The sequence below is a fragment of the Natrix helvetica genome, assembly GCF_964273705.1.
Source record: "Natrix helvetica genome assembly, chromosome: 4".
NCBI lineage: Eukaryota > Metazoa > Chordata > Lepidosauria > Squamata > Natricidae > Natrix > Natrix helvetica.
This window is the reverse complement of record NC_138550.1, coordinates 119,867,541-119,995,639: the sequence shown is the minus strand read 5'-3', so window position 1 is coordinate 119,995,639 and position 128,099 is coordinate 119,867,541. Positions and strand designations below refer to the sequence as shown.

General features: G+C 38.2%; 3 protein-coding genes across 5 annotated transcripts; 1 reads left to right on the top strand and 2 right to left on the bottom strand.

Moving 5' to 3' along the window:
- The first annotated feature begins 13,317 nt into the window (after positions 1 to 13,317).
- On the top strand, positions 13,318 to 21,925 carry TYMS (thymidylate synthetase). Its single transcript, XM_081952788.1, has 7 exons — positions 13,318 to 13,768; positions 15,057 to 15,130; positions 17,690 to 17,864; positions 18,602 to 18,703; positions 18,881 to 19,056; positions 20,297 to 20,368; positions 21,539 to 21,925. Exons 1-7 carry the CDS (start codon positions 13,333 to 13,335, stop codon positions 21,674 to 21,676), a joined length of 1,173 nt encoding a protein of 390 aa, XP_081808914.1. The 5' UTR covers positions 13,318 to 13,332; the 3' UTR covers positions 21,677 to 21,925.
- Positions 21,926 to 23,313: 1,388 nt separating this feature from the next.
- On the bottom strand, positions 23,314 to 47,383 carry ENOSF1 (enolase superfamily member 1). The gene is made up of 16 exons (XM_081952787.1): positions 47,228 to 47,383; positions 46,722 to 46,830; positions 43,493 to 43,608; positions 41,357 to 41,443; positions 39,960 to 39,986; positions 37,841 to 37,913; positions 37,091 to 37,129; positions 36,728 to 36,810; positions 34,810 to 34,844; positions 32,541 to 32,628; positions 31,995 to 32,129; positions 31,280 to 31,321; positions 27,173 to 27,302; positions 26,678 to 26,777; positions 24,995 to 25,076; positions 23,314 to 24,422 (listed from the first exon to the last, which is right to left on the bottom strand). Exons 1-16 carry the CDS (start codon positions 47,309 to 47,311, stop codon positions 24,330 to 24,332), a joined length of 1,323 nt encoding a protein of 440 aa, XP_081808913.1. The 5' UTR covers positions 47,312 to 47,383; the 3' UTR covers positions 23,314 to 24,329.
- A 982-nt stretch (positions 47,384 to 48,365) lies between these two features.
- Positions 48,366 to 93,151, bottom strand: YES1 (YES proto-oncogene 1, Src family tyrosine kinase). Of its 3 annotated transcripts, none has more exons than XM_081951566.1 (12): positions 92,573 to 93,151; positions 77,090 to 77,362; positions 70,237 to 70,336; positions 67,606 to 67,704; positions 65,461 to 65,564; positions 65,208 to 65,357; positions 64,934 to 65,089; positions 64,463 to 64,642; positions 61,128 to 61,204; positions 55,227 to 55,380; positions 53,782 to 53,913; positions 48,366 to 53,073 (listed from the first exon to the last, which is right to left on the bottom strand). In XM_081951566.1, exons 2-12 carry the CDS (start codon positions 77,352 to 77,354, stop codon positions 52,865 to 52,867), a joined length of 1,626 nt encoding a protein of 541 aa, XP_081807692.1. In that variant the 5' UTR covers positions 77,355 to 77,362; positions 92,573 to 93,151; the 3' UTR covers positions 48,366 to 52,864. The 3 variants fall into 3 exon arrangements, with proteins under 3 accessions (XP_081807692.1, XP_081807693.1, XP_081807694.1); XM_081951567.1 differs by lacking the exon at positions 92,573 to 93,151 and adding an exon at positions 92,037 to 92,290; XM_081951568.1 differs by lacking the exon at positions 92,573 to 93,151 and adding an exon at positions 91,953 to 91,974.
- Between the last annotated feature and the right edge of the window lie 34,948 nt (positions 93,152 to 128,099).

Below are 128,099 nucleotides of genomic sequence, written 5' to 3'. Positions count from 1 at the left end.
CATTACCAAACTAGGTAACATCATCAGTGCTAGAAGGGAGTGGGGTGGGGGGGAAGGAGGAGAAAGGACAAAAAGGAGAAAGAAAGGGAGAAAGAGGAGGTGGGGGATAGTGGGATCCTTGCTGCTTTCTGAGCTTGGTGGTTTTCTTACAGACATTTCATTACCAAACTGGGTAACATCATCAGTGCTAGAAAGGAGTGGGGTTGTGGGGAAAGGAGGAGGAGGAGAAGTCGAAGGACAAAAAGGAAAAAGATAAGGGGGGAGAGGACTGTGGGGTCCTTTGGTGTTCTCTGAACTTGGCCGGCAAGCCACTCCCACCCAGTCACATGGCCGGCAAGCCACTCCCACAAAGGAGGCCACACCCACAGTGTAGGTTCCAAAAAATTTTGAAACCCACCATTGCCTGTAGCCCAGGATTTGTTAATTTGGTTCCATTTCACTTAAATCTTTGGGAGCAGCTGAGTCGAAGCAATGAGGTGGTAAAACTATGGGAGGGCATGTCACATATAAGTATTACTACCCCTTTTTTCCAGTTGATGAAAGGTTACTTGTTAGTGCAGCTCTTTCCAATCCTTGTAGGCATATTCAGAAGAAAATTATTATTATTTAATTCAATAGCTTAAGAGAATTTGCTCCTTTATGATTAACCACTTATAAATGCCCTCTTTTGTCTCCCTGTAATCTACTATTTCTATTATACTTTGGAGAAGTTAATCTTTTCTTGCTCAGCTATGTTTATATGTAAAAACATCAAAGCATTATAAAATTGTATGGGTATTGTGGTAGGGATATTTCTAGAAGTAGTTATATAAATAAAAACTGTTAAGGTATTTTTAAGTCAGTATTTTAAAGAGAGAAGTCAGTATTTTAAAGACAAAAATACATTCTTAATGCATTCCAAACTAGAATAACGTGGTGGCTCAGTGGCTAAGATGCAAAGCTTGTTGATCAGAAGTTTGGAAGTTCTGTGGTTTGAATCCCTAGTGCTGCATGGTGGAGTAAGCTACCTTTACTTGTCCCAGCTTCTGCCAACCTAGCAGTTCGAAAGCATGTAAAAATGCAAGTAGAAAAATAGGAATCACCTTTGGTGGGAAGATAACAGTGTTCCGTGCATCTTCGGTGTTTAGTCATGCCGGCCACATGACCACAGAGACATCTTTGGACAGCTCTGGCTCTTTGAAACGGAGATGAGCACCACTCCTAGAGTCGGGAACGACTAGCACATATGTGCGAGGGAAACCTTTACCTTTACCAATTGGAATTTTAAAAAATCACCTTTTTGCTACCCACATTCAATATGTTACATTTCTTAGCCCATTTTGCATCACCACTGGTGGTAAGCAAAAGCCTAGATCTGGTGCATATCAGTGAAACTGACTTGGTAATAGGTAGGAAAACCATTCTGCCCAGTTGAGTAGAGATCACACAATCCACTTGAGCCAAGTTGATTGAACTGCTCAAAATACAAAGTTCTGCCCACTAAGAGAGGACCAAGACAAGATTTATATAACAATCCTGTTTACAAGAAAAAGCAGTAGCATCTTTCGGCCACAGAGGCCACCCTAACCCATATTTACAGGACCCCTGTATATTTAGGCTTTGGTTTGTTTAGTCAGCAAGTGAGTACTATAATTGTCAGTGGTTGATGTCTTCTTTTCCAGTAATTAGCCCATGAGTTTGCAGTTTCAGCCCTCTTAGCCCCTATTTGAAATATACAAATATTTCACTTTTTTATGTATTCAGTATATTATATTTATATTTTTAAGCATTTTGCCAAACTTTGAAGTATATCTAGAGCCATTTTGTTTGAAGAATGGTAAATGTTTGCTATTTTCTAGGCTTAATGCATCTGGAGATTCCTGTCTGCTGGCATCGGTTATTTTTCTCCTTCAATAACAATATAGATGTGTCAGAAATTGGCCTGGATGGCTTTCAAGTCCTAAAGTAACTGTGATGCCAAGGCCAAAGAGAGATTGCTGTGATTATTTCTGAGATAGTTAAGGTTAAAAAGAACATAGCTCTGGCAGTGATCAGTTATTGCTGTTTTGTATGTAGCAAGAGTGCTGGTGCACCAACCACTGGCTAGCTGGGCAATGATTCTGTACATACTCCTGAATCTGATTTCAAGGCTAGTACTGGATTCCAAAGCCCTCTAGTCTTGGGCAATTTCAACCTCCATGCACAGACTTGATCTGGTCTTTAGTTTGGGGTGGATCATCTGAGACTGGAAGATATGAATATCTGTCCTTTGCCGTTGTTCTGACCTAGGCTTCCCAAGAGCATAAAGCAAACTCCTCGCCCCGACAAAAAATTCGCTCTCACAGGGAGGGGCTTCTCCTGGTGCCGTCCACTAGGCAATGCCAGCGGGCGACGCCAAGGAGTAGGGCCTTCTCTGTGATGGGCCCAACCCTCTGGAATGACCTCCCCCCCGACATTAGAACCACCACTGACTTCCGCTCCTTCCGGCAGAAACTGAAGACACACCTGTTCCGACTGGCTGGTCTGGCATAATTCTTAACGTCTACCTCCTGGCATATATATTTCCTACTGGTTTTTTAGGGGACTTAATTTTATAGGACACTGGGGTTTTAAATTTTGTATATTTTAAATTATTTATTTAGCAATTACAGTTCTGTCTATTTTATCCTCCTCTTATTTATGTATTTATCCATTTAATAATTTTTAATTGTTATTATGTATGATGTTTTTGATATGGACTGTACACCACCCCGAGTCCCTTTTGGGAGAGGGGGCGGTCTAGAAGTGCTAATTAAATTAAAATTAAAAAAAACCCCTTTTATTAATTTACGTGAATTCTGCTCATTTACATACAGCAAAGTCTTTCAAGGGAGAATTTACAGACATAGACCTTATCTGCCTTGGAGAGCTGCCAGGCTGATATCTGCAAAACTTGGCAAGGAGTCTCGGAGAATCACGAGCCAATTAATCGAACTAATTATGTCCTGCAAACTCCACTCCCCTTTCACTTTTTTATTTCCTCTGGGAGGTGCCATTCATCATCCACTTGTAGCCCTACACCCAAGTTGACCCCTGTTCTTAAGCTGTTCCCTTTGTCTGGCAACTCTGCACATGCACACACTGGGAACAGGCTCCAGCTGTTCATCTGTCTCACTGATGTCTGACTCTGAAGGCATCTGATAATTGGCATACAGCTCTGGCTCCTTTTCTGCCTTCAACACAGAGCCCTCATCAGAGCCTTCCCCAGACTCCAGGACTGGCCCATGTTCCTCCCCAACTTCCTCACTGTCCAAATCTGCTGCCAGGTCCCCTGGCAGGCCGCAACAGCTCTATCCTTCTTATCAAACTTCAGTTCTTGGCAGCCCTAGAATTCTCCAAGGGCTGCAGTTCTTAGACTTCCTAGGTGCCTAGTAGTTGCAGAGAATTTTCAGAGGACATTTGAGGAGTATCCTGATAATTTGGCAGAAAGCTTCATTTTATAGAAGAGAATATATGCAGTTCAGAGTTGAAAAAGATGTCTAGAGTAAGGGTGGCTAAAACCAGAACTGCACATGATCAATCACTGGTAAGAGCTCATGTTTCAGAGCACATAGTGATGATAAAAAGGCAAAATGTTGCGTACCCATCTACAGATTCCTGCCTGGTGGCACTGTTCAGAATAACCGAAGGAAGGAAAAATGGAGGAAAAATGCTGATATGCTTCTAGGCTGCTACCCTGGGGTTAGTTGTAAATGTGGTGGAAATATGAAATACTGAACTGCCTATTCCTCTGAGACTAAATTCTACCAGGATTAAATCCTAGATATTCAGGTAATCAGTTGTGCAGTTGTCTTGCTGGGATTGTGCTCTCCTCAGAATTAGTTGGCGCATGACTTGCAGATTCTCCTGTACTCTCAGTTCCTATTTAAACATCAGGATGAAACCATGGCCTTCAGTTTGAAGTGCTCAGGGAATAATAACTCATGCTCTTATCATCCTTTGGTTGGAATACCAAAATATAATCTATTTAGGACTATTTTTGAGACAATCTGGAAACTGCAGCTGGTATAGAATGCATCAGCTAGATTCCTGATGGAATAATTATGCTAACATTATAATCATTCTGAGATTCCTGTCCTAGTTGAGTCTAGTCCAAAGTGCTAGTTATCACATTAAAGCAATTTAGAGCATAGCAGTCATCTATATCACCCTATCACTCTTGCTTGTCCTTTGTTTAGAAACAACCAGTGACGTGCAGTCAGGTGAGGCAAGTGAGGCACAGCCTCACCACTCTCATCATGAAAAAAAAAGTAAAAGGAAAAAGCTGAGCTAGTTGCTGCCTCACCGTGGATGACTCTGCTTAACCTCACTGGTGCTCTCCCTCCCCAAGTGTAGTGACTTCCTCCCTAGGCCCCCATTCATTTCTCTCTCACACACACACAGCTGGATAAAACTATATAAAAATCTAGCCCAGCTTCACTGATTACAAGTTTGAAAAGGCAACGTGGCTCCACCTGCAATCAAACTACACTTGGGGAGGGAGAGCACAAGCAAGCACTGAGGAGACCACAGGAGGAGGCAGGAAGCCAGGCAAAGAGCCATGCTGTAGTACACACACTTCCCCCCAGCCTCTTTCTTGGAAGGCTCGGCTCCCCTCTGGCTTCTCTGCCTCTCCTCTCACCCAGCCTGCCAGCAGGAGGTGGTGGGTGGGCTTTATTGTGTTCCAGGCATTTCCCACCCAGACAGCAAGCTGCATTTGCAATGGTGGAGGTGTTTGGGAAAGGCAGCAGGGGAATGGGGGGGGGGGATGGCAGAGGAGCTGCTTTCAAGCCACTGGAAAAGATATCCAATCCAACTTTTGTGTGTGTGTGGGTTTGTTTGAGAGTGAGTGAGAGAGGGAAGGGGTAGGAGAGATAGTCCAATCCAACTTCTGTGTGTGTGTGTGTGTGTGTGTGTGTTTGAGAGAGGGGGAGGAAGGGAGAGAGGGAGGAAGGAGGGGAAGGAGAAGAAAAAGAAAAAGAAAGAAGGAGCAAAGGAGAAAAACAAATGCTGTCGCTTTAAATTGGAACTGAGCATGCCTGGCTGTGGAATTCTGGGAGTTGAAGTCCACAAGTCTAAAAATATTTGAAACTCAGCACTGTGTCAGTGCCTCACCAGTCATAAACCTCACCGCACGTCACTGGAAATAACATACAATTACTGAAAGTTTCAAATACTTTGTTTGAAATATTTCACATGATCACAAACTAGAAAAAACTTTAACAAAATGTGGGACTTGGCTATTTATTTATGTTGCTTAACAACGTGAAAGTAATTTTCATATTTTTGTAATTGACATGTCATGTTGTTTTTGGACTTGAAATGTGGGATATTTTGTCACAGTCTGGTGATGTTAAATAAATAAGAGAATTATCCCGCTCATCTGAATCTCCTTTCTCTCCTTAATATTTAGATTCCACATACTGTATCTCCTAAAAATTATCCATTGTATATGCTCAGAATTTTTTATCCATTCTTTTCATACAGCATGTACTTTAGATGGTGGTTTGATTTTCTGGTAGTCATACTAACTATCATACTAACTGAAGCTGTACAAAATTGCTGTAAGATTTTAAATATTAAAATTCACATCCAATCATTTACACCAGCAGACCCCAACCTTTTGGGCACCAAGGACTGGTTCCACAGGGAGAAATATTTCCATGGACCGGAGGGAGCATGGTTTCATATGCTGTCTGCATCCCACAGATGGGGCTTTGCTTGTTTGCATAGCCTGGTTTCTGGCATGCTGCAGCCAGGTACCAGTCTATGGATCTACACTGATGCAGAATTAGTTCTAAGTTCAATCTACAACTTCCAGGAGCTTCAGCTGGAAGGCTCAGTGATTATAAATAAGGGACCATATAGGCCAATGCATGCCGAGACCATCACATTGAGAAAGGTGAAATTGTTATATTTAGAGAGACATAAGGGAGACTTTTGGGGTTCTAGCAACAGATTCCACTGTCCAAATTCCACACTTTTCCCATGAAAGAAAATTAACTGCAAATTTGGAGATTCCCTTCCCAAAGGAACTTATGAATTTATGTTATTGAATTTAAGTTTATTAAACTATATGCAACAACTTCACTATAGTCACTTCCTGATTCCTACATTAGAATTGCATTTCTTTGTTTCTTCACTTCCTGATTCCTACATTAGAATTGCATTTCTTTCTTTCTTTCTTTCTTTCTTTCTTTCTTTCTTTCTTTCTTTCTTCTTTCATTAAACAACTATCAGTACCTTGTTGTTCACCATCAATCATTACATTTTCCTACAGTGAGAATAAAATTAGAACAAATACTTGAATATGTGTTAATAGGTAACTTGTTTAAGGTTAAAAATTGCCTTCTATGGTCTAAGTAATCTTTCACACACATATAAGAAGTTGACACATGAAAGCATATATTGTATTTTTTGGTAGTATTAATGGGCAAAACTTATCCACTTACGAAGGCCATTTGTTGAGAACTGCAGCAAAAAAAAAAAAAAACCACCAAGAAAAGCTTCAGATCCATCCACAGCTCTTTTTGTTGAGAAGTATATGCAGGTCCTTTAAGATTTGTGGTTCAGCCCAGAGATTTCAAAGGGAACAGAAAAAGAAAGAATGCAAATGAAGTGAAATTCACTTTTGGTTTTTGTCCCTCCTGCTATTTTTTGACCCTATAAATGTTTGCAGACACCTGCCATACATGCCTCTAAATATGCTGATAAAATATTCTTGGTATGTTTTTGTTAGAGAGGCCAGCTTTCAAACAACAGCTATATAACGGGAACAGATCTTACAATTCTATCTGTAAAATTTACAGATTTACACCTAAAATTTTACTTTTATACTAAACACCATAAGAGTATAAAGGTTGCTACTTTAAACATCTATGATTTGGATTTTCAAGGAATGCTTTACGACAATATTTTGGATTTATTTTTAGTTTTAAATCTAACAAATGAACATCGATAAGTCTAGCACGCAGCAAGAAAGTGGCCTATTCTTTTTTCAACAGTCATGTGTAATGCACCCCCTAGTGTTTATTTTTTGATGCATATACACAAAGCAAGAGGCTGAGATTCCACAGAGAAAAAGACATTAGAGTTTAATAAGCAAAGACCCATTAATACAATTACATAAATAAAGGTAATATGTGCAAGGGGAACCTTTACCTTTATTTATGTAAAGGTTCCCAACTCTAGGGGGCGGTGCTCATCTGTTTCAAAGACGAAGAGCCAGCATTGTCTGAAGACGTGTCTGTGGTCATGTGGCCGGCATGACTAAGCACTGAAGGCACCCGGAAGGCTGTTACCTTCCCACCAAGGTGGTCCCTATTTTTCTACTTGCATTTTTACATGCTTTCGAACTGCTAGGTTGGAAGAAGCTGGGACAAGTAACGGAAGCTCACTCCGTTACGTGGCACGAGGGATTCAAACCGCCAAACTGCTGACCTTTCTGCTCAACAAGCTCAGCGTCTTAGCCACTGAGCCATCGCGTCACATGATTAGATAAATAGCTCATGACAAAATCTGTGATGTTGATAGAAATTAGAACATCAGCCTACTCTTCTCTTAAGCTGAAGAGGAGCCATTAATATTAGTGGTCAATATGATTTTCTGGCAACCTATTTTTGCCACTGAGTTTAATAGCAAGTATATTTTTATTAATATGTATATAACCATATAACTTGTATTGGGAACTGAAATTATTATTAATAATTTCAGTTCCCAATACAAGTTATATGGTTATATACATATTTATAAATACATGTTATATGTGGTATTTTGTACTGATATAGTTGTTATATATTATGCATTGGTAGAACCTTTAAGATAGCTCATTGAGCTCCCTATAGAAAGAGACTTTTAAAGTATATATTAATCTTAGGAGAAAATGTATTACAATATTCTTTAATTAGAAAATACTAAATTTCCATTTTATATATTAATTTGAACTATAAGCTATTAAAAATTGTGATTCTGAATCTATTAACTTCACCGTATTACAGAAATGGAAAACTTTATTACTATTTATAGTCTTCTTATAATCTGGATAGTTATAATTAATTAAACTCTTTGAATGGGCTGACACTTTTGTGGAACTTCCTTTGAAGTGGCTTGTTCATAGACTTTTGTTAGTTAAGAACCTCCCCTAAATATGGAAAAGCGTTAACTTTTTCTGTGGGATTCCTATTCAAGTATCAGTTTTATATGATGCAGCTCAGGCCAAATACCACTTTGGACCTAGCTTTATTACATAATTATAATTAAAGGGTTAGATAAAGTACATTAATAAAGATGATTAGGGCGGCTGGACATTAAAACATATGATAAATGATTGTAGGAACTAAGTAAATCTAGTCTAACGAAGGACTAGGGGTGAGATGATAGCACTCTTCCAATAGTTGAGGTCTGTCACAGAGAAAAGGGATCAACTTATTATCCAGAGCACACGAGGACAGGACAATAGGTAATGGATGGAAACTTATCAAGGATAAATTTACTGTCAGTAAGAATTAACGTTGTTAGGAATGTAAGCTAACAGTTTTGGATTAGCAATATATAAACCAGGATGGTGGTACTGTAGCTTTAAGTACTGCTGTAATGTGATTGGGTTGCTGTTACCTCAAGCAGCCATAAGAGGGAGCCAGAATGACTGTTAGCTCTCTACTATATTGGCCAGGTTTAATGCTGAACCTACTGAACGGCACTGGCAAGCTGCTAAAGGTGTATTGAGATATCTTAAACAGACAATACACTATGCCTTATATTTAGGGCCTAAAGGTGGACTGAAATTGACTGCATACACTGATGCACGTTTTGCAACTGACGTGTCTACACATAAATCTACATCAGGTATCGCGATATTCTTAGGAAAGGCGTTAATTGGATGGCGGTCTATTCATCAAAAGCATTTAAGTTTATCAACAATGGAGGCTGAATTTTCATGCTTATCTTTGTTATGTACCGATTTAATTTGTTACAAGCAATTCCTGATAGATATGGGAATTAATGTACGGGAGCCTATTGTTGTACATGAGGACAACCAAGCAGCGATCCAGATGGCATCATATCTTGCTGTAAAGACAAGGACAAAGCATACTGATTTAAGATATATGAATGTACGGCAAAGTGTTAGTAGTAAAATGATTACACTAGAGTATTGTACGTCTGAAGAAAACATTGCTGATCATTTTACCAAAGCTCAAGGTACGGTAAAACATAAACATTGTTGTGAAGAATATGGAATAAGAATGTAAGGCTATATATATTGCTTACCCAAAGGGGAGAATGTTAGGAATGTAAGCTAACAGCTGGGTTAGCAATATATAAACCAGGATGGTTATACTGTAGCTTTAAGTACTGCTGTAATGTGATTGGGTTGCTGTTACCTCAAGCAGCCATAAGAGGGAGCCAGAATGACTGTTAGCTCTGTTTGTTAGATGCTGATCGGATACTGTATCCTGAGTTACTGAGTCTTGCTACTGTTAGCTGTTTGTGTGCTACACTGATTATTTGATAACTGACTGACTGAACCATGTATGACTTGGACTATCACCTGAACTCTGAATACCTCTCTATTTCCACATAGTAATCTACTATATTTTATACTATTTGGTGTATCTGTATGCTGGTTTGTGCGTGTTATTCCATACCACTCTCATTACACTTCTCTGCACACTCGCTCTCCTAACGGGGAGCTTACTTACTTAACAAATGTGTAATTGCCTCCAGACAATGTGGATGCTCCATCATTGAAAGTTTTTAAGAAGGGATTGGAGAGCCATTTTTCAGGAATGGTATAGGGCAGGGGTATCACTTGCGTTGTCATGGTGTTGTCATGTGACGTATCACAACTTTCCCTTGCTAAACTGGGCATGGCCAGCATGTGATGCAGACCACAGGTTTGACAGCCCTGGTACAGGGTCTTTTGCTTGAACAGGAGGTTGAACTAGAAGACCTCCAAGGTCCCTTCCAACTCTTATTCTGTCATTTTCAGGCCTACTTCAGCATGTGTCATAAAAATATATCCTGCATATAAAAGGATGTTAATAAATTTTGCAAAGATCTTTAAGTATCTGAGAAATGGGGAAATTCTGAGAAAGCATTTACTTAAAGAAAGAATGTTTGAATATACCGTGTTTCCCCCAAAATACGACAGGGTCTTATATTTTTTTGACCCACGAAATATGGCCTTGGGATTATTAAAGGAGAGGGTTTATTATTTTTGGGTTGCCGGGTGGCTGCTCCCTTGCGACTGGGTTCCCGAAGAGCCGGGCACAGCCTCAGGGTCGAATGGCTGTGTTGCGCTATCACAGCAGCAACACAGCAGCCATGAGGTGACCAAGCTTGCGAGCAGCTGCCCGGCAACCCCCCTTTCCAGCCGGGCACAGCACTGCGGACTGACCTAGCAGTACCCGGAAGGCACCAAGCAGCACGAACGCCTGTTCGCTGCCCTCCGCCTCCCGCGGCTCGGTGCCTTTGGAATGTCCCTAGGTGAGTAAATGGGGCTCTGCATGGCTGGAGAGGGGGGTTGCGCAGCAGCTTTTTCGCTCCCCGCTCACGCGAAGGGCATCTCCGCTGCTGGCGCCGCCTGCCCCTTGGGTTTTTTTCCCCAAAGCACGGAGGTAGGATACTGCTCTGGGAGTACGCTCTATGGTTGTACAATCTGCAGCCCAAAACTATAGAGCGTACTTCCAGAGCGGCATCCATCCTCCGTGCTTTGAAAAAAAAAACCAAGCGGTGGGCGGCGCCAGCAGCAGAGATGCCCTTCGCACGAGCGGGGAGCGGAAAAGCTGCTGCGCAACCCCCCTCTTCAGCCATGCAGAGCCCCATTCACTCACCTAGGGGCATTCCGAAGGCACCGAGCCGCGGGAGGCGGAGGGCGGCAAACAGGTGCTCACATTGCTTGGTGCCTTCCGGGTACTGCTAGTTCGGTCAGCAGCGCTGTACCCAGCTGGAAAGGGGGGTTGCCAGGCGGCTGCTCGCAAGCTTGGTAACCTCATGGTTGCTGTGTTGCTCCTGCAACAGCGCAACACAGCCATTCGACCCTGAGGCTGTGCCCGGCTCTTCGGGAGCCCGCTCGTAAGAGATCAGCTTCCCAGCAACCCCCCCTCGACCTAGCGGTACCCCGAAAGCACCAAGCAAGGTGAGCACCTTTGCCCCCACCTCGTTCCTGCGGCTTGGCGCCTTCGGGATACCGTTAGGTCAGCGAGCGATGCTCTGCCTGGCCGGAGGGGGGGATTGTCCAGGGGGCTTATTTTCGGGGGTGGGCTTATATTTTTGCCCACACGAAAAATGTGGCAAGGCTTTAGTTTCAGGACATGTTGTGTTTTCGGGGAAACACAATATAATATATGATTGCCTGACAGTTTAGAAATGATTATTTTCTGTGTAAAAGAATTATTGGCTTCAGTATGGACTGTACTACAAGTATCCAGGTCATGGTTGTCCCAAAAGTTCTGTTGGAAGAAATGTCCTTCTGGATGTTCAATTCCAAGTGGGGAAAAGCCACTGGAAACATGGAGGGTGCTTGGAAAGATGGTTTTAATGGTGGACAGGACCAGATGGTTTGAGGTCCTGAACAGAAAAGGTGATCACATGCTTCAAGATGTTTGGTGAAGAAGAGACGCTGATAGTTCCTGGCTTTATGCCCTCTCTGCCCTTTGATCTTGTATTCTGATTGGTTGTCAGACTCCCATGGGGCCATGCAGGGGCAACTCTTTAGGCTTTGAGTCCATGTTTGAGTGAGCATTGCTTCTTCCCAGGTGTCCTGTGGTTTCTGTAGAAATCTAATCCTACCTTTGTTATATAGAGTAGACAAGCTCAGGCTTTTTAATGGCCCATTGACAAAGGTGGGGGTATTAAGAGTGAGTCTGTTTCCTGCCTAAAATCATGTTTCTCCATCCAGGGAAATATAATATTCTGCCTTTTCAATATTTTCCAGGATATTTCCTTTTTCTAGGAGGGGTGGGTTTTAACTTCCTACAGTGCTTTTTCCAAAAGGCAACTTGACTTCTTTTTTTTTAATTAGTTCTTTGAAATGTTTAGCTTCTCATCCAAGAAGCTTCTTCAGTTATAATTCTGGCTTCTATATTGAGCCAAATGCTGCATGAAACCCTACAGACAGATGCTTACTTTTGGCTATACATTTCACTTTAAAATGGTATGTAGTGAATCAATTGTGTATGCTGGATTGCCTAGATCTAAATGACTATTCTGTTAATAAATTCCTCTCAACATACAATCCTCTATTCTAACCAACTGTCTTTTTAGCATACATCACGGCTACAATATCTAGGAGGTTGACAGGACTGTATTTTTTGGGATGTCCCTTATTACCTTTTTTTTTTTATAAACAGGGACTATGATAGAAATTTCTCATTATTTTGGAATGCAACCAGTATTATTTATGTAGGAGTACAGCCCTATCAATGGTGGCGAGGGCATAGGGAATAGGTAACTTGAGAAAAGAACTTAACCAACATCCTGCTCCCCCCCAAGTTGGAAAATGTAACAAAAAAGGACAAATAGTGAAGTAGCAATATCTAAGTTCAGTCATGACACCAGCTTCTATTACTGTACTATTCTTTTACATCAGTGGTTCCCAACCCTTTTTTGACCGTGCCCAACCTAAGCATCTTTAAAATCCTAATTCCCCCCCCCCCATATAATTCTTACTTTACTCAAAAAGTGAACTCTCACATGGAGGAAGCCTAAAAGACCATTAACTTGGTTTAAACAAGGTTCAAATTGCCCCCATTAAAAATCAAATTGCCCCCTCCGGAACGTGGATCCCACATTAGGAACCAATTCTAGATCATATGAAATACATCTTAATGACACAAATATACAATGGTGATACAGTCAGATCACTATACTGCTTCCTTAAGAGCAATTAAAATAAGGTTGTCGGTGGCCCTGCTATTTTTTAAATAGATTAAAACTTATGCTTTGGTCTTAACAAGTTAGCTTTTAAACGACATTAGAAACGAGTTTAATCTATGTGTTGTGAAGAGGTAACAGTAAATTTGCAGTTTGCAACAAGCAGATTCAGACCTGGAATGAAAGCCACACCTTTACGTTTTAGATTTGAAAAAAAAAATCACTAAAAATCACTTTAGAATGGATTGAGAATTAAAATAGCCGAAAATCAAGTAGCTGCCTTATAAATCTTATAGCTTGGAAAATGCAATCAGCAACTTGAGTCAATGGGGATACTCTGGAAAACAACGTTTCGCCATATTTGTTAGTTTGATTTGTAAAAAAAAAAAAAAGCAAGCAAGGCGCTTGCCTCCGGCTGAGACCTCTCCCATACTTCTTCCTCCTCCCTCCTCCAAAGTGGGAATGGAGAATAAGCTCGTGGCGCTCTACTCACAACAGTACGTGGAATTGGAATCCGGAGGGACTGGACGATCAGCCAATAACAATCCAGGCTCGGGGCAAACGCACTCCTTGGTTTCCTCCGATTGGCTTGTCGGAAGATGGGCGGGGAACGCGCCAAGTCTAACGCTAGAATTTAGGTCCCGCCAAGAAAGCAGCGCCGAAAAGAAGCCCGCTTCGCTCTTCTACTTCGCAATGCCGGCCGAGCTGGACGTGCAGGGGACTCCCTCGCTGCCCCAGGAAAAGACCCATGCCGCCTCCGGCTCTTCCCCATGTCACGGAGAGTTCCAGTATCTCCAGCAGGTCGAGCAGATCCTGCGCTTCGGACACAAAAAGGAAGATCGGACCGGGACAGGGACTCTGTCCATCTTCGGGATGCAGGCGCGGTACAACCTCCGAGGTGAAGTTCAGCTCCCCCCATCCGCTCCGGGCACCTCTGGCTTTGTTTTGAGAAATTCAGGGGTGGGCGGGAAACCGCTGCCGGTTCTGCAGCCTTGGCGCTGGTCTCGGAGCCTCTCACTCTCAAAAACGGTAACCTGGTCGAGTCTTTTCTCGGGGAGCTTTTAAAGGGCACCGAATTCGCCTCGGAGGATAGAACAATACGCGTTTAAAAGGGGGCCGCGCTTTTTATAATCCGCGAGCAAGAAAGAAACGGAGACCACCAGAGCCGAAGTGGCCACGGGGAAGCCGGAGGAGACAGCAGAAGATTTCGAGACAGAGACCAGCTCGGTTTCTGGTATCCATCTTCAGTTCCTGGTTCCTTGCTCCGGTTCTGCCTAATTTGGCGCTCACCCATTAGGTCCGAAATTCCTTGCTTAGGAGCACTGATGGGTCACTTACATATAACTTGTCTCAAAAGAGGAGCAGTGATTCCCCCAGGTGGCACTCCCAAAATTTGTTTGGTTATATATTTATCAGGTGATAGCCCATCTTTTATTTTGGCAGAGGATAACGGTTTAAGGAAGTGCTTATAAAGGTAGTCCTGGACTTATGACCACAATTAAGCCCAACATTTTTGTTGTTAAGCAAGACAATTAAGTAAATTTTGTCACATTTAAGTGAGTCCCTGCACTTATGAGTCACTAACACGGTTAAGTGAATTTGGCTTCCCCATTGACTTGACTTGTCAAAAGGTCACAAAAAGCGATCCCATGACCCCAGGGAAATGGTCATAAATCACTTTCAGTGCTGTTGTATCTTCGAACATTCACTAAATGAACTGGACTACCTGTATTTTCCTCACAGCAGCAGCCCTGTAAGGTAGTCTGGGCCACGGGGGTCTCTTTGCTATCTGAGGAATTTTAGGAATTGAAGTCCACAAGTCTTAAAGTTGCCAAGGTTGGAGACCCTGATCTGGGCTGAAAGAGTGGCTATCTTGTCACCCTGCAGGGCTCCAGCTTCTAACACTGAGCTTTTTGAGGTAGTGCAGACAAAATACATCAGGAGTATTGACTACCTTTATTATAGGGTTGCAGTAACAGAATCTTGCAAGTCTGGAAGCATTTCTCCTGTCTTTTGATAAAAAAAATAAAAGCCTGACTACCATATATTAGTATTCCAATATGATGAATTGATTAAATATTTATCTGGATTGTGTTTAATGTCTCTAAATTGTGTACTAGTTAACTTTAGAAAATGTTCAGTTTATACATAACTCAATATATCTCTTTTTTTAAATTTTCTTTCAGATGATTTCCCATTGTTAACAACTAAAAGAGTATTCTGGAAAGGAGTACTTGAAGAACTACTTTGGTTTATCCAGGTATAATGCATAGTAATGGTTTCAGTCAAATTTTGGTTAGACCCATTGAAAAAAAATAGAAATTGAGGTTTATTATAAATACAAATAATGCAATATTAATTCAGCAATAAATTATTCAGAGAGGATTCAGATGAGGCATGTTAGTCTTCTATTGGAAGCCTACAGAGATCTGTGGATAGAAGAGTCCTGGGTTAGATGTATCAGCCTACAAACCACAAAAGGCGTGGTACAAATGAGTTAATTATTCAACATTATCAATAACAAATAGTCTTTAGACAACCTCCCCCAACTATATATCAGTAAACATATCTAAAATTATTGATGAAGCTATACCTTTTAGGCGGCCTGCACTGGTTACCGGTTGTCTTCCGGTTGCAATTCAAGGTATTAATTATGACCTTTAAAGCGCTCCATGGCTTAGGCCCAGGGTACCTGCGAGACCACCTACTGCCACCAATAGCCTCCCACCGTCCAGTATGATCCCACAGAGTTGGCCTCCTCAGGGTGCCGTCGGCCAGACAGTGTCGGCTGGTGACCCCCAGGGGGAGAGCCTTCTCTGTGGGAGCGCCTTCCCTCTGGAATGAGCTGCCCCTGGAGCTTCGCATAATCCCTGACCTCCGGTCCTTCCAACGCGCCCTAAAAAGTTGGCTTTTTCAGCAAGCCGGCCTGGCCTGTTAATTTTATTTAATTTTTAAAATGTGAGTGTTATATAAATTGGGTTTGTTTTTTGGACTCTTTCTAATTTCCTTTTAACTTTTGTATTATGTGTTTTTTAATGCTGTACGCCGCCCTGAGTCCTTGGGAGAAGGGTGGTATATAAATCCAATAAATCCAATCCAATCCAATATGTTAAAATTAATCTAACAATAATACAAATCAATGGGGGTCACCAAGAATAAAGTTAATCTTCAGAGTAGGTGGAACAAACAAGAAATAGAGGCACAAAACTGGACAACCTGAAAAGAACACATCAGAGTATTGATTGGATAGAAGTGACAGATATGTATGTTCTCTACAAAGTTAATTCTTTAAAATATGATACCAATACATGCATGTCTCACTTCTAAAAGAGAAACATACTTCAGACTTCTAGGGGAGATATGGCGAACTGAAGACAATTTTGTGAAAGGAGAAGACAGGAGTTTGCCCACATATGCTCTAGATCGGGGTCCTCAAACTTTTTAAACGGGCCAATTCACGGTCCCGTGGGGGGCAGGACTGGGTGGGTGTGCGTGGCTAGGTGATCATGTGACTGGGTGAGCATGACCAATTTAGTAGTCATTAAACAATACACAGAAATGAAACTTTAATTTGTTATGCTCCTAGGGGTGGAAAGCAGGTTAGTGAAGGGATGCAGCTGCCTTTGAGGTATACATAAATCTCTCTCCTTCTCTCTCTCTCTACTTCCCTCCACCCTCTCTCTGGCCTCCTCGGTCTCCAGAACCACTGAGCCACCCAAAAACAGGCCCTATTTTGGCTTCTTGAGGCCTCCACGGATCCCATTTTTGGCCTCCTTAGCCTCCAGAACTACTCTGCTGCCCAAAAAACGGGCCCATTTTTGGCTTTCTGAGGCTTCTGCACGTCCTGTTTTTGATCTCCAGAAGGTGGGTGGGGCAGACTTATGGTCCCTTGCGGGCTGTAGTTTGAGAACCCCTGCTCTAGATTACTGCTTCTTGCATGGAGGCCACAGAATATGCCCTCCATGCAAGAAGTTTGAGAGTTTGAATTCTGGCAAACAATGGGACTATCCATTTTGCTCCTCTATCAGTTAATAAAATAATTAAACAGGGTGGAGACTTTTAAAGAATGCTAAGAGGAATATACTTCAAATGCTGCCCATTGTTCTTTAAAGATCTCACTGGATTAATTTTTCTAATTTTCCCTCTGCCTTGTGAAAAGTGGAGCCTAAAACAACTTCAGGATTTGTCTAGTTAAAATCTATTGCCTATAAATGCATTCTAGTACTATTAAAATTTTAAATTACAGTAATGCAATACATTGCATCTTGCTAAATATTATGATTATAAGGTATGATATTGAAAAGAATATTTTCCTTTTTTATTTCAAATCAGTTTTAATTTTTTTCCTATAATGTTAAAATAATTATATTTATTATTTTTAACAAAATATTCCTAGAATAAGGGAATTGGAAAATATAATGCATACAAACTAATTAACAAGCAGAATCATATTTGGATTAAATTCAATAAATTTTGTAGAAGAAGAACAATATAAAATTTATCTGTCAAGGAAATAACTTCACAATCACTGAGGTTTTTATTTATAAAAACATTTATAAACACCTGCAAAGATGGAGTATATATAGAAAGCAATATTAGTCAATCTGAGTACTCAAACTGGTACTCTGAATACTGCTTTACTGAATTGTCACGGGCAGCAATTAGAATCTTATCACTTAATGTTGGGAGATGTTTTCTTCCCTAAGTGTTTGGAAGTATTAGAGATTGATACTGAATTCTACAAATGTAAAAAAATGACAAGAAATCTAAAGAGTTTATGCTAAATGCTGATAAATGATTTCTTTCTCATTACCCACAGGGTTCTACAAATGCAAAAGAACTTTCTGCTAAAGGAGTTAAGATTTGGGATGCCAACGGTTCTCGGCAATTCTTAGACAAACAAGGATTTTTTTCTAGAGAGGAAGGAGACTTAGGTCCTGTTTACGGCTTTCAGTGGCGACATTTTGGAGCTGAGTACAAAGATATGAATACAGGTAAACATGGCTGAATATTTGCTTTCAAGTATCCATAAAAATATACTTTAGGATACTAAAGACGTAATTGTTAAAACTGGCTTGATTCCAAAAAATGTACAAGTAATCTTCATTTAACCAACCTTATAGGACTGGCAACTACCACTAAATGAAGCAGTTACTAAGTGGAAAACCACATGACTATGAGTGCTTTCTGAATGGAAAAACAAGTGTAAATCGACTTGATTTAAATCAAATCCACCCTGATTGGAAATAATAATTATTTTGTTTTCATAATTTCAGTAGTTATGTAAATAATACAAGTATGTATTGTTGGTCCTGTCCCGTTTAACATGGAGTAAACTACTGTTTACATCTATTGTTAATAAGTACTTGGATCAGTATGGAGTAGGAAATTTAATTAACAGCTCAAATTTCTTCTAGAATTAAAGTGGATTTATACTATCACTAGTTATTAAATGGCTTACATTTCTGCCCTTTTAATCAGATGACATCATAAAAATATATTTTGTATTCTGTTTTCCAGACTATCTAAACACATTTGTGCTGATGCACCATGACTAATGCTTCCTATTTGGTTTATTTAGTAGACATTTCCAGAAGGAACTTGCAATTCTTAAATACTCTTGTCTTTAGTGGAACAATCTCTTAATAAATGAGCTAAACAACTATTAAGAGTGAGATTAGTTCTTGTATTGAAAAGTATTATAAATAAGCTTGCGTTCCCTTTTTTGTAGATTATACAGGACAAGGAGTAGACCAACTACAGCAAGTAATTGATACAATCAGAAACAATCCAGATGACAGAAGAATTATAATGTGTGCCTGGAATCCTAAAGGTATATTATAACATTTAATGCTGAAGCATTAAAGATTCAGTTATCCATGATAACACTTGTTAGGAAAAAAATAATCTCTACCTTAGAAAACAAAACTATCCAGGATAATTGCATGAGCAGAATTATTCTCTTGGGCTATTCTTTTTTTTTAATTTGGCTTTTTGTTTTGCTTTTCAGATCTTTCTGCAATGGCTTTACCTCCATGCCATGCTCTCTGCCAATTTTACATTTCAAATGGTGAACTCTCTTGTCAGTTGTATCAACGTTCTGGAGACATGGGACTGGGAGTTCCTTTCAACATAGCTAGTTACTCACTTCTTACTTCAATGATTGCCCATGTTACAGGCCTGAAGGTATTCTTATCTTATTTTCATTGGAAGTAAGGAAAACAGAAATCTCAGGGTGAACACAGTTTGGCAAGGAGTGAAACTATCAATATTTTCAGAAAGACAACAGAGAGGTAAATTCTGGCAGCACTTTATAGTACTCTGAAGAATGAGAGCTTAACAGCATCAGCAAATGTTCTAGTATTTCTACTTGAAAAACATTAGCTAGTGTGAGAAAATTGTATAGCCATTTGAATTCCACTTCCTATGCTTACTGTAAGAGACATGATATTTGCAATGGGTACAGTTTGGTACCATGTATTTATGAACAATTGGGTACAAGCACTCCCAATTTTCATGGGAAATAGTTTATGTGCTTTAGTGGTAGACTGGATCGTTCTATTTATGGTACTTAACAGTGCATTCAACGTCTGGCACTTGCCTCAGTTGGAAAAATTTATATACTGAGGCTTAAGTATGGTGAGATGCAGAAGGAATTTGGTTCTGCTTCATGGAGATGTATAAAGATGAGTGGTAAGGGAGGAAAAAGCCTTGTTGGCAGTATTGAAACATCTATGTAAGAGGACAGAATTACATATCTTATAAACTTTTTTGCTCATCTGCAAAATTCATTATGCAATAACTGAAATAACAGCAATCACTACATGACAAAAATTGAGGGATTGTGGAAGTGGGGAAAATGAAATACATATTCAAACTTGATTCAGAAAAAGGAAGATGCAGTCCTACTAGGAATCTGTGTAGTATTAAGGAGTTGGACCTTGTTGGTGCAGGATTAAGTTCCCTAAATAGAACATATTGGGTGACTTAAGGCATTATATGAGCAAAATAGCAATTGAATGAGGCTGCTCTTTCCCAAACAGGTGAGATCTGTTTAGGAAACTTGCACTTGAATTCAACAAAACATGAGCACAGTTCTACTTCTACTTAGAGCTTGGAGAGAGAATTGCATAATCCTGTTCCCTCCCCATGTATCAGATGAATACCTGGATGGGAATTCTGTCCTAGCCCAATGTATCTCCCTTGGTTAATGCTGTAGATGATAAAATGAGGGAAGGCTCTATTTAAGCAATCTTGGTTCTCAGAAAAGCTACGACATAGACGTAAAGATATACTTTTAGAGTATGAACAAACTAGTGTATAGAGAATAATGACAGTACATTCCAAAAACAAAACTTGTCTAGCAGCATATTTCTTGTTCTGTTTATTCTTAATTCATCACTAAATAATACTCTTTTTTATATAGCCTGGTGAATTTATACATACATTAGGAGATGCTCATATATATTTAAACCATATTGAACCCTTGAAAATACAGGTAATTATATCAGTTGATTATTCTCATTGTTGTTTTAATATCATTAAAACCATTATGTGTACTGAATACTCCTCATTTCCATCAGAACCTGGATGAAGTATAACTTTTAAATCTGTCAGTAGTGCTTGACATTATCAACAATTCATTACAACACTGCAATTGGAGGAGATAACATGTTAGCATAATCTTTATATAGATAATATTTTTCTAACTCCAGCCTAGGTTGGACAAGAGATGCAGTGAGTCTTCAGCTATCAGGATCTGGATGGGTCAAGATAAACAAAAGTTGATTCCCAACAAAACTGAACACTGGCCTAGAAATCTTTAGGATCTCTGGTAACCTTTTCTAGATCTGGAAAAGGTTGTGCTACCTTGGAAGAAGCTTGTCTGTGACCCTCTGTAGCTTTATGGATATCCTGGATTACTGGCTTACTGCCACAAAAACAGGTGGAGTGTTTGGCTCCATTTATGTCCTCATTACTTTGTGATTGCTTTATTACAATGTGCTGTCTTTGGGCTTACTTTTGAAAACCACTTGGAACCTTCAGTTGTTGCAAAATGCAGTGGTTTACAATTTAATAGCGTAGCATTTTTAAAGCTGTTGAATTGCTACTGGCACATCATCAGGTACAATTATGTATTATATTACCCTATAACTGTGATGGGAAAATTATGGCGTGCGTGCCACAGGTGGCATGTGGAGCCCTCTGCGGGCATGTGACCCATCACCCAGCTCAGCTCCACCGTGCATGTGTGCGCGCCTTCCACTGGCCATCTGATTTTTGGGTCTCTGCCACGCATGCAAGGGGGGGTGTGGGGGTCACGCACAGGGGAGCATGGGAGGTACGGCACGGCACACACACCTGTGCCCCATTTTTGATCCCAGACTTCAGGGCGGCCCGCTAAGCCCAAAATGGGGCACGGGTTGCACGCATGTGTGTGTGGGGGGGCACATTGCATTATGGGTGTGTGCGCACACCCGCTGTCGCACACACACACAGTTTTAGCATGCAAGGAGAAAAAGGTTAGCCATCATTGACCTATAAAATAGATATTTTTACTGTTTTAAATAAAAACTTACATAATTTACTAATAAAAAGTATAATAAGCAATCAGTTCAACACTTAATTGAACTCTCTGCCATGTAATGTATATATTTTTAAATTTCAGCTTCAGAGGCAACCAAGACCTTTTCCCAAGCTCAAAATTCTTCGTAAAGTGGAAAATATCAATGACTTCAGAGCAGATGATTTTGAGATAGAAGACTATCATCCACACCCAGCGATTAAAATGGAAATGGCTGTATAATGAACTTTTTCTGCGACTGTTTTAATGTTCAGCCTGGAGTGAATGCATTTAAGCATTATTTGTATTCACATCGCTGAAAAGGTCAAAAACAGCTTGTTTTCAAATGTTCAGTTTTCGTATGAAGCTTGGATCTGCAGTAGACTATTATATATGCATCATGCACTGAGCATATAAAGGATTTCTGTAGTTTGGGATTATCCAATAAACCTTATGTGTTGTAATAAATGTTAGATGAAATCTTAAGGGAAAGATGTACTGCATCACTCATTTTTCAAGTTAACCTGCCAAAGTTCCTGTAGGAAAATACTGTAGAATAGAAAAAGCAACAAACAGCTTGGGGAAGTAGGCAGTCAGCAACTTTAAAATGAAATAGATTATGGTAATTTTACTAATGCTTTCCAAAATGGCTGGAAAAAAAATAAGAGAACTATCTAGATTGTTGGTTTTACCGATCTGTCCCGTGCTTACTTATGCAAAAGACTATCTGAGCTGTAAGAATTGGGATAAGATTGAATAGTTTATGAACTACCTAAAAGCTACATTTTTCTTTCCAAGTAGTGGAAGCAGATAAACTTTATTAAGACAGGTTCTCCTTAAGTCAGTGCTTCTCAATTATTTTCTGTCATGCCCCCCCTAGGAAGAAGAAAACATTTCGCGCCCCCCGCGCGACTGTAAATAGTATCATTTGTCTATATAAAATTCTTATAAGTACACCTCTGCATAACACTGTATCCTTATTAAACACCTCTTATTTTATACAATAAGCATTTATCCATAAGTAATTCATCGCAATTCTGTGAGAAAATGATGAGAAATGCAGTAAATATCTTATTTTTAAATTGGTAACAAGGGCCCTACAGAATGAAATTCAAGGTTTATCTAGAGCGGTGATTCTCAAAGTATGGTTTACCGTACTCTTTCAGGGGGATGGCGGAGTATTTTATAAATAAATATTTTTAACATTTCTCGGTTTTAATTTCTAACATACTACACATCAGTGATATAACCCACACACATCAAAGCTTTTTGGTGTCCTCAATCACTTTTTAAAAATCAAAGAGACCCCCAGGCTAAAACCTTTGAGAACCGATCTAGTCCTATAATATGTAGAGACCCCAGTGGAAAAGCTGCCTCGTATTTCTGTTTCCCAGAAGCAAAGCCTTCCTCTGAGCGAGAGGCAACCACCCAGGCATGGCCCTCCTGGAAGAGAGGATGTGCCTTCGGCCAGAGGAAAAGTGAGGGTCGGGCCAGGCAGAAGCCAAACTGGGCACAGAGGCTGAGCAGGCAGGAGCCACGCTGCCTCTACCTCTTCTTGCAGGCTATCGAGATCTGTCTGGGTCCGGCTCAATGGGGCTCGTCCCCGAAGCGCCAGGGTTGCTCCAGCGGCGCGGTCGTTTTAAGCGCTCCGAAGGCATCAGGGAAGCCTCGGACGGTCCCTGAAGCCTTCGGAACGCAGCTCCTCCCTCAGCCAGGAACCAGCAGGGGCTGGTCAGACAGGCAACCTTGGCGGGAAACTCCAGTCCGCCGCCTTCGCCACCGCCGTTGCCTTCGTCGCCGCCGTTGCACCCAGATGGAAAGGGAGCCTTTGCGCCCCCCCTGGGGGGCGCGCCCCACTATTTGAGAACCACTGTCCTAAGAGTAACAGCTATCTGTTGGTTAAGTCACAAACACTGCAATTTTGTGCATTTCCCTGCAATTTGCAGGGAATTTTCATTTTTACCACAGATTGGCAGGACCTTAATCTCATGTGCATTTTAACTGCAAAGTGAAACTAGTTTTGCACTTATTTTGAACAGTAAGAAAGCTGGAATATTATCATGTCTTGACATTAATATCCTAACATTTTTCAACTTCAAATACAGCAAGTTTCTAAGAATAACACGATTCTGTTAATGAGCTTATACTCTTCCAAGTGTATAGAAATATTCTCTATTAAGAACTCTCTGGTTTAGAATAGATACATTTGGGTGATAAGATAGGTAGAGCCAACAATCCAATATCAGGAAATTAGGTATTTCTGCTACTGATCAGGAACAAGCTTTTCCAGCAGAGCCATTCTATGAAAGAATTCAAGTTATGTGTGCCCTTTAGTTCAAAATCTAGCTCATCATCTGTTGCTGATACTCCCATTAAGGTCTCAAAAGCTTTCCTGACTAGAATAAATTGATTTCACTTGTCTTCAAAAAATTGATGTATGTTTTAATGACTACAATCTGCCATCACTGTTATCTGTCCAAACTGTTTGGTCCAATTGCTATTCTATGTTAAATATTCACCAGAATTTAAATATCTAGATTCAGGCTTTCAACTTTATTTTCTATAAGGAGCAAGCCACCTTAGAAAACATTGTATCAGGACATGCAGTTAAACTTTACTTGGAACATTTAATCTTGGCAGATACATTTAAAGTGCAATGCCTTCCATTACATAATCCTGTAGTTCTGGAATAGCTTGAAGACAGATGAATCATCTAACTTCTTTAAACTTAGCTATTAAAAGCCTCCTATTTTTAAACTGATCAAGGACATTCATTGGCAATACAATCTATTTTTCTAAAAGCACTTATTTGACTCCTGCATCTTAATTTAACTTCAATGTAAAAATAGCTGAATTTTATGGGGAAAAATGGAATATGAACTTGTTTTATATTGCGTTATGAACACATGAACTTCTGCCAGATTTCTCCTTGTGGAAACAGGTATTTCTTTACAGAATCTTCTTTCATTTCAGAGGAATATCCAGACTCCTGAAATAAAATTTTCATGTTTAGATGTATACAAATAAACTTGCCCAACTAGTATGTGCTCAGTATGGTTAGTTGATGCGGTACATATTTTAATAACAATATGAACTCAATGCATTATTGATTAAATTTGATTTGTCAACAATTCTTGAAAGCTATATAGAAGGGAATATTTAATGTCTATTTGTATTTTTGCTTCAAAATCAAGCAGGGGACGCTCTTTCTGTAAAACTACTGCCTCACATTAAGCTAAGCTAAGAAAGAGAGTTGTTGAAATTCCCACTGTATTTGATGGTGAAATGGAAGGTTTCACCCTCCCACTTGCTTCAAGGTACTTGAAAGTATTTTAATAACTAATATATAAAGATTATTAGGCAAATATGGATGTACAAAGCTCATTTGAACATCCTTTAGAAAACAGCCTGACACAAATTGGTAGATAGTGCTTTGAACAGGGTGGAATAGCAGAATTGAAATGCTAAGAAATCTTGGAATTGAATCTTGCTTACATTTTTATATTAAAAAATCATGGTGAGGCCTCTGAAAATATTTTAAATATTTAACGCAAGCAGTACCTGGGGTGGCATGTAAGATGCATTCCTGATTACTACAGGAGACTTGAAGTGTTCATGCAAGAGGTCTACATATTCACACATCCTAAAAAGAAAAAAAATGAAATATATTTACGATACAGAAGAACTTGCATTTATTAATTGCTATTCCATCTATAAAAATATACAGGTTGGCCTTGACTTATGACTATAATTGAAACATTTTTGGTTGTAGGCTGCTTTGGTTGTTAAGTTGTTCCAATTGTTAAGTTGAGGCATCTCCATGACTGGATCCAATTTTACGAGTTAATGGAGTTAAGCGAATCACAGTGGCATTAAGCAAATCAGTCATTAAGTGCAAACCCATTCTTCACCAATCATAATCATACTACCCTGGGACACTGCAATCAGTGGTAAAGGAGAATAAAGCACCTCTTCTGGCCCATGGTCATTTCAAGTGGTTGTTCAAGCTGTAAGTAAATTGAGGACTCCCTGTAAATACCAGTCAGATGAACAATGGAACTTGCCATGGCTGGTAAGATTCAATTCTGCTTCCATTTTAAAGACATTTTCAAAGTTATACAAAGAAAGAGCTTTATTCTGAATCTTCTCTAATCAGACATTAATTTTTGTTGCTTGATCACAGCTACACACAAGTACTTGCTTTATTTCAAGATGCATTAGGGGACGGGAAGTACTTATAGGTTGCTACCAGTGGTGGGTTGCAGGTGGTACGCCCTGGTACGGGCGTACCTAAGCCTGTCCGGAGCACCAGAGGGCCCACCCACCTGTCCGCGCTCCTTACCTGTCTTTTAAAGCCTTCGGGGCTTCCGCGCATGCGCATGGCACATACAGCACCTCCACAATGCTCCACCAAGACGCTTGAGTGTTGTGGAGGCTTGCGAAAGCGTTGCTGGAAGGTAAGACGCGTGGGTTCGCGCCTTCATGTGGAGGACGCCGGGCCCCATTGCAACCATACGAGTTGCCACGGGATCTGGAACCCACCACTGGTTGCTACCGGTTCGGATCAATTCTCCCAAACTGGTAGTGCTGCCTTCAAACAGAGAGTGGACCGATTCTTTTTTTTTTTAAAGTGGGCCTGCCTGCCTGGGTTATACTTTATTCCAGCTTCCGAAGCCCAGCTGATCCGGAGCGGCAGATTGAGCTGAAAACAGTTCCTCAGCTGTTTTTCTTTTTTTCGCTAATTTTTGTTCAATGGTGCAAGTGTGCGCAGCACGCAGTCACCGAATCAGTAGTAAACCGGTTAGGAACCCACCACTGACTGGAAGCTAAAACATGAAGAACGATTGCAGGAACTGGTTATGTCTAGTTTAATGAAAAGAAGGACTAGGGGAGACATGATAGCAGTGTTCCAATATCTCGGGCTGCCACAAAGAAGAGGAAGTCAAACTATTCTCCAAAGCACCTGAGGGTAGAACAAGAGGCAATGGGTGGAAACTAATCAAGGAGAGAAGCAATTTAGAACAGGAGAAATTTCCTGACAGAGCGATTAATCAGTGGAACAACTTGCCTACAGAAGTTGTGAAGGCTCCAACACTGGAATTTTTTAAGATGTTGGATGACCATTTGTCTGAAATGGTGTAGGTTTTCCTGCCTAAGCAGGGGGTTGGACTAGAAGACCTCCAAGGTCCCTTCCAACTCTGTTATTCTAATATTAACATGACAAGAAGCAACAAAATCTCTTACCTATTTTCAAGGCTGCCAGACACTGAAATGTAGTCAAATATTATTAAGTGCTGGACCAACTCACAAAGTCCGACCCCTCCTGCATGAGGACATACTGGAACTGGGGGGAAAAATATGTAAAATTTATTGATAGTTTTTCCCTCAAAATCCCTGCCCAGACTAGATAATCCTTTTCAACTGGGCCTCCATAAATGGGAATGAAATTTTCATTTGTCATCTCTTCTTACACTATCTAGATTGGAGTTCAGCCTCTGGAAAGCCACATGTTGCTCATTACTGTTACAGAAATATGTAATTTGTTTTTGATACATAGTTCACACTTCTGAGCTTGCTTTTATTAAGCCAGGCTTCCCGGGTGAAGCCAAACTTTCAAAATAACTATGTCAGCTACAAAGAATTATAAAACGTGTTACTTCTTGTGTGTTACTCTGTTTCTTAACATTTCTCTGTTCTCTCTGTGTTAATGCTGGGTTACAGCATTTCCAGGACTCTTACTTTGAAACTTCTTGGCCATCAGCAATACAGACAGGTTTTCATTGACACTTCCAAGCCTACAACTGTCCACCTGGAGGTAACTCAGACTCTGAGCCTGTAGGAATTGCTTGAACATCACTCTGTTATGGCACTGCAGATAATGAAAACACACACATCCTCTTAATTCAAAACACTGCATGATTAGAAAACGCTTATAAAAATGTCTGATAAATCCAAGTTATTTAGAGCATTTTATTCTGGATATTTCTCCCTTTATGTTCCAAAAACGTACACTGCATATCTGTCAAATATTTGGACTCTGGATAGGATAGAAAGTGATAGTTTCCACCAGGGGTGGGTTTCAAAAATTTCAGCAATTGGTAGTTTTTTTTCTGCCTGGTTGCTGGATGGGCATGGCCTAGTTGGCCTCCTGCACCACTGCCAAGGGGGGCATTTTCACCTTCCCCAGGCCTCTGGAGGCTTTTCTCAAGCCTTTGGGAGGGAGAAAACTGCCTCCTCTAGGCTCCGGAGGCCCTCTGGAGGCTGGAAACAGCCCATTTCCAGCTTTCTGGAACTTCCATGAAGCCCGTTTTCCCCCGTCCTCGAGCCTGCACTTACCTCGCATCCAAAACGGACTGCATAGAGCAGCAATGGCGAACCTTTTTTGGCTCTCGTGCCATAAGTGGGGGAAGCACAGGAGGGTCGTGTGCCGGCGTGCCGCACCCATAATGCAATGCGCGACCCCCCAGTGTGCATGCGCGCACTACAGGCACTCCCCCCATTTTTACATGCTTTTTTCTCCCTCCCCAGGCTCTAGAGGCTTTATAGGAGCCTGGGGAGGAGGAAAACAGCTTCCCCCGCCCCCCCCGGATGCCCTTCAGAGGCTTCAGGGAAGCCTCCGGACGGTCCCTGATGCCTTCATAGTGCTCAAAACGATCCTCCGAGCAAACCAGAAGTCACTTCTGGTTTGCTCGGAGGGTCATTTTAAGCGTTCCGAAGGCTTCAGGGACTGTCCGGAGGCTTCCCTGATGCCTCCGGAGGGCGTCTGGGGGGGCGGGGAGGCTGTTTTCACCCTCCCCAGGCTCCTATAAAGCCTCTGGAGCCTGGGGAGGGCGAAAAAAGGCTTTAAAAAATGCTGAACTCATCTGGCCAGCACGCGCATGCGTGCCATAGGTTCGCCATCACTGGCATAAAGACTCCTGGGAAAGGAAGGGCAGGTAGGATGGGCCAGCCAGGAGTGGGATTAGGAGGTTCTCTGAACCAGCCAGAACATTAGCTATGGGTTCTCCTGAACCCGGGCGAACCAGTAGCAGCCCACCCCTGGTTTCCACTCTCTAAAAGTGTAGTATACCATTAAACCAGTTAGTTATACAAATACATAGAGATATGCAAGTGGTTAAAACAGTCCATTTAAAAGTTGTTTTGAGCTCTAATTAACCCTGTTTTAAGCACATTAAAATCAACATGTTTACAGCCTATGGACTTTTTCTTAAACTTATAAACAGTATAAAGAAAAGTGTATTTATAGATACTCCAATAATAATAAGCATGACAAAATAGCAAGATGTAAGTTGACATGGTGCATTGGAATACAAGTAGTCCTTGACTTATGGCTGGTTGCTCAGCGACCATTTAAAGTCACAACAGACCCCTCCCAAGGTACTTACAACCCAGTTTCAAATTTCCAAACACCATCAGCTACACCATGCCCCTATGTGACTACTTTTTGGGCCCATGGCAACCAGCCAACATTTATGGCCATTTGCAGTATTCCACAGTTATGTGACTGTGATGTACAATATTTTTTACTGAAAACTGGCATTTACTTCTGGTTTGTGGTCATGGGTTTCTTTAATGACCCACTGCAAAAAATGTTGTAAAACTAGGTTGGTTACATGGATGACCTGCTTTATAAACCATTACAACTTACATCTATAATGTGCAGGTTCTATTACGGTCATAAGTCAAGGACACCTGTATCTACAAGAAATACTATTTTTCTGCAAGGAAGAATAGACAAGAGTAACAGAAGTGAAGAAACTGAAATGTTCTGTGACTTTAGAATTCAAACAGAGAAGCATCTACCACACCATACCCAAGACTTAAGAATTGCTGGATAATGGAAGCTGGAAAGACCAGAATAGAGGAAAAAAATCTGGGGGAAATACCAAAATACAAAGGTCTGTAAACAGAAGCAGAAGAATTGTGGAAAAAGAAAGCAAAGATAGTACCAATAGTAGTAGGTGCCTTAGGTGCAATCTCAAAACACTACTTGAGTGCACAAAGGGGGCAAGTATTAAAATACAAGGATAGAGAAATAGCCATTCTGAAACAAATCCCAAAGAAAGTTAGAGATAAAAGAAAAAATTATTCGCTTCTAGCGAAGAAATTATACCAGAAAGGGGTGTGGTTTCGGTGGCTTCTGCAAGAAGGTATGTTAATATTCTGGGAGGACACTAGAGTTAGAATTAACACAACTATGGAGGCTGAGGCCTTCATGGAAAAAAACAAAGTCCTCTTGGATAAATCTGATGATACTACACGGGACATACAGGACACGGGAGGTGCTGGAGCCTTACTGGAGGGGGGAGAAGAGACAACATCGAGAAAACTTAGATCACAAAAATGAACTAGAAAATCTGTCTGATATAAAATGATTGAAATCATTTGAAGATAAAAGGTTAAAATATGCTGAAAAAATATTAAGTAGTAACAATTTAATGTATTAATAAATGAAAGTTATGAGAATGGGGGGGAGGGCCATTTCCTGCATAATGTAACTGTCAAAATTTGTAACCTTATCCACCATCCCTTTCCCTGATTATTTTTTGTAAAAACCAATAAAAATTTTGTTTGGAAAAAAAAAACACTACTTGGACACCACCGGCATCGACAAAATCACCATCAATCAATTGCAAAAGGCAGCTTTACTTGCTGCAACAGCTTACATCCTGCAGCAATTCCTTTAATACCATTAAAAAAAACCAACATCTGCCTATACCACGGGTAGGACTCATAGCTGGATACAAATGTAAAATCTAATTTAAACATTTAATTGACTGTGATATAAATCATAATTTCCAAATAAATATTTGACTAAATATAAATCCTAAAATAAACAAAAATAGTTTGCTGAAAGACCATTTTATTGCTGCTTCCTCTTGTTCTACATTCTACATAAACATTGCAAGACGTACCCAGAAGGTAGTAGGAGGAAAGTTTAAGTCATGAATTTAATACAATTCTGAGTATATACCTAATGAGCATGGAGTCCAGCAGGGATTACTGTTTGTAAACAGATTAAATACTGATGCCATCACATACATACACTGTGTGGTCATGTCTTAAAATGTTTGTAATTTAAAAAATGCTGTAAAAATGCATTATCATGATGGCAAAAGTAGTGACTCCTGCTGGAGCTTTACTTTCAGTGACTATGTAGCTTTTTCCATATTTTCTTGGTCACAAAATTTGTAATTTGCTGCTAATGTCTTCTGCAATCTTTCCAACCTCCTAATCATACCATAATGGTAAAATTTCCTACCCAAGACTCCTCAGAAGATTTGAGATTAACCAAGGTTGGTCAGCTGCTGCCCCCTACTGTAGTCAATTGTAATTGTGCAACATTACAATATTCCTGTAAGGGACTGTTGTGAAATGCAGCTAATTTCAACCGATAGAAACTGATAGGATACAAAGCTGCTCAAATCAGCTGGGTCTGGAAAGGGATCCTTTGAAGTCATGGGAATCAGCTCTTTCTCTTAAGGAAATATTTCAGCCATCCCATCTATCAGACTTCTTATGTCAGATCTAACTAGTCAAGAATGAATATGGACCAAGTATATGGTAATTATATCATTTCTGAGAAACCTAGCCACATTTTAAGGTAAAATTAACTGAATGGTATTTAAACACACACACACTCATGGTTGAGTCTATACTTATTGTTTCTTTAATATATAATGACACCAAGCAGCAACAATCTTCTGATTTTATCAGAGCTATCAGACCAAAGTTTCCCAAACAGAATTCAAGACAAATGTAGGTAAAGAAAGCTATGGTGAGGCATCAGAAAGTTATCTTGTCAATATGCAAAATATATAATTAAGGATTAGTAAATAAACTTACTTGTTCTCCTGTTGCAACACCAATCCCTAATGGTGCTAATGCCTAAAAAAAAACATGTGTCCAAATATAATTATTCACAACACTTAAACATAATGCCATTTCTGCAGTTTGTCCATATTATACAAGTAGAAGAAATTTGAAAGCATCAATAGAGCTGCTCGTATTTTTGCTTTTTAATTTTTAAAATTAAAATTAATTTTATTTAAAAACCTATTTTTTAATTAGTTGATTAGATAAGTATTACATAAACAGAAGGCATGTGACCATAAAGAATGCACTTAAGTTATAAATGAGTATAGTTATGTACATTAAGCCATCATATAATCAATAGTTCTTACACAGTACTGTATTTCTACTATGGTGCACAGATAAAGCTCCTTATACTCTGTTCTCTAATGAAATTTGAAGTACTTGTTTTGTATATAATTGGGACAATTAGATACAAATATATTAAAACTACATGATTCACAAGAGTAGTGCTGACCAGCTCATGTAGGAAAATACATTTCAGGATTTTATTATATCTAAAAAACATGAAAATAATTTAAATTTAATGGAATACATGTTGAGTATGTGAAAGAATCTTTTACCAGGCATATGTTAACTTTTGCTAGAATCTTGAAGTTCCAATGTAGCTCTCCAGCCAATAAATCAACATGGCTTGTTAAATATTTAGATAGATAGCAAGTCTATTAATTGAAACAATTTGTCTTACCTTAGCAATTGTTGCATGTCCCAGAACATCATCAGGAGAAGTTGGTTCCTCAATCCACAGTGGTTTGAACTTAGCTAGTTCAGTGACCCAGTCTATGGCTTCTTCCACCTCCCATCTTTGGTTAGCATCTAACAACTATGAATAAATACAGTCTAAATTCAGGTTGGTGCCATTGATTGTTCCTGTAATTCTAACATTAAGATAGTTGTAAAGTGACATAGGCTTAAGACACGTTCCCTACTGCTAAGATGGTCAATGGCTTAAATGACATGGTATCTGCTGGCTAACATTACTGAAAATTTATTTTGAAAAAGAGTTACTCTTCTTTTTTATTTCATTTTTTTAAAAAAAACAAGGTTACATTTAGCAAGCGTGCCAAGACTAAAATCAAATTCCTCTATATCCTTCTTTAGGAATAATCCTAAAAAATTCAGGGCACTAATAAGAAGACTTCACTAATCTGTTTCCAGTAAGTTATTTTCCCTACTTTTCAAATTCTACAGTAAAATGTAACCTATTTGGCATCATAAATATGTACGTACATACCAGAATATTTTCAGGACCAATCATTTCTCTAACAAGTTTGCATCTCCGAATGTCATCCTGGACATCTTTTCCGACTTTCACTTTGAACCTAAGCACACATTTGCAATGAAATATGAACTACAGCATTTCTCAATAACTGACAAACCTATGACAATTTTACTGTAGAAAAACATTAACTTATATCATTCCATATTATAAATATTATCAGAAAAATAAAATGAGTGGGAAAATTCCACTGAGGTTGTCTCAAGTAAGAGGAGACTTTCTAAAATTCAAGGAATTTGACCTTACATCAGGATTCGTTTATTTTAAACCTGGGCACTTTGAACTTTCCCAATCCATGTAGGCCAGGGATCTCCAGCCCTCTGTGCGTGCCATGCCAGAAACCGGTCTGCGTAAGCAACCATCTGCGAGATGCTGGCAGCATGTGAAACCACAGTTCCTCCTATCTGGAACAACATCTCCCCATGGAACCAGTCCCAGGTCCCCAAAATATTGGGGGTCGCTGATCCAGGCAATGTAAAATATGTCTAGTAAAATGATTCTTCACACAAACATTAAAGGAAGTATCCTCAAATCTTTTCTTGCTCAATCTGAGTTTAATTCCTGATGACTACATGGCCATGGAAACACCATGGAAGTATTTATTTTTTTTAGAAGATTCTTTTCTTTAACATCTCTACACCGTCCAGCAGTGTTTCTGAACTTCAAATCAAGGTTCAAGTTCTATTGCTTTTTCTGAATAGAACAGAACAGAATAGAATTCTTTATTGGCCAAGTATGATTGGACACACAAGGAATTTGTCTTTGGTGCATATGCTCTCAGTGAACATAAAAAAATACATTCATCAAGAATCATAACATACATTATTTTGTGATAGTCATAGGATACTAAATAAGCAATCAAATCATACTAGGAAACTAAATAAAGCCATATAAAAGTTAGTGAGGATGAAATTCACTGCACTACATCCTTGAACTTTCTTGTGGCCTTCCTTCCAAGAATGAATCAATTCCATGGCTGTGTAGCTTGAAGTCAGCCAATATTGATTTGATGCTGCTTGGCATCCTAGCTCAAATCTTTATAAAGATCTGAAAGTGATGCACTCAGTGCTGTTGTCCATGATAAAATCTGAGCATAGAACACCAAACCTCTCACTGTGTCCATAAAGAAGGGAGGGAGGGGAGAACACTGGCAGAAAGAGAGGTTGGTACCCAGAGCATGTTGATGAATTGAGCCTGAACTCTTAAGATGCCTATTTAGCTTTAGGAATTCAACAGGAACTGTAAATCAAACTCAGCCAGTTGTAGTGCTAACATCTTTTTCTCCTTACAAGTATTTGGAAAAAAATGAGCTGGGTCAGCATAGAGTTGCCATCCAGAGCCCTAACTCAGCACATTTACTTTCTGTGATAGGCTCTTCACAAACTAAAGGGTATTGTGTGGACGGCAAAACCCACAGATGTATATAATGCTTCCATACTTGTTAATATGCTATATATGTTCTCAGTTAAACCCAAAAATTGGGTTTGGCTTATCTGCAGATGAACTTATCCACAAGTATGCAGTTTTCTAAAGTACTCATTTCCCCTGCATGTTATCACATATAAACCCATCCATGGATCAGCCAATTGCCTAATCTTTCATCAAAATACAATGAAAAATGCAGGTTGGCTTATTCGCAAGTGGCCTTTTCAAGGTATTTTGATAAAAAAGAGAGACTTGGCTTATCCACATGGGTATGTCACTGCAAGAATCAATGGTGTGGATAATCTGCTTTGGATGGGAAGGCAATCATCCATTTGATCTTTCTATCTCAGCAATTTTTGATAGCTAAAGTCAGTGAGTTTTACTTGTTATGGGACAGGACTAAGGGAAAAACCGGCTCAAGTATACATTCAGTGATACCAGCTCACAAAATGACTATAGACCAGTCTTTATTTCTCTGGGTAATTGCATTTACAGATAAACTTGGAGAGAATAGCGTATCTGCTGCCAAAAAAGGGGAATGGAATAAAGAAGTATTACATTTTCAAAAAGCAGAATTTCTGAAGTTCATGGAGAAAGTACTCCTGGTAAAATTATAAAAAACACTGCCAAATTCAGAAAGAGAGCCAATGTAGTGTAGTGTTTAGGGTGTTGGACTGACAGTGATAAGACCCAGGATGAGTCAGCTGCAGGAAGGAACTCACTGAGTGATTTTGCCCATCATCTTTCTCTGTGTCATCTACTGTGCTTAGAAGCATGCACAAGAAAAACACTACTGTACCTGGTCCATCCATCCTTGAGAGCTTCAGTGCATAGCTGCCAAGCAAATTACATCAGTCAGATCTCTAGCCAAGTATAAACTATCGTTTATATGTGTGTGTGTGTATAATGTATATTTAGGTTTTTAAAAAAGCTGTATGGTTTCTGCAGAAAAAAATTACATAAGTGAACCGTGTGTTAATGCTTTCTTTAAGGTTGGCTTTTAAGATTCATTGGTCACTTAGCCTTTTCTAACAAGTTATCGTGTAATGGCACCTACTCCAACCAGCAAGACTAATGACTGGGGTGACTGGTCTGTGGCTCAGCCAAGTCATCTGAAGAACAACCATTAGAGAAGTCTTGATAAGAGCTCTTGCTTAAAAACAAGAAGTGTGGGTGCAAGTAGCAGTTACAACACAAGAGTAGGGAGGGTAATATCTTCACCCCTGTTGCAAGCAGAAACAGGGTGTATACATAAAACTGTAAAAGGAATATGATTGATTTCACAAACTCTGCCTACCATAAGCAAGGCAGTCAAATGGGACAAATAAATAGAATTAATTAAGCTTCTCTTAGCAAATGCTAGAACTGAAAGTGGCAAAGGCAGGATTCGGCAATGCAGATTTCTGATAACTAACCTTACTACATACAACAGCTAATGAAGCTGTTTTGAAAGAATTTTAGCCGGACCTAGGTGTCAAAGCAAGTCATACAGGTAATCTTCAACTTATGACTATTTGTTTAACAACGGTCCAGAATTATGAGGGTCACACAATTGCAATCTGGGTACTTGGCAATGTGTTTGCACTTACAACTGGTTGCCCAAGCACTCCTGACCATCATTTGCAATCTTTTTGGCAAGCTTCCCCAGTCAATGTGAGGCTGGCAGAAAAGCTTGTAAGTTGCTGCTGCCTGCCAAAAGGACTCCCTCTTGTCTCTGGGGCCTGGCTGAGATGACTGCCAATGGAAACTCAACCTTTCTGGCAGGATGCAGAGATGGAGATCAGATACTTAAGATTTGAAGAGCCAAAATCCAAACAGGCAATGCAGTAAGGTAAGGACCATGGGATGCCTCAGGCAGGGAGGGAGACCCTGGAAAGGCTAGTGGAGATTGCATGAGAATCTTTCTTCAATCAGGGGCTGAAAATGATCCTTTGATTTCAGCAGGGGATTTTCAGCTCCTGAATGGAGCCTACCAGGCTCTTCCCCAATCCCCCTGCACACCTTACCTGGGATTGCATCTGCTTAATGACACTCAAGATTGCTTAACAAACACAACTGGGATTGTTGGGATTACGGTTGTTGAACAAAACAGTCACGTGGCATTTTACTTAACAATGAAAATTACAATCCCAACTATAGTTGTAAATCAGGGACTACTTGTAATGGGATCCTCTTATACATGTATTTATATAGTTATTTCTACGTTTTAATCTGTTGTATTTTAATACGGACTGTACACCGCCCCGAGTCCCTTTCGGGAGAGGGGGCGGTATATAAACGCTAATAATAAATAAATAAATAAATAAATAAATAAATAAATAAATAAATAAATAAATAAATAAATAAATAAGATCAAATACTGCTGCTTTTTCTTCTTGCCAGTGCAATGTAGTAGATTATAGGATTCTCTTAATGGGAGAGACTATTATTCCACATGGTAACAGATTAGTCTGGTTTCTGGCTATTTGCTTCTGACTTTACCAGAACTAATTCGTGTAATCTCTCTGCTGCAATGACATCGTGATGAGTGTCAAGATGGCACAATAATAGGCCAGTGGTAAACCATCTACAACACATCCAAGCCAACCAAGATTTCACGTCACCATTTAGAATAGAGCTTGCTTTCAGAACTTCCCCCGCAGTACTAATTCAGTTATTTTTTGTGTCATATTTGTGCATCTCAAGGCTGAAATGAGAATAATGTGGAAATAACAAACCTGCTTTAGGCAGTGGTCTGGATAACCTAACCAGGCACATGATGTGGTATAAGCTGGGTAGCCATGTTTTAACATTTGTTCTTCTACAAACATATAAAATGATGCAAGCAGTTAAATGTGCTATTCTTGGAACAGATTTCATACCCTGGAAAACCCTTATTCCCCATAATGTGATATGGTAATAATTCAGAAAACAATTCAGAATAAATCAAAACTTTAAATTTCACAAAAAAGTAGGGCTGCAAAGAAGTATCATTGCTTTCCTAGCAGGTGGATGTTATTTTTTAACATCCTAAGAACATCCTGAGATACATAATAATCCAATAATTAATTAATTTGACAAGGAAATAAATTATTGCTTACCCCGTTCTTTTTTTCCTGCCAAACCACTCTGAAGAATTGCTAGTGAAATAAAAATAAAACCCAAAACAGATCATTAATTTTGTTTGGTTTTTAAATGACTTATTAGAGAGAGAAAAAAACCTAATACAGATCATTTTGCACACAGATAGACTTGCACAATGAAAAAGCTTGTGAATTTTCCTGAAATGCTAAGAACGGCTATCATTTTCAGGTTGCAAATATCCAAATGACTGCTAGATGGCACTAAGTAGTTACAAAAACCACAATTATCTTCTGTTGCCATCTACAATGGTAGTTATTTGAAGGTTGACATTCCATGTACAGCAGGCATAGCAATGAAGTTAAGAGCGCTTAGCCTATGAAACAGAGTTGCCATGCAAAAAGTGATCAGTTTTACGTCTACTAAAGCATTATTTTTTAACTTCATTTCACTTGCAATACATAAATAATACAGAAAACCATTCTGTGTATGTGTAGAATATAAAGGCTGCTGAGTTACTATATCCTTATTGATTGAGATATTTAGTTTTTCCTAGTCTGGTACACAAACAAACCCCAAAGTATCAAGACTGCAAGTATCATTTTTCAAATGCTGCTACTGAACTGGAATATTTAAGGTGACCAAAGGGGAACATGATGAAATATATACAGTAAGAACTACAGTATTTAATTAACACATTTAAAAGTTCAAGCATATCCCCCGAGTAAGATAAAACAGCTTGAATTTTTAGGCCTATTAAAACAACTTACAAAAAGCTTCTTCTTCTGTTAATGCATCAGTAATGTATCTGAAATCTATGCAAGATAACAACTGCTTGGGGTCCTATAAAGGAAAGGAGAAGGAAACCATGCTAGAATTAAGCTATTGAAATGACAGAATGATATATACAGTCCACCTACGCTTAAGCTCCCACAGCAGAGGCATACAGTTCTTACATTATGTCATAAGATTTTATATGACTTCAACTTCCAGTAGAGGGTCTGAACCCCATAGAATAACATCTTTGTATCCGTAGTTGAAGAATCCCAGTTTAGGGTGAAACCAGGCACGTAGCTCACAATAGTCAATGTAATTATAAAATGCTACACAGGATACACACTGTGTACAATAGAGAAATGCTCCCCCTCTAAGAGAGGGGTGCAGACTCCCTGCACATGAAGGATTCCAATACAGGACAGTGGCTCCTGGTGGTCAGTGTAACTATTAAGACTAGACACAACGCACAACTGTTTTCACTTGTGTGCAGGAGATAACATCCATGTGCAAAAACTAGGCTAAGTCGGTAAGCTCTTCCTTAATTGGAAGTGATATGCACATCCTCATTAAAACACAATGGCTTCAACTCACACACTAAGTAACTCAGAAGAACAGGAACAATGTTAAGAATAACATGGTCATTCTTTTGTACAATATCTTATCTATACACTGCTAAACCTCTCCTGCTTGTCTGTATGTAACCTTCAACTGGGTGAAATAGCGCATCATAGGGCAAAATGTTTTGAGCCAAGGCACCTCAAATGGACTAATATATACAGAATATACTCAGAATATACAGAATACGTCCAAAAGTTTAGGAACCATCACCTCTGTCAGATTGAAATTTCACAAAGTTGTGGCTGCTTCAAATGGTGCCACACTGCCATGATTAGTTGCAGACAAGTCATCATCATTTCCTGCCAACTTTCCTCAAGTCGGTGAGCGAACTGCCAGGAAATGTAAACTCGATCATGACTGCTGATGTTTCCTGCCAGCTTTCCATAAGCAAAATCAGAGGGAAAGCTATCAGGCAGTTGCAAGTTGCAAAAGGCCAGTGTCCAGGTAAGTGGCTGCTGCCAGGTGAGGGAGGTCATAAGGGGATGAATAACAATGTGGTTAGGATTGGGGGGGTGCGATTGACATGGCACAGAACAGGGAGGGTGCCTGAGTAGTACAACGAGGGCCAGGGAGAGTGCAGGTTGCAGACAGTGTGCATAGGTTCACAGCAGGGGTGGCTTCCAGCAGTCACTACTGCCGATTCACTTGTGGGCACGCTGCGTGCGTGCACTTGATGCATGATGCATCAATAAAATAAAATAAAATTTGTTCTGTACATGCGCAGAAGCCAAAAACAAGATGGCGCCGCCTATGGCGCCATCCGGAGAACCAGTTCAGTCAGGCCTGGGTTGCTGCTGGCTCCAGGGGCCACCAAACTACTACCGGTTTGGCCAAACCAGTCCGAACTGGTAGGAACCCACCACTGGTTCATAGGTATCTGACATCATATGAGCACAGAGGGAATAGGGGAAGATATGCAGATGGGGGAGACTTACTTGAACAAATTATATCGTTCCTGCCAGCTTCCTGATTGACTTTCTTCCCACAAGCAAAGTCAATGGGGAAGCTGGCAGCAAGTTATAAATTGCTCCTACTCATGCTTTTTTTTACCTGCCCAAAATCATTCTATTAAGTTATTTAGGTAAATAAATATCTCTGAAATGATGTCAGGTCACGGGTTATCTAGTTACAATTATTTTCAAAACGGCATCATAAAAGCATTGCATCTTAAAAGCATTACATCAATCAATCACTTGAGATTCCAAGATCAGAAAATAAATAAATACACCAGAAATATAAAATGATTTTCATCGGTGATTGTTTCAGGCAGAAAAAAAAGTTTTTAAACAGAAATCCAAAAATAAACCAGTGTACAAGATTATCTAACTTCAAATGTAAATTTAAACATTTTTTTTTAAAAAATATACAATATTGACAGTTTACTTAGTTATGTTCTCAATATATTTAAGCACACTAAATCAGCATCCAATGCGCTGAAAGAAATATATTATTTTTTCAAATAATGGCTTGATCTTTTATTTTATTTTTTCTTACCATGTCAACCAGGAGTTTCCAGAGAGGCTTTAAAAAAAGGGAGGGGCAGGGGAGAGAGAAAGAAACATTCTGAAATTAGAAATATTTTAGAATACAAAAAAATCATATTAGACATAAAGCAGGCCAATCCACAAGCCAGGTATGCTATGTTGATCCAATCTCTAGAGCTTGCATAGTAAGCTGTGCCTGATAAAGCGTCTATTACATCATTCATGGTGCAGCTTTGAACTACAAAGTACAAATACTTTGAAATCAGAGTATCTAGAAGCTGCTTGCACATAAATTTACTTTACGTTTATCCTGTAAAGTTCCTGTACACATTTCCTTGCCTGCAAATATTTAGCAGGTTGTGACAGATAAAGAAAGAGCTATCCCTCTGAAACCTTTTAATTTCTGGAACAAACTTTTTACTTCTATAGACTTGGCACACATGTTTATAAATTTGGGACAATGAGTAAGTAAGGTGTGATTCACTCATTTAGCATATGTGTTTGATTGTTGCTACTTTGAATTCTATTTTGTTTGTTTTTATTTCATCATGTTAACCTATAATGAAATCCTGCCAAATATATGTGAGAATGGTAACTTGTGGCTTGCCAGAAGTTGCTGAACTATTATTTCCACCACCACAAGCCAATATGATCAATAGAGACAGATGCCAGGACTTTGTAATGTACATAACAGTCTAATCAATTAAGTATCCTACAAGATATGATAATGTGCTACAGTGATATTTTGAGGAGGCTTCTACATTGTCACAATGTTCTGGCAATTAAAGCAGTTCTACCTACTCAATCAGCCATCACATTTTTACTAGATGTGATAAATGAAAGACAGTTTTAAAAAATCTATTTTTATTCAAAAAACTTAAACTACAAAACACCAAAAATAAATGACAAGTGAAATATATTTTGGAGAGCAGGAAGAGTTGGGTTTTTATTCCAAGTTGAGCATATGTTGAAAGGCACTCTTGCCTTCTAACTATGATTTGAAGAACCAAGATAGAAGCAAGACAATATACAAAAGTTCCAAAACCTTAAAGTATTATATAGTTTTATTTCCAAATAAAAGGATCACATTATTGTAACCTACTATGAAGAAAGTGATAACATAAAAACAGCACTGTGAAGAGAAGACTTGAATGAATCAGACTTATTTGTAATAATTGGATGATATATAATTTTTATACTTTATGAAAATATTGGTCAAAACCACAGAAAAGCACAAAAGCATGATTTAAACAATTTTAATCCCCAACATACAAAATACTTAAAAGCTAGTGGGGTATGTTTATGTTTATCCATGAAAAACAGAGCTCTGCGGAACAGGATAGAAGAGAGCGGTATTTGTTCAAGGACAAAGAGTGATACTTCTTTTTACTTGTTCTAAATCTTTACCTTTCCTTCTTGTTTGGCCCAGAGATCCCAGACAGCATTCAAAATGGCAGCGGTGGCCAAATGCACAGCTCCTTTCTCAGGACCAATCTATTAGCAAAGAAAAAACAAAACCAATGTTATGTTTTTTATGACAGCCAATCACAAGTATGTAAGGTTTCTATCATTGTTATCAATTGTAGATTACTGAACTGGGCACTTTCAAGAAAATGTTGGGTTTTAAAACTGCTAGGTACACATTAGCAACACAAGGATTTGCCTTATAGAATTAAAAACTATTTGATTCCATACAGCTATGCAAGTCTATCACCTTGTTTAGCAGACATGTTGTAAACGTTTATTCATAAGGAAGCACTCAGTGAGATTTAACTAAATTAAATACTACACTATTCATAGTGGTAGTCGATAACTATGCAGAATTTTTGTTTTGGTGCCTTTCAGTTGGTGTTGACTCTTGATGACTGCCTGATCTAGACCTGAAGTTTTCTGACAATTGACATTGTGTTTTTCGCAAAAGTAAACAAGCCCAAAATGTGTCTGCACAAATCAGTGTGTCTTAGAGTGAGTGAGTTTTAGATAAGGAGTTCTTCCTACGTGCCCCTTAATTTTGGGAGTGAGAAATTGAATGGGAAGGGGGAAAGAGTGACTGAAAAACCAGCTTATATGTAATAAAAACATTGGGTTGGAAGAAAAAAAACCCAGAAAAAATGAGAAAATGAGATGGATAACCATCTTTAGGCTGTGTGTTATTGGTTCTCAAAAACTGGTTATAATTCTTCAGAAATTCACAGAAGGAATGGAAGGAAAATGGAGATCTGCATCAACAGCTATTATCAGTGCCTATTGCCTGGGTCATCTCAGTGCATTCTTTGTCTTCCCAAAGCCATGCTTCTTCTGGAGCTGTGAATTCAGACCAGTTCAAAGAGTAGGCATTGGCATATCCTTTGTTTGAACTTCACCCAGGCGACATGGCTGTTGAGTCTTCCAGGTTCTGAAAGCTAATTCAACAGGTCTAGTCCAAGAATGTCTAAGGTAGAATCCTGGAGATGCTCAGGGCCTAAAAAGTATCACAGCTACCTCAGAGCACTATCTACAACACAATATCTTGTGAGGCCTATGCCCATATCAAGATCATGCTACTGATCTGAAGCCAGGTCTGTTAAGGACACCCAAATTCATGCCTCAAAGACGATTCTCTTAAACAAAAGTTTGCAAGGAGAGGACAGTTCACTGATTCCATTGAGGGAGTCCTGCTACTGATGGAAAAATGAAGCTCAAAATGAGCCTTTCCCCCCACCCTCTTTCTTGTTTGGCCAAAATATCAGTGTTTAATACTATGTTTGCCAAATGAGGATTACTCAGAGGGACTCCTAATTCATTCCTCTAACCGAAGGCAAATTTACAAAATGTTGAGCCCTTCCTCAGATATTTAATGTGATCAGTGCTTTTTAAGTGTTATCCAATCAATGTTTCAATAGGATGCTATATATGTGCTCCATTTTCACACAATGGGAATTTTATTTCTATAGGATTCGTTGGCATTATCACATATTCAAATTGGGGTGATGGGGAATGAGAGTCCTTATAAACATTTGTTTTAGTAATTCCTCTTCTCCTCAAACACCTATCATGTTATCAAGGCCTTTTAGGCTTATACAGGTGGAAATGGTGCCATATTGGGATTTTAGGGGTAAGAATGTCTCAGGAATAAGGGATTACTGATCAAATTGAGGGCTTCGTTACAATATGCGTGCCAATCCCTTTCTGACATTCATCAGATCAATAGGATTTTCTTTCAATTTTGACCTTGATGTTAACATTTTTCAGATATTGTCACGAAGCTGATGGAGAAAATAGGAAGGGAACTCAAGGCTGCCAAAGTTGGAAATATGAAAAGTCACAAAATTCTATGACTTAAAAATGTAAATGAGTAAGAGGTTAGATGACAAAAATACAAGAATTCAAGTAATATCTCTATTTTAGGTCATACTAATGTACTATTTTCTTTGAAAGCCCTATTTTATGTAGTGTTTTGTATAAAGCAACTATATAAAATCAAATTATGTTCTATTCTTATGTTCTTAAAGAACACTTACATGCATATATTAGCCTTGTTGAAAATATTGAAAGTTATCTTACCCATCGGAGCTGCCCATCACTGGTGAGCTGCCTGTAGAAGCCTCGAAAATCACTGATTATGTCATCCAAATCTTTATTAATTATATGGATTGACAGTGCATGGACTGCACTGATAACTGAAAGAAATAATCACCATCTGGAGATTACTACAAATGCAGCATTATCTATTTCTTTAGAATATGGTGAACAATGGAAAAGAAACTAAAATATTTTATACAATAAATAAATAACAGAATTATTATCTAAGAAACTCTTGTTATTGGGTATATATTAAAGTAACACACATAGACACCAAAGTTTGGCCCCAGAATCTGCCTCTCTTTCTATAAAAATTGAAAATTTAACACTGACATTGTGAGGTCTAAGAGTGTTTTTTTAGGCACACACAATTCAACTCCAATAAACTTCATATGTTGGATAAAAAAAGAGGCAGCTTGTTTTAAGGACTGCAATATCAGTATTGTAGGTGTGTTGTAATGGAGAGAAGGTAAGCAACAAGCACAGCAAAGTAAACTCAACTATTTCATTTTTTTTTTTAGGAGTTCCGGTTCCGGCGGCAGCGGCGACGGGCAGCTCTTTGCCCGCTCCGGCTCTCCGGTGGGCTTCCCCACTCCTTGGGGGGCACAGGACACCCCACAGAGGGGTCCTGCCGGAGGGGCGGCATCGCGGGGAGCTCCTGCAGCGGCGGCGGCCGGCGGGAGGTCTCTCGCGCGCCCAAGGCACCGGGGAGCTAGCTCGGAGGGCGCCTCGCGTTTCTGCGCCTCTCGCCTCGCTAAAGCCGTCTGGAGAATGAAGCAATTGAAGGAAGCAGCTGCGGTGCGGTGAGGTTGCTTCTCTCTTCATGCCCTATTTTGCACGAAGAATTAGTTATAAAATAACTTTAAAATAACTTTCGGAGTATTCTGGAGGCGCGGCTGGAGGGAGGGGGGTTTCCCCCCCCTTGGACAAGCGGCTAGGAATAATTTTGCTCTCAGCCCCCGGGGAAGGAGGAGGGGGGAGAGCCAACGAATGAAGCCTCACCCAGGCTGAGATGATTTTCTTTTCAACTTAATTTTACTTTCTACTGTGATTTGTGGACTTTGGGAACTTTTTAAAAACTTTGTTATGCCTCTGTGCCCAAAACTGGCAGGGCAAGATGGCACACTTCCGTTGTCTTTATGAATTGTGAAACCTGACTCCACCTTTAAAATTCAGGCTTCCGGTCTTTGTCTCCGTGTCTCCCAGAGGAATCTCTTGTGGATTGGTATTTTTTGAACTTTCTAGGGGAAACCTTTCATCTATTGCCAGACTTATTAGAGAGATTCTCTTCTGCCTGGTTCTTCTGCTTCCGGACCTCACCTGGCTACCCTTCTTTTCTAACTGTTTATCTTATATATGGACTGAACTTCTAATGTTATAAAGGATGGCATCCAAAAGACCACCTCCTGGGAAACCTGGCTTTGCCACGTCTGCTCCAACATCTGTAACATCCAGTCCAGCCACACAGTCAAAGATAACAGAACTGATGCAACCTAAGACTATAGAGATGGACTTTCAACAAATGCTTCAACAAATTTTACAGGGCCAGGAGGAAATCAAGAAACAGCTAAGGGAAATGAAAGATGAAATTAAAGAAAATCAAGCCCAAATTTATAAGAACTCACAGAGACTGGATCTTGTGGAAGGGGGGGTGGAGGAGGTGAGGGGGGTGTGTGGAAGCTGTGCAGAAAGGGAACAAAGATCTTGACATCCAACAGATGAAATTAGAATTTGAGAGAATGTCCTATTATCTTAGATTTCAAAATGTTATAGAAGAAGATGGGGAAAATATAAGGGACATCATGACAAATATTCTGGCTGACTACACACACAAAGAAAAACAACAGATGGGGTGGGATATAGACCTGGTTTATAGAGTGAACTCAGCTTATGCTAGAACACACAATGTACCCAGGGAGGTTCACATTAAATTCCTTAGAAAAAGCACAAGAGATGAAATTCTGGGTGTACAAAGGGGGCAAGCATTGACATATCATGATATGGAGATAACCATTCTGAAGCAGATCCCTAAGAAGATTAGAGAAAAAAGAAAAAATTATTCGCAATTAGCGAATAAATTATACCAGAAAGGGGTGTGGTTTAGATGGTTGATGCCTGAAGGTATGCTGATATTCTGGGAGGAGACAAGAATTAGAATTAATTCACCCATAGAGGCGCAGGCCTTTATGGAAAAAAATAAAACACTCCTAGAGAAACCACCAGACACTACAACGGACACGCAGGACACGGGAGGGGACAGAGCTCTGCCAGTGGAGGGAGATGGGGCAATAGCAAGAAGACTCAGATCACAAAAATAAACAAGAAAATCACATTATTATAAATTGACCGAAAGTGAAAATGGAATTATATTTGGATTTTATACTGTAATGTTTAATTTGATTGAATTTAATAATAGAACTAATATGCTGATTGTAATCAATTATATACTAATGCATTATATATAAATGTATACTATGGGTATGGAGGGAGGGGGGCCTCACACATTTTGCAACTGCCAAAATTTGTATACCTGTCCATTTACCCTTTTCCCTATAAATCTTGAAAAACCAATAAAATTTTATTATAAAAAAAACTATTTCATTTTTTAAAAAATCTACAAATATTGCTTGCTTACAGGTCAGTACAAGGCAATCAAAGTGGTCAGTCCTAGATGAGATCAACTCTGGCTGCTCTTTAGAAGGCCAGATTCTGAAGATGAAACTCAAATACTTTGGCCACCTAATGAGAAGGAAGGACTCACCAGAAAAGAACCTAATGCTGGAAATGATCGAGGGCAAAAGAAGAAGGGGACAACAGAGAATGAGGTGGCTGGATGGAGTCACCGAAGCAGTCGGTATGAGCTTAAATGGACTCTGAGGTATGGTAGAGGACATGAAGGCCTGGAGAGACATTGTCCATGGGGTTGCGATGGGTCAGACATGACTTTGCAACTAACAACAGCAACAGCTCAGTGCATGATTTATGATATTGACTGATAAACTGAAATGATGTCATCATATTGTCAATTTGGGTTTCTGAAATAAATCATGACATAATGTGTTGTATTTAAACTGGTCTTTGAAATGGAAATGGAACACACCAGAAAAGTCTGTCCTGAAGAGGACCTTTTCCAAAAAGGAAGCAAGAGGAAAACTTTTTATGGTATGGGGGGGGGGGGGGAAGCCAACCCTGGGCTAGCATAAGAACTTACCCACTTCGGTGCCTTTTCCCAGGGTAAAGGTAAAGCCACAACCTTTCAAGCCATTGGGAGCATCCGTTTCTATGACCACGTAGGCTGCGGAATAGTCTGGATCTGGATGCTAAACAGAAGAATCAACAAAAGCCTCGACATTGGGAAACGCAGCGCAAACGCGCACAGGTCCGGATTTACACGCCACGCGACTGAAAACCGGCGCGGCGTCTATAATCCAAATGGTGTTAAAAGTCCAACAAACGGAACTTGCCTGAAGTTAACTTCCAGACAAGCAGGCCGCAATCCGGGGGGAAAGGCAGCCGGAGCTCCGTTTAACTTGGACAAAGAGCCCCCAAAGAGCCCCCCAAGACGAGAAAGGAACAGCGCGGAAGAACAAGGCTCTCTCTGCAAGTTGCTGTACAATTGGGTCGAAGAACTGTTCGGCACCCTTGCGCACCCGAGGCCCGGGCCGCTTGGCCTCCCGACGTCCGGGCCGTCGCTCTGCCCGGCACCGCTGCGCTTACCATGGCATCTGACCCGTGTTGGGCCAGAGACGTGGGGAAGCGGACGTCGCTTACAGCCAGAGCCCGGATCCTCCCTCTCCCCATTCCGCAGGCAGCGCTCGGCAGTCGAGGAAGCGACACAGCGACTTTTGCGCTTGTGAATGGTTCCTTACACGCCGATTGGGCGTGGCGAGCCGAGAAGGGGAGGGAGCAGGAGGAAGGGGTGGGGGCCCCCCTCTGTCAAACAGAGGTTGAGCTTTTGGTTCTAACCTCTGTAATCGGTCGTCAGGTCAAAAGGAGCTGCCGCTTACAACTTCCAGTAACCATATTAATACGTGCAGTGTTTTGGGAGAGGGAGGCGCCTGGCAATAATTCAAAAGTGGCTTGGGTTTTTTTAAAAAAAAAATCGGTTTTTTTTAATTTTGGGATTTTCGGATGGCGTGACATCCAAGCCCTAGCCAGATCCAATCCTCTTATATTTTTCTAGTTTTAGATCCTAGATGCAGTTGGCTTTAAACCAGACCGCCTGAACGTCAAACCGTTCTTCTAAAGTCATCACGGGATGTTAACTCCAAGTTAATTTTGGCTTAATTTTATTGCATAACAGTAGTATGCATAGTGACACATGTCAATTAAAAATGTTACTGTTAAACTGGTTCAATTCATAAGTTATATATTAATTATATATTATATAATTATATATTAATTAACTGTGCAATTTGACATAATTGCATTTAGGCTCGATTTTATTGCGCAATAATAGTATATATGATGGCATAAGCATGTGTACTATAATTTTCTAAAATATAATTTACTATTGTATTAACAATAGTTACAGTAGAGGAAGTGCTGAAAATCCAATAAACATAGGAATTGAAAATGTAATAAATTTACTATTGCAAGTATAGTTTAGAATTTTTAATTATTGAAACTTTTGGAAGGACAAGTGTCCTGAATACCAGTTTCTATTTCACAGCTGATAAATACTATTTTGGGCTCCATAACAAATTTAGAGGGATGTTAGAATGTCAACATGTATCATGCTACAGACATAGTGTTGGGGATGCACTTATAAGAGTTGCTGAAGAAAAGCTATTCTGTTTCAATTCCCATACAATATTAATCAATTTTTCTGCTTTAGTAACAGAAGATGCACTAATTTATTAAGCTTTGGGAAGTTTAATTATGCAAAAGTAATAAAATATTAAAAATATTTAAGCTTGTCAATATAGTATGATAGGAAAACCAAACAAAAGGTTACCACACAATGTAGCTGCAACAAAACTGATACACAAGGCTTGCACTACAGTTTCTATCAGAAATGTTACACAATAGTTTTCAATACAATATAAAAATCATTCTGAACTGATTAACAATGCTTACAGTACAGGAAGTGCTGAAAATCCAATAGACATAGGAATTGAACATGTAATAAATTTGCATTTATATTCTGAAAATTGTTCTAGTAATTCTACTTTTAAAAAAAATACAGTGTTCCTGGAAATGCTGGGTCATGCTATACAGTATTGACAGAGGAATAAGATTGTGAGAAGGCATGGAATAAAATTCACAAAAAATAATGTGAGGTTATATTGGACTTTCCCATTGAAAGTTCCAACAAAACTAGGAGCCAAATCAGAAAATTGTGGCTCCCTTTATTTCAAACTGAAAATGTACAGAAATTGTGCTTATTGCTCCCAGTCCAATAAAGGACAATTAATTTAGTAGGAAAATTACCACCCAGACAAAAGGGGGCTACAGTACTTTCCCACCAGTTAACCAACAAATCACATATCTGAGGAAGAGGAAATTCCAAGATCTGTACTTGGAATTACTATAACATTGTTACAGGCAGCTCCTTCTCCACCCTTCACTTGTCTTCAAGATTGAGGAAACATACTTCATCTTCTTAAACGTTTTTTTTTTGTGTGAGAGCCCATCATACAATATCCATCAACATTTCTAAACAGAGACACTTAATCCCAAAGACCATGAGATGTATGTATATCAAATTGTTTTTGTAAAGTAACAAAGTGCCTTATGCACACATTTACAATGTTAGCAAATATAACAAAGTGCCTTATGCACATGTAATGGTTAGTGTTTTCCAATATTTAATGGAAGATGACAGTGCATTTTAAAGAAATAGCATTCCAGTTTCATACAGGGGAAAGAGACTTTCTGGGAAAGAAAGCACACTGTCTGGCTTAGCTCCTTCTGCTATTAGATACCAGTTAAACAAATCAAGAAAACTTAATCATGCTTTATTTAATTGCTTCTAGGCTAGGATCTTTGGCTGCTTTATATTTTCAGCAGGCAAAAATGCAAATCAGGAATAATTTCTGATTTCAAATTCTTGATTTGTGATCTTGAGCTTGTTATTCACTTAGCAAGATTAAGTAAATCAATATTGGACGTTTCTTGATTTGCTTAGCTTATACTGATAGAAGAAGCATCAGTATCCATGCAATAATAAAGCATGCTTGCTTTGGCTTATTTTGATATGCAAACCTATCCAGAAAAAGGACTAAAACAATTTCTAATATTTCTAGGGCAAAAAAAATCTTATAAGTGAATCATGGCACCTGCAAGATGATGTATTATGTAGACTTGTGTAATCTTCTAACAAACGCAAAATAAAACAACATACTTCAGATTATTCTCTAAAGATCAAGAAATATAAAAAGAAATGGAGCAGTGCTATGTATGTCAACTTGTAAATCTCACTGAGTCAATTACATTTAGTTAATTAAACTTCATCCCAGATAAGTATATATAGGATTGTTTCATTTCAAAGCAACTTGGAACTTATCAGGTAATTTTCTTAAAAAATAATTTTGTAATTCAAACTTTAAAAACAATCTTGTGAAACAAATTCAACATCATGTTTTATAAAAATAATCACACTTTTACATGTATTACTATATATAGAAAAGTGTTGTGTTGAATTATTTGCTCACATTAAAATCTTGAGGTAATACACTATAAAACAAGGAAAAACAAACATGGAAAGTATAACGCTTAAAAATACATATTTTTTCTTCAATAAACTCCTTAAATTACTGTTTTTTAAATTTCCTTACTATACATTTGTTACAATGATTTGTTGCATTTTTAATTAAAATCCAAATAACACCAGACTAGTTTTCTGGCATATGCATTATTACATAATCACAACTGCACTACCTATTTCAGAATATAAAAGAAATTACAATCCTGTATTATTTGCTACATAGAGCCCTTTCAAAATTTCAAAGTTATGGGATGTATAAATGGGAAAAGAAAATGCCACTTGATTACGCACAATTTTATAAGTTTATATACAGTATTTTTGAAGTATAAGGCGCACCAAAGTTTTGAAGAACACAAAAAAAGTTTTTGCACTCTGCCAACCTACCCAAAATGGCCTGTTTTTCACAAAAAGGGACCCATTTCCCCCCCCAAAAAAGGCATGAATAGCCTTTAGGGGGCTTGCAGAGTGCCCCTGGAGAGCTGGTGGGCCCCAAAAATGGCCCATTTCCCCCCCCAAACGGGCCCATTTTTTGTAAAAAAAAAAAAAGGGGGCATGGATAGCCTTTAGGAAGCTTATAGTGCTCCTGGGGGCCTGGGAGGAGGGGTAAAATTGAGCAAAAAACAGGCCATTTGTTTGCTCATTTCTGCCCTCCCCACCCCCAGGAGCTCTTTAAAAGTTTCATAGAGGCTATGCACAGCCATTTTGGTGAAGGGGGCAGGGTTTCGGGATGCAAATGTGTATCAGATGCACCCAGATTTTCAGCTTCTTTTCTGAGGGAAAAAGATTCATCTTATACTCCAAAAAATACGGTAGGTTTCACCAGAACATTGTCTGTGTGGTTTTTCTGATAGCAGTAATGATCATTTTCACAGAAAAGCTTTGAAGTCCAACATTTGTTTCGAGTGGAAAATTCTAAAATGCCAAGATGATTTTATTGCTTGATATGATAGAGGTTATGATAGCTCCTACTCCCCAGTTTACTCGTGAGTAGTGTATGGGTGCAGTTTTAATATCATTAGTTGAATTTGGTTTAGGTGCAAGGTCTGTTCCTATAGTTTAAAGCTATACATGTCTATGAAAAGTCCAACTTCTCTCACGAAATGCAAGGAGGAGATGGATTCAGTCCATTCTAATAACAGCTTTTTGATCTTTAGTGAAGAGTTTTATGAACCAATATGCAACCATTTATTATCTAGTTGACTGTAAATTACTGTTTATTGTTAGAAAGACGGGCTACTGTCCAGCTATCATTATCCCAACACTTACTATGTTGGGCTAAATCCAGAATTCTGACAACTCTGTGAACTGCAAAAATGGGGAAACAATTCACACCAATCCCTCCATCTTTTACCTCCATCAAAGTATATTGTGGGGGTTGGAGGATGTTTCAGAATAGCACGAGGACGCTATGTCTGCCAACATAAGAAGTTCATTTCATTCAGATCTCGATCTGATCCACTGATGGGCTCTCAGATCTTAAAACAGTATTTTTCATAAATGCTTTGACAGAGATACGTAACAAATAGAAGCTGTGCAATCTAGTGAATCCCTGAACATTTTAATTGGATAACCTTCATAAGCATTTGCCACTTTATTTCCTTTTTCAGATGTGCCTTCTAAAAAAAATAAAAACCAGGGACATGTTTCACTAGAATTGGAACTTTGAAACACTACATCTTGAAGGTTAAGATGTTATCTTAACCTTATCCCTCTGATTGCATTTTGCAGTTTCAGGTTTAACATTGTACTCTAGTAATTTAATTGCAAAATGAGTTAATGGTTTCTGAAGTTAATTTCATTCTTAATTTAACTATGTAGGAAATAAAATATGCTACTTTCCAGTTATGGTATAGTAATATAAAGTTTCAGCACAGTGCAACATGCTTTTCAGTTCCATTATTGAGGTCTAGTATTTAATCAAGTTTATCATAAATTACTTGCTTTAAAAGTAAATTGTTTTTTGAGTTGAAGTAGACTCTTGGTGTCTTCACATGCATGTCCTTATAGTATTCTTGGCAACAATACAGGATTAATTTATCATTTTCTTCATCCATATTTTTTCCATTTTCCTATCTAGCCTACAGCCACAGTATTCCTAAAACTAATCAAGTCTCATTTCTAAGGTCAGAGAAGGTTGGTCAGGTGTTGGCATCTGCTGAGAGCTACCCTAGAAAATGAGCCCCTAGAAGAAAACTTTATATTAAAGCTTAACTCTAACATAATAGTATTGTTGGTCCCATAAACTATTTTGTTATTGTTATTATTTGACCATTTTCATTCATAGGTTTATTTAAATAGCTGATGTTGCCTTTAATAATGACTTAAATGTTAGGAAAAAAAAAGAAGAAATCAGCAGCTCCACTTGTTATAGCAATGCTAATTTTACCGCCCATTTGTTTCAGTGTATTTCTTTTGGACCCTGATATAATATGGGAGAAAAATATATCATTGATACATTTAGGTATTATAACACTTTAAAAAGTGGTTTTGTGCAACCGTATTTCAGAATTCCAGTTTGCCAGCTAACAAGAGCATGCAAATTGCAATTTGCCTTCTTTTGAGTTCTTCCAATTAGCAAGGAATTTTTTTTTTTAAAAAAGTACTCTACATTTGGCATGTTTGTGCATGGGATGTAAGCCATCAATTTATAAATTGTCTCCAGGCTGGTACTGTGGTTCCGTAGCAGTAAAATAATCTTCTAAGAAAGACTGAATGTATTCAAACGTTGGCCTTTCATCGGGATCTTTCTTCCAACAAAGTTTCATTAATTCATGGAGAGATTCTGGGCATCCCTGAGGACAAGGCATTCTATATCCACGTTCCACTTGCTCTAAAACTTCCCGATTGACCATTCCTAAAATTAAAAGAATAGCTTTAATGTTTATATTTTATCAAGTTGAAAGAGGGTTTCAAAAATCTGTCACTCTTTACTTGGAATGGGTATTTATAGGTTGTATTCACGCATAACATTAAAGAATTTTTAAATTGTGGTTTGCTGAACTATTCCAAACTATAGCTTATTTGGGGAAAGTCCAACTATGGTTTGAAACTAGAATTTATATTTGGATTACTGAACACAATAATGGCTTAATGTAGTATGTCCAATTGTTGTTTCCCACTGTATTCCCGGTGTATTTTTGTGCCTCATCTGAGACACTCCAAAGAGATGCAAGAGAACAGTAGAAAGAAAAGAAAAAAGAAAATAAAGAAAATAAAAGAAACAAGGAAGAAAATACTTGTATAGACAACACAATTATTTTGCTCATCAAAGGTTAGATTTCTTTAAAATCCTTTGGTAAAAATGATCTGGCATAATGGCTGTTATTTATAAACACAGTGAATTTGATGTTTTAAAATAGTGTCTCTCTATATATTTAAAACATTGAATTGCAGCTTCTGCAACATGGCTAGTTTGCATTTACTGTGGTGTTCTCTTAAGTATTGTATGAGGTAAAACAATTTATTTCATCAGAACAACTGATTGCCAATAACCCTTAGCATAAGTAACAGATTTTGAAAGGATATAACTAATACATTAGTAATTATTTTCCCCTCCTTTTACCTGGGTATGGCACACGTCCCTTTGTTACAAGCTCTGTCAGCAAAATTCCAAATGACCAGACATCAGATTTAATTGTAAACCGACCATATAGTGCAGCCTCAGGTGCTGTCCATTTAATTGGGAATTTGGCCCCTAGATAATACATAAACATTGAAAATAATGCATTTTAATATTATAATTTATAACAATTTTTAAAATTATTTTGGTAGTGCTATATAAAATATCTCTATCTTTATATCCTCTATCTATCATTTATCTATCTATCTATCTATCTATCTATCTATCTATCTATCTATCTATCTATCTATCTATCATCATATAGGAAAGTATAATTTAATAATCTCTTATATTGTTATAATAGCACCCATTCTATTAAACGTAAGAACTAATCTGAAGATTGGAACTCTTTCTGCTGGAAAACAACTGCAAAGGTATCTTTGTTATACTGAAAGAGAAAAGTCTAATTGAGAATACATGTGGGAGTAGAGCGTGGGTGACAACAAAGTGAGTAATACTGTCAAATTAAACATATGTTTAATCGTACTCCTTTCAAGGCTGAGGTTGTTTTTCCCAGATAATGGAGGAAATATATTCATTTTAGTATGCAGGTTGGTAACTACTGTAAAAAATAGTTGCCATTGTTAATCTGTATATGTGGAAAACTAGCACATAAATGTTCTTTCTACTATGCAAATCACTTGCAGAATGTACATAAACAACTGCAAATTTCAGCACTTGCCTATAATCTGAAGTTCAGATTGTACTGTTTCTTTATACTGTTTCTCCTGTATAGTGCAAGAGTAATGCAATATCGGGTTTTCAATTCAATTGTATAGAATGTGAAGGATGTGTGTTTGTGTTTTATTTTTATTGTTATAATGTGCACTGACGATGGCATTTAATTTCATTGTATAAGGTACAATGACAATAAAGTAAACTTAACTTGACTTATAAACTGCTTGGCCAATAACCCTGAATATGAATCATGGTATGTTGCAAAGTTTGATAATAAAATGAATCCTTGTTCAACAACAATTTTACTTTTGAAGACATAAGGATTTATTTTGGCAATTTATATTGTTAATAAGTCAGTTAACAAATTCGGAAAACTGTTTTAGAACACATAGCAGTGTATTGAATAATCCACTTTAGAGAATATCCAGTTTCTATTGCTAGTGACTATAGTAAATGGAAAAAATAAAGAACATTCAGCTATCCCAGGAAGTATTAAAATTAGTAAAGCACTTAGTCAACCTAGAACATAGAGCATAGAAGCACAGGGTTGGAAGGACCTTGAGGTCTTCTAGTCTAGCCCCCTGCTCAAGCAGGAGACCCTATAATATTTCAGACGTAAACTGACTTGTACAGATCAAGAATTCAGATAATACATATTAATAAAACAATATTTACTATTTTGGATAGTACATAAAGAATATTGTAAATACCTTGTCTAGCAGTGTATTCATTGTCTTCTATTAATCTTGCTAATCCAAAATCAGCAATTTTGCACACCAGATTATCTCCTACAAGTATATTAGCTGCTCGAAGATCTCTATGAATGTAATTCATTCTTTCAATGTATGCCATGCCATCAGCAATCTTATAAAAAAAAAAGTATCTTATTAACAAAGCAGTTTTCAGTCGATGAAATACTTAATACAAAATCATGAAAATGATTCTGAAGTTACATGTTACAAACACAGTAGGAGATTTACAATGTTTAGATTTCATAACATGTAGCAATATTATTTTGCAACAGAATTAAATAATCTTAAATTAGAAACGTCTACGCATTATTCTTTTTGTTCTCTGCGTATTACACATGCATGTTGCACTTGTGTAAAGCAATTTTCTAGAACATTCTCAAGCTAACTATTTTGGTGGAGGCTCATGCTTAAAGTGTTTGCTTCCACTGAATTGCCCGAAATTCTCTTCTGGCTGCCACCGTGGTAACCACTCAAAACTTGTGTTTTAGACTTTCCCTACATTATTTTTCACATTTTTCCCTTTTCTTTTTCTCTTTTGTCCTTTCTAGTTTTTGTGTTTTTGCTTTGTATTTTTCTTCATCAAGACTTGACTTCTTAATCTATCATCCCTTGTTCTTCTTTCAGCAAACCATAGGTTTAAGTCAGGGGTGTCCAAACTTGGGAACTTTAAGACTTGTGGACTTCAACTCCCAGAATTCCCCAGCCAGCATGTCTTAAAGTTCCCAAGTTTGGACACCCCTGGTTTAAGGGATAAAATCCTACTACTGGTAATTAATTCTCAGTTCTTGTTTTCACTTCAAGGAGTTACTTGCCTACTTATCATCACTGTTTTATCCTTCAGATACATCTCATTTGATGAATTCGCTCCAGAGTAAGTTTTGGAAATAAATCAAATTTCCAAAACAGAGAGTAAATATCTACCTTCTACAAAAGTTTGTTCATGGGACAAAGTTTACAGTTACACTCTGATTTTTAATACCTGCTCTGGCTTTGACCCTCTGAGATCTAAGAGCAGTTTCTCCTATATCTATTTTGAATGTAACAGCCATGCATTTTTGACATCAGGGCAGGCCACTTGATCTTGGTGAAAATAAGAAAGTGAAGTCAAACTTGGGAAAATAGTGAAGTGAAAGCTGAAGAATTCCACCATAAATTTACCTCATCTTCTGCTGCGCTACTTTGGGGACATTTTTCATATCAGCCCCCATAGTATCTTACTGGATAACTGGGGGCTTTCTTGGGCGTTTATGTAGATGTTATCCATATGCTTCAGCTTCATTCTCTTTTAAAGTGTTTATGTGTGTTGCATTACTGACTTCTATTTCAGAATAGGAAACTTATTTATTTGCATTTCTTCTTTAGAGTTTAGTAGACTGAAACATATTCTCCCAGATGCTACTTCAATCTGAAACGAATAGTCATTGAGTGAGGACTACCTATAGTAGTTATTTAGAGAGAAGTTGACCCCTCTGCCCGAATTGCAGACAGAGGTCCATTCTACTTGGCCGATTCTTTTTAAATTTCAACATAATTTCATAACCTAACCTAAATCTTTGTGTCTTTGAGGGAAAATCTAGCCTTTGTCTGATCCAGATAGTGTGGTAAATATGGGGGAGCCTAGATTCAATTTAGTTGGAGTTTATTTGCATTCAATCGAGTGGAATATTATGCACCTGGCCACGTTTCTTTCTTATTATTGACTAGTCAAGGTTGAATATTGTATTTTACTTATTTGATTTTGAAACATTCCAATTCCTTTGCTGGACAAACCAGCAAATAAAGAAGGAAGATGACAAGGAGAAGACGATAAGGATAATAATGACTGATGTAACAAATCAAGGGAAAAGCACCTTAAGAGATTTAAAAATGGAATTGGATAACCTGAAAGATAATTTTGAAAGGGAGATAGGAGTGTGGGTGGACACTCTGGAGACCTGGCAGCTTAGGAGGATAGAGATGGGAGAAATAGTCAGACTGAATGGTGAAGACACAGATGCTGATAGAGATAAAGATCCAAGAGAGGAGTATGGGAGGCAAGCTAAAAAAAACGAATAAGAATTGAAGTATTAAAATGGGCAAGAGATGATGGCTAGAAAGGAATTTTTTTTCTAATATAATTAATGATGGCCTGATTAAAACCTAGAATAGAGGTAGAAATAAGAATACACACCTTTATATAAAGCAATAGTTAGATAGAAAAAATGGAGGTTGAAAGATGGTATTATTAGGTATGTTTAAATAATAGGATGATTAGTATTAGAATGGTGTACTGAGACTTCGAAAAACCAAATAATGAAGGACTATGTCTTAATAAAAACATGTGTATTAACACTAGAATTAGTAATGGTGACCTGACTAGAAGCTAGAATAGAGGTAGAAATAAGAAATAGGGGGAATATTAGTAGATATATATTTTATATAATAGAATAGAAGTAATAACTATATGGAAAGATTAGAGGTTGAAAGATGGTATTAGTATGTATGCTTAATAATATCATTGGCATTGAAATATTGAATAACCACACTAAAACAAACATATAAATTAATACTAGGATTATATAAGTTTGATTAATGTTGTTGTTGTTGTTGTTGTTGTTGTTGTTATTATTATTATTATTATTATTATTATTATTATTATTATTATTATTATTATTATTATTATTATTATTATTATTATTATTTGTATCAAAATGAATTATACCCAGAGGCCACACTGTTCATGTCTTGATACTGATATATACAAATCCAATAAAACTTAAAAGAAAAAGAAAGGAACAGCCCAATTCCTCAGCAACTCTGGGCAGTTGGTAATTAAAAGGAAAAGAATAAGAAACATATAGGTAGTTTTTGTTTAACAATGGCCTCATTTAGAGACATTTGCAGTTATGAAAGTGATGGTAAATATAACTTTATGATCCTTCCTCACATTTATAACCTTCAGAGGTCTATAAACAAAAAAGAATCTACTGTTACACTCCAGCCTAGCCCAGAGGGACTCCATTAGTGCAGTCTACCCTAGCGCTGGTATATTTCAGAGCACATTTTTAATAGTAGTTCACCTCCTTAAAGATGAATTGTTGTAGCATATATGCTCAGATATATTTGTACTGTGGCACAGGATTTGATATTGCAATCGTATTTCTTTGACAGAATTTTTTATGGTTTGGGAATGATCATTTTATGAATGTTCAAAACCGTTGATATACAGCATACTATATTGCAGTAATTCTCAAAAGCGTCCTGTTTCTCTCTCAGATGCATTCTTTTTTCCAAACTGGACAGACGTCCTATTGTAAGTGTATCCTGTGATTCCTCTGCTCACAAGGATAATCACGAAGCTTTGTTAGGACAGGATCATCTGCACAGACCTATTGTATTTAGCCAAGAGCAAGTTTCAACATAATTTTCTTGACAAGAATCCCCTACAGTATTCTCAGGTGGAAGCCATATGCACCATCCAAGATTCCAAATGCTATGACTGAGGGCTTGGAAAATCAGCCACTTACATCTTTGTTACCTTTGTACAAATGATAGCTTTCTTTGGAAACAATCTGCTATGCCTTTTTAACAAGGTAGAGTGGGCTATCTGAATTACCTAAAAGCTGTAAAGAGCCAGTGGCTGTGTTTTGCTCTGTGGAATTAGTTTCACAATTTCTTTGTTCTTAAAAAAGAAAAATCTTCATATGCACTAAAATTATTTGGTGATTATCAGTCTTTCACAGACACGATGGTGGATTTCTCACATTTTATACTTTTTTTTAATCCTCAAATTACACGTCAATTTGTCACATCAATTTTCTGGCATCAAAGTTCACCCACAATGGAAAGACTATTTGCTGCTTTCTCAACTTGTCTCCACTGTTCAACTCTGTAACTATCACTTCATTCCATAGGTTACCCTTTAAAGTAACATTCTGGACAGTTGTTACATCTTCAAAATATGCCAATATTTTTTCCAAGCAAACTAGTTGCTTCTAAAGAATTGCCTCATTGTACATTTTGTAGCTAAGAACAAAGCTACTTTGTGTCTTGATTCTACCTTCATTCTGAACATATTTTCTAATGTCCTTGTGAGAATATTGTTTTTTCAGCTTTCCTCCCTTATTTGACCAGCCACATTAAAACAACCATTTAAATATGAAAAGGACTTTTGTCTGTTATCTTGACAGCATGAAATAATCTCATTTGACTCAACCATCTTTCATTTGCTGCTTAACAGCAGTTTTCCCACTATTTTATTGAAATGATTTTATTTGACAAACTACAACAACTGCTTGTGCCACCTGTTGTTTGTGGGCAATTACTGCAATGGCTGAATCACATATTAAGGGCTTCCGTTATGTCTATAACATCTGCATTTGTGGAGCCTAGATTATAGCAGTTTTGAATCTGCTATTATTTCACTCATTTTGATATGATCATTGATAAGATAGCTCTTCTCCCATTCATTGTGTTCATAGAAGTAAATAGCATGAAATGAGATTAATATTCTTTATTTTACACACACACACACACACACACACACGGCTGTGTGTGTGTATGTTCAAGCATAACTCTGGAAAACCTCGAGCAATTTCAACCAAACTTGGTACACAGCTGACTTACTCTCTAGAGAAAAATACTGTGGGGGTAAAACACCCCTCAGGGTGTGTTCTATTATGATACAGCCTGTTGTGCCTTCAAATGGATTCTACTGTACTGCCATAAAATGGCTTCTACTGTACACCGCAGTGGAGTTGCCACGGTAATGGCTTCACAGTACTCCAGAAGAGACCTCCCTCTGGTAAGGGGGAAAATCCAGAAATTATGTTTGGTCCAGACATTTTCCTCTCATAAATAAATACCTGGGCAACTCCGGGTTATCAGCTAGTATTCCCATAATGAGTAATAAATAGAAACCATGTTACTTGCCCAAAAGAGAAAATTTGGGAGGCATTGCACTGTGTACATGTGAGCACAAGACACAAAACATTGATTTCACTATAAATAGGTTTGCATTTGGCACATAGTAATCACTGGAACTGAGTACTGGAATCATGTTGGTTTTATTAGTTTTGAGGTGAGACACTCATTGGAAATCTACAATCTTAGAATGCTTATCTGCTCCTGCCATTACTTATAAGTATTTCTGAAAAAGGCCCAACACGTATCATCCATAAAAACCCACAAATGATAACAAAAGGTTGCTTACATGTTACCTGTCATGTTGATTCACCATGTAACCCACTGCGGGGATACTTTCTTTGATCATACTGGCAATCTGAGGAGTTCAGTGTGGGCAGACACTTTAGATGAGGCTTTTCCAAGGTGTAATTCCCTTGGGGAGGTGCAGACAATGTCCAGGGGACATGTGAAGTACCTTATAGTTACATTGTTACAAAAAAATCTACCTTTCCCAAAGTCTCATTGTATTGTTTTCATTGTTCATTTGTACTCATTTTGGTGTTTAGATTTTTAGGGGAGTTGTGTATATTAAAGTTATACTAAAGCTGGGGTCTCCAACCTTGGCCACTTTAAGACTTGTGTACTTCAAGCTTTGCTGGCTGAGGAATTCTGGGAGTTGAAGCCCAGAAGTCTTAAAGTTGCCAAGGTTGGAGACCCCTGTACTAAAGGGAAGGTGTAATGGCAAAAACTTTAAAAAATTCTGCTTTACAGAATCTTCTCACCAAAAAACACCGAACCAGAGAATGTTCCAGAATGCCCTAACATGCAGGCACAACCCTATACAGAGGACCACTTGAAGATCTATGGTTATAATCAGACCATTGACAGAATGGGAAACCACTTTTAGCCTTTTCTATATTAGTCAATGGTTGTAATATTGGAATGTTTTAGTAATCGGTATATTTTAAGAAGTACCTGTGCAGCCATATCCACCAGTTGTGGAAGCTTTAAATATTTTCCTTCTCCTTCCTTAAGGAAATCTAGTAAGCTTCCTACAGAAAGACACAAAAACAGCAGTGTTTTCTTTAATTCAGTTATAGTAATGGTATGACAGTACTTTAGTAATAGTTCCGTTTCAAAATCTACACTTACTTCAGGCATAGTTAAAATAAAATTCTATTATAAAAAGCATGGTTACAATGTAGTATTTTGGAATTAGTAGCCATTTTGGGCATATACAAAATAAAACATATTTAACCAAATGCTTTGGATATATGACAGTGTTAACAGATATTTACAACAATTTAAACATAATGGCTGTATACGTGAGGTTTCCTCATCCTCCTAAGAGCAGATGTCATAATTTGTATGGTTTATTTGTTTTTATTTATCAATTTATATCCCACTTTTATTTGTTCAGAAGTTACATATGCAAATAAATATGAATTCAATATTGGATTTATTTTCTATGCCACAGGCAGAAGTCAAGTAGTGTCACTTCAAGAAATATATACATTAGCACCTGGATTAGAGATAAGCATCTATTCAGGTCTTGTGAGGATAGGAATATTAAGATTACTCTGAATGTGTAAGCAGTTTCCACAACATGGCTGCCATAGGAGTATTGCCTATTCACAATACTTCTGCAAAGGAAGGAAGTAGCCAATGACAAAACATGCCTTTACTAGAAAATAAACTGATGAGAAGTCTCTATTTCACTTTCTCACCACCGGGATACTGTTTTCAGCCCCGGTTTTCTTTTTATTTTTGGCAGCAAGTTCCCATTGTTTGAATTTATTAAAAATACTTTAGGCCCTATATAAAGCTCATAACAATTTTCATTGTTAAATGGGACATTTGTTCAGAGAATTTTGCCCCATTTTACGACCTTTCTTGCCACAGTTGTTAAGCAAATAACTAGTTTTTAAATTAGTCTCACAGTTGTTAAGCTAATCTAGCTTTCCTCCGATTTTGCTATGTTAGAATGACACAAAAAGTTAACACATGATCCTGGGATACCGCAACCATCATAAATATGAATCAGTTGCCAAGTTTCTGAATTTGGTTACTTGACCATAAGGATGCTGTAATGATCGTGTGAAAAATGATCCTAAATCGCTTTTTTCAGTGCCGTTGTAGCTTTGAAGGGTCACTATACAAATTGTTGTAATTAAAGGTTTATCTGTGTTTTAAGTCTTTCATATCTTATGTCCCATCAATTAATCTGTAAAATACCCTGGATCTCACCTTGACAAAAACCTCTTTTTCATTTATAATATCAATTTGTTTCTTACAGCTCCCATTTAGGATAAATTTGGAAGAAGTACCATATTTTTTGGAGTATAAGATGCACCAAGATTTTGAAGAGAGAAATTAAAAAAAAAGTTTTTGCACTCTGCAGACCTCCCCAAAAGGGCCCATTTTTTGCGAAAATGGACCCCTTTTTTGTTAAAAAAGGGGCATGCATACCTTTAGGAGGTTTATAGAGTGCTCCTGGGGGCTGGGGGGGGGGCAAAAATGAGCAAAAAATGGCTGGTTTTTCATGAAAATGGGCCTGGTTTTTTTCCTCCAAAAAAGGGCATGCATAGCCTTTAGGATGATTATGGAGTGCTGCTGGGGGGGGGGGGGAAATGGTCCATTTTTGCTAATTATTGCGCTCCCCAGCCCCCAGGAGTACCCTGGAAGCCTCCTAAAGGCTATCCACTGCATTTTTGCAAAGGAGACAGGGTTTCGGGAGGCTAAAAATGCTGTATTCAGTATATAAGACGCACCTAGATTATCATCCTCTTTTTTTGAGGGAAAAAAGTGTGTCTTATACTCTGAAAAATACGGTAAATAAAGTTCCAATGATTTCCTCTGTGTGCCATCTAAGCAACCTCTGAGTTATATCTGTGCTGTGTGTATCACTGGAGAACCAATGACTCACACAAACATTATGCTTTTGTGGATTCTTTCCTCTTCCACAACATATGACTAAAAGAGTTTGCTTTCATTTTCAGCTAATGAAATTGTGGTTTAATATATAACTGAGTACTATACATAATATTAACTATATTGAACTTTATTCAAGCAAGTTATAATACAGCAATTCCTTAAATAATGCTTCATAACATCTATAGTTCCTTATCGGGACAATAACAATCTCCAGGTAGATGAAAATAAAAGCAAACATTTCCTGTTTCCCATTGTGACTGTTGAAGTCCTCAGAATACAGTTTAGTGTTACATTTGCTCATGGGCATAATTTAGGTATCTGATCTGAGACACTCTTAAAGTACATCAGTTTTCTTTTTGGAACGGAATAAATAATCTTACATATGGTTTGTTTCCACAAACAGCTTCTTTCTTTAAAGAAGGATAATCCTTGTCCACAGAGCTATATCGTTATTCATGTAAGGAATCCTATTATCCCTACAAACATATTCTGATCTTTGTAGGACATACTAGGAATTATTATGATTATGATTATTATTCTTTATTAATTAAATATGAAACACAGTCAACTGAACATTCAAAAATGCATCACAAATACCATTGACTGGTACTAATGATTGATACGGGTTGCTGCCAGCATCCTAGGTATCAACCGAGTACCTTCTTCAAATATATGATGTTCCAAGTTGCAGTTTTTTGCAGTTCGGCTGGTGTCATTGCAGGAAGTTGCAATTTGTTGATTTATCTTATAAAATTCTTGGACATGGTACCAAGTGCCATGATGGCAATAGGTATCACTGTTGTTGTTGTTGTTGTTGTTGTTGTTGTTGTTGTTGTTGTTGTTGTTGTTATTATTATTATTATTATTATTATACCACATACTTTTAATTTAATAATTAATTCATGTAAAAATCTGACTCTATTAATGCCTTTTATGTACACCTGGCAAATGCTTCCTGAATATGTTTCCTGCTGACTGCCAGCAAAGGTATTAAGAAAATAATACTATAAATGATAGTTTGTCTTTTTTTCAGGGAAAAATTTACTTATTTAATTTAAAAATCTGATTGCCACTTTAGAACCATAATTTTGGGTTTCTCACAACAATGATATAAAACCAATATTATACAAAAATGAACCCCCCCCAAAAAAAACAGAAAGAAAGAAACCTGTTGCCATAACTAAACTTCCTAGGTGCAGCCCACCACACTATTTTCTAACTCTGACTTAACAATCTACAATGACAACCTTGGTAGACACTTCTAAATATCTACCATATTAAAATACTTTTCTGTCTATTCTGTTCTAATAATTAAATAGTAAATTCATACAATACTCTTTTTTCCTATTTATTTTCAGTATAGAGGTAAAATGTACCTTTTGTCATGAATTCAGTGACAATGTAGATAGGCTCCTCCGAAACTACAGCATAAAGTGGAACAAGTTTATCATGCCTTAATTTCTTCATGATCTGAGCTTCTTGTAGGAAAGCTTCTGGCATCATTGTACCAGGTTTTAGAGTTTTGATTGCAACTTTTGTTGTTCCGTTCCATGTTCCTATGTAATAAATGCATTATATTATCGGTTACAATACAAAGATTTTCAGTGTAATATTAATGTTGCAGCAGGGTCGGTATTTGTAAAATAATCCATTTAAAAAAATATTGAACAGAAGTTAAAAACAATTTGTGCCTTTAGTCTATTGTTTATAAATGATTTAAAGTGATTATCTAATTCTTAGGCAGATGTTTTCCATTTCAGCAATCTAAAATCCTTTTTTAAAATCGGGAGATGTTAAGGCACTTAGATTTAATGATAAGAGTTACGGTTCTCCCAAGTAACACTTACCCATCCAAACTTCACCAAAGCATCCTTGGCCAAGCTTAACTTCTAGCCGCAAGGATTCTCTAGGGATTTCCCAGGCGTCCTTTGCTAAGCCCTGTGTCTGAGGTTTCACAGTTGGACACACAGTTGTTAATTTGTGACACAGGCCATCAGCATGATCTAGCAATCAGAGAAACATTTCTTATATAGTCATGTATTTTAAAGTATACCCTTCTCACAAATATATTCATTGGGATATAATTTACTTCTACGATCAGCTATAGTTTTTAGGACCTACCTGTATAGTGTTTGACCAGCTTTTGTAAAGATTCAAATTGTGCTCTTGTTGTTATATAATATCCACCATTGTCAAGTTTTCTAATTTTATAGTGTTTCACATTATCACCTCTAATCTCATCCCAGTCACGTATAGAAAGGGAATAAGCACCTAAAAAAATAATTTAATATTTGATTCTGTAAACACATTTATTAAAAAAATTACAAATTCATTATAATTTAATTTATTCAGTCATAAAGTTAAAGATAGATACCTTTTGTAGTTTCACTCTCTCGGACTAAAAAGATACCACGTTGATTCCCAGGATTTAAAAGTAATCTTTCTGCATCTTTCCTGCCCATTTTACCAAAATACCATCTAAAAAGTCGAAAGAGAAATATGTTCAAGAAAAGATTCAGTTGCAATATTTGATTAACATAGCAACGGTATTAAATTGCAAAGATGAGACCGTGGAGCATTCATTATAACAGGAGCTTTCCATCTAATTCCATCTTTGTACTTTTAAAATAGACAAGAAACCAAAGTTGCTTCTAAATGTGATAGGATCACACAGATTCTTCTACAAGGAAGATATGATCTAGTACAGGGGAGTCCAAACTTGGGAACTTTAAGACTTGTGGACTTCAACTCCCAGAATTCCCCAGCCATGCTGGCTGGGGAATTCTGGGAGTTGAAGTCCACAAGTCTTAAAGTTCCCAAGTTTGGACACTCCTGATCTAGTACTTTTATTCCAAAAACAAAACAAGACCATGTCTTATCTATTCCATTCAAGATTCAGTAACAAACTAGTTTTAAATAGTACATGGAGAGTTCCAAGAGCAGATAGCCCAAAACACTGGTTTAAAATTTTGAAGAAAAACAAGACAAGTCAGTTGGACTAAAGCAACTACAGGTGAAACCTGAAAGTATTGTTTTGTCATTTTGTTGTTCCTGTGTGCTTTCTGCTTTAAATGTGGTTTTGTTAATTTTTTTAAAATTACCAAGCACGCCAAGCATTGTGTCAGTGGAAGTACTATATTGCATTTGAGTGACAATAATGCCATATAAACAAGCAATAAAATAAAGCTGCATATCTGAACCTGCTGAGTTACAAAGGAGATATTATTTATTTATTTTCTTTATTATTTTTATAAATAATTCAAGGCAGAAAACATACCCAACATAACTTTTTTCTATTTTCCCCACAACAACAACAACCCTGTCAGGTGGGTTGCGCTGAGGGGCGGAGGTGATTAGCCCAAGGTCTCCAAGCTGGCTTTCACAGCTAAGGCAGGACTTGAACTCATGGTCTGTTGCTTTCTAGCCTGGCAATCGCAAAGTTTATAAGCAATTCTAGGTCAAGGGAACTTTAACAATATGCTTAGATGTACTTCTAAGCTCAGAAACTAGCCAGAATATTTAAGGAAGCAGCTTGTGGCAATGTTAAGGACTAACTAGCAACTAAACTTTGCAAAAAGTATACCAAGCTTTAAAGGTTGTACATCTTACACACACCAATACAGATTTGGAATGTTTCCAACAGAAAACTGTTCCATCAGAATATACAATACAATACAATAGTAGAGTTGGAAGGGACCTTGGAGGTCTTCTAGTCCAACCCCCTGCCTAGGCAGGAAACCCTATACCGTTTCAGACAAATAGCTATCCAACATCTTCTTAAAGACTTCCAGTGTTGGGGCATTCACAACTTCTGGAGGCAAGATGTTCCACTGATTAATTGTTCTAACTGTCAGGAAGTTTCTCCTCAGTTCTAAGTTGCTTCTCTCCTTGATTAGTTTCCACCCATTGCTTCTTGTTCTACCCTCAGGTGCCTTGGAGAATAGTTTGAATCCCTCTTCTTTGTGGCAACCCCTGAGATATTGGAACACTGCTATCATGTCTCCCCTAGTCCTTCTTTCTCTTAAGTGAAGTCGGAAATACGGTGAAGTCTCTATGATGAGGAGGTGATATATAGGTCAATATATTTTTCTTATTAAATAAGAATGAGAAATCTTGTGACTATTTGCAGATCTATTATGTAGGTAAGGAGAATTAATTAGGTTTATTTTTTTTTCAGCATCCAACGACTGTGGATTTTTTTTATGTTTAATGTTGTATGTCTGGGTCTTTTTCTTTTTGCTTTTCTTTTTCGTACACAGTTTTTTTGTTATTGTTACTGTTGGGAGTATGTTTTTAACACATGTGAAATTGAATTATTTATTCTAAAAATAATCTAAACATACATTTTAAGAAAGTCAGTCTATATAAAATATAAGATATTAATTTTGTTTACTCGTGTAAGTGCTGTAATCGAAGACCTCTTGCATCTAATAGTTCTTTTGAATAGACGTATTAAATTATACTGAATGCTACTGAATAACTAGAGATAAAAATGATTAAAGACATTATAAAGTCTTACTCTTCTGCTTGAATGGAATCTGCCGGAGCCACATAATTGCTAGGAATGTAGCCACTCTTTCCTGTTGCAATAGATCTTGCTTCCCACCAGTCTCCTTCCCTAAGGGAAAGGAAGGACAGGAAAAAATGTAATTACAACTGAATAAATATGAACAACAATAGTAAAATCATTTTCAATTATGAAATACTGTGAACTGATAGATCACCACCATCATCTTAACTTAGATGACTGTTTACATCTATGAAATAGCACATCAGTTAGACCTTAATGGAATTGTTGTTTGTCCTATGTAGGGAAATACCATACAATAGGAAGAATCAGGGGTGGGCTGCTATAGGAGAACCTGTAGCTAATGTTATGGCTGGTTCGGAGAATCCCCAAATCCCACCCCTGGCTGGGCCCTCCCACCTCGCACCTCCCCTCCCAGGAGTCTCCATGTGGCCCATTTTGGATGCGAGGGTAAGTGCACGGCCTGTGCGGAGGCTGGGGTGTATGAGAAGTTCTGGAAGGCTGTAAATGGACCCATTTCTGTCCTCCCGAGCGCTTCCGGAGCCCAGCGGACAAAGTCTTCGCTTTCCCAGAGACTCAAGGAAAGCCTCTGGAGCCTGGGGAAGGCAAAAAATCCCCCCTCCCCCGCTGTGGTGCAGGAGGATGAATAGGCCACCCCCACCATTGACATGCCCACCGAGCACCCAGGCAGAGAACCAGTTGCTGAAATTTTTGAAGCCCTCCTCTGGGAAGAATGGTTTGTTTTCTTTCTCTAGTAAGCACGCGATAAATAAAAAACAGAATAACAGAGTTGGAAGAGACCTTGGAGATCTTCTAGCCCAACCCCTTGCTCAAGCAGGAAACCCTACACCATTTCTGACAAATGGTTGTCCAATCTTTTCTTTAAAATTCCGGTGTTGGAGCACCCACAACTTCTGGAGGTAAATTTCCCCTTATTTCTAGGTTGCATCTCTCCTTGATTAGTTTCCATCCATTGCTTCTTGTCCTCAGGTGCCTTGGAGAATAGAATGATCCCCACTTTTTTGTCGCAACCCCTGAGATATCAGAACACCGCTAATATGTCACGCCTCGTCCTTCTTTTCATTAAACTAGACATACCCAATTCCTGCAACCGTTCTTCATATGTTTTAATTTCCAGTCCCCTAATCATCTTTGTTGCTCTTCTCTGCATTCTTTCTAGAGTCTCCACATCTTTTTTACATCGTGGCGACCAAAATAAACAGATGGATAAAAAAAAAAAATCTCAAAACTTCTAATGTCTCAAATATTATTATTGTCAACCAAAAATGGGCATTTTACAGAAGAATAATTGAAAAACAAAATTCTCTTAATGAGATGAAAAACGATCACATTCAGAGAATACAGCTCTATTTTTAATATACTAGAATCTCCCTGCTACTAAAATTGATATTAATTAATTAATTATACTTCTGAAAGTGCCTTACTGAAAATTGCCATATAAAAGGAACGTTAAGGTTGCATGTACAGGTAGCCATTGACTTATAATTATTTGTTTAGTTAGAAGTTACAACAGCACTGAGAAAAGAGCATGATCATTTTTCACACTTATGATCGTTGCAGTACCCCTAGGGTCATGTCATCAGAATTTTGACACTTGACAACTGCCATGTATTTATTATGATTGAAGTGTCCTGGGGTCATGTGATCACCTTTTTGAGATCTTCTGACAAGTGAAGTAATGGGAAAACCAGTTTCACTTAACAACTGTGTTACTACCTTAACAACTGCAGCTACTCCCTTAACTGTAGCAAGAAAGATGGGCCAAAACCCACTTAACAACTGTTAATTTTGGGCTCAACTGTGGTCACATGTTGAGATCTATCTGTATGTACCTATCTTAGAAGTAAAGATAAAAGCAATATTATATTAAAGGCATGTGGTATAATCCAATTTACCTTTATAACTTCCAGACTGATCTGTTCTGTAGAAAGCAAAGAAGTAAAGAAGATGACTTTGATAGAGATATGCAAACTCTTTTGCCAAAAGAGTAAAACATTTTTAAAGGTCACAATGTCAAGACAGCAGCTCATATAGACACTTCCCTAATTCAAGATAGAGGAGATACAACACAATCAGACTTGTAAGATTGATATCAGCCATACTAGCTATATGGGATCAAAAAAATCAACCCACTAGAGTTTTATTGAGATTGGCTAGAATAATAATAGAACCTTGCAAGTCCGATTATGTTGTATCTCCTTTTCCTCTTTATAAGATCATTTTTTTCTTACTCTCTTATTCTCTGAAGGCTTTTCCCTATCAACAACAATACTATTAGCATATCCGGAGGAATGTGAATGGGTAATAGTGTGTAATTAATAGCAATAGCACTTAAGACTTATATACCACTTCACAGTGCTGTAAAAGCCCTCTCCAAGCGGTTTACAGAGTCAGCATATTGTCCCCAACAATCTGGGTCCTCATTTTATCTGCCTCGGAAGAATAGAAAGCTGAGTCAACCTTGAGCCTAGTGAGATTTGAACAGCCAAACTGCTGGCAGCTGGCAATCAACAGGAGTAGCCTGCAGTATTGCATTCTAACCAGTAAGCCACCATGCCTCTTATTAAGCAATTAAGTCCACAAGTTGACAACAATACTTACGTATTATTGATTATCTGAAAGCGTTCGCCTTTCTTGAATGAAAGATCATCTCTAGTTCTTGCTTCATAATCGTACAAGGCCACAAAAACAGTAACACCCCCTAGGAAAACCCATAAATATGGCATTAATACTTTTACCTATACAAGGGAAATAGATACAAATCAGATTAAACATGTATTATGCAAAAGCATTTCACCAATTTTATTTTGAAGAAAATAAATATTCTTATTAAAAAATGAGGAATGTTTATAGCTTTAAAATAAAAACATCCCCTGAACTTATTCATTGATTTCATAATGGTCTAGGTCTGCAGCCACACTCGAGGTAATCTATACATTTGATTAAATATATTATTATTATTAAGAAAAACTTATTTAACATTTTCATGGTTAAAAAGTTGCTTTTCATGTTAAAGTTATGACACTATCTGTAGTTTTGTAGAAAACATATAATAGGATATTTGGATGTGTTCACATTCTTATCATAGGCGTTCCCAACTCCTATACATCAACCAGAAAGGTACATAGCAGGTTTTTTTTTTCAAATTTGGTAATTTTAAGATGTGAAGATTTCAATTTGCCAAATTATTCAGCCAGCATTCTGAGAGATGAAATCTACACATCTAAAAATTGCCAAACTCTGAAAAACACTGGTCAAAAGTGAAGGTATATTAGTTATTAAACATAGCTATAATCCTCAATGGGATTGCAAATTCTAATTCTCTTGTACTTCAATACTAATGCATAAAGTGGCCATCAAATTCAGCAAATCTTTCTTGTTCTGGTTAAGAATGGAGAATCAAAGCCAGTACAAAATCCATTGTTTCCTTTTTATCTCCATGTGCACCTTTCATTACTTTTTCCATAAAAGTTAATATTTGCATAACGGATTCTTTTTCAAATACAGTCTCCGATAGTTGTTCAGATTATTTTATGTCTAAAAATCCAATAAACAAATCTCTATTAAGGTTTTAGAATTAGCATTTCTATTCAAACACTAAAATGCTTTCAAGCATTTGGGACAAAACAGCAACATAAATTTGCACAAATATATCTTTGATATATTTTGCAATGTTAATTCTGGTTTTTGCCAACAGAGGCTCTGAACATGACTTGCCAACTGGAGAATGATGAACTACCTGAAGCATTTGAAATATATGTAGAGTCAACGGCACTATTTCTACTAATAAATCTTCTATTAATAAATATTAATAATATAATAAATATTTGTCATTTAGATTAGCATTTGCGTACACACACCTCACATAAAAATATAAATAGGAATATTAACCCAACATAACGGTACTGTGATATGATATGAACTTGATTCTAGAGCCAAAACAGAGTATTTTTTTCCTACCTGAAGCTCCTACTGCATTTAACCTGACCATGGATTACTAACAGATTACTCTGTCAACTGAACTCATATAGTTTCACGAAGAAACATTCTAAGAAACCACATAACTTGGAAACTATGCAGACAATAAATAATTCCAGTATTATGTGCTTTTATTAATGTGCTAATGTATTACTGTACTATGCATATTAATATACATTACTGTTCGTTAATTTCTCACACATATTTTACAGTTAATTCTGTTAGCATTTTTCAAATTAAAGGAAGTCTACAAATGTTTAAATTAATATATGAACTTGGATTTTACTGATTTATAAAGTATACTCAACATTGTATTGTATAAACTCAATAACTTCAGTGTCCAGTGGAAGAATGGTGGATTGAGGATGTCTCTGCAAAAGTTGAACCGACAACACATCAAACAACAAGAAACCAATAGACTGGTTCCATGAAATCTTTCTAGTTAAGTACAGGCGATTGCCCACATGTGCTGTTCCTTGCTAGGAGATCAAAGGACAATTGTCTCACAGGTTTGGGCATTGGAAATGGTGGGAATAGCCATTTTGCTTGCAACTATGTTCAGCATCTTTTAATGGACACTGTATTTGCTAGCCTCACTTTCTGGTCACTTTTGGAAATTGCTTATTAACTAGAGATTTTTGGAAAGTAAACTATGTATTTTTTCCTTAATAAATTTACAAAAAAAGTTGGCTAAAGGAGAACTCTGTATGATGGGATAAAGAAGAAATTTTAGAGAAATCAAATCCTATGACAACCGTATGAATGAACTAAAGATTAAAATTGTTAAGAAGTAAAATAAGGAATCTAAGTTGGTTTACTTTATCAAAGTTAAAAAAGCCCCACTGTTATTTACGGCAATCCTTTATGTATTTCTGCTAACACCAGGACTGAAAAGATAGTTTATTGTCTACAGATAAAGGAAGGGATTTGGGAGGAAGAGATAATTACCCTGTTTTCCTGAAAATAAGACCTCCCCAGAGCCCCCAACTGGGCTTTTGAGCGCATGCACTAAAATAAGCCCTTTCCCGAAAATAAGCCCTTCCTGAAAATATTGTAACAACAGCATCAGATATGAGGTGACCACACTCGCTGCCTCCTGCACCTCAAAAATAATAAGACCTTCCTGAAAATAAGGCCAAGTGCTTATTTTAGGGGTCAAAAGAAAATAAGACCCTGTCTTATTTTCAGGGAAACATGGTAGTTGTTGGCTTGGACAGGATGAAGAATACAACATGTGTTTATACTTGTGATGAAGATTGGAAATCATTTGAATTACTTTATAAGTAACTCAAAGCAGTGAACATACATAATACTCCTTCCTCCTTAATTTCACCACAGCAACAAAGCTATGAGGTGAATTGGGCTGAGTGTGTGTGACTGGTCTAAAGTCACCAAGCCTAATGCAGGACTAGAACTTAAAGTCACTTGGTTTCTAGGCCAGCATGTTAACCTCTCCGCCACACTGGGCCTCAACGAGATGTCCTGAAGAGTTTAATATACTTTAGACAACATTAGTAGGGTGAAAGATTCTCAATACTTCCCTAGTAGTATCCTAAGTGCCACCTGACCTGAGAGGCCCATCGTCTGGCACGGTAATCAGCAACCTCTTTACCTTGTCCACCCTTGTGATTTACTTGGAAAAAATAAAAGGAGTAGTTTACTGCTGCTTTCTTGATACAATATGAATTTATGTTTTTGCTCTAGTCACTAAAATTATCATCTACCTCAGGCATCTTCCTGTACTGTATTGCTGCTGTCCAATATATATTGTCCGCTTGCTTTAGTTGGGTAGCTGGGATGATCTTCATGCCATGGATGATCTTGCTAGGAGTATTTATCTTGGTGTCTAGATCAGGGCATCTTTCATTCACCCCTCCCAGGAACTTTCCCATGCCCACCATGTACCAGCAAAGCAGCAAACCTGTGGGAATATACTTCCACTAATCCCCCTAACTGAAATGCTCACACATTTCCATCCTTAAAACTGATGCAAAACTGGTTCTGAATTATCAGAAATTCAATATACACTACAAACATTCCCATTTAGAATTTTTTTGGCTGAAATTAGACCAAGACATTCATATGGAAAGACTTAATTATCTAATTTGAATTTTACTTAAAACCATTTTTAGTGGCTGGGTTTGTAAAGACCAAAACAATCACCGCATGTATTTTTTTTTCTAAACACTTACATCGATTATAGATGATCATTTCTGTAAACAGGCTTCTTGTTATTGCTACCATAGCACAACTCCAAACCAGCTATCATAAGGTGTGTCTGTGTGTTTGTGTGTTAGTAGTAGTAGTAGTGATGGTGGTGGTGGTGATATTGGAAAGTTTGCAACAGCTTTTTGAAGCTTTGTAGTTTAGTAAGATGATTAATTAGAGGTGGATAGAGGTTTCTCAAATGAGGCGGTAATTCCTTGAGCACAGATGGATATTCAGGTTGTTACCAGAGGTGTCCATGAATTCAAGTCTGAAGTGGGCTAGAACACTGAGCTCCCTGCATTCTATTCCATGCTTGATATTAGTTTACTGCATGCTGGAATGCTACCTTCATTATGACATAAATCATGATTATCAGGTGCCAAAATGTTTCAATTTCAGATCCCCCCCCCCTCAGTAACTAGCAGGCTTAAATTACATCTTTATTTTTTTGTATAGACTAGAAGTAGTGAAGCCAATCAATATTCCTACATTTTTCAGGAAAGAAACCAAATGATTTCTTACACACATTTGTATAAAATAAATTAGCAACAGACTAAATGAAAGAATGGAACTCAAAATAGAGAAATGTCAAGATTATTGTTTGTATTTTTAAAACTTTCTATGATTTTAAGGTGATGAATTTCATTTTCTAAATTACTTAAAATTATGTTGTTGGGTTATAAAATACAAACATGACAAAATAAAATGATAAAATATCCTAAACTTTTATTTACAAAGAAAGACTTGAGGTATTTTAAAGGGATGAACACTTGCTTTTGACTTTTCTATCCAAATGGAAAAATAGTCAATTCCTGTAGCACTTTGTAAAAATACTGATTAAAAATGCAATACCTGCTGGATATAACAGTGAGTGATGGTAAAACCTGCAGCCTTTCATCACAATACTTCTATGCCAAAGGTTTGTTGAGAAATTGCCACAACACTACATATTTATCCAATACTACCCTACCTTAACATTTAGTAGAGTGAATCATATTTTGAATCGTATAGGACACTGAGGTAACTGAGGGTCTTTAGATGGTCAGGTGACCTTTTTTCCTTATGATTAAAGGAATCACTGGCTCCATCTTAGTGGGGATCAGTATTAATAGAATCTATTCAGAGGGTACTGTTCTGCCAAAAATCTTTAAATTTGATGACTTTTCAAGTTTGCACCAATGTAAAACTTGTACATATATGAATTTATGGATGATCCTGAAGAATCTGTTACATGTAAGTAACTACGTAAGTCCTACATAAAACTGGGAAGTTGATAAATGTACTAAAGAGAAGTCAGCCATTAGTAGAACTGTTGGGACTGTTGGCACAGAATGTTGTTTTGTACAATTTTATTTACCGTATTTTTCAGAGTATAAGACGCACCTTTTTACTCCAAAAAAGAGGGTGAAAATCTGGGTGCATCTTATACTCCGAATGTAGCCACCTGGGTCGTCTGAAAAAGGGGCAGGTGAAGCGGGCGCTGCAAAGATCGTGATGCCTGGAAAGGAGAGAGGTTTCGCTTTTAGGGCTCCCACTGGGCTGGGCTCCCAGGAGGGCTTAGGTGGTGGCAGCGATGGGAACGATCTCCTTTTTATGAAAGCTTTTCTCAGAACGCTAGTTTGGGAAGTTAAAAACCTGAAATGCTTGATTCAAAGGCTTTGGCTCCTGAGAGCGATCCATCCAAAATATTGGTACCACGATCTCTGCAGTGCCCGCTTTACCTTCTCCTTCTTGGGCGGTTCCAAACAGCAGAGATCTCGGTAATAGCATTTCCGGGTGGCAGCGCACCAATCTCAGGAGCCAAAGCCTTTGAATCAAGCTTGATTGTACCCCATTTCAGGTTTTTGACTTCCCAATCTAGTGTTCTGAGGAAAGCTTTCATAAAAAGGAGATTGTTCCTCTTCCCTTCCCTTCCTCCTCATCCCCAAATCTCTCCGGATTCTCAGGAGCCAAAGCCTTTGAATCAAGCCTGATTGTGTCCCATTCTAGGTATTTAACTTCCCAATCTAGCGTTCTGAGAAAAGCTTTCGCAAAAAGGAGATCGTTCCTCCCCTTCTCTTCTTCCTCCCTCCTCCCCAATATCTCTGGATTCTCAGGAGCCAAAGCCTTTGAATCAAGCCTAATTGTACCCCATTTCAGGCTTTTAACTGCCCAATCTAGCCTTTTCCACCCCCACCCCAAATCTCTCCGGATCTGCTTATTGCTATTATTGCTATTGCGCCCAGCTACCGTATCTCTTTGCTACATGACAGATCCCGCGGATTGGGGTGGGAGGTGCAGAAAGGGAAGAGAAACAATCTCATCTGAAGTCTTTTCTCAAGATGCTAGATCTTCACTTTCTCTCCGGGAAAATCTATTGGCATCGTTGGGATCTTGGCTAGTAGAAGAAGTGCAGGATGGCAAGGAATCTTTGGAATGCCGAAGCACCAGGTCAGGAGTCTCCCTGCAGCCTGGGACCTGCTTTTGCCCTGAGATTAAGGAAGCGGGGTTGCCAAGAGGGCTGTGAATAAGCCTGTTCATGGAGGCAGCCTTGCCGGGTTGTTTTCTTTGGGCTTCCCTTTTGCCACTCAGGTGCCACCACAAGGAACCATTAATCCAAATGGAAGGGATCCCCACCCCTTATCGCCCAATGGGCTGTTCCTGGTCGAGTGCAGCGGTGGCCATTCAGCAGTCCCCATGTGTCTTTCCTTCCTCGCTGAAGAGAAGAAGCGAGCCAAATGCCGCTCCTTGGGCCAAGCAGCTCTGTGGTCCGCCGGTCAGAGGGAAGGGAGGACAAAATAAAGCGCAGAGAGATATGTTTAATCCTGCCCTGCCATGGGAGGGGTAGAGAAAAGTGGGTTTGAGATCAATAAAAGCTTTACCCTTTAGGAAGATCAAGCCCGCATGTGTCACGTTTTTGCTCTCCCCCTGAAAACCCAGAGTGCAGAGTGCTCCTGAGGGCCAGGGAGGGCAAAACCTTTTTTTAAAAAATTACCCCTTAAAAATCTTGGTGCGTCTTATACGCTGGTGCATCTTATACTCCGAAAAATACGGTATGTGTTTATTTTTTAAATCATCCTTTGCATATTGCTTAGAGCACAGGACACTCATACGATCTGCAGCAAAATCAAGCTTTTCTCTAATACTGCTTGACTTTTGTAGTATCTTACAATAGTTTTTTAAAAAACATATAACACATTTTACACTAAATCACATGCAATTCTTGTTTCGTTATTACTGAAGGGTTTGTTTTTTTGCTATCGGATGGTAATTTTAGGACCAGGCTTACCTGTTAGACCACTAGGGTATGGACATGGCGCTGGAGAAAATGAAGAAGATGCTCCTCCGAAAGGTGTCATACCAGATGACCCACCAAAAGGAGTCATGGAATGGCTATTAAAATTAATCGATGATCCTTTTACTACAGGTGACTGATTAGCTTGGGTTGAATCAGATCCAAAATTGCTGACAGGGGAAGTAATTGTATCTGGAGTGTTCTCAGTTCTATATTTCATGGTGGGACTTTTGTCTTCCTTGCTCTTAATGCACCCCATGGTATTTTCTGTAGAGAAAACAATATCATTGCATGTGAATATTTCATTATTGTTTAAACTGTTCACTAAATATTTATAACAATTTGGAGATCTTTTTAGACTGAAATATATTTACTCTTTAAAACAAAAACGTTAAACATTGAACTAATATTCTATTGAATATTAGTTATATTCAATAGAATTTATAATCATACTACTTTATTACAGCCAAAACTCAGAAACATAAATTATATTAAAGATATGTTACAAGGGTGCTTTTCAAAAGGCAACTGGTTTTTTTCCTTGAAAGTATTTCATTTATCATCCAAGAAGCTTCTTCAGTTCTGACTGAATGGTGGGAAAGCTAAATATAATAAACTAAAACATGGATAACATCAAACTGCTCAGCGAATAAACTGAGCAATAACTAGCATTAACAAGTTTCTTAATTTTCATTGCTACTGTTCAGTATCTTAATACAATCCAGTTGTAGATGATTTGAAATACAAAAGAAGTTAATATAATAGTTGTCTATTCTTCCAGCGTTATATAGGTGTTATAGATACCAGTAAAATAACAGATGTTGGACTTTTCAATATCCCTGGTTCTGCTTGGGAAACATGTTTCTCGTTAAAAAAAAGCTTAGAATAATTTCCCTGTTATACTGTTAAGGCCAGATATTATCCCAGCCCAGGAGAAATCTTTCTTTATCTTAAGAAAAATTAGTAAGGAGAAAAAAAAATTGGCTGTTGACCAAAGAACCTTTGCCATTCAAATTCTCAAGTCTTTATTTTCATATTATTTATACTTTGTAGAAATGTTACTTGGCATGGTTCTACCCTAATAATCAATATATAAGTCCTGCTGATTAACCACATGTCATTAGAGTTTGTTCTACATACACAGTAATATTATTTCAGATTGATGGAAAATCATCACCCATTAGTATTAGAAGTAAACCTGAGAGAAAGACCTGAAGCTTTAGTAAGTAGTTTAACATCAGCCCCCATGCCTTGCTTTCAATTTTAGGCATTTCTGTTTCTAATCAAAGAGCATTAGCTGTTACTTTGGGTCTTATGAGAAAAAAACCTTAGAAATTTAGTCTGAAGTATTTCAAAAGAATTCTTTCTAACATAGAGACCCACCTCAATTCTGCATAATACTTGGGCCAAGGTTTCAATTTGGAAAAAAAACCTCAACACCAGCTGGTTCCTTTAATAATAATAATAAATAATTCCTGTTGAAGATTTTGATACTAGTGCCCCACTCCCCCCCCCCGTTTCCCTCAGCACAGAAAACCACTTCCAAGAATGTAAAGGTATGAACCCGTTTAATGGATTTCTGTCTATATTCCATCTTTGTATTTTGTCTTTGCTGGAAAATTTTATATTTTAATCCATTGAAATTAGAGTAGTTTTGGTAATCTCTTTTTTCTTTTTGCTCTCTAAAGCACAAAATGATATATGGTTTGATAATGCCACAGGCCAACTAGACCAATGCTGGAAATGACATGCCTGAAGGTAATTAAGTTGAATCCAAGGACTGATTTGAATTATATGCTGAATTAGAATTATGTAATTAAAAATTAAATTAGCATTTGTAAGTCAAGCTCTTCTAATTCAATAGTTTTCTTTCAATAGGGGAAACATTACATATATGATTTTTTTTTAAAAAAAAACAGCTTGCAGGAGAACTCATAAAACATAAAAATTAAAAGATTCCTATATGGTACCTTTGTGGATTATCACCAACATGTACACTGATATACAACCAATAGATAAATAGTTCTATTAGATAAATTTTTAAGACACAAAATTTTAAAAAGCACTGCATTTCAAAGAAGATAACCTAGAAGAGTTATCTTTATCTAGCAGCTAGCAGACTGCCAAGGAACTACATGAATTTTCCTTATTACTTTAAAAACAAATACAATTTACACAGTACACAATACAAGCAAATCCTTAGAAAGGGAAGTTTCTTACTCCCAAACATGCTTTTTTTCAAAACAAGAATACATCAGAAGTTAAGTACTGTTAAGTTTGTTAGAAAGCAAAGGATACACATTTGAATTCTATCAAAGACTGAAAGTTTTTAGTAGAAGAAATATTGCCCTCAAACTTGCCCCCAAACTTCATGCAAATTGCACTAGTGTGTGCTTGAGTGCGTGTGTGTGCATATGTGTGTATGTATGTGTGTATGTATGTGTGTATGTATGTATGTATGTATGTATGTATGTATGTATGTATGTATGTATGTATGTTTTCGTAGATTTTCACGGGTGTAGGTATGCTGGTCTTGTTGTATTCAGGTCTTTTCCCATGTAAGATTGAGATTGTCTTGGCAACGTTTCGGCAAGGTCCCACTCGCCATGTTCAGGCTGGGTTTTGGGCTTAAAGTGTGGTCAAACCTGCCGTCTTTCTATAAATCTTGGTGGGGGTGTGTGGAGTGCTGGCTTTCTGGCTGGGCAGATTTTGCATGGTATTTCATAGACTCCTTCAATCTGCCCAACCACATACATTGGACAAACTAATAGAAGAATAAATGCACGCATCACAGAACACAAGAACGCAGTCAGAAAAGAAGAAAAAACTTCCTCCCTCTTCCAGCACCTTAAAGCAACAGGACATGAAATTGATTTTGGAAGAACCAAATTAATCTCCAAAACTGAACACTTCAACAAGAGAATAATTATGGAAGGCATCGAAATAGAGAAACATCCCCACAACATGAATAAATGTGACGATACCTCTCGCCTACCAGACATCTGGAGCCCTAGTCAACAAACAAGTCCCAGCCATGAAAACTGACACCGGACCCAGAACAACACAGGATGCCACCACCAATCACCCTCACCAGACTCAAACCCAAACCCATCCCATAGACCAAATGCAACCACCATCCCAAAGCTAAATCACGATGGCATCACCAAGTGCTGCACCCCCCCGACCCCCAAACAAAGCAAACTGACACACGCCATGAACACATGACTAGACCGCAAATTCAGAGTCAAACCAAAGCCGGGGATGTAATGCCATCTGCTCAGGGCATTACATCACAGAACTCATGAGGTTACAACGCAAAGGCTCAGAATGTTACAACGCAGCCAAACCCCCAGGAGATTGCAGCACAGGACTCAGGATATCACTACAATAGAGCTCAGGATGTCATCACACAGCCCATTACCCAGGTCATTACAACACAAAAGAACAATAGGCACACAGCCAGTACCTCAGCCACACAGAATGTTATGAAACAGCGGACTAATCTGCAAACATCAACTCTATCAATTAATCAAGATGTTAACACAGCCAACCAATCCGCTTACAGCAACAAATCCAGCACTCCACACCCCCCACCAATATTTATAGAAAGACGACAGGTCCGATCACGCTTTGCTCGCACAAGCATGAAGCCGAAGGCATCAGCCTGCAAATGGCGAGTGGGATTTCATCGAAACGTCGCCAAGATACTCTCAATCTTACACGGGAAAACCCGAATACGCCAAGACCTGCGTATGTATGTATGTATGTATGTATGTACGTACTGTATACATACATACATACACACACACATGCAATTTGCATGATCATCAATTTATAAACTTGTGACTGATAGCTAAGGTAAGATTAAAACATTGAAAAACCCTTTGAAGAATATAAAAACCAGAAACTACTGAATGAAACTAAACCACAGGGGGTTTGCTGTTCCAAAGGGTAGGTGCTGCAATCAAAACATTAGGTCTCCCACATGTTAGTAGATGACCCGATTCATAGAGTGGACTTGAAGCATGCTCACTCTTGAAAAAGGGTTAGGAACAATAAGAAATAAATAGTCTTGCAAATAACCCTGCTTAATGCAATTAAAGGCTTTACAGTGGTAATCAGCACCTTGAATTGTACCTAGACTTGCCCAGTGAGCCAGTGCAGCTTTCAAAGTAATAGTGTTAATTGGTAATCAGCACCCTGAATTATACTCAGAAATCTATAATGAGCCAATGCAGCTTTACAGAGTAATGGTGTTAATTAATAATCAGCACGGTAAATTGTACTCCAAAGTCTATAGTGAGTTAGCGCAGCTTGCAACATAATGGTGTTGATAGTGTAGCATACTCACAACTGTACATAATACTGCATCTGGACCACAACTGTAACTTTAGTCTTCAAGGGCAGACCATTTAGGACTCTTTGCAATATAGGCAGTCCTCTACTTACAACCACAATTGAGACCAAAATTTTTATTGCTAATTGAGGCAGTAATTAAGTGAGTTTTGCCCATTTTATGATATTGTTTTGTCACTGTTAAGTGGATCACTGCAGTTGTTAATGAATCATGTGTCATTAGACAAATTTGGCTTCCCCCATTGAGTTTGGTTATAGGAGGGGACATGGTGGCACAGAGTCTTAATGATGCTGGATGTGCCCAGTAATTGCCAGAATTCTGTCCAGCTCCCTGGAACAGGGTGAGCTCCAGTCACTTGTTCCTAGCTCCTGCCCATCTAGCAATTCAAAATCATTATTTGCATGTAGATAAGATAGGTATGCCATTTCGATAGTGGGAAACTGCAGACTGCATATTGTGTGTGGAGCTGGAACCAATGCTGGATCTGCTGGGGTGTATCGGCAGAGGAGCAGTAGAGGAGAGCCCTGGATAAGTCAACTTCCTCTAAGAATGCTGCAGGCCAGTTGGTGCAGTGGTGCAATGAACGGACTAGTGACTGCTGTTAGGAGGTCTACCATGTGTATAACAGTGTAATCTCCCTGGCCTTTATACCATGTGCTAAATAAATCTGTTTGTCGGAAGGCACTGGGAAGATTGCAAAGGGTGATCCCATGACCCTGGGACAATGCCACTGTCATTGCCAAGTGCCTGAATTTTGATCACATAACAATGGGGATGCTGAAATAATTATAAGTGTGAAAACTGATCGTAAGTAAATTATTTCTGTGTTGTAATTTTGAACAATCACTAAATGAAAAGTTGTAAGTGCAGTCCAAGCAGGACATAATCAAGGAATCAGTGGGTGTGAACAGATCTTCCTGATCCAAGAATATTCACAACTGATGCACACTAATGGATTTGTACAAACTCTCTTGGCCACTGCTGCCACCTGATTTTAAACAGTGCAGAAAGTTGAAGAGGATCCTCAAACTGCATCTATATGGAGAGTGCAATCCATGCAGAACTAAAAATGGAAGTCTCCAGATCAAGGAACTCCCAAATCCATCAGCCACAGTCTTGACAGGGTTAAACCAGAAATGAAAAATTGGAAGCTGTTGTACATTGACCAGCACTGTTAGCTTCAGGGATGATTTCCTGAGGGGATAGACCATTGCTTCCAAAAGTCAGAGGAACCACCCATTCTCTCAAGGACGCATTAAACACTGCCCTGAAATCCTGTCCAAGTTTCTCTCTGTCCCTTTTTGTACCAAACCAAATCAAGGCAGAGAGTTAATTTTGAGTTTCTTTCTTAAGTTTGCTTCAATCTCTGTGTAATGTTGCTACAAAACACTCCTTGTTCTTTCATACCTTCCCCAAGATCATCTCTAATTTCCTTTTACATTGACAACACGGACCACATTCCCTCTGAATCTAGCTGTAGGTTGTAAGAGACTCAGTACAACTGTAAGAAAGTCTCATGACAGCTGCTGAATGTAGCCAGCCCACCACTGAATTCACTCTTGCTCCCACTAAGCACTGTCTCCTGGGTCTCCATCACCACCACTGTTCAGGTGGAGATTGGGAATCAGACTTGAGACCCACTGCTGCCATCACCATTTGAGTGAGCATCACAACCAGCGCTGTAGCCACCATCAGGGCAGTGCTACCAGATATTTCTCAACCCAGGGATTACCATGTACTCAAAAAGTGAACTCTACTCATGCGGAGGAAGCCTAAAAGGACATTAACTTGGTTTAAACAAGGTTCAAATTGCCCCCATTAAAAATCAAATTGCCCCTCTGTGTTACGTGGGCTCCATGTTGGGAACCACTGGCCTAGATAAAATGTCATCCACGAATAAAATTATTTACGTTGGCCATCCAAAAGGCGATCTCTGTTAAAAACAGCCATAGCCTTCAATTTTTAAAATTTAATTATGAGAAATCTATGGTATCCAAATACATTTATTTGGTCCAAAAGAGAACAGTTTCAATTATATTGTTATGCATCCACTTCTGTTTATAATAGCTTGTTGCTATGCAGTATAAATATAGTTATCAATAGATACAACACAATTCTGTAGTCAGAACTGGTCAGCCTGAGAGGAACTTTAGAATTTGCAAGAAGGATTTAATCTATGATATCATCAAAACTCCACAAGCAAATATTTCAGCCACATTTGCAAAACATTACATTGATTGGAACATTTAGCTATTTTCTGTTTTAAGTTTTTCCAAAGCTTTAGACACTTTCAATATTTTGGGGGCAACATTCTTGTTGTTTTCTCTGGGAGAAACTGACATGTTATAATGTAATGCTTTTTTCGACAATAAGTGCAATAACAAGACAAAGATGAAAATGTCTTCAAATATTCAAACCACAGGGTACATAAAAATATTTTATTCACATTTATTTTTAGAATATGTTTTAAAACCTGACCTTTTCTTAGGAAGAATGTGAATGAGAAAAAACATGAACCACAACTATAAAATAGTTTAAAGCATGTAAAATTGTTGTGAATCTTTTCACTAGAGTAGAATGCCTTGCCAGTCCATAGTTTAAACATTTCTAGACATAGGTATTACTTCTCCCTATAAACCTTCAGGAGTAATCTTGAAAATGTACATAGTTATAATTTGGAAAATAGATACAGGTTCATGATACAACTCACATTAGTATAACAATTGTTACAAAGCACATGCTTAATCCTCTCACTAAAAGTTAATGGAAACGTAAGTTGCACTTATCCTTGGAGGTAAATTCTACTGAATTGAATGGGAATTAATATACAGCAAGTACAAAAGTTTTCAATCACAAATGCTTACCTTTGCCTGAATTGTATAAAATGAACTTTTTCTGCTTTCTGTCCTTGAAAATGACTTTTTTGAAAACAATAACAATAAACTCATTAACTTTAGGGATTAGTATTAGAATACAAACAATGGCAATTTACAAAGAATGTGAACAGGAAACATAAAAAGAAAAAAGGATGCTTCCATTTATAATATTCCCACTTCCTATCCTGTAGCGTTCATTCTTCCCTTCTGCATGTCAGCATTTCAACTTTCCTCTTGTTTTATTATCTCCCTTGTACCGGGAAAGCAAATGAAAAGCAAATGACAAGCACAGTAAGTTATATACAGAAACACAGGCAGTTTCCTTTAATGGTCTGTCACTTCCTTTCCCAACTAAAAAGCAGATATAGGAAAGTCAACTCCATCATGCACATTAAGAAAAGCAAAACATAGTATTTCCATCTTTGATTGGCAGACTCTAATAGGCAGACTTGGCTTTGTGTTTTTTCTCTTTCCATTCTGGATTCAGTATAAAGAATTATATCAATCTAATAAAACATTATCTTTTCTCTGCTGTAATTAGTTTGGTGTAATTAAAAAAATCCAGTAATGGTCTGTTATTTTAATATATTAAAAAGCAGCACTTTGACAAAGGAAGGGCAGGCAAGACATGAGAGCTTCAATGTTTAGCTCAGTTACCATGTCTAATCACATCCCAGTACTATTCATATTCTGCATGTGAACAACTGATGAGACACATGTAGTGGCTTAAATGCAGAAATCATTTCTGAAGAAGAATGGATTAAATTATATTTTTAAAAAAACACCACCACAATTTAAAAAGATGTAAACATAATGTAATGAAATTGTTCTATTCATATTTGGTTAAATAGGGGTATTTATCAAATTAGAACAGCCCAAAATTATGCCAACACCAGTTGACAGTGTCTTTTTACAACTTCTTTCACACTCATGCAAAGTTAAATCAATTTGGCACTCTTTCTGCTAACCAATTGTGTCCTTAAAGTCTAAGAACTATTCATTGAGCTGAATTGCTCTATTAAGGACTGTTAGTTGGCATGGGGAATATTGAGTTGACTGACAATGTGCTTCAGTCACAAAGAAATTGCAGCAAGATTTTCTAAAAAACACAGTTGGGCTCTATTTAAATGAAGCTAAGTAAATAGAGAATGTTTCCGGAAGAGACTAAAGGTTTGGTGGCCTTATGGCTTAAGTTATATTTGAAAACAAAACCAAACATGGTTATATTTTATTTTTAAAATGCACCAATTGAATACTGTATCTTCAGTTACCCTTTTGCCTGTTTTTTTAAATGAAGAATATTTTGTATTATTACCAATTATAAACAACTATTTGCAAAATTGTGGATTGTTAAAGGTTCTAATGCACATCAACTCAGAAATAAATCCCACAGAATTAAATGGAGTTACTCACAATGTATGTATATTAATTCCTATAGAATTTATTATTTATTCAACATGTTTATAAGAAATATGCAACATTAAGTACACACAAGATATGATATATGATACTGGTAAATTAGATAGCTCTTCATTAATAATTTCACTTCACACAGGCATCATATACACTATGCAAATATATCTAATATATTGAAGGAAATAATTGCACGATCCATTTCTGAAAAAGCCATTTTTAAATTCAAAAGAACTTGGTGATTATTGAGTAAGAATCTATTGCATCTATTGAATAAACAGTTTAAAAAAGTTTTACTCTACATTGCAGTCAACCCTGAATTAAACTGATTATTGAGAGCTGAGATACACAGTTGTTGACTAATTATATATAGTGTGTGACAGAAAACTATTCAATGGAATAACCCTATTAAGTGCTTTATTTGAATTAATTTAATTATAAATTTACACTGAATTAAATAAATTTAATTTTTGCCCTTGCCCTGCCCACATTAGTTATTTGAATGTAATCTTTAATAATCCCGAAAAAAAGTGAGATATAAATGTAATGAACAAATAAATAGTATATTTTTGTATTAATAATTGCTATGCAAATTGGACAACAAAGGTGATTAACAAGCAAGTACTGGAGCGCATAACATCAGAAATGTCACTAGAAGGCAAAATCACAAAACTGTCTCTCACTTACTTTGGCCATGTCAGGTGGGGGAATTCACTGGAGAAAGCAATTATGTTTAGAAGATTTGTGGTAAATTCTTATCCATCAAAGAACAAGGTGGCTGGACACTATCATAGCTGACAACAGGCAGAACATAGAAAAACTCATCCCTTTAGGATGCTACAGTGGCAAAATCTTTAAAAGAGTTGGCATTTTAAATGTTTCTATCTAGAGATTGAAATGGATGATCTAAAGATGAAATGACCAGATGAACATTTGAATGGCTGCTTGACAGTGTAATTATGGGGTTTATGTGGAACAGAAAAATAAAGGAAAATGCCAAGAAACTTAGTCCATCTGTCTTATAGCTGATTGAATACTTATTATCTAATCTCTCTTGCATTGGCAAAATCTGAGAATATTGCACTACGTACACACAAAAACTTCAACTTTTTGGAGAGAAAGAGGCAATCACCATAAGGAGTAAGGCATAAAAGAGCACCAAAGCAAAACCGCTCTTAATCCTGTCCTTAGAAATAAACATTTTGATCTTTAGTTCACATACAATATTTAAGTACCGTATGTAACTATTTATATTTTTAAAAATGCAAATAACAAAACGTTTCTCGAATCTTTTTTTTTCATGTAAATTACAAAGTCCATTGTATGACCAGCAGTAATAACCAGAGCATTTTTAACTGTTCCTCCAAGGAGGATTTTTCCATGAGAGTTAATTGTAATAAGTGATGGCATAGCAGCATCAAACTATGGAGCGCCATAACTCATTTGCTTGTTCCTGTCAGTCATGTATAGGCAAAGAACATGCTGCTTTTATTTTCTATCTCTAATACTGTTTAGTAAAATCTATTCAGGTTTAGACGGCTGAAATATAACTCTGATGAACTCTTCTGTTATCAGGACTCTGAATTCATAATCGCTGGTCTGGTCAGAGAACATAGAGATGGAATTGCGTTAAATTTTACTGGAAACTGGTTAGCCCATAAACATCTGATTGGTTGACTGGAACTTCACGTCTTCAGAGAGTCTGTGTGGTTGATTCACCTTTCTAATTGGCATAAGATTTTCTGCATTAAAGTCCTTTTCTGTAGCATAGGACAAGGCATCTTAATTAACAGGTATAATAAGAGTCCTGCTATTAAATTGTGGAGTTTTTCAGTGATGATCAGAAGGATAGTAAAAACTCAGTGACATTCTTCCACTTGGGTCAATATATAGGAGTTTCTTCATACTACAAGCTTAACTTTTGCCAACTTCCTCTCTTTTGATTCTGTCATAATTGCATTTGCCCAGGTATGCAAAAATGAATTGGGACTTCTTTCATGATCACTAAACTTGTATAATGAGTTAATAGGGGTTACAGTGCAAGGGCAGTCATTATTTCTTTATTGTTTCTTCTAGTTGCTGAGTTCCTGGTTGGCAAAAGGTTTCTATTTTCCTCAACCTGGCTCCTGATGGAACCTATCCGTTTACAGTATGTAGGTAAAATGACAAATTTGAGAAGTTGTACAATTTGAGAAGTGGCATAAGAGGATTTAAATCTATCTATGCAAAAATTCCTCCCCCGCCCCCCTTTGGTGATTTTATTACGTGCCATGAAATGATATAGAATAGAGCATACTATTGTATGTGTCAGTGAATGGGATGTTTTCCTATCACTACGCTCAATGGATTTCATCTACGTTTAACTGGCATGGGTACATTAACATGCCGTACTATGATTTAACAGGGTCAGTACTGTTGCCACAGCTCTGTATAACAGTCTATGAAGATTCTCAGTCATCCAGGTCATGGTTGTCCCAAAGGTGCTTTTTCAAAAGGCAACTGGACTTTTTTTTCCCCCCTGAAGACATTTTGCTTCTCATCCAGGAAGTTCTGAGTCAGAACTTAAGAAGCTTCCTGGATGAGAAGCGAAACATCTTCAAGGAAAAACAAAGTCCAGTTGCCTTTTGAAAACGTACCTTTGGGACATCTATTATAAATACTGCCTTTGACTTTATGCCATACTTTCCTTTTAAAACTTAAATCATGCAGCAGCTTTTATGTTAGCTATGACTGGCCATATGACTGACACATTGGATTATTTATTAGGTTTATAAACCTATTGCTTTGACCTGCTAACTGGAGAGAGAACGATCAATATGTATTTTTAATTCAGGTGAAACAGTTCTATCTTTAGAAATTTCATTTATCAAGGTAACAGGCAATTCTTGAGTTTATTAGCACAATTGGAACTGGAATTTCCATTACTATGTGATGTGGTTGTAAAGTGTGATATCATTTCATGGCACGTAATAAAATCACATCACCACATCACTTATTAACTGCAATCCTGGTTGCCACTCTAACTCCAGACACATGGGTTCTTAAGTGGAGAGAGTCCCAGATAAGAAGCACAAGTGTGCTGTGGATAATGGGGGAGACTTGGGTGTCTGATTTCTGGGAATGCTGCAATATGTTTGATCTCAGGGAGGCTATGGAAAGAGGGTGTGAGGTGTGTGCATGCATATGTGCAAGCTAGGAAAAGCCAGGAAAAGAATATGTTGTGATTCAAGGACTTCATGATATGCCATGGCCCCAAGACCAGAAGCTGAAAAATAACCTGACTGACAGGCTACTGATACCATCAAGATGCTGTGAAATTAGGCATATTTCTAGGATACCTATTTCTGATTATGGATTCACCTGTAGGGGAAATTGTGGCAGTCCTATAGGAATGTCCAAAGGGAAATATAATTTTCCAAGGCAAATATGGGATGAAAAATGAATTACAGGTGAGAATAGATTATTCAAATGTAGATTATTCAAATGTAGCTAACTAAATGTTGCTGGTTTGGAACATAACAGATCATATTTGTCATTGCACACCTAGAATTATCAATGCAAGTACCAAATCATGTAAATTCTCAGATAAAACGAGAGTAGGTAGGAGCTGTGTTTCCAAGACAACATATTGCCAGAAATATGCAGCAAGGTTGAAGCACTTTAGTCAACTCAAAATATTTTTTCAGATTAAAACAAAGACCCCATACATTAAAGCAAAATAATGAAATGGTTAAACAAGGCACAAATGAAAGGCATAAATAGACAAAATCTGAGGTTTAATATTTTTATGTTGGTGAGTTTATTAGATGTTGCATTAAAATAAATGGAAATGCTTTCAAATACATGCACTTAGCCAGTATAGATTCCTCAATCTATAACAGTATTAAAATTCCTCTGCTGTGTCAGTGATTCTTAAGCAATAACTCAGCCTAGGATGCTTACCAAACTTCAAAAGTACTGCTTGTTTCTTCTGCCTTGCTTTTAAATGAGAGACTTTTTAAAAGTGTTATATCATTATAGAATATAAGAAACAACAAAAACTTTCCAAGATGTCTAAAGTTTGGAATTTATACAAGAAATGAATACTTAAAATTCACTGTTCTTACGATGTTCTTTTATCAAAATAGTGATATAAAATTGTAATTGTTATAACAACTGGGAAAACACTGGCCTTGTTCACATGGCAAACACCCGGTAGTAAGCAGATCACATGAACTTGAAAAGTAGTTAGCATCCCAAACGATGAATCCTAATTGAATTCAATGTGGCTCCAAACAGAACCGGTTTGAGGTTAAATTCCTCCTGCCTTCTTTAGATCATGTTCTCCAGACATCATGCAAAGAGGCTTAATACATACTTTGTACATTCTCTTTGACCTATGCTTTATTTATACAACAGAACTGGTCTGGATTGGATAATGCAGTGAGTTACATTCTGCCTTAGCAAAAACAAACAATCATATTCTTGACTTATGATTCTGATTTGCAAGGAAAATCAGAAGGTCTGATTCAGACCTTAACACAAAACAAGCTAAGGGTGGAAACTTTCCTTGTTAGCTGCTATCATTGGTAGCAATCCAGGTGTAAGATTTGATTGTTCTTCAACAGGCTGAAATTCTAAATAATTCATACTGTCCAAATCAGTGCATTAACTGAAGAAATTTTGACATTAGATATTTCACCTCACAAGATTATAATCAGAAGTATAAGAATATAGTGATTAACTAGTTTAAAATACCACGCCCAACTTCACAGTTGATTAGAAAGTTTTAATTGTGAAATTATTTATATAAATTACATGACTTATAGCATTTGGTAAACAATTCTAGCTTTTTTCATAAATACCTATTTTAAAAATGTGTTACTGTGTTACATTTTGACAGTAGATTAGGCTTTTTTTCTCTTTAGAAGCCCTTAAGTCCATATAAATGCATACTGAATAGTGATTTTTCAGAATAGTATATTAATTGTTGGACTGAAAGACATATATTTAACAAATCTTTACAATGTTTAAATTGGATTAACTTGAAATTCCCTTATATCAAGTCAGAGAAAAGGACCCTCTACCTCAGTATTGCCTACACCAAGTAGAAACATGTCTAGGGTCTGGACTTTATGTATGCAAATTGTGTACCCTAGCAAGGTATCACAACACTGTTTTAGGAATACAGATGTTCTAAATAAATTTGAGCTTCTAAAGTACTGATGGTTTTATTAAGCCCAAAGAACTCTCCTTGAATTTATTTTAGGTCTGCTCTATATCACATTAATGAAACATTTTCTCTACTACTTTACAAAGTGCAATGTGTTAACTTGTTTGGACGTAATTCATTGTAAGTTACTTTGACTAATAATTTAATTTGTAATATTTTATTAGATAGTATGCCTTATTTAATACAACTTGAAGTAGTGCACAAATAATTTAAGTTCTCTCTTTTAAGATATGCAATGGGAGTCTCTTACAAAATGTACATGAATTCCCAATACATATATTAACCATAATGAGGCTAAAGCCAAATCCCATAATTTAAAATCCAAATATACATAGGATATGGAATGGAATGCACATTCACTTTCCTAGGTAGACAAATGTTTACTTCTTTTTTTTAAAATACAATATAAAGCATGTCAAATTGTTTTGATAGTAATTAGGTGAAATTGATCAAAATGTGTCAGAAGGTGACACAAAGAACTTTAAAAAGAAATCAGTGCAAATCCTGTATATGTTGTATATACATTGTCTTTCCAATATAAAGTACAGCATTTCCCTAATTGTCTATTTTCCTTGTGTTATCGTACAATATAAACCATTTACCACAACAGAAGAAAAAAGGCCAGGACTTGAAGGAAGTCCAAGGTTTTTTTTTTAAATCTCGTATGAAAATTTAATGAGTCTTAAAACCTGGCTCAAGTTTCTCACTTAATTGGTTGGCAAATAAGCGACATCTACATTGGGGCCGAAGTTAAAAAAAAAATCAATGCTCAATTATTCTAGATTGCAACGCTACTTTTTGCTACTTTCGTTGCAGCCCTGCTCCGCTTAAAACGATTTACGCCACAAGCCACGAGGAACGACCTTTGTATTCTTAGCAAAAATAAAGACACCCTTGAGACGATCTACGTACAATTACGGGGCAGGAACTTATCTAGTCGGCAACTTAGCAGGAAAAGTGACAACGACGGGAGAGCAACGAACGATTCGAAATGGATACCTGAACCTCCCCGTGTCCTATTTCCTCCTCCTCCCTTTTCCAATGAAAACAAAAGGGATTGAAAAAAATAAAAACCAAACAAACCCGAGTGCAACAACTTGTCGGGGAAGTCGGTCACAACGATTCTCCCCCCTCTCACCCCCCCTCCCTTTCCCGCTGGCCTCAAGACTCGCAGGAACAAGCAAAGCAAGGAGAAAACAAACGGGCCACCGGAAGGGAAATGGGGGAAGAAGAAAGAGAATCCCAGGGCTTTTTTTTTTTTTAAACGCCGAAAGGAAGCCTTTGAAGTCTTTCCACACCGCGCGAGGACCGCACGCGCAATCGCTCCTGGAAAAACCCTGCCAAGTAGAGAGGAGGGGGAAAACTTCCAGCAAAAACTTATTTTTTTGGGGGGGGGGAGGGAGACCCTCCTCCTCCTCCCGCGCAGCTCTCCCAAAGCTGCTACTTGCAAGCGCGGGGCTGCTACGAAGCGGACCGAGCAGCTTCCCCCACTGGCTTGAAGTGGGCAGGATCGTGCGGGGCCTAGCGCTCTCCAGGCGCCGCCGCCGCCGCGCAACAAGAGCGGAGAGGGAAAGGCTCGGGGAGGAGGAGGAGGAGGAAGCGCTGGAAACTCTCCTCACCTGCTGTCCGTGGGTCACTCCGGGAGAAACCGCCGAGCCTCCCCGCCTTCCTCCTCGCAGGGGAGAGGGCGCTCTCGCTTCCGCTTCAGGGCGAGCGGAGTGGGTCGAATCTCGCTGCTTGGAGAGGGTGCTACTCCTCCTCGGGCTCAGCTACAGCCCGACGTGCTCAGCCCTGCCACAACCGCCCCATAGCCTCCGGCCAGGGACTCCCAGGGAAACGGCGAGCCCTACCGTCGCCTCCAGAGGCTGTATCCCAAGCCAAGGCCGAGAGGAGAGGGAGGAGCCGGGATGCTCGCCTTTCCACACGCGCACCAGGAGGCGGGCGGCGAAGCGTCGGGTCCCCTTCAAGGCAGCCCCAGTTCATCATCCCGACCTAACATGGCGGCCGCCGGAGACCCGACGAGGGAAAAGGGAGAGAGGAGGGGGTGGCGGCGGCGGCAGCTGTTGCTGAGAAGCAACTCCGGCTCTCCCGACGCGGCGGAGGCAGCTCCTACTTTCGTAGCTTCACTTCGGCGGATCTCGCCGACGACCAACAGCGCCCCCTTCCTCTGGGAGCCGGGAGCCCTGACCTCCCGCTGCCGGGGTTGGGTGGGTGGAGGTCAGGACCTGCAACGCTGAGAAGGGAAGTGGATATTTCTTAAAAAGGAGAGTGGGAAGGGAGCAGGCGATTCGGGGGAGGGGGACCGCAAAGTTTCTAGGACAAGTTTCATTCCCAATAGCAGCGTTAAACTTTTTCAACACGTGCAAAATGCTGCCCGCGTTAATCCCCACGAGCAGCTTCATTTTATGCGGTGCTGTAAATCCATATTTCCACCGAGCGAGGGTGAAGGCTAGAGACTGCTGAGAACATAAACTTCGCTTCTTCCGTCTGGTTCGAGGGCCCCCTCGAAGTTCGTTGAACAGTTCCTTCCAGTGCAACTTGTTTTCGTCTAAAGCAGTGGTTCTCAACCTGTGGGTCGGGACCCCTTTGGGGGTCAAACCACCCTTTCACAGGGGTCGCCTAAGACCTTCGGAAAACATATTTTCGAAAAAATACGGAAAACCTAAAATAATGTTATGGTTGTGGGTCACCACAACATGAGGAACTGTATTAAAGGGTCGCGGGATTAGGAAGGTTGAGACCCACTGGTCTAAAGTTAGTCTGTAGAATAGAATGGATTCAAGCAGTTTAAATCAGCGGTCACCAACTGGACCACTGGATCTGCGAGAAAATATTGGTGGTCCACAGAAAAAATATTTGCACTTTTTATATTGCACCATTTATCTTTTTAAAAATTATTATTAGTGGTCCGTGGGATTTAAAGTTACGAATTTAGTGGTCCCTGAGGTCCAAAAGGTTGGTCACCTCTGATTTAAATGATCTATTTAATAAAACAACCCCCACCCTGCCTTTCTGAAAGATGCAGCTTATAAAGTACCTTAATGATTGAATAATCATTTACAACCTGACACTTCCCAATAATGATCCTGAAGAATGTTTTTCTAGTATTCCTTTCAAATAATCAAAAACTATTTTGCTTGAAACAATATCTGCTACAAACATATAAGCAATATTAGGCTGCAAGCAGTCTCTTAATGTGGTGTAATTACAGGCATTTCTAGACAATGCTTTAAGTGGTGTGCATTTGTTCTTCATTTGAAGAATGTTATGACAGCACAGTAGTTTTCCAATTATGATATACCTTTTCCATCACAAGAAATCGAGAGGTTAGGCCCCTCCCATACTAGTAGGTCTTTACACTACCAATCAATACAATATTCTTCTGTAATAGTATGGTAGCATGTTGGTCTAAGGGACACGGTGGCTCAGTGGCTAAGACACTGAGCTTGTCGATCAGAAAGATCAGCAGTTCCGCGGTTCAATTCCCTAGCCTAGCGGATGAGCTCACGTTACTTGTTCCAGCTTCTGCCAACCTAGCAGTTCGGAAGTATGTAAAAATGCAAGTTGAAAAATGGGAACCATCTTTGGTGGGAAGGTAACAGCGTTCCGTGCTCCTTCAGTGTTTAGTCATGCCGACCACATGACCACGGACAGCGCTGGCTCTTAAGCTTTGTAATGGAGATGAGCACCACACCCTAAAGTCGGGAACCACTACCACATATGTGCGAGGGGAACCTTTACCTTTACCTTATGTTGGCTGGTAGTGTAAGCACCTACTACAGTAGTATGGGAGGAGTTAACATTTTCTACAGACTTAAAATCTGTTATAGGTCAACATAATTATACTACCGGTAGTTTTGAAAAGGACTGATATTCAAGGGGGTTATAGAGGGGTTTGTGTGTGGATTTTAAATAACATATTTTGTGGCTATGATTGTGTGATCAATGTGCTGTCTTTTTACAAATTCAGTACTTCTGCATTAATATGACCTAAAATGTTTTCTGTTGTCCATACAAGTCCTAAAACTAGATACAGGCAGTCCTCAATTTGGTCATAATGGAACCTGCCCCTTGTAGTTGGAAGTCATGACTCTAATTAAGCAAGATGCCCATGTGATCACCTTGCTTATCAATCCCCATCCTTATTCTCCCTGGTGTTGTTGTTAAGTGGAACACAGGGTGCTTTGAGTGGGGAAGGCACTGGGAGACCTAGTATAGGGCCACTTCATGAGGCACTCCATACTTTGCTTCCCAACCCTCAATATCCCCACTGGGTCTCAAACCGTCCTCCCCATCCTGTATCACTTTCTGTAGGTATCATTTTGGACAATCTAAAGATAATGTTGGTGCCTGGTGGTGCAGTGGTTAGAATGTAGTATTGCAGGCTAACTCTGCCCACTTCCAGCAGTTTGATTCTCATCAGTTCAAGGTTGACTCAGCCTTCCATTCTTCTGAGGTTAGTAAAATTAGGACCCAGATTGTTGTGGACAATAAGCTGACTCTGGTAAACCACTTAGAGAGTGTTGCAAGGCACTATGAAATGGTATATAATGCTAAGTGCTATTGCTTACTTGCTCATTTATTCATTGACGAAAATGAATCAAAACTATATAGTTGGGGCAAGGGTATCCAAACCTCTAGGATTATCAGTTCATTTGAAGGTAAGATTAGGGTCAGGTACTTCAATTAATGCAATGATAATCAAATGTAGTATGAAAAGTCCTGCTTTATTTGAAGAACAGTATTCTATCAAAGTCTGATTTTCACATCACATATATGTGAAAGTGTAATGACTCAAAAGAGATTTCTAAGGACCTTCAAAAACATTCCTCAATATTTAGGTGCAGTTATTGCTGCCCTTGTGTGCCCTGGGGGTCACACTAATTACTTCTCAAAATAGAAATGTTGTTAAAGATTACAATTACAACAGCCCTGTTTCGGGTGATACAAGCTCTCTTGAGTAACGAGGCCTTCAAAACCTTTTGCAGGGATGTGCAGAATAATTTGTTCAGCCTCTGCCAAACAAAATGGAGGAAGATAACTGGAAATACGACAGCTTCAGAGGATCCTGAATGAAATGAATTATCTGGATCCTTTTCAGATTTCAGATCTGGGTATGCAACAGAAATGGCATTGATTTTGATTTTGTATGATTTCTTGAATGACAGGATGGATGGTTCTGCATTCATCCTTGTCTTACTTGATTTCTCAGTGGCTTTCAATACCAGCAAACATGGTATCCTTATGGACTGACAAAATGATTGGGGGTGGGTGGCACCATGTTCGGCTGGTTCATCTCTTTTCTATGGGGTCAATTTTAGTTGTGGTTGGAGAGGATAGATCTTGCCTTTTATTCTCTGCTGTTTGGGGTGCTGCAGGGGTCACACCTGTATCCTCTCCTATTCAACAGCTACATGAACTACTGGGTGACCTTATCTGTCACCAAGGTTTGAGGTATGATCAGTATGTATATCACCAGTACCCCCGGTGAATTAACCAATGCAGTGTACATCCTATCCCAATATTGGGGGGCTGGAATGTTCTGAATGGAGAACAATAGGCTTCAACTGAACCCTGGCAAGATTGTGCAGCTTTGAGTTTTGAGATACTGGGGTTGCACTGCCCAAACAGGTCCTTTGCACAATCTGGAGCTTGTCATGGACTCACAATTCCTGCTCAAGAAACAGGTGGCAATTATGGCTAGGAAGACCTTTGCATAACCTCATATTGTGTGCCAGTTACGCCTGTTCCTGGTTCAAGAGGCCCTACTCTTGGTCACTCATGCCCTGGCCACTTCCCAATAGGACTATTGCCAATGTACTCAATATGAGGCTGCCCTTGAATGGTATTCAGAAACTTCAACTGCTTCAAAAAATTGATGAAGCAGATACATTTGTGGTAGTGCATATGTTACACCTCTGTTGTGTAAACTGCAATACAATACAATACAATACAATACAATAGTAGAGTTGGAAGGGACCTTGGAGGTCTTCTAGTCCAACCCCCTGCCTAGGCAGGAAACCCTATACCGTTCCAGACAAATGGCTATCCAACATCTTCTTAAAGACTTCCAGTGTTGGGGCATTCACAACTTCTGGAGGCAAGCTGTTCCACTGATTAATTGTTCTAACTGTCACTGCATTGATTACCAGTTTGTTTCTGGATCCAATTCAAGATGCGGGATATTTGAACTACTTTCTTCAAACATGAAATTTTACATGTCATGAAAAGAGCTTTGGCTCTATTGAATCTGGGTCACAACAAATAGAATAATTATACAAAACTGGAAAGAAATTTATTCTTCTGAGATTAAGGAATTAAGTTAAGATATGATTTTATTATCTATTTCTGAAAAGCCATAATAGCTATTAATACTGATTCTTTTCATTTCATTTATATAGCATTTACTTTAGGTAAATATTAACCCATCTCATAGAAATTACCTAGATGGTGTACAAAGATTAACAAAAGCTGAAAATTAAGCATGATCCAACAGAAGAAAAATAAAAAATAATAGAGCAGTATTTCTCAACTTCAGCAACTTTTAAGATGCATGGACTTCAATTCCATATTCAATTCTGTTTTTTTAAAAAAAAACAATAAAATATCTCCTCAATCCTTATATAGGACAGACAGACAGACACACGGAAAACAACCTGTCTGGGTCAAGTGCTTTTGTGTCTCTCTTCAGTCTGGGTCAATCCAATTGGGTGCAGGAAAAAAAAAAGAACCTGTGATGCTGTGACATGACAGCAGCACACATTGTGACAGTACTATTTAGGTTTTGTGGCATCATATGCTTATTTATGTCTTGTTGATTTTAACTGGACTTATACCAGATGTATCTCTGCAGATTATTCCCTGGAACTCCTTTGTTATTATTTGAAATGAAAGTTAACATCACAGTTATCTCTAATGTATTTCATAACAATTCTTCTATAACTTGACAGGGGGAAAAAAGAATTAACATGCTTTCTTTAATCCCTGGCAGCATCTGTTTCAGACTATTTGCTCCTTAAGTAAATATAAACTTTATTTACTTAAGGAGCAAATAGCGTGCTCTTCTAAGGTGGTGTTTTTAAATGAAAAAAAAACACAAACTATTTTTAACCATAAAATATACATGATTGAAAAGCATTTTTGCACCCTTGGTTATTAATTCTGTACCTTTGTCTTTCACATTTGTTTCATAAATAGTTACAGCAATAAGCCGGATTACATTATATAAAGCAAATGTATTGCCGTTTGCTAATCTTTATCTCTTGATTTCCCGTCTCCGTTTGTTGGCACAAGACTGTTGCTTATGGTTACTTAAAATAACTATTCCTTTGTTTAGGTTGTTTCTTGTCTTTCAGGGGCAACAATGTGATTGTCTTGCATTTCTGTTAGGAATTGTATTGCACTGTATATATATTATCCATCTGGAATACATTTTTTCCAAATAATTTAAATAATAGAAATGAAATATTTGAAATTGCACTTCTTCACACATTTCAGTGATTTATAGTCAAATGCGCTAAAAATAGTAGAGCTTTTCTATTTTTGATTTAAAAATGATTTTGAATGTAAATTATGAAAATAATAACTATATTGAGATAAATACATTTTATGTTATTGCTAAGCTTCAAATGTTTACTATGTGAACAATTATTAAATTAAAGAAAAAAATGGGAGCGAGTTGAAATGCTCCTCATGAGGTTATTTGGGTCATGGAGGTTTGAGAAATTCATTTGTCTCTTTGGATAGATTTGATTCCCTATTACTTCTTTTTAAAAAGTGAGCATATGAGGCATTTAAAATAATTTCTGCTGAATTTGTTAAGCTAAATGTTGTCATTAGAGTTGTTAAGAAAACTTTGTCATTTGAAGGACTGAATTCATTTTCCTAATGGAATCCCTTACGATACAGTGTAGTGTCAAATTATTTTTCTAATCCAAATTCGGAGTAATAATCTTTGCTAATATAAGCATGGGTATGAATGCTGTGCTTCAAGCATATACCGTATTTTTCAGACTATAAGACGAGTGATGGTTGGAAATACCTGTGTCTTATAGAGTGAATATTGCGGCTGGGGGGAAGGGGCTTGGTGCAATGCTGATCAGCTGTTCTACGCGCAGGGATTGCCACCACCTATCACTCCCAATCGCTGCTGCTGTGGCCCATTCACCGTGACCCATTCACTACAGATCATGGTGATCGGCAGCCAATGGGCCACAATGAATGGGCCACGGCAGCAGCAAATGGGCTGCAGCGAATGTGCAATGGCGAACGGACTGCGGCGATCCCCACCACCTAGAACAGCTAATCAGTGGTATTCTGGGAGGCAAATCCAATTGCCAACCAGCTGCTTGGCAGTGAAGGCTCCAGTGTTCCTCGCCGGCAGCAGCAGCTCAGTTCAATTGACCGGTGGTGGGCGCAGTGGAACGGAGCCCTGACAAGCTATGTGCTGGAGCTACAATAACCTGCTAAAGCAGACCAGGCTGTTTTCTTTTGCTGCAAGGACACTAAACAGATGAATACTGGATGGATGTTGGGAGGCAGAGCAGATTTTTTTTTCTTGTTTTCCTCCTCTAAAGGTAATGTGTGTCAGAGCATCTTTTAGTCCAAAAAATACAGTATGTTAAAAAGTTTCAAAAAAACATTTGTGTAGTATAGAAAAAAGTGTGTATTTGAAAACACAGGGCTTTTCCTAACATTTGCATTTACCCAAAATATGCAGTAATAAAAAGAATGTTGTAGTTTTGCAAAAAATGATACATAAAGTATGAGGGTAAAAGAAGATGTTAAAAATCTATATTTCTGTACCAGTTGTAAACATGGAGTCTTTATTTTTTGGAGTTATTCTTGGAAGAAACAAATTCATGTATGAAAATCTGTGTTTTAAAATTAATGTCAAGAAAGGCACCATTCAATTAGGGTGTTTGCCTTTTGATCCTTCAGTAATTTGATGGGATTGTTCACAGATCCAGTTGAGTATTGCTTGGCTAAATTCACATCAAAAGAGGAATAGCATGTTGTGTACCTAATGAGAGAATGAGAACAAGAGCAGTGTTCATGGATGTTTAGTCCTCATTGAGTAAGAATGCAACTATTGAGGCAATCAGGGCTTCCCCAGGTTTTCCATATGCTCAAAATATTCAGGACTTGAATTTTCTATTCAAAGCAGAGTAACTTGTGATACATGCTGCTTTTAGATCAACAGCCAACTTTGGGGACCAATAAGCTAAAAGGCATACCTCAATAGCATATTCTGCAAAAATATTCAGGCAATCTGTTGTTTCTATTGCGACTGCTGTACTATCTCTATGGTTTGTTACAAATTTGCACTGTGTTTTCTTACAGCTTTGGGTTTCACTGTCCTAACATTAATTTCTCCACCATAACTTGATGTTACTGCTACCACTACCGTGTATATCATCTAGATCTTGCAGCTTTAGAAGTATTTGTTTTATTTATTAAGTTTATTTGCTGCCCATTTTGCTTTGAAGTGACTCTGGACAGCTTACAATAAAGTATTACCATATCCAATTATAATTTATCTAAATTAAATAGTTCTGAATTTTGAATTGCAGTGTTTCAGCTTTTTTTTAAAAAAATTAAGGGCTTTTAATTAGAGTCTCCTCCCTTCCCCCCGAAATCTCTGAAATAGTCTGTTCTTTTACTTTATTCTTTCAAACCTAGGGAATGCTGGAAAAAATATTTAAAGGAAATCAAGACTGTTGGTACCCTATCTCTAAGGGTACAGACTACACCAGGGGTGTCCAAACTTGGCAACTTTAAGACTTGTGGACTTCAACTCCCAGAATTCCCCAGCCAGCAGCTGGCTGGGGAATTCTGGGAGTTGAAGTCCACAAGTCTTAAAGTTGCCAAGTTTGGGCACCCCTGGACTACACCTTTGTATCCCTCTCTCTATCATCACTAATATAGCTATCTGAAAACTGAATAAAATTCAGGTGGCACTGAGGGAGAATCTAACAAAAGAAGATTGAATTTGAAAATAGTATGGATCTTTCTTAGAGCTGTGGAAAAAAATGTCCCACAAAATTTTGCCCAGTGAAACAAACAATATGTTAAAAAGTTATGATATTTATCTAGTTACTTACCAAGCAGATCTAAATTATATCAAAGTAACCAAAATAACTTTCAGTCCCCAAGGCATGTCACAAATTTTGAGCACCCCTAATGTTTGGAAATTGAAAGTTGAAAAATTTGATACATTCTACTAGCAGTACATCGAAATAGGAGAAGTTGAACAGCAGCTATAAATGCTGCTAACTCCTCCATTCTAAGACTTCTCACATTCCTTCCTAGTTATGTGACCCAGATCAGAGTTATTACTAAGGGCTGGAAAAAAAATCCAAGAGTTGTGCTTTGCATTCTTTCCCTACATTGATTATTGTAGTGTTCTTAATTAAGGGTTAATTCCAGATTATACCTTGCACTGCACTCTCTTCCACATGGATAGATGGTTGTTTCTAACCTGCTTCTGGTTAGACAAAGGCAGCTAAGGAAAAGTCTAAAGAGATTAGGGTACAGAGAGCATTCTTTGTAGTTAGTTTTTTATTATTCTAATCCGGGTCCTCTGTATATAAGGACTAAATGCATGGGGAGCAAACGGAATAGCAGAAAAGCCTCTTTTTCTAATGATATCCTTTGAACTTGGATGAAGTCATTGTTTGGTCTACCAGAAGAAGGAAGAAAATAATGAGCAAAACATGCTTAACAGAAGTTTTTGTATTAGTGCAAAGTACGATCAGATTCCAGTATAATGCCTTTTTAAGGAAAACACTTGCAGTACTTAATGGCACACATTTATTTACAAATATGGTAGGTTTCATATCCTAGTAGTTGATTTATGGAAATGCTATGTACGTATCAAGGCAAAGTGATTTCATGTGCCATAGCTGTTTTCATATTTGCTCCTTGAGCATACTGAATTTAGATGGTGTAACTGGTTGGATTAAATCAGCGGTTCTCCACCTGTGGGTCAGGACCTCTTTGGGGGTTGAATGACCCTTTCACAGGGGTCGCCTAAGACCATCATAAAATTGCAAAATTACAGTTATGAAGTAGCAATGAAAATAATTTCATGGTTGGGGGCAGTGGTGGGTTTCAAATTTTTTTGGAACCTACTCTGTGGGTGTGGCCTCCTTTGTGGGAGTGGCTTGCCGGCCATGTGACCTGGTGGGAGTGGCTTGGCAGTCATGTGACCAGGTGGGCATGGCTAACTTGGAAAATGTGGTGAAACTCACTTAACGATGCTCTTGCTTAGCAACCAAAATTTTGGGCTCAATTGTGGTCATAAGTTCTTTTTCTTTCTTTCTTTCATCTCTCTCTCCCACTTTCTTTTTTTCTTTTTCTTTTTCTCTCTCTCTCTGGCTCTTTCTCTCTCTCTCCCTCTCTCCCTCTCTGTCTCCCTCTGTCATTTTCTCTGGGTGTCTATCTGTCTGTCTCTCTCTCTGTATCTCTGTCTCTCTCTCCTCCTTCCCCCATCTCTGTCACTCTGTGTGTGTGTGTCTGTCTGTCTCTCACTCACTCTGTGTGTGTGTGTGTGTCTGTCTCTGTCTCTCCCTCTGTCTCTCTCCCCTCCCTTCCTCTCTCTCTGTCACTCTGTGTATGTGGGTGTGTCTGTCTCTCACTCATTCACTTAATCACTCACTGTGTGTCTCTCTCTATCTTTCTCTCCCTCCCTCCCCCTCTCTGTCTCTCTGTGTGTGTGTGTGTGTGTGTGTCTGTCAGTCTCTCTGATTCCCTCCCTCACTCCCTCTCTCTGTCTGTCTGTCTGTCTCACTCACACACACACACTGTGGTCACCTTGTTGAGTGTTCCAATCACATTTGAAACACTCAACAACTGGCTTGCATTTATGGTATTTTGCAGCATTCTGCAGTCATAGGACCAAAATATATGCTTTTAACCATATATTTTGGTCCTATGACTGCAGAATGCTGCAAAATACCATAAATGCAAGCCAGTTGTTGAGTGTTTCAAATGTGATTGGAACACTCAACAAGGTGACCACAGTGTGTGTGTGTGAGTGAGACAGACAGACAGAGAGAGAGAGGAACAGAGAGGGAGTGAGAGAGGGAAGCAGAGAGAGACTGACAGAGTCTGACAGAATCAGAGAGGTACTTTTAACTACCTGGCAGCGGCGTTTTTCCTTGGGGGGCTCCTCAGAACATCCTAAGACTTCGGAGGGAAGCCTCCAGCCCGGAGCAGGAGCAAAGCCCCTTTTCCAACTGGCCTTTCCTCGCTTGGAGGGCTCTGGAGGGAAGCTTCTGCATAAGCCCGGCCGAGTGACAACAAGTTCCCACCGTTACGAAGCCTCGGAGGCTGTAATTTTCTGAGCTGTGCGCGCGCGCCTGTTTTCCACGGCGTGGAGCAGCAGCGAGGTTTGTGTGGCCGGCAATCACTCCAAATGCCATCCGGGAAGACGAGGAACGTGAGGGGGGGACCGTTGACGGCCTCCGCAATCATCGCTCGCCTCGCAGAGCCTCGTTGCTGCTCCACGCCGTGGAAAACAGGCGCGCGCGCACAGCTCAGAAAATTACAGCCTCCGAGACTTCGTAACGGCGGGAACTTGTTGTCACTCACCCGGGCTTCTGCAGAAGCTTCCCTCCGAAGCGTTCTGAGCCTCGGAGGCTGTAATTTTCTGAGCTGTGCGCGCGCGCCTGTTTTCCACGGCGTGGAGCAGCAGCGAGGTTTGTGTGGCCGGCAATCACTCCAAATGCCATCCGGGAAGACGAGGAACGTGAGGGGGGGACCGTTGACGGCCTCCGCAATCATCGCTCGCCTCGCAGAGCCTCGTTGCTGCTCCACGCCGTGGAAAACAGGCGCGCGCGCACAGCTCAGAAAATTACAGCCTCCGAGACTTCGTAACGGCGGGAACTTGTTGTCACTCACCCGGGCTTCTGCAGAAGCTTCCCTCCGAAGCGTTCTGAGCCTCGGAGGCTGTAATTTTCTGAGCTGTGCGCGCGCGCCTGTTTTCCACGGCGTGGAGCAGCAGCGAGGTTTGTGTGGCCGGCAATCACTCCAAATGCCATCCGGGAAGACGAGGAACGTGAGGGGGGGACCGTTGACGGCCTCCGCAATCATCGCTCGCCTCGCAGAGCCTCGTTGCTGCTCCACGCCGTGGAAAACAGGCGCGCGCGCACAGCTCAGAAAATTACAGCCTCCGAGACTTCGTAACGGCGGGAACTTGTTGTCACTCACCCGGGCTTCTGCAGAAGCTTCCCTCCGAAGCGTTCTGAGCCTCGGAGGCTGTAATTTTCTGAGCTGTGCGCGCGCGCCTGTTTTCCACGGCGTGGAGCAGCAGCGAGGTTTGTGTGGCCGGCAATCACTCCAAATGCCATCCGGGAAGACGAGGAACGTGAGGGGGGGACCGTTGACGGCCTCCGCAATCATCGCTCGCCTCGCAGAGCCTCGTTGCTGCTCCACGCCGTGGAAAACAGGCGCGCGCGCACAGCTCAGAAAATTACAGCCTCCGAGACTTCGTAACGGCGGGAACTTGTTGTCACTCACCCGGGCTTCTGCAGAAGCTTCCCTCCGAAGCGTTCTGAGCCTCGGAGGCTGTAATTTTCTGAGCTGTGCGCGCGCGCCTGTTTTCCACGGCGTGGAGCAGCAGCGAGGCTCTGCGAGGCGAGCGATGATTGCGGAGGCCGTCAACGGTCCCCCCTCGCGTTCCTCGTCTCCCCGGATGGCATCCTGAGTCATTGCCGGCCTCGCAGAACCTCGCTGCTGCTCCACGCCGTGGAAAACAGGCGCGCACGCACAGCTCAGAAAATTACAGCCTCCGAGACTTCGTAACGGTGGGAACTTGTTGTCACTCGGCCGGGCTTATGCAGAAGCTTCCCTCCGAAGCGTTCTGAGCCTCGGAGGCTGTAATTTTCTGAGCTGTGCGCGCGCGCCTGTTTTCCACGGCGTGGAGCAGCAGCGAGGCTCTGCGAGGCGAGCGATGATTGCGGAGGCCGTCAACGGTCCCCCCTCGCGTTCCTCGTCTTCCCGGATGGCATCCTGAGTCATTGCCGGCCTCGCAGAGCCTCGCTGCTGCTCCACGCCGTGGAAAACAGGCGCGCGCGCACAGCTCAGAAAATTACAGCCTCCGAGACTTCGTAAAGGCGGGAACTTGTTGTCACTCACCCAGGCTTCTGCAGAAGCTTCCCTCCAAAGCCCTCCAAGCGAGGAAAGGCCAGTTGGGAAACGGGCCAGAAGACAAGGAACAGCAGTGGTGGCGGGGAGTCAGCCCCGATGCAAAAAAAACGCCAAGGGGGCGGGGCCGGAAATTACTTCCGGGTTCATTCTTCAACCGGTTCGCACGATCCGGTGCGATCCGGTAGAAACCCACCACTGGTTGGGGGTCACCACAACATGAGGAACTGTATTAAAGCATCACGGCATCGGGAAGGTTGAGAACCACTGGATTAAATGATGGAGAAGGAAACAATACAAAGAAACAGAAAGGAAAGAAATAAGGTGAGAAATGCCCTCTCATTAGAGTCAGAGCGAGATAGAATTAATGTGTGTAAATTGTAATAAACTCTGGTCTAAACATTCTAATTTGGAAGTAGGAAATACTGTAGGTGAAATCAGTTACATGATGTAAATATTAATTCACTATTTTTAGATGCAAATATGATTGCCTGTAATCTGAAACAGTGGATTGCAGGATTAATAAAACTGGGTAGATGTTTTGGACTCTTTGATATTGTTTTACACATTCTAATAATCAGTTAGTGCACAGCTTTATTAGAAGCCAAAGCAAGCTTTTATAGGTTGCTTTTATGACCATCTGCCACTGCATGGAGTCCAGTTACTACAACAAATAATGAGACCTGAGCTTTTCATTAGGACTTTCATAAACAGCTTTACTGAGAATGACTGGCTTTTTAGGATTCTTAAGAAACAAACCACATTCTTCATCCTTCCTGAGAAGCTTTTAGTTCAATGTCTGATATTTATTAATTTTATTCCAGCAAGAAAATAAGGTTTGATATCTTATGGGCTTTTTCTACAAATACATACAATTTCTATTTTCAACTTTTGGTGATTTTATTTGCTAATGGTTATCTTCACCTTTTCATTTTGAAGGAACATCATGCTGCTGTCATGATATTTGTTCCAGCTCTTTGTCCACATTTTCATCCATTCAATCCTAAATTGCCATTAAAGTTGCATTCTCTCAGGAATAGCTATCTCAAAACAAACACAGCAATAAACAAGCTTGATTGTTTTCCAGCAGACATTTCACTTCCTGCCGGCATTCACTAGGTATCTCAGACAGCACCAGTCTCCAGTTCAACCTTGTGCTACAGTATCTTTTATTAATAAACTTTATTTTGCGAATTTATTTTTTTCTGTTTCCAGCTAAATTTTCATAATTCTCATAATCAAAATAGTAGGCAACATGTTCATCCTACCTAAGTAATTTTGTTTTTGTAGCAAAAACTAATGCCACATTTTCCAGATAATGCTTGGGGTTTTTCCCTCCTCTTTAGTCACCTGCAGTGATGTTTTTTCCTCTTCATCTCATGCAGGTGTACTTTTTCGTCTGTCTTGCAGAACCCATTCAATTTCTTGTGGAACGCTAGGTTTCCACAAAGCCGCCTTTGAAAAAGCCTTAATGAATGAAGGCGCGTGGAGTTGCATTATTGAAGTATTTGCAGAAAGTAAATAATCCATATAATATAATCCAAGTTCCCCACTTCTCTGTTCGTTATTGTATTTACAAATGTGAAGCAGAACACAAAAAAGTCAGCTCTGCATTGTAGCAAGCTACTGTCCAACCTGTATTCAGCTTAGAAAATTGATATCTGTTCGCTTCACATATACATAACAATTGATTCAGCTATCTTGAAGCCCTGTATACCAGTGGAGAGTTTCCATTTTTTTTACTACCATTTTTCTTATGCGCACGACACTTCTACGCATGCGCAGAAGCTTCTGGGCAGATGGGCGGAGCCTACCACCACCACCACTACCGGTTCACCCGATCCGGGCCGAACCAGCAGAAACCCACCTCTGTTGCATCCCTAAAATGATTTTAAGAAAATTACAAATGCTATTTCCATGCAACAAATTCCAGTGTTTTTAATAATATCTGGTATTCTGTCCATAATCTAAAATTGGTCAAAATGCCTTCTTGATGTATGTAGGTAGGAAAACACCCTAGGAAGAGGTTTATATCTACCCACTTCATAATTGTGTGTATGAAGTACAATAATTATGTTTTTTAAAAAAAGTCTGATCAGGAATAACCCTAAAACTCTGATCATTATTTTAGGCAAAACAAAGTAGAATGCCCCATTGTTAGAAAAGAAGATAATTCTGCTAATAAATCTTTCAGGTCTTGTTACTGGGATTACACTGTACCAATCTGTCTGTCAGATTAATTTTTTATTTTATGGTTTTAACAAGATATATAAAACTTGTTATTTAAATGGAAAAAATATATTACCATGAAATATTTATAAACTGTCAAAAAACATTTTATGCCACTCTTACTGGTTTTGCAGAGTACAGTAAACAAAAATACATTATATTTAGACATATTTGTAATGGCAACATTTTGATTTTAAGTCATGATTTATGAGCAGTTAATTGTGGTTTATTTGGTTGCAATACAACAGGACCTTTTCCTGCAATCTCTGAGAAAGGCATAGATCACAGGAATTAATTCATCTGTGGTTTAGAACATTATGTAAAGAAAGGAGAAGCACATTTTCGCAAATGATAAAAATACAAATTTGCTATTTTTTCAATAGGTTTTTATAAAGATGCAGAGCAGATAATGTAATATTTTATAATCTCACTGGAAAAAAAAGAGGGCATTTAAACCAGCAATACCATAGCACCACCTGCTGAATGGAAATTAAATTCATTCACAGAGGAATCTGATCTTTGTACACGTCTCTTTTTGGCTTAAAATTGCAGTATTAAAATGCATTTATAAAAATTGTAGATTTAGTGGGGTTAGGAAAAAAAATTAAAAGGAAAAATAAAATTATCCTAAAATAGAAAGTAAATTTTTTCTCTCCATTAAAAAAAACAACAAACCTAAATTAGTATCGTGAAGCATAAAAGCCAGACAACATATGGTCAGAAGACAAGTCGAGGCCCTTAGCTTGCCAGATGGCCATTAAGCTAAGAAGAAACAAGTGGCTTAACATTTGTTTCACATTTGTCAAGAGTCAAATAAAAGTGGTATACATACTTTGATCTTAACTTCCTCTCCCTGCCTCAAATCTTAAAACTTCAAGGTCAGGGATGGACAGAATTTTGATGGCTGCAAGTAATACTTAACATGATTCCATGGACCAAGGATGACAGTGTTGGGGCAATGCCATAAGCATCGGCATGAGTTGGCATCTTGTTTTCCTCTTTTGGGGTGGGGAAACAGAATTGGGGAACAGAACACTTTGATTTCAAAATTAGGTTAAGCCCATTTCAGGGCTTACAGTAAAACTGGGGAGGGGGTAAACTGCATATTAACTTTCAGCAATAATAGTCAGAGTAGGCTTCTAGGGTTGCAAAACGGCTGCCTATCACCTATTCCTATAGGAAGCAATGTTTTATATTTGCAGTAATAAGTAACCTTTGGGATGAAATGAGAAGCCCATATCCTGGGCATGATGTAGTGAACTGCCAACACTGTTTGTAAAGTGTATGCAACTTTGAGAGATTAAGGGAGGGGTGGGATTCAAATAATTTAACAACCAGTTCCTTGCCTTAATGATTTCTTCCGACGACCAGTTCACCAAACTGCTCAGAAAGTTAACAACCGGTTTTCTGAAGTGGTGCGAACTGCCTGAATCCCACCACTGCACTAAGGGCTGATTTACTATCTGGGTGGTCTGCTGAGTAGTGCATTTCCAAAAAGTAGATATGCCAAAATTAAATGCTCTGTGTTTTAATTCAATATAAAATGATAATAAATTAATTAAAAGTAAAATGATTGGTATTGAGTGCTTTTCTCTTGCTAGTAAACATTACAGTTTCTTAGGAGCTGTAAGCAATAATATCTTAATTTGATTACTTTATGATGGTCAGAGTAAAAGAAGGAACAGCATGTAACCTGTGATATAATGTAATATTATTCACCCCATAATATTTAATAATTATGTTCTAGAGCAGAGGTGGGGGACTATGGCCCGTTTATAATTTGTGGACTTCAGCTCCCAGAATTCCAGACCCAGCTGGGAATTCCCAAATTCTGGGAATTGAAGTCCACAAGTCATAAAAGAGTCATAGTTCCTCACCCGTGTTCTAGAGGATTTGGGAGGAAAGCTTCCCTCTGTAGTTCAGTGATGTGCCACACAGAGGCATATCCACGGACACGAGCAGGATCTAAAGGGCTGGGCCTCACAATCTTTTTCTGCCTGTTCCATTTCTCATGAAAGAACAATCTGCTTTTATACAAAACTGCCAATACAACAACAACAAACAACAGTGATACACATTGTCATCGGGGCACTTGGTACCATGTCCAACAATTTTATAAAACACATCAAGTAATTGTAGCTTCCTGCAATAACACCAGCAGAACTGCAAAAAACTACTATCCAGAGCATCATACATCTTAAGAAGGTACTTAGTTGATACCTAGGATGCTGGCAGCAACCATTAGTACCAGTCAATGGTATTTGTGATCCATTTTTGAATGTTCAATTGACTGAGTTTCTTCTTTAATGAATAAAGTATATAATAATAATATAATTTATTGTGGGTTATTCACAAGGTGTTTTATTTGTTTAGAAACTAATACTTAGGTCATTTCCTGTGAAACTTTCACCCAAGTGTAGAACATTGGTATAGCATATCAGTTTTATGGTGTTTTTTGTAAACAGCTCTAAAGGTGCACTGTGTCAAAAGGATATATTTGGGTATGGATCATAAGACTCCCTGTGATGCTTGGAAAGACTGCAGAGCTGTCAGCAAATACTGCTAGAAGAAGGACATGCCTATTTTTCAGCAATAACTGAAATACTTCTATTATTACATCCCTGCATGTGTAAGAATGTCAATAAATGCAAAAAAGTACAATAATGGTGCAGATAGAAGGACATGGAAGTCTAAAGTTGAAATTTACTACTTTACTGGGAACCATTGCTACATAAATATTATTTTTGAATGAGTTGCATCTTTCATGCAATTGTAAATAGCTGTGCAAACATCTTCAGAAACATTTTAGGAGAGGAGAGCTGACGTCGCGATGGCATAACGTGCAATCTTGGTGCTTCGAGATTGCAGTCAAATTTCTGCCGTTGAACGGTCCATTTAGACCTAAACTGTCAGAGACGGTGATTGAGAAGGGCATCTCCTGCTGATCTCAGGGACACCGCAAAGTCCCTGAAAGATCCAGGAATAGCCCCTTTCTTCCGGCGTCAGAAACGCAGCTAATGAAGCTGCTGAAGTTGGGACAGCTCCGGAATGGGAAGAAAGCAGAAAGAGAAAGTGTGACAAATTGGTGAGGAAATTTTATTATTAGAGGAAGAGACTACCCAAGAAAAAAAATTAAGTTATGTTAAGATTGAAGACAGAAGACTGTAGGCGGCGAGATTGATCTGCATTGAACTTAGTGTGTTATCCAGTTTCTAATTTTTTTTCATGGATGAAACTTTTGCAGGGGCTCCCTATTTTTTAAACTGAATGGGTTAATTCTTTCTTCTTCTTTTTTTACTTTCGCTTATGCCTATGGATTAAAATTCTTTTTTTATCATTCTTGATTTTATTGATTTTATTGTTTTTAATCTCCATTTAAGGGTTTTCTTTCTTTCTTTCTTAAGCTTGGAATATACAGAAGATAATAAGAAGGATTATAAAGACGGTTGTAACAACAGGAGGAAAAGCAGTTACACTGCCACTTAGAGGCTGGATACATTGTTTTTTCTTCTTTCTCTTTGATCACTTGAGATTCAAGGTTCTTTCAGTTTGTTTATTGACAGTGATAGTAGGAAGAGCACAAGTTGTTTATACAGGTGCCTTTTGGAAGTTCTATCACTAGCTATTGGAGGGAAGACAACATTTTGACTTGAAAGATAATAAATGAACCTGTTTGAAGTTTATTAAAATAGCCTTGAACCTAGTGGCAGTGTCTGCAAAATTGAAGGAATGGCTCAGCAGGAAAAAGAAACTAACGTTGCAAATGATTCTGTTTGAAATTCAAAATCTATTACTTGTGACAGAGAGAATTGAAAAGAGATTGGAGAATATGGAATACAAAACAGAAACATCTGATGGAGAAACTAAAGATGTTTACCAAATGAAGAAAGTGGAGGACAAAGTTCAAAAGATGGAAGAAAAAAAATGAGCAAAGAGATAAGAAAACTGTGGATACTGACAACAGAATGAGCGTGGTTGGTAATGGCAAGCGGAATATGGAAGGGGGAGATAGATGGATGGGAACTCTACCCCAGACTTCAAAGCAGAGAAGAAGAAAAGAGAGAAAAATTGACGGAGATAAGGAGAGAAGCACTAGCGATAACCAAAGATAAGCTGATGGAAAGAACAGATCTTGTGCTTCAAGCTTTTATGTGATACGAAAGGAATAACATGATGCCAAGAGAAGTTTATACAAGATTTATTAAGAAAGTAGCTAGAACATTAATGCTACAAATGGCAAGAGATATAACACCATACGATTACTGGAAAGATACAGGTTGATGCAATGAAAATGTATAATAAAAAATTAAGCTAAATGTAGTTTACTAGTACTATGTATAAAATGAAGCGCCAATAGCTATAGGTAAATAATGATTAATGATGATAATACATATAGATATATCAGTTTGATAATATGAAATTTTATATAAACAACACATGGAGATTGTGAGAGGAGGTTTAAAAGCTTTACCTAGAATATGTTATAAAGATGTATTGTGATTGGATGCTTTTAGGATGATTTAATGGAATGTTATTATATAATCCTATTCTAGATTTTGAATATTATATATAAAAGGACGTAAAAACAATTATAGTCAAATTAAGGTTGAGATATAATAATTGTGATATACATGAATATAGGTGAATTTAAAATATACGATTTGATATGAAAAGCAGGTGGTGACTATGGAAGAGATGTATGGAAATACTGTAACCAACTGACACACTTTCTACAATTTGTAATGGAAGATGGTTTTTTTATTTTTATTTTTATGTTTGTTTGTCCTTGTTCAAAGACAAATAAAAATTGTTTTTTTTAAAAAGGAACATTTCATGAACCAGGTACAGAGACAGAAAAATCAGGTCTCTGTTGGGCATATCCTCTTCCTTAGAACAAGCTCCCTTTTAGGTTTCTGTCTATAGCAGTGATGGTGAACCTTTTTTGCCTTGTGTGCCAAAAGCAAGGGGAGTGCAGGAGGGGCGTGCATGGGCGTGCCACATCCTTAATGCTTTGCGCATGACCCCAGTGCACATGTGTGCACAACCAGCGCTCTCCCCCATTTTTGGTGTGCTTTTTTCGCCCTCCCCAGTCTCCAGAGGCTTTATAGGAGCCTGGCGAGGGCAAAAACAGCCTCCTCCCCCGGAAGCTTCAGGAGCTTCCCTGAAGCCTCCGGAGTGCTAAAAACCGGCTATGGGCAAACCGGAAGTTTGGGAACAGACTTCCAGTTTGCTCATAACGCCGATTTTAGCCCTCCAGAGCCTTCAGGAAGCCTCCTGAAGGCTCCTGAACACTCCGAAGGTCTAAAATCGGTCCTATGAGCAAACCGGAAGTCTGTTCCTGAACTTCCGGTTTGCCCTTAGGGGCAGTTTTTCATGCTCTGGAGACTTCAGGGAAACTCCTGATGCCTCTGGAGGGCGAAAAATGGCTTCAAAAGAAGGCTAAAGTGAAGCTGCCAGTGCGTGCATGTGTGCTGGCCAGCTGACAGGGCAAGCCTTGTGTGCCCTGACAAATGGCTCCGTGTGCCACCTTTGGCACGCATGCCATAGGTTCGCCAACTTGAGTCTATAGCATCTCTTTATCAAATTTAGCAACTTTTAAGATATGTAAAGTTTGTTATATTAGCTGGGGAACTCTGGGAACTGAAGTCCACATTTAAGCTGCCGAGTTTAAGAAACACCACTCTAGAAGAAATTCTAAAAAAAATCTGATTTATGACATTATGAAAAAGTATAGCCAACAGAATTTCCTGATTTACAACTGGTCTATTTACAACCCAGCAGGCTGTGAAATAATCAAAATGAAGAAGAGATCATGCAAACTGAATCCCCTATACCAGTGGTGGGCAACCTTTTTTTTCAACTGAGCCAAATCTCGCCAAAACCACGATTGAAATTTATTTTGAGAGCCACATTTTTAAAACCGAAAATACATAAGATGGTACACTGTTTTTAGTTTCAATAAACTCTGGCATTTGAAGCATGCAAGTCTTAAAGCTGTCAAGTTACAAGATCCTTGCACCCCTAACCCTTTAGAAAAAAAACCCCAGGGGTCTTCAAACCTGACAGCTTTAAGACTTGTGGACTTCAACTCCCAGAATTCCTCCTCCAGTCATATTGGATCAGGAACTCTGGCATTGAAGTGTGTAAGTCTTAAAGCTGTCAAGTTGCAAGACCGTGGCACCACTAACTCTTTAGAAAAAACCCGCAGGGGTCTTCAAACCTGACAGCTTGAAGACTTGTGGACTTCAACTCCCAGAATTCTGAGAATTGAAGTCCACCAAGGGCATCAATCATATTAGCCCAGGGATCTGCAAAATTGGCTCTTAAGACTGGTGGACTTCAACTCCCAGAATTCTGAGAATTGAAGTCCACCAGTCTTAAAACAGCCAACTTTGCAGACCTCTGTGTTAGCCCAAAGCCTGGTGCTGGGCCTTAAGACTAATTTGCTACTGCCCGCCCGGCTCCCCGGTTAGATTTTTGCTGGGAGGGGGTGGGGGGGAAGCTCCTTAGCCTCCGTTTCTTTTTCTGCCTCCTCGCTTCTCGTCCCCGCCCAACTTCAGGATCCTCCCTAATCATTGTGGGTCGAAAAGAAAAAAGGGAAAGGGGCGCTTGTTTTGAAGTGCCCGAGAGGAGGGAGGGGAGCGGGCGCCCGGCACACAGAAGAGCCGCATTAAAATGTGTAAAGAGCCGCATGTGGCTCGCGAGCCGCGGCTTGCCGACCACTGCCCTATACAATTATTCACCGATGGCATGGAATATAATTGTATGATAAATGTGGGACACCGTACTTCTTTGGCTTATTATTGTTATGTTAGCTGCAATCCACTCTGTTTTTGAAAAAAAAACCTCTATTCCCTGCTATTTGTTTACAGCCTCATAGCTGATACCAGTGGTGGGTTTCAATTTATTTTACTACTGGTTGCTCATGTGTGCGGGCAACGCTTCTGCGCATGCGCAGAAACATCCACTGCCACTGCCGGTTCGTCTGATCCAGGGCAAGCAAGCATAAACCCATCTCTGATTGATACTCATTAATTTATGGATCAAACAAAAAAAATTGTGAGCTATAATGCAGGATCCCCCATCTTTGGAGCACAACTGAAAGATCACAAGCAAATGAGAGAGCGGATTAAAATTCATGGGGTGGCCAGAAAGATTGAAATTTGAGCAGGCAGAAAGAATGGGTTTGAATCCTAATGAAGGCAGGAGAGAAAGTGTCTTTGTCACGTTGGTTGCATGATTAAAAAGGAGGAGAAAAACATGACTAGGTCTGGGCCCAAGTAGAAGTTCCTCATCAAAACCAAGAAGTGAATGTAGCAGCAGTAAAGTCACTAGATTGCCTGGTAATCCTAGTCTCCCTCAACTGCTTCTGCTGTCTTTAGCAGGTGATGTTAAGGGACAAAGGAAAATATTTGTAGTTCAGGGTTCAAATGATGGGTCTTTGCTGTTCTCTGAGCTTGCTTGTTTTCTTTCAGATGTTTCATTACCCTTGACATCATCAATGCTGGTGATGTGCTAATGATCAGCTAGCACTGATGATGTTACATACTTAAGGGTAATGCAAGAAATGTTTTCTCTGCAAGGAAACAAGCAAGCTTAGAGAGCACCAAGGACCCCCCATTACTGATTTTTATCCCACTTTAACAGTTTATTCCATTACATCAGAAGAATGTGCAACACCCCTCTGGTTAATATATAGATCTCCTGAGCATCCCCAGTAAGGGTGGATGGTGAGGGGGGAGTTGCTTAACATCATCTGTGTGATATGGAGGATAATGCTTTTCATTAATTCTTCTCTGGAGCAATATATGAGGTATTTAAGTAGATATAATCATAATCAGTCCAAAGAAATTAAATTCCACCAGAACTTAGATATTCTTAGGTTATTGTGACTCAGGCAAAAACCTATAACTTTATTTAAAAGGCTTCTTTAAAAGTACTTTCTGATGTAAGCTTAGTTTCCAGATGCCATCTTGTGGTCATAATGATCATTTCAAACTTTCTGGTCTCCAGACATAGTTATTTACGAATCACTGATGCAAATGGAAAACATTTCTTAGGCATTTATTACCTTTTATATCCGGATGTTGTTCCCACAGGCTGGAAATAAATGAGATGACTGCTACAATCTTGCTGATAAAATGGAGCAGGTTGTTTCATTAAAGACATAGCTGTTGTTTGATCCAGTTGTTTGACTTTAATTATTGCCGCAGAAATGTGTACCACGACACTAAAGCGATATCTCATGCCTAATCAATAGTAAAGGCATCTGAATGCAGCTGTTTAGTAGAGCTGCTCCTTTTTATTATAGAGAAATGCAGGTATTTAGCATTCTGTTCAAAAGGGGAATAATAGCACTCTGTTATTGTGACAAGTGAAAACATTACAAATAAGAAAAAACTCCTATCTGTAGGTCACCAGGATGTCAAATAAAAATAATAATGATCAACAGCGTGGATCAGCTGCGAGTGGTAACCTTGGATTATTTTATCATGTTCTCCAATTCTAAAAGCTATTTCCATATTTAAAATGGTCCAGATGAATCACGATAATTTTTCACATTACATTTTACAGCTGGAGTGCACAAATGAGGGGTTTTTACTATTGTACCAGAGTCCCCAACTCCAAAAGTGGGTAGTTCCAAGGCTATAAAATAGATACGATCAAGACAAAAAATGACATTGAAGTTGAATTTAATGTAAATCAAAAGCTAATTTAATTATATCTCCATAGCAACACCTAGCTGGCCTTGGTTATGCTCAGAAAACTAGGCAGGATAGGTCTTTGTTTCTGTTTGGATGAGAAACCAACAAGAAACAATTGAGTTCAGGCTTGGGAGTTAAAAAGAGATTGTGGAAAAACACAACGGCAGACATCTTCTTTATTGTTGGGAAGAAAACTCTATGGCATCTTCTTTTCTATACTCTCTCCCTTGTCTGATGATTAAAACTATAAATTACAAGCTCATTGTTTTCTTTTTTATGCAAACAGTCCATAAGGGGTATAGTTTGATTTACTTCTTTGGGATAATTATAATTTCTGAATACAGGTAGTACAGGTCGTCCTTGCCTTATGACCACAATCAAGCCTAAGATTTCTGTTGGTAAACGAGATAGTTGTTAAGTGCATTTTGCTTCATTTTATGACCTTTCTTGCCACAGTTGTTGTGAATCAGTTCATAAATCAGTTGATGGTTATAAGTTGAAAAGTATCTGTACTCAATCTTGGAGGAAATGGTCTCAAAATCTGGCAGTGTGGATGGGATAGTGTATTCCAGGGGACTGGTAATAGAGATGACAGCTTTGGAGGACAAATTGTTTCCAGTGTGTAAAAATATCATATTTGTGGTGCAGAATTCCACATTATCCATTTTCCAGCCAAGAAATGGAAAAAAAACCCAAACCCATTTCTTATATCTAATGGCTGTCCGGATATTTGTAGCCCAGATCTTGTAGCCTTGTCAGTGTCCCCATGCAAAATTGTGGAATTGTGAAATTGTGAATGACTGTAGTATTAATTTTTACACTCCTTTCCTCTACAAGTTTCTGTATTCACTTCCAAATATGGCTATAATTCTAGTGCAGAGTTCTAAATCTGTAGGTTTTTTTTTTAATGAGGATTTCCTGATTCCTGTACACAGATATCTCTGTGCAATTTTTATACTGTAGTAATTATCAGTTGTCTACTGAACAATGATTACATTTGGAACCAATATCTTGAGTTGGTCTTCACACATAAAGAGAGTTCCAGTAGATTCTTCCCAGGTTCAGAACGGTATTCCAATGTATACAGTTCCTTGCCAATGACTATTGGGCCATTTTTAGTCACATGCTGGGATATATGGTGATATTTTTGAGTCTGTCCCTTAAATGGAAGACATCCACAGAGAAAGCAGTTCTACTGGCAATGGCTGCCCTATGACCCTATTCCTTCCTTCCTTCCTTCCTTCCTTCCTTCCTTCCTTCCTTCCTTCCTTCCTTCCTTCCTTCCTTCCTTCCGTCCGTCAAACATATACGAGATAACAAGTATAAACATGGATATGAACACAGGAAATGGGTATGACTAAATGGGGACAGTAGAACAGGGCGGTAGGCACTCTGGTGCACTTACGGATGCCCCCTTATAGACCTCTTAGGAATGGGGTGAGGTCCACAGACAGTTTAAGGTTAAAGTTATGGGGGTTTGAGGATGTAACAACAGAGTTGGGTAGTGCATTCCAGGCATTGACCACTCTGGGGCTGGTCATATTTTCTGCAATCGAGTTTGGAGTAGTTTACCTTGTGTTTGTATCTATTGTTTGCCTGTGTATTATTGCGGTTGAAGCTGAAGTAGTTATTGACAGGTAGGACATTGTAGCAGACAATTTTGTGTAGTACACATAGGTCAGACTGTGGCCAGTGTAGTTCTAGGTTGTTCAAGGCCAAAATTTCAAGCCTGGTGGCATAAAGTATTCTATTGTGAGCACTGGAGTGGAGTACTCTTCTCGTGAAATGCCTCTGGACTCACTCAATTGTATTAATGTCCGATACAAAGTGTGGATTCCAGGCAGATGAGATCCATTGAAATAATTTAATATAATTCAATAGGAAATTCTTTCAAATGCAGCTATCAGTGCTAACAACATAATTTTGAGAATTAAGTATATCTAATGGGCCCTTTTCATGTAAAAAACAGAGAATAGCCAAAGCAGGAATTGTTCCAGCATATATCTTTGTAGATGATCTGTAGCACATATGATAAAACAATATTGGGAGCAAAGTAATGAGTAGTCTGCACAATAACCACCTCCGTTCTCCAGCAAACATTTAATTATATTAGTTTTGAAGCTGGATAACGGTATCAACTTTATGTCAATATTTATAAATTATGCCTAGGCTTAATCTAGATCTCTTCTTAATCAAATTAAATTGCTAATATAATTTGAATGCTTGTTAGGAAGATTTTAAATTGAGTATAATTTAATTAAATTTAAATGTATGTATAATTTATCCTGGATCCAACCCTTTGTTGGTTTATTCTGTGTATTATTTAGTCTCAATTATAACTTTCATCTTTATTTTAAATTTACCCAAATAAATACCCTAGTCGCTACTGAATGTTTTTGAAATGGATATGGAAATTGCCACAAGACAGAATAAGTCATATTATCTCTAGTTTGCAAAAGCTACGTATTCAGTCTTCCTGCTTTAATGCAACTCCAGAAGTATTTCACTAGTTTTACAATCAGTACAACTTGCCTATAAATATAAAAAAGGGAAAATGTCAGATCCTCCATTTTACAGAAAGGCAGCAATATTATATCATGCATATTCTGGGATTATTGGCATCTCACCTTGAAAAGACTGCTGAGGGATGAATAGCTAGTAAGATCAAGTAGGGTTCAACAAGTTTGACCCTCGCAATTCAATTGCTATTTTCATAAATTTAATATCACATCTGATACCGAAATCTTATCATAGAATATCTATTATTTCCTACCTAGATATTACCTGCAGGGAGAGGAATATAATTTGCATGGGTAGCTGGAGGAAATAAATTGTGCTGGATTAATAGCTTCTCCTACAAATCAGTTTTAAAGCTATTTTTCTTTTAAAAAAATCTTAAATTGTTTAAAAATAAAGTATTGGTATTCAGAAAACAAAGTTAATGGCCCGTTTCTATTTTTCAGTGTCATCTTTAAAAGTTTAGCAACAGAATGTATTTTTGATAGAAAGTAAGTTATTTTAATCTGTCAGAAAGAGCTCATATATGTGTATGAAGGGACATAATATTAACAAACATTTAATAATTGGATTACACAATAGACAATTTAAGACCATAGGTTGTCCATTACAGTAGCAAATATTAGGAGAGTTTTTGAAAGCCAACATTTAACTTAATATTTTTTAATTTTGTTATTGTATATATTTCCCGCTACAATCCCAAAAGACTCCGGCTAACATATAACATAATGAAACAGCTACAATAACAAGACTATAATAATGATAATAGTAATGAAATCCTAAGGGTATCTATAAAGAAAAGCAAGAATAAAATCCCACACACTTGTTCACAGTAGAAACAAAGTTAAGTTAATGTTAATTAACTTTTACTCATTGGCAAAATATGTTTGTAAGTTCAGCTGGCATGGGAATTATTTCAGAGGACACCAGGGGTGGTATTCAGCAGGTTCTGACCAGTTCTGGAGAACTGGTAGCGGAAATTTTGAGTAGTTCGGAGAACTGGTAAATACCACTGACTGGCGCTGCCCCCATATATTCTCTGCCTCCCGAGTCTCAGCTGATCGGGAAGAAATGAGGATTTTGCAGTAACCTTCTCCTGGAATGGGGAGGGAATGGAGATTTTACAGTATCCCTCCGCTGCCACACCCACCAAGCCATGCCCACCACGCCACACCCACAGAACCGGTAGTAAAAAAAATTGAAATCCCACCACTAGAGGACACCCACCATTGCTGTCACCCATTCTGTGACCCCAATGAAGGGAAGGAATTTTCAGCAGGCCTTCCCTTGATGAATAGAACAGGTTTGGAAAGTATACATAATATTAACATTTTATCTATATTTCCATTTGTTTTGACATTTCTTAAACAGAAATTTGTCATTCTCAAAATAAGTGCCAATGCAAAAAGGGGACTTCTTCATGTCTTTGCTAAATGACAATTAGAGTGGTTATTTGTATACTATTTCTGTGCAGCACTTCATACAAGTTTTTCTATAAGGTGTCACTACTTTCTGGCTTTTTTTTACACACAGGTACCGTATTTTTCGCCCTTTAAGACGCACTTTTTTACTCCAAAAAAGAGGGTGAAAATCTGGGTGCGTCTTATATGCCGAATGTAGCCACCTGGGTCATCTAAAAATGGGGCAGGCAAAGCGGGCGTTGCAGAGATAGTTGACACCAGTGAGGAAGAAAGTGATGACAATGACTGCGTGGATCTGTCCTTCCTCATTTCTGATAGCAGCAAAGAAGAGGAATTCTTGGGATTCGAATAAAAACATTACAGCCTTATTTTTGTTACTTTCACTGTTTACTGACTTTACTGACTGTTAATGAGAGTAAAGATAGTTCTTAATATGTTACATGGTTGACATAAAATTGTTCTTAAACTGCTGTTAACTTTATACAGTTGATATAAATATTTTACTACAGTATTTGGTTCAGAATCTTTTTTTTCTAGATTTTCCTCCTTTAAAATTGGGTGCGTCTTATATTCGGAGCGTCTTATTGGGCGAAAAATGCGGTAATTAATACCAACAAAGCTGACAGAACAAACGAAGTATTTGGATAGAGGTGTAATGGTGATCCTAGAATGGTAGAAATGCATTTAAATAAAAAAATGGTTGTTGATTAGAGAGTGGGAGCATGGCAACATTTCTCTAACGGAAATCAATGCCTACAGAAAATATGGATTCAACTTGAAAAACAAGAAGAGGAAGAAATAAGTGTATCCATTCTGGTTCTGGATCATTGTGTGTTATATGATGTTTTCACATTAGCAGATATGATGGTCATGGCTCCTTCCATTTCTATGATTTTATTTGTAGCACATCCTTTTAGTATAAAATAGGGTCCTATAGAACTTTAGGGTTACTGGATTTTTATGGGTATGTGTGCTGTTCATTTTATTTTTATCCACTTGTTTGATCTGATAGATAAATTGTTGGTGAATAAAAATCAGTGTGTTGTGTTGAAATAAACTACAGTCTTATTCTTCTGTATATGTTGTATTGGAACCTTGATATTTAACTATTGTGAAAGGAATGGGGCAGATTTGTAATCAATCCTTTATTTTTCTAATCTTATTTATAATCTTATTTTTATGACCACTTCCAAGGTCTCTTCCAACTCTGTTATCCTGTTCTGCCTCTTATGGTGGTATCTTTTGTCCATGTCTAAAATGGGACAATACAACATTTATTAGAAATAAAAACATTCATTTATCTCTTTTATAAGAAGAAGAAATATTTTTTCTTTGTGAAAAGCTATGATTTTCAGTTAAATAACAACAAATGCATAATATTTTACTAATAATTACTTTTCCCTGATAAATGCAATTTTCTTCCATAGAATTATTTCAACTTATAGATTCCAAGTTTCATATAATTAATGTCATACCAAATTAATTCAACTTTTAAAAGCAATTACAACTTCATTAAAAAGTACCATTTTAAGCCTTTATCATGAATATGCATGGAGACATTTTTCACTGACCTAGTGATTATGTCTTCCTTTGCTAGAAGCATAGATTTTTGTCAGTATAGGTTTATACCATACATTTATTTCAGGACAGAGATTGGTTTAAATGCTGCTGAAGTCTAAATCCTAGTATAGCAAGGGTATCTGCAGAGTATGGTGAGAAAGGTCAAGATAGGCAATCAAAGATGGTTTTTTTAAGCAGAGCTTCAATTGCACAATAAAAATGAGCAAAGCTTCATCTCACCATCATGGCCTTCATCCTGATTTCTTTTATCACACTCTGGTCACTGGCCATGTTAGTCTTCAACAGCATCTTGTTCTGCATCTCAGATCTAGTCCATGGAAGGTTATCATATCATATATATATTTGTTGTTTTTAACATATTCTTTACTGTACTATTCTGTACAATTCTGAGAAAAGTATCCAATGACACTAATAGTTTATGGCCAACATTTACCATTCTACATGTGAATGAAATTTTCTTGGGATTGGATCCTTTCCAATAAAATCTATAATAATCATCTATCATATTTTAAAGCAAAGAATATGAACATTTTATTCACATTTTGAACATTAAAAGTAAATAGAAATCATGAAATAAAAATATAACCCCACTATGCTAGTTCATATCTTCCCTGTTTAAATGTTTTGGGCAATAGAATATTATTCTAATGTGTTTTAGAGAATCATCACATTTAATCATTCTTGCATCTTAGAGGAAGGAAATTGCATAAACGGTTATCCAAATAAACCCATATTTTAATAATCAGGCATTATTTGGGTAATATAGATGATAAGATTCAGAAAAAGAAATGACTTTTAAAATGGAACTGAACTACAACATGAACATTTTAAAATGCTAGCTTGGCTTGAGAAATATTTTTTGATTCAAGGGTCAGATTCTTGAAAGACTGATTTAAGGTATATTGCATTAAGAGAAAATACTAGATAAGACTGAAATGTTTTGGCAGAGTGGGGGAAATTATCATTCTGCCTGATAATTCTGTCTCAGACACTTTTTAATAAAATCTGAACTCTTCCCAACCCCCCTTTGGATCATTTTAACTCTCTTTCATTTTAGCATATTACAAGGAAAGGATAGATCAGATTATTCTGCAATTGGGTCACACTATATTTCTGCACATCCCTTTCATGTGAAGAATATCGTAATCCTTTAGTCATCAAGCTTATTTTGAGGCTTTTTAAAAAATGTACTAAGTACAGTAGTTAGGCTCATCTCACTCAAAAGAGATCCTTTACACCATTCCATCATTAGATTAACCTTAAATGGATCGACCCTTGAATGTAGATGTTGGGAAAATGTTAAAAAAAGAGAAAAGGCTAAGCCAATGTATTAAGACAGTAACAAGGAATTGCATATTTTAAATTGAGGCTTTATCTTAGAACGAAGAATGGAGTTTGTTTGTTTAGTTAGTTTGTCACTCATGTATAAGATAAGAGGAAAAAGAATAAACATGAATAAGAACACAGGAAATGGGTACAAATAAATGGGGACATTAGGGCAGGGACATTAGGCACACTGGTGCACTTATGCATGCCCCTATGTTTACTATATTACCTGATGCCAATGTTTTTGCCCAGGCAAAATCAGGTTTGCAAAGTTAGAATTCTTCCTGCTACTCTCCCTCATTCATCATGGTCTTTGCCAGAAGACTCATCCTGAATTCAGCTGTGTGGATTCCTAATTAACAACTTGCCCGTAAGGTACTGACCCTCACTGAACTCATCTGTCTTCCTCTGAAATGACTAAGCTCTGTCCTGCATTAAAGATGTAAAAGGCCACAAATTACTTTCCTGGTCTTTGTAGCTAAGAAAAGGTGGCATGGGTGGTGGTGGTAATAGTATGGGGCAAGGGAGTGGATAGGAAGAACCATTGCTTAATGAATAGCAATTTCAGGAACAAAACTAATTTATTCCAGAAGCTCTCTCTGCTTGAGTGAAGGAAAATATTCAATTATTTTTCAGTTAGGTAGTTGTACTGTGTTATTGAAACAAATAACTTTTCCATCCAAAGAGCTTGGAAAAGGTTAATATTTTTACAATTACTGAATGTACAAATAAGCTATTCTAAAAAAAATGTAAGGTTTCAAAGTCTTAAATTTTACCAAATGCTACTTAAAAGGTAAAGGTTCCCTCCCAACTCTAGGGGGTGGTGTGCATCTACGTTTCACAGCTGAAGAGCCAGCGCTGTCCGAAGACGTCTCCGTGGTCATGTGGCTGGCATGACTAAATGCCGAAGGGACACGGAACACTGTTACCTTCCCACCAAAGTGGTTCCTATTTTTCTACTTGCATTTTTACGTGCTTTCAAACTGTTAGGTTGACAGAAGCTGGGACAAGTAATGGGAACTCACTCTGTTACGTGGCACTATGGATTTGAACCACCAAACTGCCAACCTTTCTGATTGACAAGCTCAGCATCTTAGCCACTGAGCCACTGCGTCCCAAAAATTCTACTTAGGCAGATGCAAATAGGAAGTTGAGACAGAGACATGCAGCGAAGGTTTAAGAATCTAGCATCCAGTATTCTTGAGAGAATGTTTGTAATTTAAAAAAAAGAGTAAATGTAAAAAAATAAAGAAGGAACCATATGGAAATATCATGCATGCAAATTAGAGATAATATATAGTAGCCCACATGATCCATATAGGATCACACATAAACTCTGAATTTTACAGCCTGTTAACAAAGTTAAAATGGGCTTGAAGTTAAGTTTCTTTTGGTATGAAAATCGAAACCATGTTGTGGGAACCAAGCTATCATATTAAGTCATAATATGAATCAATTTTTAAAGTGAACATAGCGATTATGTTTTGTTACCTTTTAGATTTAGATTGTATATCTTGCCTACAGGAGTTTATATATTTACATTAATGTAGGGGTGTCAAATTCGTGTCATCACAGTGGTGTCACATGACGTATTGGAACTTTCCCACCCTTTCGCTAAAGTAGGCGTGGGCATAGCCAGCATGTGACACATCTAGCCCATGGGCCGCGAGTTTGACAGCCCTTCATTAATATGTCTCAATTCATTGCATCTTTTCTTTAATATAGCATATCTTCACTTTCCATAATGAAACTGGGCTCCATGTTGTTAGAAGATACAACACTGTTTTGTATAAAATATTAAAGGCTGTTTCTAACTTTTGAAAATATAATGTGCTTATTTTCTGAAAAATGCTTCTATATTAACAAGTAATTATGATTACTGTGATTTTCTCTTCACAATGAATGGAAATAATGGCTAGAGAATGAAATATAAACTCAAGGAAATGGTTTTCCCAGACTTTAAAAGTCTGAATCTTTTGAAAACATTTCCTGTCAAAGATCTTTCTTTTTGATGACAAGCTGACTTCAAAATACATTGTGGTATGAAATGATCCTTTTAGTGGTTTTCACAAAGCAATTACAAAGATAATAATTTTCTTGTCATCAGCCATAGAGCTTTCTTGAGTTTTGAATAATAAATCAAATGAATTTAGAACAATATTTATGATTTAGGTAAATTTGTGTTTCTGTACAAACTCTAAACCTACCCTATTCATCCTGAAGATGATGTGTGCGATGAACTTGACAGTTCTTCAACACCACATTTTTATAGCACAAAATTCTAGAAAAATAAAACAGTTTTAGTTTAACAGGTTTTTAAATTATTTATGATTACATATTGTGCAATATGTTAAAATACCAGTATATTGTATTGTCCTATTGGACAAAGCTGTTATCGTGTCTTAACATCTGCTCATTTTTGCGGCTATATTGGTTTACCACTGAATGGAATGACAAGCATTGTTGAATGATAGCAACAAGAAAAAGAAAGTATGGTAGAGAACATATTAAAAATCATCTTCATTTGTTTGTCCTCTATGAATTAGTAATGTGGTATTAATATTTTTAGATCATTGCACTGAGATACAAACATATATTAATAGCTTTTAATGTGTAATGAAATGTCTTGTTTTGTTTATAAAGATTTTTTTTCTCTCTGGTATCCAAAATTATTGTTATAACCTAGTGACAATAACTGCTTTTTGGTAACTAGGAGACTGTATTTGCTTAATCAGGTTTCATACAGGCCTTTGAGACACCAGGCCTATCTATTTCCACTCTTTTCAATGAATAATACTTGGGATATTATTATTATTATTATTATTATTATTATTATTATTATTATTATTATTATTATTATTATTATTATTATTGCTGATATTCATTGTGTTTATTTTGTAAATGTAAAGTTTGTAGCTGCCTCAAAATTGGCTATAAGTGTTCCTTGAGCTCACTGAGTTAAAGCTCAATGGCTTAAATAGATTCTTAATGCACAAACTTCCTTTTACCCACCTTTTTTAAGAAGAAAAGGTTAATTTCTATATTCCTGTCCTGCCTCTGCATTTGTCTAAACATATTCCTCTACTTCTATCTGCTGAAATGATGAATGAATGACTGACTGAATGAATCCATCCATCATGATACAGCACCACCAAAACACATCTTCATATGGAATGGAATGGAGTGATACTATGGGTGTTTTAAGCCTACATTAATGAAATCCTTCTAAATGGTAACCAGTGAAAGACCGGTGAAAGAGAGCTGCGGTGGTGCAGTGGTTAGAGTGCAGTACTGCTTCTGCTGCCTGCCTGCTGCCTAAAATTTGACAGTTCAAATCCCACCAGGGTCAAGGTTGCCTCAGCCTTCCATCCTTCCAAGGTGGATAAAATGGGGACCCAAATTGTTGAGGGCAATACACTGACTCTGTAAACCACTTAGAAAGGGCTGTAAAGCACTGTAAAGTGGTATATAAGTCTAAGTGCTATTGCTATTGAAGAATGGCATTCTGTTGTAGACAATGCTTACGCAAAGGAAACTCAATGAAAAAATGAAAGGAAAAATGATAGCCTAGTGACAATATGGGGAATGTATGAGGAAAGAAAGACTGAATCATGGGAGTGAGATGATGGGAAGCATGACAAGCATTCTGTGGAAAACAGATTGTGAATAAACAGGAAAGACAACTATATAATGACTTTCCAGTAAAATAGTGACTTTATTTCCTTGCCCTTTTTCTTTATGGAGTGGGGAGGCATAAATTTACACTGGATATAAAGCAAAAAAAAAATCTATGCCATGCAAGCTGTCATGGTGAAATATTATATGGTTAAACCAAATCGGAATTCTTCATTAAATTAGATGCAAATTAAAAGTTGCCCTGATCTGTACGAGGACTTCTAAGGATCTTACTTAAGAGCTTCACAGTTAATAACTATTCTGTAGTGGACATTTTCAAACCTTAAGAGTATTCCTGCCATTTGTTCAGGAAGTCACAAATTTTTTTGTGAACTAAGGGCTTGAGCATAATATTTTCCTATTATTTAAACTCTTAAATTCTGAGTAATTTTATAGCTATGATTAATTATTGTGTTAATAAATAGATAGAATATTCAGAAATGCAGAGTTTTATTCTTTCCCCATAGTTTAGAAAAATGTCATTGAGAAAAGTACAATGGAATTATGTTCACTTTTCATGAACAAGTACTGTAGCCTAAATCAACATCCATTTTGTCTGGAAATATTTAATTTTTGGAAAGCGGATATACATTTTTAATGCAACCAAATTTCCAATTTAGTTGAAATAATAATAAAAAATATCTCTGAGGTCAAAACAAGGCAACATGTTACATTTTTAAAGAGTTCATTTTATATTATATATTAAATGTTTAAATACTATCATAGGTTTATAAAACTAATATGACAATTTTAAAATATTGCCTCTTTATGAGTAGGTTTTAAGCCACATCCACTCCTTGCCTCTAAGACAAAGTATCTTCTAATATTAAGCAATTCAGAGCATATCTGTTCAAAGTTATATTAAAATCTAGAGGAAATTTCATTCTACAATTATGCTATTATGGTCATGAACCTTGGACTGATATGTACAGTAAATCTGAACTGTTAGGGAGGGTCTAATTGTTAGAAAAAGCCAAGGCTTTTATTAATCCCACCTTAAAAAAAACTAAAGTTGCAAACTATTCATATTTTAAAACAAAGATCTATTTTCCCTTCAGTATTTTCTTAAGCGATACCACAAGAAAAAAACCAGAGGAAGTGGCTATTCTGCTCACATACATAATGCATTTTGGAGCAAAAATACTCTCAGGGATATAATTTTTGCAAATAGATACTCTGATGAGATGAAATGGCCTTTTGATTAATTATTAAAATTTGGGCCATTTGTTTTTCTGGCTAAGTGCTCATCAACCCATTGTTAGACTTTAAAAATAAGAGTATCTTTCAAGGAAGTGCATCAGAAACCTCACAATTACATAAAAAGTAATTAATTATAAATCCAATGCTCAGTGGTTCAGTTCCTGGCAGTGCTCTCATTGCTGGCATCATGATACGTAGAATCTTGATGTTTAAAAACAAGGGAAAGTTTTTGAACAAATATTTTAATGAACATTTTACTCTAAATTCACAATTATCAGTTCCATTTTGGTCACACATAGTTAAATGAAAACATTAAAATAAAATATAAAATTAAACACTAAATG

Excerpts from the sequence above, each read along its gene's own strand:
- ENOSF1 (XM_081952787.1), bottom strand. The coding sequence starts at position 47,311 with ATGGGGAGAGGGAGGATCCGGGCTCTGGCTGTAAGCGACGTCCGCTTC. Across the intron at positions 26,778-27,172 it reads GATGGCCAAGAAGTTTCAAA|TTCCAGTATGTCCTCATGCA; the intron begins GTAAGAGTCCTG and ends TTTTCCCCCCAG. Across the intron at positions 25,077-26,677 it reads TCTGGCAGCCTTGAAAATAG|GATGTGTGAATATGTAGACC; the intron begins GTAAGAGATTTT and ends TTTTCTTTTTAG.
- TYMS (XM_081952788.1), top strand. The coding sequence starts at position 13,333 with ATGGAGAATAAGCTCGTGGCGCTCTACTCACAACAGTACGTGGAATTG. Across the intron at positions 13,769-15,056 it reads GGCGCGGTACAACCTCCGAG|ATGATTTCCCATTGTTAACA; the intron begins GTGAAGTTCAGC and ends ATTTTCTTTCAG. Across the intron at positions 19,057-20,296 it reads CCCATGTTACAGGCCTGAAG|CCTGGTGAATTTATACATAC; the intron begins GTATTCTTATCT and ends TTTTTTATATAG.
- YES1 (XM_081951566.1), bottom strand. The coding sequence starts at position 77,354 with ATGGGGTGCATTAAGAGCAAGGAAGACAAAAGTCCCACCATGAAATAT. Across the intron at positions 61,205-64,462 it reads CACTGAATTCATGACAAAAG|GAAGCTTACTAGATTTCCTT; the intron begins GTACATTTTACC and ends GTCTTTCTGTAG. Across the intron at positions 55,381-61,127 it reads TGGTGGATATGGCTGCACAG|ATTGCTGATGGCATGGCATA; the intron begins GTACTTCTTAAA and ends TTTTTTTATAAG.